The sequence below is a fragment of the Perognathus longimembris genome, chromosome 1 (genome assembly GCF_023159225.1).
Source record: "Perognathus longimembris pacificus isolate PPM17 chromosome 1, ASM2315922v1, whole genome shotgun sequence".
Classification (NCBI taxonomy): domain Eukaryota; kingdom Metazoa; phylum Chordata; class Mammalia; order Rodentia; family Heteromyidae; genus Perognathus; species Perognathus longimembris.
Genome location: NC_063161.1, coordinates 83,754,654 through 83,869,365, shown reverse-complemented (window position 1 = coordinate 83,869,365; position 114,712 = coordinate 83,754,654). Strand labels below are relative to the sequence as shown.

At 38.8% G+C, this 114,712-nt stretch overlaps 2 protein-coding genes across 5 annotated transcripts; both read left to right on the top strand.

Moving 5' to 3' along the window:
- Nucleotides 1–2,816: 2,816 nt before the first annotated feature.
- C1H9orf64 (chromosome 1 C9orf64 homolog) lies at nt 2,817–11,497 on the top strand. The gene is made up of 4 exons (XM_048331340.1): nt 2,817–3,312; nt 3,993–4,252; nt 8,281–8,476; nt 10,882–11,497. Exons 1-4 carry the CDS (start codon nt 2,961–2,963, stop codon nt 11,112–11,114), a joined length of 1,041 nt encoding a protein of 346 aa, XP_048187297.1. The 5' UTR covers nt 2,817–2,960; the 3' UTR covers nt 11,115–11,497.
- A 6,999-nt stretch (nt 11,498–18,496) lies between these two features.
- Nucleotides 18,497–109,232, top strand: Kif27 (kinesin family member 27). 4 transcript variants are annotated; one of them, XM_048331318.1, is made up of 18 exons: nt 18,497–18,635; nt 22,903–23,287; nt 36,105–36,305; nt 39,310–40,268; nt 44,613–44,756; nt 49,280–49,486; nt 57,562–57,731; nt 58,383–58,486; nt 60,113–60,268; nt 63,342–63,547; nt 68,352–68,549; nt 75,141–75,239; nt 77,138–77,314; nt 86,097–86,312; nt 95,402–95,608; nt 97,188–97,386; nt 100,441–100,605; nt 108,237–109,232. In XM_048331318.1, exons 2-18 carry the CDS (start codon nt 22,990–22,992, stop codon nt 108,707–108,709), a joined length of 4,179 nt encoding a protein of 1,392 aa, XP_048187275.1. In that variant the 5' UTR covers nt 18,497–18,635; nt 22,903–22,989; the 3' UTR covers nt 108,710–109,232. The 4 variants fall into 4 exon arrangements, with proteins under 4 accessions (XP_048187275.1, XP_048187271.1, XP_048187288.1 ...); XM_048331314.1 differs by having other exon boundaries at nt 75,141–75,254; XM_048331331.1 differs by lacking the exon at nt 22,903–23,287 and having other exon boundaries at nt 75,141–75,254.
- The last annotated feature ends 5,480 nt before the right edge of the window (nt 109,233–114,712 follow it).

Here is a 114,712-nt window from a genome sequence, read left to right as displayed (position 1 = left end):
CCTTACCAAGAGAGAAGTTGGAGAAATGAGGCAGAATGTTACTTTTTAATCCAAACAGGCTGTAATTTGGTGACTTCAAATAGAAAACATGCATTCTTAAGTATATATATATATATATATATATATATGTATATATATGAAACCTCCAAAACAAAACAAAGAACTCATGTTTTATATTCTCAGCATCTTGGAGACAAACTTATAAACAAACAAATGAAATAAAGGAGGCACAAAAACTATGATGTAGGGCTGGGAATATGGCCTAGTGGTAGAGTGCTTGCCTCGCGTACCTGAAGCCCTGGGTTCGATTCCTCAGCACATATATAGAAAAAGCCAGAAGGGGTGCTGTGGCTCAAGTGGTAAAGTGCTAGCCTTGAACAAAAAGAAGCCAGGTACAGGTCTGAGGCCCAAGTCCCAAGCCCCAGTACTGGCAAAAAACAAAAACAAACTATGATATATCTCAATATGGACAGAAGGAATAATGTGTTATTTGTATTTATACTACTCCTGTCTAACATAACCCCCTGACTTGACCAGAAACAAGTGGCAAGGCTTTTTCCTGTTAAGAAATCAAGTTGCTATTTTTTTTTCTCAGTAAGAAAACGGCCTAGATCCAGGTACCAGTGGCTCATGCTTGTAATCCTAGCTACTCAGGAGGCTGAGATCTAAGGATTGAGATTTGAAGCCAGACATGGCAGAAAAGGCTAAGAGACTCTTACCTCCAAAACTTCCAAAGTGGAGCTGTGGCTCACTTGGTAGTGTACTAGCTTTGAACACAAATGCTCAGGGAGAGAGCCCAGGCCCTGCATTCAAGCCCCAGTACCCAGTGTACACACACAATTTAAAACTTTCAAGGCATCAGGTTTACATTTAGTCAACAATGGTATGAATGAACTGTTTAAATTTTCTTTTCTCTCTTTCTTCATTATGTATTTTGGTGTCACAGGGGTTTGAACTTAAGTTCTCTATGTAGCTACTAGCACTCTTATCAACAGAATCACACCCCTGCTGGATTAGGGATTTTTATATATATCTACAAAGCAAATTAAGCCATTGAGGTTCCTTTTTCTTACCAAACTGAAGAAACTGGAGAGATGAAGATCTTCTTATCTGTGGTCACACTGGCTAAAAACTTCCAGTCCTGGGCTGGGAATATGGCCTAGTGGTAGAGTGCTTGCCTCACATACATGAAGCCCTGGGTTCGATTCCTCAGTACCACATATATAAAAAAAGCCAGAAGGGGAACTTGTGGCTCAAGTGGTAGAGTGCTAGCCTTGAACAAAAAGAAGCCAGGTACAGGGCTGAGGCCCAAGTCTCAAGCCCCAGGACTGGCAAAAAACAAAAACAAACTATGTTATATTTCAATATGCACAGAAGGAATAATGTGTTATTTGTATTTATACTACTCCTGTCTAACATAACCCCCTAACATGATCAGAAACAAGTGGCAATATGGCTTAGTGGTAGAGTGCTTGCCTCCTATACATGAAGCCCTGCGTTCAGCACCACATATATAGAAAAAAGCTGGAAGTGGCTCTGTGGCTCAAGAGGTAGAGGGCTAGCCTTGAGCAAAAAGAAGCCAGGGACAGTGCTCAGGCCCGGAGTCCAAGACACAGGACTGGCAAAACAAAATCCTTCCAGTCCCAAAAATAATTTCAAGGGAATATTACTGTCAGTATCTAGGGATACTTTTACAACACCCCGCCCGCCCCCCCACGTCCTGCTTTTTAAAAAATTGGTACTGGGGTTTGAACTCAGGGCCTCCAGCTTTCTACATGTTTCTTTTTAAGTGATTTTCAAAGATGCAAATATTTTGTGCTATGTAGGGATTTAAAACTCCAGAGAAAGGCTGGGGATATGGCCTAGTGGCAAGAGTGCCTGCTTCATATACATGAGGCCCTGGGTTCGATTCCCCAGCACCACATATACAGAAAATGGCCAGAAGTGGCGCTGTGGCTCAAGTGGCAGAGTGCTAGCCTTGAGCAAAAAGAAGCCAGGGACAGTGCTCAGGCCCTGAGTCCAAGCCCCAGGACTGGCCAAAAAATTAAAAAAATAAAGAATAAATAAAACTCCAGATAATAACAGTACATACTTCTATATTAGTACTGCATCATTAGGCAAATTCAGATCATAACAAAACTGTAGCTTTCGATTAATAAATGTTTATCAAATTTGGAGGTTTAGGGTGGGAATGCTGATAAAAGCCAGAATGGGTATTAGTGATTTGCTCTTACAGCACCCTTGATTTGGTAAGCTCCATTCACAAAGGTTTAGATCTCTGCCACTTCTGACATTTAGATGAGGTTTAGTAATTTAGCACAAAATCAGGAACATGTTAATTTATATTCCTAGTGCCTGAACTATTTCTCCGAACTCTCCAACTACTAAATGTTCATTCAGCCTCGAAATGGATCAGGAATCTGACAGAAGGGCCTGGCCCACCCCGGGACTAAAGTTGGGGGAATTGCCGTATGATGTCCAAGTCGGAATGACTGAGTCTTCAGCACCAAGGACTTGGTCCTGCGGGAATAGAGAGAGGCAGAGGCTCGTTGAGGACAACGCAGCCGCGTTCTTTCCGAGGAGTGGTGGGACACTCACAGACCTGCGCGGCCGCCTGCTCCAAGAAGGCGGCTCAGAGCCGGAGCCAGGGACTCAAAGCAAGCCGGACCATCGGAGATGACTTCCGGACCTTCCGAGCCGGAAGCAGCATCTGAACGGGCGCCCGAGTGAGCGTGGGTGGGGCCTTTCTACCGGAAATGCCTCTATCCTCGGTTTCCCCCGACCTCGTCCCGCACATGTCTCCCGGATCTTCAGGGTTCCGCGTAGCCCAAATTCAGCCGGAGGGTTCCTGCTGTTTCTGCACTCAGGGTTCTCCAGGAACTCGGGGAGCCTGGACCTTCCCCGCTCTAGAGGAGAAAGCGACTTTGGCAAAGTCTATATAGTGTCACTTCCGCGGAGGAATGGAAGAGGTCGGAACGGCCAGGATCCTAACGCCCAGGGAATCCGCTCGATTCATTGCCGAAAACAGTCGAGATGTGTGCATTGATGGCGGAGGGGTGCGGAGCGTGGCCGAGCTGCTGCTAGCCCGGGCTGCGGGGCCAGAGTTGCGGATGGATGGGTGGAAGGCTCTGCACGAGTTGAACCCTAAGGCGGCCGACGAGGCCGCGGTCAACTGGGTGTTTGTGGTAGACACGCTCAACTTCTCCTTTTGGTCAGAGCAGGATGAGCGCCGGTACCTGGTAAAGTATGGAGGCAAAACCTACAGCGGGTACTGGTCCCTGTGCGCCGCGATTAACCGGGCCCAGGACGAAGGTTGGTGCCCCCCGTGGACCTTGAAGTGTCAGTTGACTGGGACTGGAGGTTGGGAGTTGGGATACTCTGTTAAGGTAAACCTAAAGTCCTTCTATGCTAGCTCCTCTGATTAAAACGAAAGTAATACATGTCATTATCACAGTATAGATATGAAAGACAGTGTAAAATGTCACTTTGAACCCAGCGCCTGTGGCTCAGGCCTGTAATCTGAACTGTTCAGGAAGCTGAGATCTGGGATCATGGTTCCAAGACAGCCCGGGTAAGTTTTAAGTGGCAATGAGCTTACGAGAGAGAACGTTACCTTATTATTTATTACTATCTTCGCATAGTTGTACAAAGGGGTTTCAGTTTAACATGTCCATATATGTACACAATGCATCTTGATCCGAGTCACTCTTTCCATAAAATAATTCCACTTCAATAACGCTTGAAAAACAAAGGGACAAATACTGTAAGACATTTTATGTAGTCAGATAACATGGGGATGTAGTGTTGCAATAAGGATGGGTGGATATACCCTTGAGCAAGTAGAAAATGGATTCGCTTCTATTTTTCATGTGTCTTTAATGCATTTCTTTAGCTCTCAGTTGGCTTCGTATTAATTGCATCTTACAAAATGAAAGACATAATGAATTATCACACTATGACGCGGTTCCTCTGATTTTTCTTTCCTCTCTAAGGCATACCAATCACAAGTGCCTCCTACTATGCCACGGTGACCCTTGATCAGGTTCGGAATATATTTCGTTCAGATTCAGATGTTCCCATGCCTTTAATAGAAGAGAGGTATCGGATTCTCAATGAAACTGGGAAAATTCTGCTAGAGAAGTTTGGAGGCTCTTTTCTTAATTGTGTCAGAAGAAGTGAAAAAAGTGCCCAGAAGTTAATGTACCTGGTTGTTGAAAGTTTTCCTTCTTATAGAGATGTGACTCAATATGAGGTGAGTTGCTTCTATTGAAGATTTAAAAACTCTTTAAAAATTCTCTCAGAGTTTACTTTCAGAACTCATTTGAGGAATTAACCTTTAAAAAAAAAAAAGAGGGGCTGGGGATATGGTTTAGTGGCAAGAGTGCTTGCCTCGTATACATGAGGCTCTGGGTTCGATTCCCCAGCACCACATATACAGAAAATGGCCAGAAGTGGCGCTGTGGCTCAAGTGGCAGAGTGCTAGCCTTGAGCAAGAAGAAGCCAGGGACAGTGCTCAGGCCCTGAGTCCAAGCCCGAGGACTGGCCAAACAAACAAACAAACAAACAAATAAATAAATAAAATAAAATAATAAAAGCTTGAAGTTTATTTACTGAGAACAAAAAACAATAACAAAAGTTGTGTTTCAGAGCCACTCCTTTTTTTTTCTAAGCTTGAATTTTATTCATTGAGAACAAAAAAACAACAAAAGTTGTATTTCAAAGCCACTCTACTTTTTTTTTCTATCAATCTATTTTATTTTTTTTGCCAGTCTTGGGGCTTGAACTCAGGGCCTGGGCACTGTCCCTGAGCTTCTTTTGCTCAGGGGTAGCATACTACCACTTGAGCCACAGTGCCACTTCTGGCCTTTTCTGTTTATGTGGTACTGAGGAATTGAACCAAGGGCTTCATACATGCTAGGCAAGCACACTACCACTAAGCCACATTCCCAGTTTATTTAATTCTTTATTATTACTATTATTATTATTGTGTGTGTGTGAGAGGGAGAGAGAGTGTGCGTGTGTGTGTCTGTGTGAGTGATTATCTCACTATGTAGCCCAGGCTAGCCTGGAGCTCCACATAGCTCTGATTGGCCTTGAGCTCATGATCCTTCTAGCTTAGCTTCCTGAGTGCTAGGATTATAGGCATGCTTTATCACACCTGGCTTTTTAAAATCTTTTATCACTGCGTAAGTGTGAGAAAGAAGTGAAAGCAACTTCAGAAGAATCATATTACAAAAGCACTGAATAGGCTAGTAAGGGCTTAAATGGAATTTTTTTTTTCTTTTTTGTCCAGTCCCAGGGCTTGGACTCAGGGCCTGAGCACAGTCCCTGGCTTCTTTTTGCTCAAGGCTAGCACTCTACCACTTGAGCCACAGTGCCACTTCTGGCTTTTTCTATATATGTGATGCTGAGGAATCGAACCCAGGCCTTCATATGTACAACGCAAGCACTCTTGCCACTAGGCCATATATATTCTCAGCCCTAAATGGAAAATTTAAAGCCATCCATTTTGTAAATGTAATTCAATGAATTTTGAACAATTTTAATTTTTTGTGTTTTTTTTTTTTTCCTGCCAGTCCTGGAGCTTGGGACTCAGGGCCTGAGCACTGTCCCTGGCTTCTTTTAGCTCAAGGCTAGCACTCTACCACTTGAGCCACAGTGCCATTTCCGGCTTTTTCTATATATGTGGTGCTGAGGAATCGAACCCAGGGCTTCATGTATATGAGGCGAGCACTTTACCATTAGGCCATATTCCCAGCCCCCAATTTTAATTTTTATACAATTAAAATGACCAGTAATATTGCTTAAATCATATTTTATGATTTACAAGGTATTTACACATATGCTCTTATTTGAGCCACACAGCAAAGTGTATGGGCGTAAGGGCAGGAAGCATTATTGTCTTTTCCTATAAATCAGAATTAATTTAGAATATGTAGTAACTATGTAAAAGTCCTAATTAATAAATCAGCTTCCTTGGGCTATTGGGTTTACAATATATACATGAAGCCCAGTGCCAGTGACTCACCTGTAATCCTAGCTACTTAAAAGGCTGAGCTACAATGCATCACAATTCTAGGCCAATGCAGAAAAGTCCATGAGACTTTAATCTCCAAAATAACTAGTAAAAAGCAGGATTGGAGTTGTGGCTCAAGTAGTATGCAAGCCCAACCAAGCCAAGCAAACCTGATGCCTTGAGTTCAAAGTATTAGTAACTAATTGGATTATCGTGACATTGAAATACATATACGAAATAATGAATTAATACCATATGGTACCAGGAATTTAAACGAATATAAATATATGTGCATGGTACCAGGTACATATGTGTGTATATGTATATATGCGTGTGTGTGTGTGTGTGTGTGTGTGTGTGTGTATGCCTTGGGGGAAAAAAACTAGGAGGTAGATTTGGGAGTAAGGTATTTGAATATTAATTAGATCATTTTGTTTTCTGTAAAAAGGCTATACTTTTTTACAAGATTTTACATTAGCATGTTTCATTGTTTTATTTATGCATAAAATGTACCATTTCAGTCTTACTCCTATCATTCTCCTTTGATTCTTCTTTGTCCCCTCTCCCATCTTCTTAAAACAACGTTAACAGGGTTGTTTCTTTATTTTTTGCCAGTCCTGAGGCTTGAACTCAGGGCCTGAGCACTGTTCCTGACTTCTTTTTGCTCAATGCTAACACCCTACCTCTTGAGTCACAGCCCCATGCCCGGCTTTTTCTGTTTATGTGGTGCTGAGGAATCGAACCCCGGACTTTGTGCATGCTAGACAAGCACTCTATCACTAAGCCACATCCCCAGCCAACTTTAGCAGGTTTTATCATTCTGTTTTCATACATGCATATAAAGTACTTTGACCTTATATGCCATCATTTACCCTCTCCGTTCCCTTTCCTCCTTCCCACTGACACCTCTCCTCACAGCAAAGCCCATTTTACTAAGGTCTATAAATTCTTCCTAATATTAAGATTACTGAGCCCCTGATAAAATGATCAACCTGTACCTTCTTAAAAAGGAGCATACATGATGGGAATGTAAACTAGTACAACCACTCTGGAAAGCAGTCTGGAGGTTCATAGACCTTCCCTATGATCCAGCCACTCCTTGGCATCTACCCTGAGTTTCATGAGCTAGGACATAAGGACACCTGCACATCCATGTTCATTGCTGCACTATTCATAATAGCCAAGATATGGAAACAACTCAGATGCCCTACAATAGATGAGTGGATCCCAAAAGTATGATACCTATATACAATAGAATTTTACACAGCCATTAGAAAGGATAAAATAATATTATTGGTAGGGAAATGGGTGGAACTAGATAGAACAAATCATGTTGAGTGCGGTAAGCCAAGATCAGAGAGACAAACAGTATGTTCTCTCTGATATGTGGAAGTTAGATTTAAAATACAATGAGATATGACAAATTATATAGGATTTTAGACACATACAATGAGACCAAAAGAGGATAGTCATAGGAGAAAACCATCAAGTTGTAATACCCAAGCGCCTTTTCATATATATATATATAAAATATATATATATAAAATAATATACATATTGAAACAAACTCCAAAGATAAAGAAATGAAGGACCTTTTCTTAATTTGTCTTTTCTTTTTCTGATGACTCTATTCTTTACCTCATATAAGGTGTATATACATGCATATCTGAGGGAAAGTGGGGGGAAGGCACAGAATCAGTGGGAAATGGATGAAAAAAGTGCAGCAGCAGAGCCCACTGGCTGCACTGAACATCGATGAAAGTGACCCATGCATCTTGGGCAGAGATGGGAGGGAAAGAATGGGGGAAAATAAGGAAACGTGATACTATGCAAAAGGAAGGAAATGTACTTATTGCCTGACTTATGTAAAGTTAACCCTACTGTATATCACCTCTAAAACAACAGTAAAGTAAATACTTTTAAAAAATTATTTATAAAAAGTTATTTATCAAAAAATAAAAAGTAGCATACATAGCTGGTGCTGATGGCTCACACCTGTAATCCTAGCTACTCAGGAGGCTGAGATTTGAGGATTGAGATTCAGAGCTAGCTAGACAGGAAAGTTCTTGAGCCTCTTAATTCCATTAACCACCAGCAAACTGGAGTGGAGCTGTGGCTCAAAGTGGTAGAGCAATGGACCTCAGGGACAGCCCCCAGGCTCTTAAGTTCAAGCCCCACCACTGACCAAAAGAAAACAAAACAAAGCATACCTTAAAAGCTTTCAAATATACCCTAGTAATGCTTATATTCTCTCCACTCATTAGGGGAAAAGAATTTCTTTTTACAAACGAGCCCAAATTCTTGTGGCAGACACGTGGAGTGTATTAGAAGGAAAAGGAGATGGCTGCTTTGAAGATATCTCTAGTATCACCATGTTTGCTGATTATAGATTACCTCAGATTCTTGCTTACCTTGGTGCTCTAAAATACTCTGATAAACTACTGAAGAAACTTCTGGATGGTTTGTATCCTCGTTATATTATGAATTGTTGGGTCTCTGCTTAGTTTCTTTCACAGCAAGAAAAAAGAAAAAACACTTTCCTTTGCCTGAAAGAAAAAAATGCACTATCATTAAAAGTGTATGTTCTGGGTTGATGTTTCATACTTGTAATCCAGCATGCAGGAACCTAGACATATTTCATTGTGATATTTTCATACATGCATACTATGTACCCCATGGTAACCTCACCCCTTCTGTGATTTACTCTTGTCATTCTTTCCTTAAAACAACTTCAGTATGTTTCACTGTTCTATTTCCTTTTTTTTTCATTTTTCACTTCAGGGCATACATTCTTTTTTTTTCTCTGAATAATTATTTATTGTCAAAGTGATGTACAGAGGGGTTACAGTTTCATACGTAAGGCAGTGGGTACAATTTGTTACCTCCTCTCTGATTTCCCCCCTCCCCCTGTTCTATTTTCATACATGAATTAAAAAGTACTTCAGTCATATTCATCGGCTCCATTCACCTTCTCCCTACCCCTGACGCCAACTCCCCAAACATTTCTTTATATATGAAAAAAACATGATTTTCATGCTAGTTGTCTTTCTTCTGAGCAGAATTTTCTGCTACTTTTTTGTTGTTGTTTGTTTATTCAAGTCCAGGGCCTGGGTGTTGTCCCTGAGCTTTTTTTGCTCAAGCCTAGCATCCTACCACTTGAGCCACAGCTCTTCTTTCAGCTTTTTAAAAAAATTATTATTATTTAATTGGAGATAAGAGTCTCATGGATGTTCCTGCCCAGGTTGGCTTTTAACATTAGTTCTCAGATCTCAGTCTCCTGAATAGTTAGGATCATAGGCATGAGCCACTGCTACCTGTTTTTTTTATTTTTAAAGTAGTTGTATGACTGGATAATTTTTTCTTACAAAATAGATTTAAAACTTCTCATCAGAATTTCATAGAACATGAGAGTATAGTTACTCCTAAGGTTGGTTTTACTAGGTTTTTGTGCTGCTTTGGGCAGTCTATATTGTCCTATATTTCCACATTTTCCACATTTGAAAAACAACATACTGTGCTCTTATCCTAGCTGATTGTTTGAGACATCATATTGCAATCAGAGTTTGGGATGTGTTTTTGTTTGTTTGTTTTCACCATTTTTTTTTTCAGATGAGTTATTTCTGTGTGGTCCAAGTTGGTCATAATCCTGCTTCAGCCTGAGTGCTGGGATTACAGGCATGGACCTTTTAAATCATTTCCTGTTTAAAAAGCAGACTTTCTGACTGCTTCTTTCCTCCTCACCCCTCTGCCCCCCAAATTATGGGACTTGAACTCAGTCCTGAGCTTTTCTGCTCAAGGCCAGTGTTATATTTTGAGTCACAGTTCCATTCCTGGTTTTCTGGTGGTTAGAGATAAAAGTCTCACAGACTCCTGCTGGTGCTGGCTTCAAACCTCAAGCCTCAGTTCTCAGCCTCCTGAGTAGCCAGGATTACAGGTGTAAGCCACCAGCACCCAGCTCTGACTGCTTTTGTAAAAATAGAGAAATATGGGAACATTTGCTACCTTTGGACAGAGCAGCATACACTCTAACTCACTGATTTGACTTTACTGCTTCATTCTTTTACCCCATTTGCCTGATCTTACAGGCATTTGAATTGATCAACTCTACTCCAATCTCAGAGGCAAGGCATAGCCAGAGCCCACCCTGGTTTTCAAAGATAATTTGACAGCGTTTCTGAACTTGTAATTTTCTTTTTCTTTTCATTTCTCCTTTCTATTTGGTAATACGAAGGATTGATCTTAAGTCCTTATGCATGCAAGGCTTCAATCATTTAATATGAGATTTAGAAGGTAGTCTTTGATTACTCTTATAAAAAATTAACCTTGCAAGATGAGCTGATACACTATAAGATAGGTACTGAATAGACTAAGAATTTTATCTGAGCTCCCAGACTCATATTCAAGTACAGCTGACCAAAGCACTCTGAATCATGGTTTTCCGTGCTTAGAGTAACAACTTAGCTAACCTACACTGTTCTTGATGGATCTAGGAAGTTTCTAGCCATGTGCAGCCAATGAGGAAGGGAGGGATTTATTAGGCTCCCAGATGTCCTCCAAAGTCTGCAATAGTGTTTTCTCCTGTTTCAAACTCAGTATTAAATAGTTTCTCTTTTTTAATAATTTAATGAACTTGCTGTCATTTTCCTTGCTTTTTTAATGTCATATTTTAAATTTAGGGTTGATATATTTTTATTTAGCAAATATTTATCTGGGGAGTTAGTATATGCAGGGTGCTATGTTAGGTCTTGGGAATAGTGAGACAAGCAAGCCAAACTTGACATCTGACTATGTGAAATTTAACTTGTAATTTTGCATTAGTGCTGAAGTTTAGACATGATTTTTTTCCCCTTCTTTGACCCTTGCAGGAGTCATGCTTTCATATGGAGATAAGCAAGAGGTGGAAATCAGAGGGTGCGCACTTTGGTGTGTTGAGCTGATTCGGGATTGTCTTCTAGAGCTTATTGAAAAAAGTGATGGAAAAGCTAATGGAGAAATCAATTCCATTCTTTTGGATTATTACTTATGGGACTATGCTCGTGATCACAGGGAAGAAATGAAAGGAATTCCATTTCATCGCACACGTTGCATATATTATTGACTCCAAGTGTTGACTGACCCAAAGAAAATTCCTGCATTTATATCTCATATGATCATGTGTACTATGATGACAGACTTTACCTGAATGGGAAAATTATAACTTTTAATTTTTTTATTTTTAGATGTATTTAATTTTTTACTGTTTTCTTCAAATAGTTGTACAAAGGGGTTACAATTTAAAATGTCCATTTATGTGTACAGTGTTATCATTGTCCTTCCATCATTCTTTCCATCATTCGTTCCTCCAAAAAGTTTTTTTCTAAGCATATCATTGCGCATTCCTAATTTTATCCGCTTTTTTTTTTTCTTTGTGCCAGTCTTGGGGCTTGAACTCAGGTCCTGGGCACTGTCCCTGAGCTTTTGCTCAATGCTACCATTCTACCACTTGAGCTACAGCATCACTTCTGGCTTTTTCTGTTTATGTAGTGCCGAGGAATTGAACCCAGGGCTTCATGCATTCTAGACAAGCACTCTACCACTAAGCCACATTCCTAGCCCTGCTTATTTTGTTTTGTCTTTGTTTTTTCCTTCTATAGACATATGGCAGATGGTAATAATAAAGGCTCTAATCCATTTTCTTGTTTTTGTTTTGTTTTTGTTTTTGTTTTTTTTTTTTGGCCAGTCCTGGGCCTTGGACTCAGGGCCTGAGCACTTTCCCTGGCTTCTTTTTGCTCAAGGCTAGTACTCTGCCACTTGAGCCACAGTGCCACTTCTAGCCCCATCATTTTCTTTAAATCCCAGATTTTAAGAAAATAATCATGTTGCGTAGTCCTCAGTGATGACTTGAACTTGATAGCTTTTCTTTTTTTTTTTTTTTTTTTGGCCAGTCCTGGGGCTTGAACTCAGGACCTGAGCATTGTCCCTGTCTTCTTTTTGCTCAAAGCTAGCACTCTACCACTGAGCCACAGAGCCACTTCTGGCCTTTTCTATATATGTGGTGCTGGAGAATTGAACCCAGGGCTTCATGTATACGAGGTAAGCACTCTTGCCACTAGGCCATATTCCCAGCCCTGATAGCTTTTCTGAACTTGTAATTTTCTTTTTCTTTTTTTTTCTTTCATTTTGGTGGTGCTAGGAATTGATCTTAAGGTGTTATCCACTTAATATAAAAAAGTAGTCCTTGATTACTCTTATGAAAAATTAACTTTGACATGTAAAAAAATACTGTATTTGCAATGGTAATGGGTTTTATACATAATGATTTTCAATTTGGGACATATATTTACCTTGTATTTTCAGATCAGTGACAATACAATTGAATAAAGATCTTTAAAACTTTTAAAAATAAAAACCTAGAATTGTTTATGACATTAAAATAAAATCTACCTAAACCAGACATGGTGGCACATACCTGTAATCCCAGTTACTTAGAAGGCAGAGGTAGAAAGTCAAGGCAAAAGCCTGAGGTCCTATCAAAAACAGAAGAGTTAGGCACATGGCTTAAGTGTTGTATGCTTACCTACCAAGTATGAAGCCCTGAGTTCAATCCCCAATAATGGTAAAGAGAAAAGAAAGAAAAAGTTTATCAGGCCAAGTGTGGTGGCGCATGCTTATAATTCTAGCACTTGGGAGAGGCTGAGAGGAAGACTGCAAGGCTGGGCTGTGTGGCAAGATCATGTCTCAAACAATATTATTTACCACAGATAATTTTTTAAATTTTACAATCAATTATTTACTTTCTTGTACAAAACTTAGTGCCTACTAAACACTCTTTTTTTTTGTATCTAGGTGGCTCCACTTCAGACAGAATCTTAATTTTGTTAGGTATGTACAATAGGTGCCCACTCCCCTCCCCCCCCACCCCCCGTCCTGGGGCTTGAACTCAGGACCTGGACACTGTCCCTGAGCTTCTTTTGCTCAAGGCTAGCACTCTACCACTTGAGCCACAGCACTACTTCTGACTTTTTCTATTTATGTGGTCCTGAGGAATCAAACCCAGGGCTTCATGCATGCTAGGCAAGCACTCTACTACTAAACCACCTTCCCAGCCCTACAATAGTTTTTTCTCTCCTTTGATATTCATGGAAGATAAAGAATTAAAGACCTGTCACCATCCATACCAAAATTCACAGATGCTCAAGTACTTTATGTAAAGTGGCATAGCATTTACCCACAACATACACCTATCTTCCCTTACACTCAATCATGTCTAGCATACTTGTAAGAGCCAATACAAGGTAAATGCCTTGCACATAGTTCTATGTCTACTATTTTGGGAGAAATTATTTGCTTGGTTTTTTTTGTTTGTTTTAATGTTCAAGGTGTTTTTTGACCTATGCTTGGTTAAATCTGTGTGTGCAAAACCCACAGAGAAAGGCTGCCTGCCTTGTCTTCTTGCCTCAACTTTGTACAAATAAGGAGGGCTGGGAATACGGCCTAGTGGCAAGAGTGCTTGCCTCGTATACATAAAGCCCTGGGTTCGATTCCCTAGCACCACATATATAGAAAAGGCCAGGGGTGGCGCTGTGGCTCAAGTGGCAGAGTGCTAGCCTTGAGCAAAGAGAAGCCAGGGACAGTGCTCAGGCCCTGAGTCCAAGCCCCAGGACTGGCCACAAAAAAAAAAAAAAAAAAAAAAAAAGGAAAAGGAAAGGGTGCCTTTTCCCCAAGCACTTTACTGCCATCTGCTGGAAACTTGTCATAGTAATTGCACAGATGACAATGACTATGCTGTGATCCCACACACAGAAGTATAAATCTATCTCTATATATTTTGTTGTTTAAGATAGTGGATTTTATGTTATCCCAGTAAAATTGGCCAGCACCAAGAATTCTGGCAGGGATGTGGGGAGTAAGGAATCCTTACTGCACTGCTGGTGGGAATGTAAACTAGTACAACTACTCTGAATGGCAGTTTGGAGGTTCTTCAAAAAACTAGACATAGGGGCTGGGAATATGGCCTAGTGGCAAGAGTGCTTGCCTCCTATACATGAAGCTCTCGGTTCGATTCCCCAGCACCACATATATGGAAAACGGCCAGAGGGGGCGCTGTGGCTCAGGTGGCAGAGTGCTAGCCTTGAGCGGGAAGAAGCCAGGGACAGTGCTCAGGCCCTGAGTCCAAGGCCCAGGACTGGCAAAAAAAAACACAAAAAACAAAACAACTAGACATAGAATCTCCCTACAATCCAGCCATACCACTGTTGGCATCTATCCAGAACATTACAAGTCAGGATGCATGCAGTAAAGACATTGACACATCCATATTCATTGCTGTACTATTGACAATAACCAAGTTATGGAAACAGCCTAGGTGTCCCACAACAGATGATTAGATCAAAAGAAATGTGACATTTATACACAGTGGAATTTTACCTATCCATTAGAAAGAATAATATGTCATTTGCAGGAAATGGATGTACCTAGAACAAATTGTGTCAAGTGAAATAAGCCAGGCTCAGAGAGACAAATGGTTTTCTCTCATATGTGGAAACTAGATCTAAAATACAACTTGGCATGATAACATACACAGGGCTTTATATGTTTACACATGTACTGACTAAAGGAGAGTATACTTGGGAGTGGAATCCAAAGGTGTAACTCCTCTAAACAAAATTACCGTTTATCAAAATTAATACCAGGAAATGGAAACATCTGGAGGGGTAGCACGTAGTCATTGTATTCAATATACTCTATGTAAACAATGAACTATGTAACTTGTGGTTAGGGATGGGAAGGGGAAAAACATTAAAAAAAATTTAGGCATGTACTGGGGGCTCACACTTGTAATCCTAGATATTCTGGAGAGTGAGATCTGAGGATCAGGATTCAAAGACCAGGCAGGAACATCCATGAAGCGTCATATCTCCAATTAATCACCAGAAAACCAGAAGTGGAACTGGGGCTCAAAGTGGTAGAGTACTAGCCTTGAGCAAAATAGCTCAAGGACAGCACCCAGACTCTGAGTTCAAGCCCCAGGAAGGATTAAGGGGAAAAAAAAAACCAAAACATTCAACAGTGGGTTTTTGTGTGTTTCTCAAGCTGGTCTTGAACTTCTTAGCAAAAAATGATCCTTTTGCCTTAGCCTCCTGAGTAGCCAGGACTACAAGTATGTACTACCAAAGCCTAGCGTACATTGATATCTTTATATATTCTGTTAGTTCTGGTTTTCTGGAGAAAATTTTTTCTGGAACAAATAAAATATCAAAGTATCTTTTTCTTAATTCAGGGATAGTGAATGTAAATATACAAACCTAATAGCCAGGCACTGTGGCTCATTCCTATAATCCTAGCTACTTAGGAAGCTAAGATCTGATGATCATGGTTCAAAGCTAGCCTGGGAAGGAAAGTCTATGGGACTCTTATTTCAGATTAAGTACCAAAAGAAGTCACAAGTGGTGCTGTTTCTAAAGTGGTAGAATCCTATCCTTGAGCAAAGAAAGCTCAGAAATAGCAGCCAGGCCCAAGTTCAAGCCCTCGGACCAAGAAAACAAACAGATAACTGGTGGAACTAAACAATTTCTAAGATTCTTCCCAAGTATCAAGTTAGTTTGGAGGGGTAGAGGTGTGTTTCAAATGGTAGGGCACCTGTTTGGCAAACACAAAGCCCTGTGTACAAACCCCAGTATCACCAAGGTACTGGTGACTCATGCCTGTAATCATGGCTACTTGGGAACCTAACAGTAGGAGGTCTACAGTTCAAGACTAGCTCTGGCCAGAAACATTTGCCAGATTCTTCCTCAAAAATAATATAAAAAAAAAAAGGATGGCTGGAGGCATGAGTCAAAGTTAGAGCATCGGCCTAATAAGAATGAAGCCTTGGTCCTGGGAAGGTGACTTCGTAGTAGAGTGCTTGCCTAGACTCTGGGTTCCATTCCTCAGTACCACATAAACACAAAAAGCCAGAAGTGGCACTGTGGCTCAAGTGGTAGGATGCTAGCCTTGAGCAAAAGAAGCTCAGGCACAGTGCCCAGGCCCTGAGTTCAAGCCCCAGGACTGGCAAAAAAAGAAAAAAGAAAAAAGAATGAGGCCTTGAGTTCAAACCCTAGTACAACTACCAGAAGAGGAAAAAAAATACCCACAAAATTTAATTGGGAGAAATACGTGTTTCCTCAGTATTGGAGAAAGATTGGTTTCAAGAGACTTCTCCCTACCCTACGCAGGTATCAAAATCCAAATTTGATAAAGTGGTTTGTTGTTTTTGTAGCAGTCTTGATGTTTGAACTTAGGACCTACGCACCATCCTTGAGCCTTTTCTGCTCAAGGCTATCACTCTTACCACTTGAGCTACAGCTCATGTCTATACTCAAAAGAACTGAAAATAGATGTTAATAAATACTGTATAAGAATGGTCATAACAACATTATTTATGTTAACCAAACAGTGAAAATAACTCACATCTATATCAATTAATGGACAGATTAAACAAAATGCAGTGATCCATATAATGGAATATTATTCCGTTATAAAATTGAATAAAAAGCCCTGATATGACATGAATGAACCTTGCTAACACTGTTAAGCAAAAGCCACACATATGGTGGCACAGGTCTGTAATCCCTACTGGCTACTGGAGTGGCCAAGGCAGGGAGATCCCAAATTTAAGGTCAGCTCGGGCAGTTACTGAGACTTTATCTCCCAAAATAAATTACAAACCAAAGAGCTGAGGGCAAGGGTCACATAGTAGAGCCTTTGCCTAACATGAGGGGCCCTGAGGGTAGGGCAGAAGGCCATATACGAAATCTTAGACCAGAGATTCCATGAACATGAGATGATCAGAACAGGTAAACCCATAGACAAAGAAAGTAGATTTGTAGTTGATAGGAGCTGGAAGACATGGGAACTGAAGGGAATGACTGCTAACTGGTTTATGAAATCCCATTTGAGGTGATGGGATTTGATTCTGGAACCAAACACAAAGATCAAAGTTATGCAACAGTGTGAATATTTGAATGAGACTAGAAATTGCCACCTCTAAATATAGTACCCTGGCATATTGATTATTTGAAATTAAGAGAATTTAGAGCAGAGTGCTGGTGGCACTTATCTGTAATCTTAGCTACTCAGAGCCTGAGGTCTAAAGATCAAGGTTGAAAGACAGCTCAGACAAAAAAGGCCTTGAAATGGATCTAAAAATGGAGATGTGGCTCAAGTGGTAGACTACCAGTCTTGAGTGAGGAAGTGAAATGGCAGTGCACAGACCCTGTGTTCACGCTTTAGTACCAGAAAAAAATACCGAAACTTAGAGAAGATCAGGCCATTGGTACAGGCTTTACTCTATCTCCTTGTTTATTTAAAGTTGGGACAACCAAGGAGAGCTTCTCCTTAACTTTTTTGGAACAAAATCTGTCAGTACACTTTGACAGGCTTTTCAACACTCACATTCAGTATGTCCTCCAACATTCTTGGCAGCCCACTGTCTTTTCTGTGGTCCTAGTGGATCTAGTCCCAGGCCATTGTATGTATTTTACAAGCCAATTAGAGTCTCCTAAAAATCATTTAATCTTCAACTAAACATTGTCTAGGTTCTCATTGTCCCTCTTTCGCTATGAAATATGTGGGTTGTTTGTCTGTCCTGTCGTTTGAATTCAGGGCCTGGGCACTGTCCATTAGCTTCTGCCCTACCGTCTCCCCCCCCCCCCCCCCCCCAGGCTGGCACTCTACCACTTGAGGCACAGATCCACTTAAGACTTTTTGGCAGTTAATTGGAGATAAGAGTCACCCGGACTTTCTTCCTGGAACTGGCCTTGAACCGAGATTCTCAGATCTCAACCTCCTGAGTAGCTAGGATTACAGGCTGTGATGTGCCACAGGAGCCTGGTTTATGAGTGCATATTTCTGAATCATCTTGCACTTTACTGAGTATGCACAGTCCTGTGCCTTGTTCTGCTATAATTTTCCCCTTTTGTATGTTAATAAAGTTGCCTTACATCAGTTCATTCCATTGAAGCAGAAGGCCATGGAGCCCTTTCCTTTCCCCCCTAAGTACAGTAAGTAAACACTGAAATATTCATCTTTAAAAAAAAAGATTATCGTGGTCCCAGCTCCCGATTCTGGGCTGCGGCCCTGGCTAGGCCAGCCTGCTTTTTATGGTTGCGGTTCCAGCTCCCAAGTCCGGGCAGGGACCCTGGCCGGTCAGTATACTTTTTACTTCCCCAATAAATCCATCTTTTTACTTGAAAAAAAAACAAAAACAGATTATTTTATATTTTGCATGTTTTTATCCTTTTTTTAAAGAAAAGATTCTGATTTGCTATCTAAGATACGAAAATGCAAGGTGGAATCGTTTTCATATTCATTTTCCCCATGGCCATTGGTGGGAAAATGCATAGGCCTCTTATGCGAAGGAGCCTTTGCGGCGGGGCTTCGGTGGGAGGGGCGTGTTTGTGGGCGCGCCCCGATTGGGGCGTGGTCTGCGTGGGCGGGGCCGAAGCGCAGCGGCCCCGAGGAGGAGGCGCGTCCGGTGGCGGACTGCGCGGGTTGCCGTGAGAACCCTTGACAACAAAAGGCCCGGGCGGCGGCTGAGGCGCGGTAGAGCCAAGTCGAGGACCCCTGCGCCCCCTCCCGTAACCAGCGCTTTCCCGGGCCGGTCAGTGAGCCGCGGGCCGGGCTGGGCGGGCTAAGGAAGCCAGGCCCTACTCCCTCGGCGACCGCCCTCCGCCGTCGCCCGGGGCCCGCCGTTGGGAGTCGGGACGCCGCGGGGTGGGCTCGCTGGCGGTTGGGGCGCTAGCACGGAGGAGTTGGCGCCTGAGGAGGCCTGGAGTCGGTGCTGGGAGCCTGGCGACAAGCCGGAGGGAAGTTGGTCGTCCCACAAGCCCCTCAGGTGTAAGGGCTGGAAATGGACCTGAGAGAACGTGGGACCACGTCCTAGAGTCGGGTCTGTGTCCATCCCCAGAGGGACGTGAGGGAACAGGACCCCACCCTCATTGGGGTTCCTTCCCCCTGCCGAGGCTTTGAAACTGTGGTACACGAGAACGCTGGAGAAACCCGACAGCTGCGATCCCCAAGGGCAGGTTGTTTTCTTTTTCTTTTTTGAATTTTATTTTGGCAGCACGTGGGATGCCAAAATGCTGGTGATAATAGAGGAAGACAGGATGCCCCGATTGTTTTCTTGGATATATCCCTAACACCTTTCCTTCCAATTTGTAATATCTTTTTTACCTTCTTGCCTTCAACTCACCTGTCTTTATGCATTTGAGACTTTAAAAAATGAGATCCTTCTTCAGTTTATCACATCTCCCTGCTGGGAAGTTTGTTATGAAAAGATTCATAATTAACAGATTACAAGTTTTAGACAACTTCCTTCTACCTTTTGAGAAACCAAGAGCACAGAATGGCTTTGATTTTTAGAGACACTTTTTTTTCTGATCAGGAGCATGGCATAGGGGTCAAATGCTTACCTTGAATTTGGTCACATTTCAAAAATCCACTGAGTACACCTAAGTATTATCAGCTGGGCATACTTCACCTTTGTAACATGTACTGGTGACAATACTTGTCTCTAATGACTATAGTTAATCAGAACCTTAAGAACTATAATTTCAGTAGACTATAATATGTATATATATGTGTGTGTGTTTGTGTAATTGTTTACAAACCATGTGTATATGGCCCATTATTGTGTGGCCCATTATACATGTATATATACATTTTGTGTATAGATTATTTACAAGCAATATATTTATGGACCATTATTATCTCTTAATGATTGCAGTAGGCGCATTTCAATAGCCTGTAAGATTAAACTTCCATCATAAAACTAAGAAAGTGAAAATAATATCCAAATTACATTTAACTAACAATTGCATTTAAAGCAGCCAAGATTTCCTTAGCAAAGCCCATGACTTTTGCTTTAATGTAATATCATTAAAAGAAAAAAATCATCTAATCTATAGATGAAAACTTCAGTTGTAGGCGTTCATAGGAATTTGGAAGCATACTCTAAACAGTGAAAATTTCCAGTACCAAATTGCGAATTCCTTTAGAATCTAAGAAAGGATTTACTGTACTCCTGAACACTTTTTTTCAGCACAGGTTTTGATTGGAACTGTTAAAACTTCCAAGATTAGACATATTTCTTTGTTTTGGCTTTTTTTTTTTCTTTGTTGGTCCTGGAGCTTGAACTCTGTCCTTGGGCGCTGTCCCTGAGCTTCTTTTTGCTCAAGGCTGGTGCTCTATCATGTGAGCCACAGCACCACTCCCAGCTTTTTCTGAGTAGTTAATTGCTGATATGAGTCTCTCGGACTTTCCTGCCCTGGCTGGCTTTGAACCATGATCCTCAGATCTCAGCCTCCTGAGTAGTTAGGATCACAGGTGTGAGCCACTTGCACCCCACTGTTTTGGCTTTTAAAGATAGGCTGTTGTTAACTGTTTTGAGATCTTAGAGCCCAAGGGATCTGGTTTTGTTTTTTATTTAAATTCTCAATGGGACCCTACTAACATGATGTAAACCATTTTTGTTATTGTGATTCTCTCTACGTTATCCACTCTGAATTATATATGCACGGTACTGTTACTGAAGTTTCTTTTTTGTTGTTTGGGTTTTCTTTTTGTTTTTGGTGCCAAGACTGGGGTTTAAAGTCAGGACTTGGATTCTGTCCCTGATCTTTAGTGCTCAAGGCTAGTGTACTGCCACTTGAGCCACAGCTCCACTTCCAGCTTATTTTTTTTATTTTTTTTTTTTTGCCAGTCCTGGGCCTTGGACTCAGGGCCTGAGCACTGTCCCTGGCTTCTTCCCGCTCAAGGCTAGCACTCTGCCACTTGAGCCACAGCGCCGCTTCTGGCCGTTTTCTGTATATGTGGTGCTGGGGAATCGAACCTAGGGCCTCGTGTATCCGAGGCAGGCACTCTTGCCGCTAGGCTATATCCCCAGCCCCTCTTCCAGCTTATTTTTGGTGGTGACTTGGAGATAAGAGTCTTATGCACTTTCCTGCCTGGAATGGCTTTGAACTGCAATCAGTTTGTCTAATTTTTCTTTTGTTGACTTTGCTTCTCACAAGCAATCAACAAAACCAGAGTTAAAGTTTTCAATCCATAGAACATAAACTCTCAGGCCCTTTCAGTAATATTTTGAAGTTTTTATTGTAGAAATTTTATGACTCTTGTTAATTTTTTTAAATATTGTATTTTTTATTGTTATTATAAAGGTGATGTACAGGTGGGTTACAGTTCCATAAAAATATTGTATTCTTTTTGATGCTTTGTAAGTGAAATTGTTTTCTTAGTTTTCAGGATGTTCACTGTAAGTGTAGTTGGCACTTCAGTACATTTTTGTGCTGGTGCCAGGCCTGAACTCAGGGCCTCAAGCACTTACTTGCTTGGCTTTCTTGTTCACAGTTAACACTCTATAACTTGAACCATACTTGTAGTCTGGCATTTTATTCGTTAACTGGAGATGAAGTCTCATAGCATTTTCTACCTGGGCTGGCTTGAACCTCTGTCCTCCAGATTTCAGCCCCTTGAGTAGCCAGGATTACAGGTGTGTGCCACTGATGCCTAGTACCAGCTTCCTTTCTTAGCCTCTTTTGTGCTGGCTGGACACCTGGCTCCAGTTTAATTTTTTTCCTTTTTTTGGTTGATTGTGGGGCTTGAATGCTGGGCCTGGGCCACTTCTGGTTTTCTGGTGGTTAATTAGAGATAAGAGTTTTCACAGACTTTCCTTTCTGTGCTGACTTGAAACCATGATCTTAAGATCTCAGCCATATTATTATACACATTATTAATGTATCGAGTTCACCAGAGAGCTTCAGAAATAAAGACAACATAGTATTTTGGAGTGGAAAAGAATTTTTTCTGTAGTACTTTTGTATTTGTGTGTGTGTGTGCACATGTGTGCGTGCATGTGTGTGTATGTATGTCAGCACTGTCCTCTACCTTCTTGACTCTACTACTGGCACTCTGTTGCTTGAACCACAGCCAACACTTCTGGCTTTTTAGTGGTTCATTGGAAATAGGAATTTTGCGGACCTTCCTGTCTGGGCTGGCTTCAAACCTCAACCCTCAAACCTCAGCCTCCTGCCAGGATTATGGACATGAGCCAGCAGCATCTGGCTTAGTTATGGTTATTTTTAAATAAAATACTTAACTTTGTATTTATATAGTTTTATTTAGTTCTAAATTTATGTAGACAGAAATTTCATAGTTTCACCCTTTTTGGTTGTACTGGGGTTTGAACTCAATCTCATGCTTGCTCATCTGGTACTCTACCATTTGAGCCATGACTCCATCTTTCATTTTTGTTGGTTATTTTGGAAATGGAGCCTTATGTGCTTTTCTGCCTGGTCTGACTTTGAACTGTTATCTTCTAGAGCTCAGCCTCCTAAGTAACTGGGATTATAGACATGATGAGCCACTGCCTTCTAGCTAGATTTACATTAAAAAATTAAATTTATTCTTAGCTTCTACATAAAATAGATTTACTTTTAATCTTCATTATGTTTCAATGTCAATGTTATGTTTCAGTAAATAACTACAAATGTTTGCTTTTAATCTGTTGGCAATTCTTCAGTTATTTCCTTGTGTGAATTTTCTAACTATTCAATGTAGACAGATTAATGAACTGGGAAACATTACTGCTGTAGAAATAAAGATAAAATGGAATCTCATATGTTTATCACTTATCTTTGTAATTTACCAGTTCATGGCTCTCTTTGCCTCAACTATTTTGAAGCAAATCCAAATGTCATATCATTTCACCAATAAATTATTGATTTATTTTACAAGACAGATTTAATATTTGTAACTATTTTATACTGGAGAAAAACCTCTGCTAGAATTGGCTTTGCTTTAAAAGATGGTAGTTTTATTAGGATAGTTGGAGTCCGTAATTAAAATTTGTCTTTTATTTTGATACACAGGAGTCCAGATCTTCCATAAAATGGATATTTCTCACACTAGATACTGAACATTAAGTAGATGATTTATTCAGTAAAATCTAAGCTGCCATGGAAGAAATACCAGTAAAAGTCGCCGTAAGAATTAGACCTCTACTTTGTAAAGAAGTTCTTCATAACCATCAAGTTTGTGTGAGAGTTATTCCAAACACCCAGCAAATTATCATTGGGAGAGATAGAGTTTTTACTTTTGATTTTGTTTTTGGCAAAAATTCCACTCAAGATGAAATTTATAATACATGTATAAAGCCCCTAGTGTTGTCACTCATTGAGGGCTATAATGCAACTGTTTTTGCCTATGGACAGACTGGATCTGGGAAGACATACACCATTGGAGGAGGCCATGTTGGTAAGATTAACTGTGACTTTTGAGAGACTAGAAGGAGGCTAAAATATGGTAATAATTGATGTAATAGGTATATAGCATATTGATTGAATAATGAAAGAATGAATAGGATAGTTAAATGTGTTTATAAGATGTGTTTGAGGGGCTGGGGATATGGCCTAGTGGCAAGAGCGCTTGCCTTATATACTTGAAGCCCTGGGTTCCATTCCCCAGCACCACATATACAGAAAATGGCCAGAAGTGGCACTGTGACTCAAGTGGCAGAGTGCCTAGCCTTGAGCAAAAAGAAGCCAGGGACAGTGCTCAGGCCCTGAGTCCAAGGCCCAGGACTGGCAAAAAAAAAAAAAGATGTATTTGAGATTTAAATGTGTTTGAGATTTAAATGTGTTTGAGAGATGTATTTTAAATATTAAAATTTCATTAAATAATTTGTTACTTTTTTTTCTTTTGGAAGGAAATTTAAGGCAGTGCTAGGTATGATGGTACCCTAGCTACTTCAGAGATAGAGACAGGAGGGTCAGTAATTCAAGATCAGCCTGAGCAAAGTTATTGGTAATTCAAGGTCAGCTTGAGCAAAGTTCTTGAGACCCTACCTCAAAAACAAAATAAAGCTGAGCACTAGTGGTTCAGGCCTATATTCCTAGCTACTCAGGTGGCTGAGGTCTGAGGATCAAAGTTCAAGGTTAAGTCAGGCAGACAAATTCAAGAGACTTATTTCCAATTAACCACTAAAAAGCTGGGACTACAGTTGTGACCCAAGTGACAGCCCGATCTCTGAGCAAAAGAGCAAAGCTAGAGTGAGAAATCCTGAGTTCAAGCCCTAGCACTGGCACAAAAATAAATACAATAAATAAAAGCATGGAAAGTTCAAGTGATGGAGCACTTTTTCAGCAGGAGAAAAACCTCTAATTCAAACCTCAGTGCCACCAAAAAAAAGGTGAAGACAATATTCGTTGACTGTTCAGTCCTTATTATTTTGAGTAGAAGGTAAAATAGTAATTAATTTGATCAGATTTTTCATCCTTAAATAAATAAGCCCAGTGTAAATATTAAGATTTTTGCAACCAAGATTTAGGAGTAACTGGAAAAATTTACTGTGTAGTTCCAAATGTCTTTTTTTAAAAAAATTAAAAGCCAGATTTCTTTTTTCTTTTCTTTTTTTTTTTTGGGGGGGGGTAGCACTTTGAACTTAAAGCATCACACTTATTAGGCTCTCTACCACTGAGCCAACCCCACAGGCTCAGGGTTTTTTTGGGGGGGATTTTTGTTTGTTTGTTTTAAAATAGGATTTCACTTTTGCCTCTCACTGTGTATGGACCACTATCCCCCTTGGGGGGCTTCTTGTCATTGCTGGGATGACAAGCAGGTGCCACCACATCTGTCTTCTCTTCATTGAGATGGAGTTTTACAGACTCTCTTACCTGGCTGGCCTGGAACATCCTAGTTGCAGTCTCCTGCATAACTGAGGGTAATTGGCATTCACCATTGTGCCCCAGCTAGAGTTTGAAAAGGAGTCTCATGAACTTTTCATCCTAGACTGGCCACAAACCATGATCCTCTTCCTAGTCGTAGCCTCCCAGGTAGCTAGGATTACAGGCATGAGCATGACCAAATGCCAGATTTCCGAGTTTCTTTTTTTTTTTTTTTTTCTGGAATAGGATCTCACTGTATGGGATGGAGTCTCACTATTGCCCAGGCTGGCTTTGAACTCTCAATTAACTGGCCTTTTCCTCCAAGTCCTGGGATTACATGTGTACCACCACACCTAGCTCTCAGATTTCCATTTTTGAGTACTTAATATTTTAGGATATTATTTTTCCTAATTGTAATAATACTTCGGAAAAGGTCGAATCATTGGATTTGCAGTAGAGTGGTGGGAACCTTGGAAATAATTTCTCTTCATAGTTATGGAGCTCCAGACATTGAGAGATAAATTGTTGAGTTAGGTTGCTGGAGATAAAAGTAGAGGTTTGAAAGATAAGTCTTCGGTTGAGACTGTCTTCTGTATTGGGGTGTGTGTGTGTGTGTGTGTGTGTGTGTGTGTGTGTGTGTGTGTGTGTGTTTTCTTTTATGGTAAGGAAGATTTTACTCAGGATCATTTTATAGCAAACTGCAATAGGGAGCATGGTTGGGATCATTTCCAAATACAGTAACGACAAGTGGGAATTGATAACCAGGGAACAAGGTGAGATTGGTGGATAAAAGTTACCAAGAGGTATAACATCAGTAATAAAGGGGTGTGTGTGTGTGTGCGTGTGTGTGTGTGTAACCAAACTGGGCTAATAGGGTTCTTGATGAAGTCAGGTCAGGATTATCAGACATTACCTGGGAAATGGAAGTTGAGTGATTGGTGTAATATTGAAGGTGGAGGTTTCTTTCGTTCTTTTTTTTTTTTTTTTTTGCCAGTTCTGGGGCTTGAACTCAGGGCCTGAGCACTGTCCCTGGCCTCTTCTTCTTCTTCTTCTTTTGTTTTTATTCAAGGCTAGCACTCTACCATAGCTCCACTTCCTACTTTTTCTGTATATATGGTGCTAAGAATTGAACCCAGGGCTTCGTGCATGCTAGGCAAGTACTGTACTGTTAGGCCACATTCCCAGCCCAAGGTTTCTTGTTAAACTTACTTAGTAGGGTTCTTGCTGAAACTGGTTTCTACAAAAAAACAAAACAACAACAACAACAAAAAACCCCCACACAGATAGCTGTAGGAGACATTCAGTAGTTGTAATAACGCTTGGTCATGTGAAGAATCATGATTCACTTTCACTTAGCATGGTTTTCTGTATAATAAAAAATCTTTTATGAATATACATTGTGAGAACTAAGTGAGATAGAACATTTTTTTCTATTTTTTCATCTCTCCCTCTCTCTTAGCTTTGTAGTTGGTCCTGCCCAAATGGTTTGGTCATTGTGCAGAGGCTTGCCCAGGAGTGGGAAGGCCTTTGCCTGTGCATTCGGTCCTTCTTCCCTTCCTATTCAGTCCTCTTTGCCCTTGGTTTAACGTTGGCATGGTGAGAGGGCTCCATATATCCTATGCATATATGGAGCCATTACCTTAACCGTTAGCCATAGGGATTGGCCATTATTCTTCCAGATGTGGGCCATCTGGAGGTTTTTAGAATGGATGCTTATATCCCAGGGCATTTCCTGCTCATGCCTGCCTAAGTGCCAACCATAACATTCCTCCTCAAGAGCTCCAGACCCTGAATTCTTTTAGGGGTATGGCCAGTAGGACTGACCTAGTTGCTTTCTGCTGACAAGGGGCAGTGTAAAGCAGGGATTTCAGGGTCCGGTGTCTCGCTGTAAGGACAAGGGAAAGTTGATTTGGCTCAGAGACAATGTGGATTTTCTGTTGTTGGGCCAGAAAGAGTATAGTTTTCACAAAATGAAGCAGCCAAAAAGGCATTCTGTAGTCCCTTTTGTAGATCCAAGTCACAACACCAAAGTTACCAGTGGAATTTACCATCTCTGACTCTTAAGTTCCCATAAACTTCATATCTTTACACTGACAGAAAAAAAAAGTAGCTAGCCACTGGTGACTCACATCTGTAACCTGGGCTACTAAGGAGGCTGAGATATAAGGATTCCCATTCCAAGCCAACCCCAGGCAGGAGAGTCCATGAGACTCTTTTTTTGGCCAGTCCTGGGCCTTGAACTCAGGGCCTGAGCACTGTCCCTGGCTTCTTCTTCTTCTTTTTTTTTTTTTTTTTGCTCAAGGCTAGCACTCTGCCACTTGAGCCACAGTGCCACTTCTGGCCGTTTTCTGTATATGTGGTGCTGGGGAATCGAACCAAGGGCCTTATGTATACAAGGCAAGCACTCTTGCCACTAGGCCATATCCCCAGCCCCCCATGAGACTCTTTATCTCTGATAAAATACCTCTCAAAAAAGCTAGAGGTGGAGCTGTGGCTCAAGTGGTAGAGTGTTCTTATGGAGCAAAAAAAGCTCAGGGACAACACCCAGGCCCCGAGTTCAAGCCCAGGACTGCACCCTACCTCCCTCCCCCCCCCAAAAAAAAAGTTCAACAGGTCAATAGAGTGCTGGAAAGGAGGGGAAAGAGAAATATATTCTGTATGGGGAGGTACTAACAGTAAGAGATTAACAAGGAAGATAAAAGAGGATGAAATAGATTGTTGACAGATATGAAAATAGAACAATGAAACCTGTTGAAATTGTTTTGGGAAATGGGGGAAGGGAGACCCAAAGAGAGAGTGAGGTTGATTACCATATATTGTAGAATGCATGGAAATATAACAATAAACCAATGTAAACTAATTAAAAAATACCTCGGGACGAATTGGGGGGAGGAAAAGAGGGAGAAAAATGAAGGAGAGGTAACAAGTTTGACAAGAAAAGTTCTCAGACATAGAACATTTTAAGGATCTACCAGACTTAACCGTCTTTTTTTATATTAAACTTTTTTCTTTATTGTCAAAGTGTGGTACAGAGGGGTTACAGATTCATATGTAAGGCAGTGAGTACATTTCTTGTTCAACTTGTTACCTCCTCCCTCATTTCTCCCCCACCTCCTCCCTCCCCCTTTCCCTTTCCCCCCAAGAGTTGTGCAGTTGATTTACACCAAATGGTTTTGTAAGTATTGCTTTTGGAATGGTTTGTCTTTTTGCCATTTGTCTCTCAATTTTGATATTCCCTTTCCCTTCCCCAGTTCTAATACCTGTATAAACAGTATCCAGGGTATTCGGATGAGATATAGTGGTAGTGGGGGTACAACCACAGGAAGGGTATACAAGAAAAACAAAACTAAACAAAACAAGCAAACAAATAGACAAGAAAAAAATACAAAAGGCACGGTTTCACATGGCATGTTAATAATAATTACAACAGTAGTATTACTCTTGTTTCCATAACATGGAGTTAATTTCACTTGGCATCATCTTATGTTTGGAAAGCAGTGTGGAAGTTCCTAAGAAGGCGAAACATAGAGCTCCCCTATAACCCAGCAGCCCCACTTTTGGGCATCTACCCAAAAAACTACAAGCAAGACCACTCTAAAGTCATCAGCACAACTATGTTCATTGCAGCGCAACTTGTCATTGCTAAAACATGGAACCAACCTAGATGCCCCTCAGTAGACGAGTGGATCAGGAAAATGTGGTACATATACACAATGGAATTGTATGCCTCCATCAGAAGGAATGACACTGCCCCATTTGTAAGGAAATGGAAGGACTTGGAAAAAAATCATATTAAGTGAAGTGACCCAGACCCAAAGAAACATAAACCTTATGGTTTCTCTCATAGGGAATACATGATTAGGCTAGTCATGGTAGAAGATCAAAATATCCCAATAGCTACACTTATATAATCACTTAAGATTGATGCCAAGTGAAATGAACTCCATGTTACAGATTTAACGGTCTTTAAAGCATTTCTTTTTTTTTTTTTTTTTTTTGGCCAGTCGTGGGCCTTGGACTCAGGGCCTGAGCACTGTCCCTGGCTTCTTCCCGCTCAAGGCTAGCACTCTGCCACTTGAGCCACAGCGCCGCTTCTGGCCGTTTTCTGTATATGTGGTGCTGGGGAATCGAACCTAGGGCCTCGTGTATCCGAGGCAGGCACTCTTGCCACTAGGCTATATCCCCAGCCCCTTTAAAGCATTTCTAATGTGTTGTTTTCTGAGGAAAAAGAACACACCATCTTTAAGAAACCTGCTTTCCACAGTCTCTATTCTTTCCTTTCAAAGATGTTGGTTGCTAAGCCATCTTTCACATTCAGTGCCTTCTCCATATTTGTTTCTAGAGAACTCTACATTTCTAGAGAACTCTAGAAAACCTTTGTTTCATTTTGATTCCAAAGCACATTTAGGAAATGTTGTATATATATCTTTGCATAAATTTTAGAAAACCTTTTTTCCACTTTGATTTCAAAGCAAACTTAGAAAATGTTATATATATATATATATATATATATATACACATATATATATGTCTAAATTTCACTTAGTATTCCCTGTATAGAGGCTCTCTTTTTTCTATTTTCATACATCTCAAGTGTAGAATACATGTCTTTCAGACACTCCTGTCATTACAAAATGTATGGATTGGAAGAGGTCTGGATGGTGGCTACATATTCTGAGGAAGATCTAATGCCAAAGATTAAATGGAAGGCCCTTAAGATCCCAATACCTCTCAATTTTGAAAATTCACCTTTCTATAGTGTTTTTTGAGGATTATAGGGTGATTTTTTTTTATTGGAAAATGGCTTATGATCTTTAAGACCTCATGTATGTTTTTTTTTTATTTTAAATTTTTTTTTTTTTTTTTTTGCCCAGTCCTGGGCCTTGGACTCAGGGCCTGAGCACTGTCCCTGGCTTCTTCCCGCTCAAGGCTAGCACTCTGCCACTTGAGCCACAGCGCCGCTTCTGGCCGTTTTCTGCATATGTGGTGCTGGGGAATCGAACCTAGGGCCTCGTGTATCCGAGGCAGGCACTCTTGCCACTAGGCTATATCCCCAGCCCTCATGTATGTTTTACAATAATAAAAGTGGTAAACTATTCAGAGCTTGGTTACTTAATTACATATGTATTAATTGATATTAAGAGGCAGAGTATATAAGTTTAAATAGCATGTAGTAGTCAAGTATGATGGCTGGTGAAGTATCAAACTTTTTTCATTTTTCTCTGTGGAATAGTCTTTAAGACCAACATTGCAAGTGTGAGATATATTTAGGTTACAGAAATACATATTTAATCTTTATTATAAATATTTGAAATTCAAATTTTAAGTATTTAAAAATTTCATGCTTTGTTATAAAGTAGCACAGGGAATAAAAGACCTATTTCTGGTCAGGGGTATATTCTAACTAGTCTAGATTCCCACTTACACAATAGTTTGAAAGAATTTAAACATCATGGAAGCTTTTTTGTTTTTTCCATTGAAATTGTGTCTCAAATATAACTTAGAGTGGCCTCAAATTCTCTCTGGAGATAAGACTGGCCTCTAGGTTCAAAACTCTCCTACTTTAAGGAATTTTCACCTTCCATTTTGGAAAGACCCTTTAGTTTCCTTGTTTTGCCACAGGATGTCAGTCTTGTATCTTAAATTAGGTGAAAATCAGCCATACAAGTGAATAGAGATTCAGATATTGAGAATGCTTATTGCCAAAATACTAACTGAATGCTAAATGTCTACTTGGAAGTGAGCATTTTTAAAAGGATCATTAACAATCCAACTTTTTGTTACTTGGAATGTATTTTCCATGGTGTACAAATTTTCTAAACTGCTTTATAAAAGTATATTTGACCTTAAGTCTCAAATTTCTTTCTGTATTTTGAAGCTTGTCTTGCGCAGATTTTTAAAACTAATTTTAAAATGGTTGTAAATATATATGAATGTAGGGGCTGGGAATATGGCCTAGTGGCAAAAGTGCTTGCCTCATATACATGAAGCCCTGGGTTCAATTTCCCAGCACCACATATACAGAAAATGGCCAGAAGTGGCACTGTAGCTAAGTGGTAGAATGCTAGCCTTGAGCAAAAAGAAGCTAGGGACAGTGCTCAGGCCCTGAGTCCAAGCCCCGGGACTGGTAAAAATAAATAAATAAATAAATAAATAAATAAATAAATAAATATATATATATTATATATATATATATATGAATTTAAATATATACTAAATTTACCATTTTAGCTTGTACTTTTCAGGATCTCATTCTGTGACACCAAATACATTCATTTTGAATCAAATTAAATTGAATACATTAATATAATTGTCACTATTTCCAATATTTTTCTAGCACCACTTTAAACAAAAGTCTGTACTCAATCACTTTTAACTTCTCTAGGCTACTTTCTCTCTATGTTTTGACTCTTGTAGATATTTCATGGAAGAATAAGAGAATATTTGCCTTTCTGGCTTCTTTCACTTAATCTATTATAGCATGTATCAGAACTTTATCTTTTTTTATGGTTGGAGAATACTCCTTTGTACACATATGATACATTTTATTTATCTGGTCTTGATGGACCAGTTGATGGACACTTGGTTTATTTCCTCTTTTTTTTTTTTGCCAGTCCTGGGCCTTGGACTCAGTGCTCAGGCACTGTCCCTGGCTTCTTTTTGCTCAAGGCTACCACTCTGCCACTTGAACCACAGCGCCACTTCTGGCCGTTTTCTGTATATGTGGTGCTGGGGAATTGAACCCAGGGCCTCATGTATATGAGGCAAGCACTCTTGCCACTAGGCCATATCCCCAGCCTGGTTTATTTCCTCTTTAGTTCTTATCACAAATGCTGCCATACATGGTGATATACCAACATCTGTTTGAGTCTCTCTGAGGTATTTTTATAAAGTGATTGAAACTCCTGTTTTAGCCAAGGTGTGACATATATAAATGTTTATTCATAATGCTATTATACTATCCTTTTGAAAAAATGATTTTTGGGGGGCACAATACTAGGATAAAACTCAAGTCGTTGTCACTTGCTAGGAAAGTGGTTGATCACTGATCTGCACCTCCAGATCAAAGAAATGAGTCTTGCTAACACAAATGACTTTTACTCCAGTGATTGAGATTCCATCGAAGCCCCACCCCCTCTAATTGCCAAAGTAGAATGATACCTAGGTGCGTAGGACTGTGGAATAGGTTGTCTAACATAGGGTCCCTGTCTTATCTTTCTTTTTAAAAATTGCATCAATTAGTTTCACCAGTGCATTTCATTTTAACATGTTCATGTATGGATACAATGCATCTCAACCAAGTTCAATTCCTCCCTCCTTCTCTCTCCAGCTTTTTCCACTCCAACCAGTCACATTATGTTAACTTGTTCCACTTTTACAGATGTGCATAGATTATTCTGACTGTATTAGCTTTGCTTTCCCTTCTCTGTTTGTCTGCCCCCTCCTTCTATGACCCACACTCCAATCCAGACAACTTTTCTAATGTTATAATCTTCCATTGTTACACTACTAGTTAATTATTCAAAAGGATTTAATCATGGTACCACACACCTATAACACTATAATTTGGTCAAGTTGATTGTGTGTATTTGTGTTTGTGTGTGTGTGTGTGTATGTATGTATACATACCTACCCCGTGTGTATACATATCCTGTATGTGTTTCCATATGTTTCTGTTTTAGGTCCAACATCCACATTAGAGAGAAAACATGTACCTTTTGTCTTCCTGAACCTGGCTTACTTCACTTAATATGTTTTCCAGTCCTATCCATTTCCCTGAAAATGACATCATTTCATTCATCTTTAATAATAAATTTGATATTCCCTTGGAATATCCAGTATTCTATTGGAATAATACTCTAATGTGTGTTTGTATGTGCATCACATTTTCTTGGTGGCAGAACAACTTGGTTGTTTCCAAGGCTTGTGAATTGTGCTGCAATGAACATGAATATTCAGGTGCCACTATTATATCCTGAATTATATTCTTGTGGATAAATGCTCAAGGGTAGTATTGGTGGATCATAGGATCATGTTTTCCCCCAGTGAACTTCATTAGTTTGGATTCTTTTTACTATTATATCTTCAAACATTGTATGGGGAGAGGGGTTCAATTTACCCTGTTCATTTATGTCTACAGTGCATCTTGATCAGTTATTCCTTCCATATTGCTCCACTTATTCTAGCTCCATGTCTCCATTTTTTTCATGTAAGTACATTAAGTACTATGACTTTATTTACCCACCATTCTTCTTTCTGTTTGTCTACCCCTCCTGTTAGCCCCTCACAAGTCAAGCAAGATATGTTTCAGCTTCCTGATACTCATTTTTAACTTTTCCTTCCTAATACTTATTTAACTTTTATTAAACTCTCAGTTCAAATGGGTTACAACATGTAAATTCACTCCTATGTGTACCACATTTTAGTCAATTTGATCATATGTATATATGTATATGTATATGACCCTGTATGTGTTTACCAATATGTTTGTATTTTAAGATCAACATACAAGAGAAAACATGAAACTTTTATGTTTCTTTTTTCTTTTTTTTTTTTTTTTTTTTTTTTTTGCCTGGGCTTGGACTCAGGGCCTGAGCACTGTCCCTGGCTTCTTTTTGCGCAAGGCTAGCACTCTGCCACTTGAGCCACAGCGCCACTTCCGGCTTTTTCTATATATATTTGGTGCTGAGGAATCAAACCCAGGGCTTCATGTATACGAGACAAACACTTTACCACTAGGCCATATTCCCAGCCCCAAGTGGACTGTTTTAATATCTTGGCTGTTGTGAATAATGCTGCAATGAACATGGGTGTGCAAGTACCTTTATTGTATTCTAATCTGCATTCCATTGAATAATTACTCAAGAATAGTATTGCTGGATATAGAGTAGTAGTAGTTCGAGTTTTAGGGTTTTGTTTTGTTTTGTTTTTTGCCAGTCCTGGGGCTTGAACTCAGGGCTTTGGCACAGTCCCTGAGCCTCTCTGTGCTCAAGACTAACACTCTACCACTTGAGCTACAGTGCCACTTTCAGCCTTTTCTGTTCATGGTGGTACTAAGGAATCAAACCTGGGCAAGCACTCTACCACTAAGCCACATTCCCAATCCTTGTTGTTTGTATTCTTTTTTTTTTTTTTCTTTTGGCCAGTCCTGGGGCTTGGACTCAGGGCCTGAGCACTGTCCCTGGCTTCTCTTTGCTCAAGGCTGCTATAGCACTCTGCCACTTGAGCCACAGCGCCACTTCTGGCCATTTTCTATATATGTGGTGCTGGGGAATTGAACCCAGGACCTCATGTATACGAGGCAAGCACTCTTGCCACTAGGCCATATCCCCAGCCCCTGTTGTTTGTATTCTTTTTTTGCCCAGTCCTGGGGCTTGGACTCAGGGCCTGAGCACTGTCCCTGGCTTCTTTTTGCTCAAGGCTAGCACTCTGCCACTTGAGCCACAGCCCCACTTCTGGCCATTTTCTGTATATGTGGTGCTGGGGAATTGAACCCAGGGCCTCATGAATATGAGGCAGGCACTCTAGCCACTAGGCCATATCCCCAGCCCCTGTTGTTTGTATTCTTGATGATGGCAATTCTGACTGAAATGGGATCCAACCTCAATGTTTTGTTTTGTTGTTGTTGTTGTCAGTCGTGGGGCTTGAATTCAGGACCTGAGCACTCTCCCTGACCTTTTCTTTTTCTTTTTCTTTTTCTCTACCACTTTGAACCACAGATCTTCCAATTTTCTGGTTGTTAACTGGAGATGAGAGTCTCATGGACTTTCCTGCTAGGCTGGCTTCAAACCTTAGTTCTCAGATCTCAGCCTCCTGAGTAGCAGTGTGAGCCACCAGCACCTGGCTTCAGTGTTGTTTTGATTTGCATTTCCTTCATGGCCAGTGATGCTGCATCCTTCATATATTTACTGGCCACTTGACTCCCCTTTTGAAAAAATGTACGGTTAGCTGCTTTGCTCATTTATTGATTCCTTGGGGGTTTAGTTTTTAAGCTCCCTATGTATTGTTGTTATTCATTAGATTTTTCTCTCATGGCAAAGGTTTTCTCCCATTCTATAAGTTGTCTTTTCAGTCTAGTGACTTCATCCTTTTCTTTACAGAAGCTTTTTAGCTTGATGCAATCCCATGTGTGTGAATCCTTTTTCTTATTTGCTGAGCTAATGGAGTTCTCTTCAGGAGGTTTCTGCCTATGACAATAAGTTTTAGTATTTTCCCTACTCTTTAGTAGTTTCGAAGGTTCAGGTCTTACATAGTAAAGCCACCACCATTGGTGTCACTATTGTGTCCACCTCACTTTTAAAGATACCATGTTCACTTATCAGTTTGCTTTTTAAAAAAATTCATACAGCCAGGTGCTGGTGGCTCACTCCTGTAATCTTAGCTACTCAGGAGACTGAGATCTGAGGATCACAGTTCAAAGCCAGCTCAAGCAAGAGAATCTATGAGACTCTTATCTCCAGTCAACCACCAAAATACCGGAAGTGGCACTGTAGCTGAAGTGTAGAATGCTAGCCTTGAGCTGAAGAGCTCAGGGACAGCGTCCAGACTGAGTGTTCAAGCCCCACAACCAAAAAGATTCACACACAAATAAACACTAGAATGAACAAAAATATACTCTAGCATTGATTTTAATAGCAAAAGGTAATGATTTGATAATTATTTGGGTTTATATAGTAATCAGCAGTGAGTTATAAGATATATCTACATGGAACAATATAGAAGGATTTTAAATATACATTGTTGAGTTTAAAGCAAATGTTACAGAATCTATATTGTAGGATACTATGAACCTCCTACTTATTTTTTTGGCTTATATCAGTTATTCTTTATTGTAATTGCCCGTTTCTTCTCAGAAGAATTCAGTAACACAGGGATTTTTTTCCCCCTCATTTTGTTCACTAAACTTTCCCATGATCCTAGAATAGTACATGACATATTAGGCATTAAATAAATAGTTGCTGAATGAATGCCTGATGAGGTCTCTATATAAGGAGACCCATGTGAAAACTTTTGTTTGTGAACTTTACAATTTTGTGGTTTAAAATTTTAATAACAGGCTGGGAATATGGCCTAGTGGCAAGAGTGCTTGCCTCGTATACATGAGGCCCTAGGTTCGATTCCCCTGCACCACATATACAGAAAATGGCCATAAGTGGCGCTGTGGCTCAAGTGGCAGAGTGCTAGCCTTGAGCAAAAAAGAAGCCAGGGACAGTGCTCAGGCCCTGAGTTCACGGCCTAGAACTGGCCAAAAAATAAAAATAAAAAAAATAAAATTTTAATAACAGAAATATAAGATTAATTTATACAGTATAAACTTTGGATTGTAGCTATATATATATGTTATGTGTGTGTATATGTATGTAACCATTTCAAAGCTCCAGATTTGCTTTCCTTTTCTAAATTTTCAGCATCAGTAGTGGAGGGTCAAAAGGGTATCATTCCTCGAGCCATCCAAGAAATATTTCAAAGCGTCTCTGAAAATCCTAACATTGACTTTAATATAAAAGTATCCTACATAGAAGTATACAAGGAGGACCTAAGAGATCTTCTAGAACTGGAGACATCCATGAAAGATCTTCACATCCGAGAAGATGAAAAAGGAAACACAGGTAAAGTAGTCTAGTTAACTGATTGCCTTCAGTAGCAAACAGATATATACTGAGGTTTGCCTGTGTGTGTTAGATGCTCTAGTACTTGAGCCATACTTTGAGCTCTCAAGATTAGCTTTAAATCAATTTCTGGATATATTTCAAGGAAGTTTAAAACACTGATATAAGCAAAATGAATTTTCACTATTTATTTATTTACTTACTTAGAATTGAAGTTCATGTTAGGCAAGCACTCTGCCATCAACCTATACCCAAAACCCTTGTTTGATTTTTTTTAAAGTTTTTATTATAAAACTGATGTACAGAGAGGTTACAGTTTCATACGTTAGGCATTGGATACATTTCTTGTACTGTTTGTTACCTTGTCCCTCATACCCCCCTCCCCCCTCCTGTTTGATTTTTAAATTGAATAGCTTTTTGCTTATCGTGTGAAAAAGTAGTTCTTCAGATTGGATGAATTTATTCATTTCTAATTCAGAGTACTGCTTTTACCTCTAGGCTGACCTTAAATTAAACTGATAATGGATAAATTTAATCTTGCATTTTTTTTCTCTCAGGGATCCCCTGAGATAAAGGGTGGCTATACAAGTTGATCCAGATTTTTGTCCATAAACGCCTATTTTTTTTTCCTCATCTTTTTTTGGCAGTACAGTAGGATTTGAATTTAGGGCCTTTTTGCTTGCTAGCTTTCTACCACTTAAGCTATGTTGCCCATGCCATTTTGCTTTAGCTATTTTTCACATAGGGTCTCATGTTTTTGCCTTAGTAAACTTGGACTTTGATTCTCTTATTTATACCTTTTATGTGGCTCCTATAACAAGCACATGTCACCACACCCAATTTACTGGTTAAGATGGGGTGTTAATGATGTCCTGCCTTAGCTGGCCTCAAACTGCAGTCATCCAGTCTCTATTGTCTCAAGTAGCTAGAGAGCTTAGAGGTTGATTTTTGCTTTTCCATATTGACATTTACCATTTTTTGTTATGCTTCTTGAGGTCTGGCTTTTTTATGTGTGTATGCTACTACTGGGACTTGATCTCAGGGCCTTGTGCGCTCACTTACCTTGTGTGCTGAAGACGAGTGCTATCACTTGAGCCACTGCTCCATTTCCAGGTTTTTGGTGGTTGATTAGAAATAAGAGTCTCAAGGACTTTCCTGACATTTTTCTGGCTTTGAACCATGATCCTCATATTTCAGCTTCTTGAGTACCTGAGATTATGGGCATGAGCTACTGTCACAGGGCAGAAGTCTGAATTTTGGGCTAGTAATCTGTTAGCTTCATTAATTAGTTTCTGTTTGGAAATTGGAGAGTATTAGTAAGAGGGGTAAAAGCATTTCTTAAAATGACATTTTTTTTTCCTTTTCAAGATATGAAGAATTGAACTCAGGGCCTCATGGTTACTAGACAAATGCTCTACCAATTGGGTCATGCCCCTTGTCCTTTTGCTGTTAGTTTGTTTTCAGATAGGGTTTGCCTGAGTTAGCCAGGGATTTTGGTTGTCTTACTTCCATCACTTAAGTAACTGGAATCACAGATATGTTCCACCATGCCCTGTTTTTCTTTTTTTTTTTTTTGTGCCAGCCCTGTTTTGCCTTTTTGTTATTTTTTGGATATGATCTTATGTCTTTGCCCAAGACTTGCCTCAGACTTGAATTGTCTGACCTGCCACCTCCCAAGTAGCTAGGATTAAAGTTACAAGGTGATAGGTGAGTGGGTTTTAGAACCACGCACAGTGTTAACTTAATCCAAATATTCTAATAAAAATTTCTAAAACCTTTATGAAAAATTTACAGTGTAATCCTTGAGGTTTTACTTTCGCCTGCTTGTTGTACAGGTTTTACTTTTCTTTTTTTTTTTGTAGCATGAAGTTTGAATTCTCAGGGTCTTGGAGCTTACTAAGGCAAATACTGTACTACTTGAGCCAGACCTCTAGTCTTTATAACATTTTATTTACTTTTATGATAGGATCTCCTACTTCTTACCTAGGGCCAGCCTTGGACCATATAGGCCTCGCACAGAGCTGGCATTACAGATATGTACCACCATACCCAGCTTGTTCTTTGAGATAAGGTATTATTCATTTACTCAATTACTAGGTTGGTATGAACCTTGATTTTTCCTATCTGTGACTCCCAAGCAATTGGGATTACAGTTGTGAGTTACCATACCTGGCCTAAAACTTTCAATGAACTAGGTTACTACAAAAGTATCATGATAGAAATAATATAAACAGAATAATTTATTTGCAAAGTAACAATGATGTGGCAGGATTTCAAAGAGGAAGCATAATGCTATAATTTGAGCAAGAATTGAGTTTTGCTTCTTGGATTAAAATCTCAAATAAACAACTTTGTATTGAGGTTTTGATTTATCATTGATTGTGAGTCTACAATATAAAAAAAAAAGCCTTAAAGCTAAGGATGGTATAAACTGCAAAGAAACTAATTTCCTTCTATTAATTTACGATGGATAGCTCTTTGTTGGGATTGAACCTATGCCCTTTTGTGTATTAAATATACAGTCACCCACAGAGCTATACCTCCAGCTCAAGAGGTTTTGCTTTTTTTTTTTTTTTGTCTTTTCTTTTTTTTTTTTTTTTGGTACTGAGGATCGAACCCAAGACATTGCACTTGCTAGGCAAACGCTTTGCCACTGAGCTACATCCCAGCCCAAGAGGTTTTTCTTTGGTCATTCATCTTAGAGGCTTAGGTGTAAGGTTTGGCTCAAAAGAAAGACAGAAAGAAAGAAACCACTAGACCCACTAGATTTGTAAGAATAAATTTTATCTTTTAGAGTTCAAGCAAATGGTTCCATCAGAGAAATTTCCTTAAATTATTTAAATGAGATGAATGATGTTATTGTTTGCAATACTGTAATTTTGTTTCTGAGTGACTGTCTTCATTGGGCTGTTTAACAAATGATAAATGTTGTGTCTGTAACTGTTTTCTCTGTACTGGATTTTGATGGAAACTTGCTTTTAAGACTTGCTGTTGCTATTTCCAGTGATTGTTGGGGTCAAGGAATGCCATGTGGAGAGTGTGGATGAAGTGATGAGTCTCCTAGAGGTGGGGAATGCCGCTAGACATACAGGTACCACGCACATGAATGAGCACTCCAGCAGGTCACATGCAATTTTTACAATCAGCATTTGTCAAGTTGAGAAAAATGCAGAGGCCTCTGATGATGGATCATGGTATTCCCATCGGCATATCATCTCCAAGTTCCATTTTGTAGATTTGGCTGGATCAGAACGAGTTACCAAAACAGGGAATACTGGTGAACGGTTCAAAGAATCCATTCAAATCAACAGTGGATTGCTGGCTTTAGGAAATGTAATAAGTGCCCTTGGGGACCCACGCAGGAAGAGCTCACATATTCCATACAGAGATGCTAAAATTACTCGGCTTCTGAAAGATTCCCTAGGAGGCAGTGCCAAGACTGTCATGATCACCTGTGTCAGCCCATCCTCCTCGGATTTTGATGAGTCTTTAAATTCTCTCAAATATGCCAACAGAGCTCGCAACATTAGAAACAAACCCACTTTAAACTTTAGTCCCAAGTCAGACCGTATGGATGAAATGGAATTTGAAATTAAGTTGCTGAGAGAAGCTTTGCAAAGCCAGCAGGCTAGTGTCAGCCGAACTAGCCAAGTCCTACGAGAGAGCACTCCTGATAAAAATAGGATCCATTCTCTAGAGGAGCAAGTAGCTCAGCTACAAGGGGAATGTCAGGGCTACCAAAATTGTATAGAAGAAGCCTTTAACTTCCTGGTGGACCTAAAAGATGCTGTTAGATTAAACCAGAAACAGCAAGATCAACTTCAGGAATGGTTTAACATGACCCAAGAGGTCAGAAAGGCTGTCCTCCCTTCATTCCAAGGAAGCCAGGGCACTGGAGACCTGGAAGAAGGACCACAGCATGTTACAGTTCTCCAGCTGAAGAGAGAGCTTAAGAAATACCAGGTACTTAGACATTACTTTCATGAGTAACTTGTTTATGAGCTACATGCATTTGGGCAAATCTGTTCTAAAAGACTGCAATTGATGATGGTTCTAAGAAGAATTCCTTTTACCTTTTGGCTTCCTCTATTTCTTTCTACTCTGTTGTTTCCTCTTCATAATTTTTTACTTGATGGTTCATCTTCTCCTTTTCATAGTTAAATATAGTTCCATATTTATATGTATTAAATAAGTCACATGTAATACTTTGCTATCAACTTAGAGGGCAAAAAGAAATGTTTTAAGAAACAACTAAGTTGTACTTTATGAAGTGCTTTCTCTGAGTCTGTAGTTCTTTAGAGGGGCTTGGAATATAGCTTAGTGGTATAGTGCTTGCCTAGCATGCATGAAGTCCTGGGTTCGATTCCTCAGCACCACATAAACAGAAAAAGCCAGAAGTAGCCTTGAGCACAAAGAAGCCAAGGACAGTGCTCAGGCCCTGAGTCCTAAGCCCCAGGACTGGCAAAAGAAAAAAGAAAAGACTTCATCCCTTGAGCATAGATTTAATAAAAATTCAAATCAGTGCATTTGATAATATGTAAGCAATGTAGGAATGGATATGTATGCACATTGTATATGTTAGGTTTTTTAAGTAGGTAGCGGGTAAAGGAGAATGCCATGCGGCATTTAGGCAGGAGAGAAAAGTTTATTACTGAACTGCTGGCCTGTGGCCGAGATGATGCATGGCCAGGAGAGAAGGGGCGACCCTCAGCCAGCCCTGCTTTATCTAGGGCTGGGGCGGAGGGCAGGGGGGTGGGGGTGCTGTGGCCAGGTGGATTAGGATGTGACCTCAGGGAAAGGGGAGGTAACTGCCTCCAGATCTCCTGGTTACCCAGGTAACTGGGGTGGAGACTTAATGAGGTGGGGGCATCTGTATGGAGCCCTCCAGGGACAAACCTTACAGTATATACATAATTTGAGTTCAAAGTTAATTGCTCCATTTATCATTCAGAAAACATTTATGGCACGAAGATTATGTGTCATAGGGAGATAGTGTGGAACAAGACACATCTGGTTCTCCTTTTGTGGCATTCATAAGAAGAATCTTTCTTAAGTAACGTGGTGCTCAATTACTAGAGTGTCATCTGTTTCCCAATATAAGAAAGCATTGCTTTCTAGTGAGAAATGGTTTCTCTATACCTTCTTGTGTATATTAGACAGAAGCCACTTATATTATTCTCTATTACAGCACTTTGCGAACTTTTTCAAAAAATAAATAGAAATGTTTTATATATTTTTTATGAATAAATTTTTATTGGAATGTAGCCATTTTTATCATTTGTATCTTTTTTTTTTTTTTTTTGGCCAGCCCTGGGCCTTGGACTCAGGGCCTGAGCACTGTCCCTGGCTTCTTTTTGCTCAAGGCTAGCACTCTGCCACAGCGCCCCTTCTGGCTGTTTTCCATATATGTGGTGCTGGGGAATCGAACCGAGAGCTTCATGTGTAGGAGGCAAGCACTCTTGCCACTAGGCCATATTCCTAGCCCCTGTTTTATATTTTTGTAGTCTCTTTAACCTTTGTCTTAATATAAGGCAATTGGATTTCACAATATGCTTTCAGCAGTTTGTTACCATATATTGAAGTTAGGAAAGAAAAATTCAGCTTAATGTAGATTTATATTTGGAGTATTTTAATAACTTTTTCAGATAACTAGAATTTTTTCTTTAAGTTTTTTTTTCAAGATTTGAAGAACATACTCTATCACTTGAATGGTGTCCTTAGCCTTTTTGTTTATTTGTTTTATTTTGAGATAGTGCCCTGCTAACTTGTCCTAACCTAGCCTCTAGCTTCAGAATCCTCTCCACTTTCTGAGTAGCTGGATGACAAGCATGTACTACCATGCCTGGATGTGTGTGTTTGAGGGGTAGGAGGGGGGGGCGAATGTGCATGTGTGTGCGTGTATGTGCTGGCACGGGGCAATATAACCATATTATAAAGACTATTGGGATCTTAAGAATCTCAGAGAAGCCGGGTGCTGGTGGCGTCTACGTATAGTCCTAGTTACACTGGAGGCAGAGGTCTGAGGATTTCAGTTCAAAGCCAGCTGGGGCAGGAAAGTCTATGAGATTCTTATCTCCAATAAACTATTCAGAAAAAGCCAGAAGTGGCTCAAGTGGTAGAGCCACTGGCCTTGAGCACAGAGATGTTCAGAGACAGAGACCAGGCCCTGAGTTCAAGCCCCAGGACTGGCCCCCAAAAAAACAAAAAACAAAAAAACAACTCAGAGAAAAGGAAAGACTCACTTAAAGTCTCAGTATCAAGTGAGTGGAATCAAGGCTGGCCTCAAATCCAGGGCCTAGTGCAAGGTCTGATCACTACCATGCTACTTCCAGAAGAGTCACACGTGTGCTAGGTCTTGGATTAAGTTGTATTTGTAAAATGAAAAATATTTTTGTCAGCAAACCACTCATTCTTGGCTTGTAGATTTGTTGTAAAGAGCAGAAACTTGGGATTCCCTGGGATTGAATCTTAGCTATTATATCATCTTGGGAAGAGATTCAAATCTCGCTGAAACTTAGTTTCTTCATGGAAAGGAATCATGTCTATTTAGGGAGATTTTCAGATTACTAAATATATGGCATGAAGTAGGCCCTTAACAAATAATTTTATGTTTATTTAATTTAAAAATTATTTACACATCCTGAGTTGTCTGAAAAAAAATGAACAGAATTCTTCAGAAACCAAGAAATAAAATCAGTAACATATGAAACTGTAACCTCTCTGTACATCAGTTTGATAATAAAAATTTGAAAAAAAAAGAAAATCAGATAACTGTATTTTCTGTCTTCAAAATACATCTCATTGTGAAAGCATATAAAATCCTCAAGTATACTTCATTTAAATGCTTATTTGTGTTATTATGGTTTTTTGTTTTTTTGGCCAGTCCTGGGCCTTGGACTCAGGGCCTGAGCACTGTCCCTGGCTTCTTCCCGCTCAAGGCTAGCACTCTGCCACTTGAGCCACAGCGCCGCTTCTGGCCGTTTTCTGTATATGTGGTGCTGGGGAATAGAACCTAGGGCCTCGTGTATCCGAGGCAGGCACTCTTGCCACTAGGCTATATCCCCAGCCCTATTATGGGTTTTTTAAACTTTTACTTTTTATTGTAAAGGTGATATACAGAAGGGTTACAGTTACATAAGGTAATAAGTACATTTCTTATTGAACATTATTACCTCCTTCCCTAGTTTTTTCCCACTTTCCTTCCCCCCTAGTTTCCCTCCCCCCAAGTTGTAAAGTTCATTCTCAACATAGTGTCTTGTGAGTATGGCTGTTGCTTTGGTTCACCCTTTATCCTTTGTCTCACCATTTTGTTATTCCCCCACCCTTCCCCAAGTCAGATAAATGTATATACAAGATACAGGGTACCAAAATAAATAGTGACAACAGGGAATAAACCAAAGATGGAAAAAAAAAAGAAAGAAAAAGAAATAACTTCACACAGTACATTAAAAAAAACCAACAACTCTTGTTTCCATATCTTGGAGTTCATTTCAATTAGTACATTCTTATTGAGCTATTGTGATCCTCATCCCAGATATCTCTCAGTAGATGAATGGATCAAGAAAAAGTGGTATATATACATAATGGAATTCTATGCTTCCATCAGAAAGAATGACATTGCCCCATTCATAAGGAAATGGAAAGACTTGGGGAAAAAAATCATATTAAGTGAAATAAGCCAGACCCAAAGAAACAATAGGCTCCATGGTTTCTCTGATTTGTTCTTATGTTTTACAGTTTGGAAATACCTGAACTTTAAAAACACACATGAAAATCTCATACATTTCTAGCAGACTTGTAAAAATCTTGCTGAATATACTGTAGAATCCTGATAACTAGGGGCTGGGAATATGGCCTAGAGGTAAAGTGCTCGCCTCGTATACATGAAGCCCTGGGTTCGTTTCCTCAGCACCACATATATAGAAAAAAGCTGGAAGTGGTACTGTGGCTCAAGAGGTAGAGTGCTAGCCTTGAGCAAAAAGAAGCCAGGGACAGTGCTCAGGCCTTGAGTCCACGCCCCAGGACTGGCAACAATAGCAAAATAAATAAACAAATCCTGAAAACTAGTTTTCATATGAAGGAAATGAAAGTCAGGAAAGCCTTGTCTTTCTGGGTAATTAATTGCAAGGATATAGCAATGATAGGTTTCTCAACTGTTTTGGGTTTTGTTTATAAAGAAACTAGGAAAAAAAGTTGAAATGAAAAGAGAATAAGTTTTCTAGCTACGATGCTAAGAGTTTTGTGATATTATGAAGGTTTTCTTGAGTATTGCCCCTGGTGAATGTCATGTTTTCCTTTTCTGTGCAGTGTGCTCTGGCTGCTGCTGACACTATATTTAATCAGAAGGAACTGGAGGTGAAAAAACTAAAGAAACAAGTGCAAGAGTTGATACAGGAAAACAAAGGATATATTGTGTCTTTGAAAGAAGCACAGAGAGTGAATAGATTACAGGTGGGATTGCTTAATGTATCTAGTTCTGTAGATGTAGTACTTAAACAGAATAGTATTTTAATTTTTTATTTATCTTTAAGTAGTTGTACAAAGGGGTTTCAATTCAACATATATATTTATGAGTACAATGCACCTTGATAAATGTCACCCCTTCCATTGTTCTCTCCTGTCTCCATCCCATCCATCCTCTCAAGCTACCTGCTTCCATTTTCACATATATACATTGAATGTGATTACAAGATAGCATGTTAAATAATAGACATTTACAAAAGTATATTTCAATTGAATGGTTCAGAACATTGATGTCTGAAAGATGATAGTTTTACCCCTACATAATTTGTTTTACCCCTACATAATTTGAGAAAATATTTTTATTTTCAGTCTAATTTGTTTCATAAAATGAAGCTAACACCTAGAAATTTAATTTATACAATATATAATGGTTATTTTTTTCTCCATACTTATCCCTTCAGTTGTTTGTGAAGTTAGTAGGCAGCATCATATATCACACTTGTATCCAAGCTACTCAGAGAACTGAGATCTGATAGAACAAGGTTTGAAGCCAGCCAGGGCAAGAAAGTCCAAAAGACTCTTATCTCTATAATTAACCATCAAAAAGCCATTCTGGGGGCTGGGAGTATGGCCTAGTGGCAAGAGTGCTTTCCTCGTACCACATATATAGAAAACGGCCAGAAGTGGTGCTGTGGCTCAAGTGGCAGAGTGTTAGCCTTGTGCAAAAAAAAAAAAAAGGTAGACAGGAACAGTGGTCAAGCAGGGTTCAAGGCCCTGGACTGGCAAAAAAAAAAAAAAAAAAAGCCACTCTGTGGTCATGGTTTAAGTGGTAGAGAAAGAATCTGAATGAGCTTAAGGTTTAAACCCTAGGTTTAAGTGGTAGAGAGAGTCTGTGTGAACTTAAAGTTTAAACCCTAGTACAGGCAAAAGAAAAAAGTAGCTATGGATTTATATTTGGGCTTTAGCCCTTCTATGCCATTGGTCTATGTGTCTGTATTCCAGTACCATGCTCCTTTGATTACCACCATTTTATGATCGTTTGTTTTTGTCTTATTTGTGTGTGTGTTTTATTTGTGCATGCAAGCTCTGGATTTGAACTCAGAGCCTGGGCACTGTCCCTGAGCTTTTGTGCTCAAGGACAGTGCTATAACACTTGAGCCACAACTCTACTTCCAGCTTTTTAGTTGTTAATTGTAGGTAAGAGCCTCACAAACTTTCCTGCCTGGGCTGGCTTTGAAGCACAATCCTCAGATTTTGAGTAGCGAGGATTACAGGTGTCAGCCACTGCACTCAGCTCATGAACTTTCAAATTTATTTGCATGTTTATTTATGATAATCTCTCTTTTTTTGTGTGAGTGGGTTCTTTTGTTTTTGTTTTTTGCCAGTTCTGGGCTTGGACTCAAGGCCTGAGCACTGTCCCTGGCTTCTTGAGCCACAGGGCCATTTGCTGTGGAATCAAACCCAGGGCTTCATGCATGCTAGGCAAGCACTCTACCACTAAGCCACATTGCCAACCCTATGATAATCTCTTTAATACCATTAGATGTGCAGTCACATCCTGCTTATACCCTTGACTCTTTTTTTTTCCAGTGCTGCATATCAAACCCAGTACCTTGTACATAATAGGCAAGAATCTACCACTGAGTTATATCTTCAAACTGTGGTTATGTTTGTTTGTTGGTTAGTTGGTTTTAAAATAGGTTCTGCTATGAACTTGTATATAGCACAGGCTGGTTTTAAACTCCTAATTCTGTTGTCGTAACCTCCAAGTGCTAGGATTACAGGTATGTAAGAATCACCTGGTTTATATGCCCTTTTATCATTTTCAGTTATTTGTACATTTTTACATTTTCTTTTCTTTAGTTGTTTTACTAGTGGTTTATCAATTTTATTAGTATCTGCCATGTGGATGTAGCTCATGGTATTTATAGTGATTGCTTGGTACACAAGAGGTTTGATCTCCAGCATCATGCACACACACACAGACACATGCACATGTTTTATTAGTGCCTTCACTATTCTATGTGTCATTACAACATGTGTTCATTATTTCATTAATTTCTTCCCATTATTTGATTATTTTATATTTTTTGTGGGGTAGAGTGTAATCATTTGCTATCTTTATAACTTCTTTAGGTGGGTACTTTTTTTTTGTTATTAGTTTTTAGCATCCCTTCTTTATTTTGTTGGTGCTGGGGTTTGAACTTAGCCTTGAGCTTGCTAGGTAGGTACTCTATTTTGACTCATGCCTCAGCCCCTCTTTATTCTTCAGTTACTTTTTAGATAAGGTCTCATGTTTTTGCTTGTGGTTGGCCTTGGCTACAGTCATACCTTTGTCTCCCAAATAGCTTAGATTACAGGTGATAGGAACCATGCTCAGGTCTTCTTTTTTAATATATCCATTTAAAGTAATATCTGCCCTCCTGCATTCTACAGACAACTCTATGTATTACTATTTTTTATAACAAGCATTTAATTTAGACTCAGCACTATAAGGAATTTGCATGGTTTGGTTCAAAGCTTACATACAAGAGCTAAGGCAATTGGCTGTGGGTGCCCCATATAGTGATCTTGTCAAAGTTCTAAGATCTCTGCAATGTAGATTTCATACAAGGATGTTTGAGATCCAGAAAGCATCCTTATCTCTAGGAGTTTTTTTTAATTGTTGTTATTACTATTGTATTAGAGTTTGAATTTAGGGCCTTAAGCTCTACCACTTGGGCCACACACCCAATCTTTTTGTGTTTAGTTTGTTTTTCAGCTAGATTCTTATGCTTCTGTCTAGGCTGGCCTCCTTCCTACCTGTCCTTCCAAGTAGCTGAGATTAGACATGAACCACCATTCATGGGTCACATGTTTTTTGTGTTGTTTTTTTCTGGTTGTGGGGTTTGAACTCAGGGCATAGGTGTGTTCCTGAGCCTCTTTGCACTCAAAGTTAGCACTCTACCACTTAAGCTACAGCACCACTTCTGGTTTTTGTGTGGTTAATTGGAGATACAAATCTCACGGAGACTTTTCTGCCCAGGATGGCTTCGAAACTCAATCCTCACATCTCAGCCTCTTGAGTAGGTAGGATATACAGGCATGAGCCACTAGCACAATGTTTGCTTACATACTTTTGTTGTAGTTGTTGTTGTTGTTCTGGTATTGGGGCTTGAATTCAGGGCCTGAGTGCTGTCCTTTAGCTTTTTCACTCAAGTCTAGTACTCTACCACTTGAGCCACACCTCCACTTCAGAGTTCTTGCTGGTTAATTGGAGATAAAAGTTTCATGGAGGGGCTGGGGATATGGCCTAGTGGCTAGAGTGCTTGCCTCCTATACATGAAGCCCTGGGTTCGATTCCCCAGCACCACATATACAGAAAACGGCCAGAAGTGGCCCTGTGGCTCAAGTGGCAGAGTGCTAGCCTTGAGCAAAAAGAAGCCAGGGACAGTGCTCAGGCCCTGAGTCCAAGCCCCAGGACTGGCCAAAAAAAAAAGTTTCATGGACTTTCCTACTAGATTGGCTTGGAATGTGATCTTCAGATCTAAGCCTTCTGAGTAGCTTTTGTGTCTGTAAAGCAAAGATTGATGTTAGAACTTTCTGCACTGGATATATAAACTTTGTTTGCAAGATACAGTACACACACACACACACACACACACACACACACACACACACACACACACAGTTTGTTTTGCTATTGACTTTCAAGTTCCCTTCCTCCTAGGACTATTAGTTGACTATCGCCTGTCTCCTGTTTTGGGCTTCCTTTTTGACTGAATAAAGGCTTTTAGTTCCTGCACTTCTTACCAGTTTCTGTCTCCTTTGCTACAACCTCTGCTATCTGTTACTTCTTGGATTTCAATATAATAGGATTTGGTATAGTGATAATTAAGTAAGTACATTGCTCTAATCATCATGACAAAACAAGCAGTCACATTGGATGGGTCGGTTCTTGAGTGTTTTGACATCTTTGACTGTTTTTGCTTAATATTGAAAATGTCTTTACCAAACTAGGGATGTAGTTCAATTTTAGAGCACTTGTCTAGTATGTGCAAGGCCCTGGGTATTTGTTGCAAATAAGGCCCTGAGTTCAAGCCCCAGAACCATCACACATACAAAACAAGAAGAGAAAAAAAAAGTTTTTGCCTTTTGAAACAACTAGATGGTGGCTGGGGATGTGGTTTAGTGGTAGAGTGCTAGCCTAGCATGCATGAAGTCCTGGGTTCAATTCCTCAGTACCATATAAACAGAAAAAGCCAGAAGTGGTGCTGTGGCTCAAGAAGTAGAGTGCTAGCCTTGAGCAAAAGCAGCTCAGGGACAGTGCCCGAGTTCAAGCCCCAGGACTGGCAAAAAAAAAACCCAAAACCAACAACCAAAAAAACCAACAAGTAGATGTGAACATCAGAAAGCTAGTCTTTGGAATGAGGTTTGACTATATTGTTAAGATAATTGTGATATTTAAATTATAACTAGTACTTGCACTAGGTTCTTTGTTTTTCAATTTTTTAAATTTTTCTTCTACAAAGAGTGAAAAAATAATAGAACAGCAACTTCTTATGGATCAACTGAGTGAAGAATTAACAAAACTTAACGTGTCAGTGACTTGTTCAACTAAGGAAAATTGTGGAGATGGGCCTGATCCTAGAATTCTTGAAAAGAGACCATATACTGTACCATTTGATGCTCATTTGGGGCATTATATTTATACCCCATCAAGACGAGACTCCAGAAAGGTAAAGTCCAAACATGAGCCTTCTTCTTACTTGGAGATTTAAAATATAGTTAGTATATATAGACTTAAGGTAAACTATTATACTAAATACTATAGTATGACATGCTGTCACAGTGTATTTGTAAAGTTTCAGCAGTTTTATTTTTCCTGCTTAGGTTTATAGATTTGGGGCGTTTATGTGTCCTTTTTAATAAAAGATAAATGAGAACACATATTTGGAGGAAATTGTTGTATAAAAGTCATGTCTACATTTCATCAAGGAGCAAAAGCCATCTTTTTCAATATATTTTCAGACATGATTGATAGCTTAATTAAATATTTTTCTTCACAAAGGTGAGAAGAGGCTAGAGGGTGTTTCTTTTGTTTATTTACTTTAAAAATCACAATTAGGGGGGCTGGGAATATGGCCTAGTGGCAAGGGTGCTTGCCTTGTATACATGAAGACCTGGGTTTGATTCCCCAGCACCACATATATAGAAAAAAATGGCCAGAAGTGGCGCTGTGACTCAAGTGGCAGAGTGCTAGCCTTGAGCAAAAAGAAGCCAGGGACAATGCTCAGGCCCTGAGTCCAAGGCCCAGGACTGGCAAAAACAAAAAAACAAACAAGTAAATTTGGGGCTGGGGATATGGCCTAGTGGCAAGAGTGCTTGCCTTGTATACATGAGGCCCTGGGTTCGATTCCCCAGCACCACATATACAGAAAACGGCCAGAAGTGGCGCTGTGGCTCAAGTGGCAGAGTGCTAGCCTTGAGTAAAAAGAAGCCAGGGACAGTGCTCAGGCCCTGAGTTCAAGGCCCAGGACTGGCCAAAAAAAAAAAGAAATCACAATTAGGAGGCTGAGATATGATGACTGTGGTTCAAAGAAAGTCTGGGCAGGAAAGTTCATGAGACCCTTATCTCAAGCAAAAAGCTGAAAGTGGAGTTGTGGCTCAAGTGGTAAGAGTGCTAGCCTTGAGCAAAACAGTTCAAAGACAGCACCTAGGTCCTGAGTTCAGGCCCAAAGCAAGCACACACACATACACACACACAAAATTACACATATGTCACATTCCTCTTATCAAGCTGATGTAGTCAAGAGGGATCAAGATAGCATAAGGTTTAAATATTCAGTTATCATTCTTATATTGATAAATGTGTTTATAGGTGGTTATAATGAACACACAGGGATTTTTTTTGAATAATTTGTCAGGGATCAACAGTGAAAACCAATTAGCAAATTCATGGTTTTGCTTCCATTTTCTTATTTTATGAAAAGATGTTGTTAAGTAAGCTACAGTTATAGGGATGAGAAATGTAAGGAACAAGTTACATAAAGAGGATAGACTTTATATTGGGCAGGCATGGGTTTGAACTCTAGCTCTGGTGTATAGCCACAAATATTTGACTAAACCTCCTCAACCTCCTTATTTTAGAATGGGCAATTATGTAGTGAGGGTGTATAGAGAATTTGCATGAGATGCTGATAAGTCAGCTTAATGCCCCAGCATAGTGACTGATACACTATGTCTTCATTACATGTCACTCTGTCCCAAGCCAGATGTTCAGTGAATGAGACATATGCTATCTCTGCATATATGCTTATGTCTTCTTTCTTTTTTTGGAGGGGGATTGATTTTGCTAGATATCAAACCTAGGGGCTTATACAATGATAGGCAAATACTTTACCACTGAGATCCATGCTCAGTCCCACTTGTATTATTTTCAGGTGCTTGCATTTAAATGTTAAACCATTGTTAATATTAATTTCAGTTTTACTTTAGAGAGTTATCAACATTTTGTTGATGTTGGTGGTGGTGGTGGGGTTTAAACTCTGGGCCTGGGCCCTGTCCCTGAGCTCTTTAGTTCAAGGCTGTCACTCTACCACATGAGCCATAGTGCCACTTCCACTTTTCTGGTGGTTAATTGTAGATAAGAGCCTCATGGACTTTCCTGTTCTGGCTGGCTTTGAACCGAGATTCTCAAATCTCAGCTTCCTGAGTAGCTAGAATTATAGGTGTGAGCCACCAGTGCCCGGCTTAACATTCTTTAAGTGTAATGGGGTCTACCCAAGGGAGAGGACCACAATGTAATGGGTCCGAGGGTGGGGGGATCCCCCATCCCTCCAAGAGTCCACCACTCAGAGACAGTCTCAAGCAAAAAGATGGATTTATTGGGGAAGCAAAAAGTATACTGACCGGCCAGGGCCACAGCCCAGACTTGAGAGCTGGGACCCCGCGCCCCAGGCCACCCTTGGAGTTGGGCTATAAAGGCAAATACCACATGGTAAAGCCTGCCACACACAGGTGGCCAATGAGGTTACAACACTTACAGAGCATGCCAGGTCACACACAGGTGGCCAATGTAGTTACAATCTGCCTCATAGTAACTGTTTGAACCACCCTATCATGTTAGTTAGACTTGGCGCATGGATTTGGTGGGGCTCACATGATGCAGGCGGATTCACCTACTCATGGGAGGGCACAGGTTTAACCTTGAGCTTTCCACTGCTAAGGTGGTCAAGCAGTTTACACAATCTTATCACAGAGAAGGGGAACTTCCCTGGATAGGGCGGGGGAGATCTTAGTGAAGATGGAGTAGGCTTCTGCTCTCTTTAACTAATCTGAGATGGAGTCAATCTGACACCCCTCAACAGCCAATGATGGCGCTGGCCAGATCTGATCTCCATATTACATTAAGATTGAACAAGAAGATACATTTTTGTAGGATTCAAATTTCATGTCTTATTAATTTCATTTAATAACTTTTCATCTGCACTTTAAATTTCTCTTACTATTGTGAGTGATGTGAAAGAATCCCATTTTTATCCATTCTTTTTATCTTTTAAAAATAGCATTTACAAAATGTTTTTGGTTTTACAAACTGATCTACTTACTCTTTTGGAGAGTTAGAGCTCAGAGTTAAATCCTTTTTATCTTTAATTGTTTGATGACATCTGACATAGACTGTGACTGGAGTAAAGATTTCCACAGTTACCTTTTCAAATTTGCAAATGGTTAGTTTTGTTCTGTTTTTAAAGTTTTTCCTCTGTCCCGAAAAGAGCCCTCCAAGCCACTGAAAGAAGGACAGGAAGGAGATACAAAGGTGTTAAGTTCACAGTCTTGGAGGCTCTCGTGTTCCTACTGTTTGTCCAGAAACCCTGGTCATCTCTCCCACTTGGCTGATCACTACAGCAGCTCTGAAAAAGCAGGCCTGACTAGAAGACACTTCATGAATAGGGCTTGTCTTCAAGTCTTCTTTGTTGTTCCATTGTTTTAAATTAAGGGAAAAATTTCACATTCAATATGAAAGGTGCCTAAATTAAGCCAAAGGGGACATCTGAAATATCTCATTTTCTCATGGATCTCTCCCTTTTTGGAAGAAAGAAGTCTAATATTTTCCAGCTCTAGTATTTTCTTCCTAGAGTCTAACTCTATTATTTTGTTGAAGTATAAACAATCTGGCAAGAAAAAAATATTCTCTCAACTTCAAATATTTTTGGAGGAAATGGGGGGAAATGACTTAGTCAATTTCTAAATGCAGAGAATTTTATTATTTTATTTTGTAGTACTGTGATTTGAGGGCTCGTGTTTGTTAGGCAAGCATTCTGCTCCTTGAACTCTTATTACTAAGTTATATCTTATGCCTATATGTGTGTGTGTGATATGTGTGTATATCCCAGTTCAGTGCTGGGAACCAAACCTAAGGGTTCTCAAACCAAAATAAAAACAATAAAGAATTTTACTTTCTTTTTTCTTTTTGGTCAATTGTGGGACTTGAACTCTGGGCCTGGTTGCTGTCCCTGAGCTCTTCAGCTCAAGGCTAAAGCTCTGCCACTTGAGCCACAGCACCACTTCCAATTTTCTGGTGGTTAATTGGAGATAAGAGTCTCACAGGCTTTCCTGCCTGGGCTGGCTTTGATCCTCAATCCTCAGATCTCAGCCTCCTGAGTAACTAGGATTGCAAGCATGAGCCACCAGCGCCCTGCAAGAATTTTATTTTCTTAGTGTAACTGTGATATTAAAACTAAGAGCCAATATCATCCATTTTGACATTTAAGAAGAAAAAATTATAAAGTGATTTACAATTATATTTGGGTTTAATATTGTTGAAAATCTATAATAGCTATCTAGACATCTATAGAACCTTACAGAATAGGTAATTTTGATGATAGTAAAGACTGATATTTCACATGTATTATCTTCTGTGGTGAGATACATTTTACACTTAATGGCAAGTCATAGTTTGACAGCTTTTTTCTTTCCTGGTAGTATAAAAACAATGTGTTTATTAAATTTGATAAAATATGATATTATTAAAGGGAAATAAAAGCAGTAGTGAAACTGTATCAGTTTTTATACTTGACATAATTATATAGAACTCTGGGCTTGGGCACTGTCCCTGAGCTCTTCAGCTCAAGGCTAGCACTCTACCACTTTCAGTCTATAGTACCACTTCTGGTTTTCTGTTGGTTTAATTGGAGAGTCTCATGGGCTTTCATGAACTGGCTTTGAACCACAATCCTCATATCTCAGCTTCCTGAGTAGTTAGGATTCCAGGCATGAGCCACCAGCACCTGGCTTAGCTTAACTGAAGTATTTTAAGGGTTAAATGTTTAAAACTTATAACCTGCAAACTCAAAAGAGTAGAAATATATATATAAATATATATATAATTTTTTTTTTTTGGCCTGTCCTGGGTCTTGGACTCAGGGCCTGAGCACTGTCCCTGGCCTCTTCTTGCTCAAGGCTAGCACTCTGCCACCTGAGCCACAGCGCCCTCTCTGGCCGTTTTCCATATATGTGGTGCTGGGGAATCGAACTGAGAGCTTCATGTGTAGGGGGCAAGCACTCTTGCCACTAGGCCATACTCCCAGCCCAGAGTAGAAATATTTGTAAAATATTTTAGCTTTGTCTTGAAAGAGTTGGATGACAGAGTTCCTGTGCATAACTTAACAGTTGTAGTTTAACAGCCACTATAATTTTTGCTAAGTTTTCCTCTCTTACACAAAGACTACTTTTTTTCACAGATAAATCATTAGTTGGTTGTTGTTTTTTAAATCACTTCTTTGCTTACATAGTTGATCATGGTGAAGAGTGAGCAGCAGCAGTATAGTGGAAGTCACATTTTCTGGGTTATTGACAAGGTTCTTTTGCTGGCTTCCTGCAGAACATACCAACTTCAAGGCTACAGACTTACCAACCATAATTAGCAAAATTCTTGCACAAATCTCAAACTACAAAGTTAAATATGTGAAAGCCATAGTTACGGTACATTAGTTAATGTTTTAGCACTATAATCAACTAAAATGCATCATTAGTGAGATAAGATTATTTTCTTGTTTGATGATTTAGTGTTGGTAATACACTTTAAGTCAAATTAGGTTACTTTCAGGAGGCAACCAAGTTGCTCTGATGTAGCTGTATTTCTAGTCTGACTCAGAGGGTACATGATGACAGTTAGCAGGTATTTGAAGACATGTTATTACACTTCAGAGTTAGAGAGGAAGATATCAGGAAATACAAAGAAGAGCTTAGTATTGAGAACCATGAAAGATGACAGAAGAGGCCTCCTGGATGTATGAGGACCACCACAAGGAATATGTTTAAGCAGAGGAAAGATGATAACTTACAGTGTTAGAGGACAGTCAAACTTGAGATATGGTTGTACTAGATCACTTTTGCAGACAAGGTCTTTCCAGGCATGTGGCTGTGTAATTCTAGGGGAAACAATGGATATAATTTTTTAATTGGCATTTAGATAGCTGAATTGTAATGTTTAGAGTGTGGTTGAAAGTACTAAAATATCCCTACTGGTGAGTTGCAGAATGCAGAACCCAACACCACAATAGAATGTGGTTGGGTTAGAGAAAGTTTTAGGAACCCGAGAGACGCAAGAACCATTATTAGGGCTGAGTTGAATCAACCATCAATAAATGTTTAAATGTTACACATTTTAACAGCTTGGTTCTTGTGTGTGTGTGAATTCAGGGCCTGAGCACTGTCCATGAGCTTTTTTACTCTAGGCTAACACTCTACCACCTGAACCATATTTCCACTTCGCGATTTTTGGAAATTAATTGGAGATAAGAGTCTCATGGACCTTCTTGCTTGGGCTACCTTTGAACTGTGGTCCTCAAATCTCAGTCTCCTGAGTAGCTAGGATTATAGGTATGAGTTACTAGTGCCTAGCTACTTGGTTCTTATTAGTAAGCAGGCCATTAAGTTTTCTTTACAAAAAGAAAATTTTAAAGTAAATTTCAATCACAGAGAAAAGAAGTTTGACTCTGAACAAAAGGTCTTATTTGCTTGTGAAAATATGCCCAAGTCCTGACAAAACCATAAAGCCTGTCACTTGTAGGGGAATATGGCTATGCCAGGTACAATGTACATATTAGACAAGTAATTCTTGAGTTGATTATTCTGTAAGGCTCACTCTCCCTCATACCTTTTTCATTAGAACTGGGAGATCATCTAGGAAATGTTAGCCCTTATCCATCTTGGTGTTGATGTGGTAGTTGGTCCCACAGGTAACCATCAGTGGGGGTATAAAAATCAGATTCAAGAGAATCTTCAATCTTTTTAGAAGGGGATAGGTAAAAGGCCTACTGTCAGTTGATTGGATCTTAAATGCTATGTGAAACACATATTCCATTATAAAAACTTTAGCAACTTTTATGATTTGTATTAATTGAATATTCTAAGATACTATTATTTACTTTTTCTGAGAAGTCATCTTAATGTTTTGTTACAGTGAGATGATGGAAAAGGAAATATGTCATAATTAAACCTAGGTAACAAAATATGAAAAGCAATTAATTTAATTCAGTTATTGTTTGTAAGGGGTGGGGATGTGCACGTGCATGTGCGCATGCATGCCAGGACCTGGATCTTGAATTCTGGGTGCTGTCCCTGAGTTTTTCTGCTTCAGGCTAGCGCTCTATGACTTGAGCTACAACTCCACTTCCAGCTCTTTTGGTAGTTAATTGGAGATGACGGTCTAATGGATTTTCCTGCCTGGGCTGGCTTCAAACCATGATCCTCAGATCTCAGGTTCATGAGTAGCTAGGATTATAGGTATGAGCCACCAGCACCTGGCTTGCAAGGTCATTTTTAAGCACAAAACATGCATTTCTTGTAGAGATATGCTATAATAAAGAAGATATCAGCTGGGCACTGGTGGCTCCCTCCTGTAAGCCTAGCTACTCAGCGCTGAGACCTGAGAATCATGGTTTAAAGCCAGACTGGGCAGGAAGGTCTGTAACACTTTTATCTCCAATAAACTACTCAGAAAAATCCAGAAGTAGCATTGTGGCTCAAGTGGTAGAGTCCTAGGCTTGAGTAAAAGAAGCTTAGGGGCAGAGCCCAGGCCCTGAGTTCAAGCCCCAGGAGTGACAAAAAAAAAAAAAAGGAGAAGAAAGAATAATAATAAGAAAAAAAAGTCTTTGGCTAGCCCATAAAAGGGTATTTATCCTATTGTTACTTAAATATATCACTTGGAACATTAACCCAGCTCTAGGTAGCCACTATATTTTTGTGTCAAGTATGAGAAAATGTGTTCTGATTTTCAAACTGGGAATGTTTTGTCCTGGCAGAAGGAGTAGCAGTGGTACTGATTTCTTCCTGCTTTGGGATTGTATTGGAGCTGGTTATAGGTGTTCATCACTAACCCCACAATTTCTCCACATGTTCTGAACTGGAAATATTTGTGAAGCCTTTCCTCTATTGAAAACCTGGGATAATTTTCATGCTTCTCTTTAGTTTTATTATTGGTTATTATTTTCTGTAAAGCTGTTGCTGAAGATATTTTTCATGTTTCTCTTTATTTTTATTTTTGGCTATTTTTGGTAAAACTATTGTTGAAGACAAAGGAGCTCTCTAGAAGAGAAAGAGCTATGTAGATCCTGAAAGAAGCATGAGTCCATAGGCACTATAGTGCTATGAAATTAATTCCAACCTTTTTTGGGGAAGCACATTGTCAATGATGGCTATCTAAGAGTACCTATGTAATAATCTCTTTAAAACATTTTGGATAATAGAATAAAACTAGACATTAAAAAACCCACTTCTTTTGTTGTTGGGTGGGGAAATCACTTGCAAGGTCTACTCAAGTCCTCCTATGTACTCTCTGGATCAAGTATTTGCTGGATTTCGATCACGAAGTCAGATGCTCTTGGGTTGCATAGAAGAACAAGATGAAGTCCTCCACTGCCAATTTTCTGATAACAGTGATGATGAAGAATCAGATGGCCAAGAAAAATCTAGAATTGGGTATGTTACATGTAGAGCCACATAATAAACATTATTATAATTATCATAACAGAAGATACATTAAATAACAATACATACATTACAGGAGATGCATTAAAATGAGTTTTCTCCATTAAATATATACAGTCATATAATGTGTTACAAAAATAATGTTTGAACCAACATTATCAATTGTAAAATTGAGAAAGCTTTATGAAGCTTTTGTAGTTATTTTAATGTTCAGAGGGCATGTTTCAGATTTTCCAATTGTGTTGCCAAACATGATAAATTTTCCATTGGATCCAATATGAGAGACATCATTTTGAAGAATATTAGCAACATTACTCTTATTTTTATAGATTTTTTTAACATTTCTGATAAAAGCATACAAGAAAAAAAGCAGGGGCTGGGGATATGGCCTAGTGGCAAGAGTGCCTGCCTCATATACAAGAGGCCCTGGGTTCTATTCCCCAGCACCACATATACAGAAAATGGCCAGAAGTGGCGCTGTGGCTCAAGTGGCAGAGTGCTAGCCTTGAGCAAAAAGAAGCCAGGGACAGTGCTCAGGCCCTGAGTCCAAGCCCCAGGACTGGCCAAAAAAAAAAAAAAAGAGAGAAAAAAAGCAGATAAAAAGCTATCTTTGATTCTGATTATTGTTGATACTCCTTTTAGCTGTAAAGGTCGTCAGTGGATTAAAAAGCCAGCTTCTATTTGTTCTCTTGTTGAGTTGAATGATATTCAAGATGAAACGCAAAAGTCAACTTTGGGAAATGAAGGTACATAGACTTTCTCAAGTAATTTAGACCTAATGTAAGCCACTGCTATTTTTTTTTTAAGAAGAATCAAGGAAGTCTCAAAACTGGAAATTAACAGGAATGTTTTCAGGATTTGTAGAACTTCTTTTGTATTCTCAATTCTATGAGCTCTTGGTTTTCACTCTTTCTGTTCCTTTGTAAAAGTTTTTTTTTTTTAATGAGATGATTACTCTCTCAGAACTGAAGTTTTTATATCCCATCCTGAATATACTCTCTACCTTCAGAACACATTGCAGTTTGTCTGCTAAGGGTCTTTTGACCTGTACTGGCACTTATGCCTGTCATTAGTACTGGAAAACTAGTTATCTACTGAGTACTTGTAATGTTTTAGAACAAAACTGATGACAATTTCTATGCATCAAATAACAACATTCAAAACTGGTGTCACGGGGCTGGGGATATAGCCTAGTGGCAAGAGTGCCTGCCTCGGATACACGAGGCCCTAGGTTCGATTCCCCAGCACCACATATACAGAAAACTGCCAGAAGTGGCGCTGTGGCTCAAGTGGCAGAGTGCTAGACTTGAGCGGGAAGAAGCCAGGGACAGTGCTCAGGCCCTGAGTCCAAGGCCCAGGACTGGCCAAAAAAAAAAAAAAACTGGTGTCACAAAACCATATTATAATAATAATATCAAATAGTTTCTCTAGACATAAGTAGGTCAATTTATAAAAAGTAAGGTTACAGACAAGTTAACATGAAAACTGCTATAGTATGAATAGACCACATCTTTCTGAGTTTTAACATGTAAATAGTTACCTAAATTTGACTATGAATAAAACTAAAATAAGGGCTGGGAATATGGCCTAGTGGCAAGAGTGCTTGTCTCGTATACATGAAGCCCTGGGTTCAATTCCCCAGCACCACATATACAGAAAATGGCCAGAAGTGGCGCTGTGGCCCAAGTGGCAGGGTGCTAACCTTGAGCAAAAAGAAGCCAGGGACAGTGCTCAGGCCCTGAGTCCAGGCCCTAGGACTGGCAAAAAAAATTTTTTTTAAATGTACTAATAAAACTAAAATGACTTCACAGTGCCTTGAACAAAAAAGCTCAGGGACAGTGCCCAGGCTCTAGGTTAAAGCCCTAGGACTGGCAGAAAAAAAAAAGAAAGAAAAAGGAAGGCTTGTTATGAAAAATAAATTTCAAAGAAGACTAGGATGTTTAGTGACATAGTTAATTTATATTGTAGTGCAAGACAGTAACATAGTCCTGGACTGCATTTTCTTTTTCTTTTTTAATTGGACTGCATTTTCTGATCCCAGTAAAACTAGATGGTCACAGGGAAAAAAATCCACCTGTCTGCCCGCATGGAAATGTGGTGCCTATCTCAAATAAGTCCAGTTAAAGGTAGTGGCAAACTATTTATCCGAATCTGTGTCTGGTGAGGGGTGGGGGATGCATGTGTGCACACTTAAATTTCTGAAATGAAAACTCTTACTATAAGTTAGAACACTTTATGCATATACTCCTTTCCTTCCTATTTATCTCTTCCTGTCCTGCCTTTAAATTGCTTTTCATTTTAAACTCAGTTTTAGTTGAATATTTTATGAGCAGACATGTTTGTTTTTGAGTTTTGTTTCTTCTGTTTTAAAGATTTAAAGATTGAATGCCTTCGGAAGAGTCAAGAGTCAAATTTGCAAAAATTAAGAAGTTCAGAACTCATACTTAATGAAGCTAAACAAAAAATGAGAGAACTTACAATTAACATCAAGATGAAAGAAGATCTGATTAAAGAGCTAATAAAAACAGGTAATAGTGTTTTTATATGATTAAAATTGTTTCTGATGTGGTAATATTTATTTTACTTTATAAAGCTCAGAATTATCCATTCTGGCTTGGATTAGGTATACATGAAATGTTTTACAAACAATATGTGGAGATCAGTCATCAAAAGAGTTTGTTATATTGAGATTTCATCTAGGAATTGTTGTATCCAGTGTGAATTGTACTGACATTCTGTAGCACTTACACATTAGAAAACTGTGCTAGACATCTAGGTATTTATTTGTCTGAGATGTTTTTCTAACTCAATTTTAGTTCTTGTGCTGGGGATAAAACTCAAGGTTTTTAATGCTTTATAACTGAGCAATTGTTCATTTTATTATAAATTTTAAAGTATTATATTTTAGGTGTAGATAATTTTTACTTCTCTAAAGATTTAAAGATTTGTTCTTGAGAGTTTTTAGGAATAAGGATATTTGGAATGTTCTTAAAGCACTTTAGCAGTGATAACTAATGAAAGAATCAACTTATTTTTCAGTCTAAAGTAAGACTTCTTCCAAATAGTAGCTACTTCGGTCAACAGTAACAACAGAATGTGTTCACTATATTTCATCAGTCTAATACTTTTTCATATCTTAATATCTATGAAATCAAGATGCATCTTATATCAGTAGCATTTTAGCATTTTATAATGATATAATTATCCTGTTTTTTCTTCGTGGTTTATAAAATTGGTTTGTTGAACCAATTGACAAATAATTCAAGATTTGTTAAAAGTAGTTATAGTTATATGTATCTTATTGAAGATTTTTCTTATTTAATTTGGAGGTATAAAGTTGAATTCAGTCACACATAGGAGGCATGTTCCAGACCACTTAACTATATATTGCAGTTCCTTAGTTGAGTTCAGTAACTATTTTTTTACTAAAAACATACAAGATTTTTCCATGTAGCAGTAGAAAAATTTGTGTAAGAGTATCATAAGTATCATATGTTGCTTGTACCCTGAGCTCCAGACTCCTACCATCAGTAGTCTGTTGCTATAATAGAACAACTAAAACCAAATTTTGAGTCAGTAACTAGTCTTAGATGAAATGAGATATAGAAAAGACAGAGATTTCTGCATCCTTCCTTTCCTCTGTTTAAGTATTCATAAGTAAAGTTTTTAAAATTCATTTTGTTGTTGTTTTTTTGTACTGGACTGGGTCTTGAACTCAGGGCCTGGGCACTATTGATTCGTTTTTTTGCTCAAAGCTAGTGTTCTACAACTAGAGCCACAGCTCAGAGATAAGTCTAGCAAAACTTTCTGGCCCAAGTTGGCTTCAAATCTTCACCAGGCTAGGATTACAAGCTTACGCCAGCAGCATTCAGCATAAGTAAAGCTTTTAAAAAAGATTCTTTAACAGCTCAAGGTTAAAAGATTCTTATGTAACTATCAGATATATTGTGACCTTATATAAATGTTGATTAAAATAAGCTAATTGGGGCTGGGGATATAGCCTAGTGGCAAGAGTGCTTGCCTCGTATACATGAAGCCCTGGGTTCAATTCCCCAGCACCACATATACAGAAAATGGCCAGAAGTGGCTCTGTGGCTCAAGTGGCAGTGCTAGCCTTGAGCAAAAAGAAGGCAGGGACAGTGCTCAGGCCCCTGAGTCCAAACCCCAGGACTAGCCAAAAAAAAAAAAAAAAAAAAAAAAAAAAAAAAAAAAGAAGAGCTAATAGGGCTGGGGATGTGGCCTAGTGGCAAGAGTGCTTGCCTCCTATACATGAAGCCCTGGGTTCAATTCCCCAGCACCACATATACAGAAAATGGCCAGAAGTGGCGTTGTGGTTCAAGTGGCAGAGTGCTAACTTTGAGCAAAAAGAAGACAGGGACAGAGCTCAGGCCCTGAGTCCAAAAGCCCCAGAACTGGCAAAAAAAAAAAAAAAAAAAAAAAAGAGCTAATTGTAAGAGCCATGTCAATGTAGTTGGGGAAGTCTAAATATGGACAAGTGGGTATTAATGTTGTTAAGTATAACTTTTTGCTTATGCTTATATACTTTGTAGATAGTTATTGAGGTATGTAAAAGTGAGAGTAGATAGCATCTAGGATTGCTTAATATTTGCTTAAATGTTCTTTTTTTTTTTTTGTCAGTCATAGGGTTTAAACTCTGGGCCTGGGTACTGTCCCTAAGCTTTTCAGCTCAGGGCTAGCGTTCTACCACTCGAGCCATAGTGCCACTTCCAGTTTTCTGGTGGTTAATTGTAGGTAAGAGTCTTATGGACTTTCCTGCTCTGGCTGGCTTTGAACCCAGATCCTTAGGTCTCAGCCTCCTGAGTAGCTAGTATTACAGGTGTCAGCCACCAGCACACAGCTTGCTTAAATATTCTTTAAGCAAAACATCACAAAAGAAGGCTTTCTTGAAGCAAACTGTCAAAATATTCACAATTCTTAAATCTAAGCAATGAGGGTTCATTTTTACTATTTCTTTACTTTTAATATATTTAATTTTCTCATAATTTCTTTAAAAATTATAGAGTTTTTAAAAATTCAAGAAGACAGATAGGGTATCAGGAAGCCAATGTGTACTAAGAAGACAGAGTCATACCTAATAGCCTTCTTACCTACAGTTTGATGCCAGTAAAACTAACCTGCAATTTTAGAGGATAAAAAATATCGTAGTAACTCACAAAAGACAAAACAGTATGAGAATCTACTTGGACCACACAACAACATTGTTAAGGAAGTTTGGTGGGAACCAGGAGTCAATGGCTCACACCTCTAATCCTAGGTACTTAAGAAGCTGAAATCAGCCAGCTCAGACAGGAAAGTCCATGAGACTCTTTATCTAATAACTACTGAAAAGCAAGAAGTGAAGTTGTGGCTCAAGTGGTAGGGTGCCAGTCTTGAGCAAAAAGCTGCCAGATCCTGAGTTCAAGGCCTAGTATCATCACACCCATATAGACACACACACACACACACACACACACACACACAAGAAGCATGGTTTCTCACTACATTTGTTAAGGGTAGAGACAGATGGAGTTTTAAAGTTATTTTTAATTATATTTAATGAATTTTTAATTTTAATTTTTTTCTGTTGTTATTATGGTGAAGGTAATGATGCCAAATCTGTAAGCAAGCAGTATTCTCTGAAAGTAACAAAACTAGAGCATGAAGCAGAGCAGGCGAAAGTGGAGCTGACTGAAACACAGAAACAGCTACAGGAACTGGAAAACAAAAATCTTTCTGATACTGCTTTGAAGGTCAAATTACAGAAAGAGTTCCGTAAAAAGATGGATGCTGCAAAGATGAGAATCCAGGTAACTTAAAAATATAATTAAGAGCCAGGTGTTGGTAGCTCATGCCTATAATCCTAGCTACTCAAGAGGCTAAGACCTGAGGATCTCAGTTTGAAGCAGGTCCATACAGGAAAGCCTGTGAGACTCTCATCTCCAGTTAATAAGCAAAATGCTGGAAATGGAGCTGTGGCTCATATGGAGAGTCTTGAGCAAGAAAGCTCAGGGACAGAACCCAGGGCCCAAGTTCAAGCCCTAGAACCAGCACCAAAAACTGTAATTAAGAAAACTTTTTAAAGCCTTTCTATTCATATTTAAGAATTCTGCTGGGCTGGAATATTGCTTAGTCATAGAGTACTTGAGAAGTGCCTAAGCCTCTAGGCTTGATCCTCAGCATTACATATAAATCCCACAAAGCAGGATTCTTGCACCAAGTTAGGAAAAAAGTAGGATTCAGTTTATTAGCAGTAGAAACTGATGGCAATTTGTTTTTCTGTAGTGTGCTGATTGGTTTACATATTTTATAATTTGGGTAGTATATTACTTTATTGAGTAAGTCTATTGTTTTGATTTTGATATTTTAAAAACCTACATGGTAGGCTGGGAATATGGCCTAGTGGTAGAGAGCTTGCCTCATATACATGAAGCCCTGGGTTCGATTCCTCAGCACTACATACATAGAAAAAGCTGAAAGTGGCGCTGTGGCTCAAGTGGTAGAGTGCTATCCTTGAGCCAAAAGAAGCCAGGGACAGTATTCAGGCCCTGAGTTCAAGCCCCAGGACTAGAAAAAACAAAACAAAAAACCTACATGGTAAGAAACAAAAATGGCCACGGAAATAATATCCTTTCCTGAAGGACAAAGGGTTAAACAACAATTCTGTCATCCATAGAGAAAGAGGGAAGCACAAAGGAAGAGGATCATAGCCCAGGCTTGTCCAGGCATAAATCAAGACGCTACCTTGCTCAAATAGTAGAGTGTCTGCCTAGCAAATGTGAGGTCCCAAATTCAAATACTAGTACAACCAAAAAGGAAAAAAGGGATTTCAGTAGTTATTCCAGTACATGCATACAATGTTACCTAGTCAAATTCACCAGCTTTGTCATTCTGCCTCATTCCCCTTCCCCATTTTAAAATAACTTCTACAAGTTTAATTGTTCTATTTTCATACATGCATAGAAAGTACTTAGACCGTATTCACCCTCTACCCTTTCCATTTGCCTTACTCCACCCACAAGTATTCATCCCCAATAGAATCTATTATATAGTCTCATAATTCATTTTCTTTAGTGTGTATGGATGCAGGGGATGAGAGAGAGGGTAGGAGATCATATCAAAATACATTTCTTCTATATGAAGACACACATGCTATTAGATAATAAAGGGATAAGGGAAATGTGGAAAGGGAAAACAACAGAAGAAAAAAGAAAGAAAACAACAGAAGAGATAAATCTGACTAAAGTATAAGGTATACATGTGTGAACTACAATGGTGAAACCTTCTTGTGCAGTCATATTCACTAAATATTTGTGAGTAAGAGAGAACCTGATAAAAGCAGACTGTTTTAAAAAGCATGTAGGAAAAGTAAAAACAAAATGATGGCCTCTAGAAGGGTACCTGTAATCCTGCCAGCCCCTCAGCCAGATCTGACCTATCCATCATGCCCAGCAGCTGCTCCTTCCCTGACTTTCACATGAGCTCTTACTGCATGGAACTTACACAGTAGCTTCAACCTAGCATTAAATTTTAAAGTCTTGCCTAGTAATTTTACCTTTCAGGAGAAAATACGGCAATACTTAATAAATTCAAATAGGAGGAAGACTTAGCTAAATTAGTGATCTAAAGAGTGAAAAACTTAATAGTAATTTAATTACTTTCAGATTCATGGAGTTCCTTGGAGAAATTACTTTGTTGAATAGATAAGAAAAATGTACAAATAACACAGGTTGGTAAATAAGACATTTCCAAAGAACCCACCATGGACTACTATCCGTGGCATTTTGTGTACACTCAACAATGGGAACTATTACAGACAGTTTTCTGAAACCGTGATTGATTGGTTTAAGAAAGGTTAGTAACTTTGAGTAACACACAACTCAGCTGTAATTCCTAATGTTTGAATTTAACTATAACTTCAGAAATAGCCACAGTTAAAAATTCTGTTCTAGGACTGGGGATGTAGTTCAGTGATGAGTCTAGTATGTGTGAGACTCTGGGTTTAATTACTGTTACTGGGAAGGAAAATCCTATTGTGCAAGAAGGAATTTTATTGTGTGTATAAGGAAGCCATTTTCAGGTGCTTTGGGGATAGTCCTAGTGTTTTGTTATATCATAATGAGTTTTCTAGAATGCCTCTCTAGTTCTTTTTATTTTATAATCTGTTGCTTTCATATTGCAGAAGCATCTTCCCATTGTTTTGTTATAGATAGAATTGAATTCATTTGACCTATTTAGAACATTATTTTGTTTGGCAGGGGGAACTATGTCACCACTAATTTTTTTAAACTATAAGTATCTGATATGCAGCACGTATCACAGGTGGAGGTGAAAGTCAGTTCCCTTGCCACTTCAGAGATCTAAATATCTCCATTAAAAATTGCTACCTAGGGGGGCTGGGGATATAGCCTAGCGGCAAGAGTGCCTGCCTCGGATACACGAGGCCCTAGGTTCGATTCCCCAGCACCACATATACAGAAAACGGCCAGAAGCGGCGCTGTGGCTCAAGTGGCAGAGTGCTAGCCTTGAGCAAAAGGAAGCCAGGGACAGTGTTCAGGCCCTGAGTCCAAGGCCCAGGACTGGCAAAAAAAAAAAAAAAAAAAAAAAAAAAAAAATTGCTACCTAGGGACTGGGAATATGGCCTTGTGGAAAGAGTGTTTGCCTCGTATACATGAAGTCCTGGGTTCGATTACCCAGCACCACATATATAGAAAACGGCCGGAGGTAGTGCTATTGCTCAAGTGGCAGAGTGCTAGCCTTGAGAAAAAGAAGCCAGGGACAGTGCTCAGGCCCTGAGTCCAAGGCCCAGGACTGGCAAAAAAAAAAAAAATTGCTACCTATATATCCTTTCAAGTCACTACCAAGTTAAACTAATAGAACTTGAATATATGAATTGTTTTAAAGGATGCCTGGTGATTGTTTATGTTCTACCTTCTATTTTTTCTCAAAATATTTATTTTAACTTACAGTGCATATGCTAGATTTGGGGATCAATTCTTTTTTACTTCTTGATCCTTCAAATGAAAGCCTTGATATCTAACAAACCACTGACTTTTTTTGTGCCAGTATGAACTTGAACTCAGGGCCTTGACTTTTTTTGTTCAAGACTAGTGCCCTAACAACAAATGCTGGAGGGGGTGCGGGGAAAGAGGAACCCTTCTCCATTGTTGGTGGGAGTGCAAATTAGTACAACCACTTTGGAGAACAGTATGGAGGTTTCTCAAAAAGCTCAATATAGACCTACCCTATGACCCAGCCATACCACTCCTAGGCATCTATCCTGAACAACAGGTCCCAAGATATCAAAAAGACATTTGTACTTCCATGTTTATCGCTGCACAATTCACAATAGCCAAAATATGGAAACAACCCAGATGCCCCTCCACAGATGAATGGATCCAAAAAATATGGTACCTATACACAATGGAATACTACATAGCGATTAGGAATGGTGAAATATTGTTATTCGCAGGGAAATGGTCAGCACTTGAACAAATAATGTTGAGCGAGACAAGCCTAGAACACAGAAAACAAAGGGGCATGATCTCCCTGATATATGACTGTTAAGATGGGGTGACAAGAGAGACAGTGGAGACCAGGTCTGTGAAACCAAAAACTGCTTGTCAAATGGTATTTCCCACAGGATTGGGTCAGTGACCCAACATTATGTAACTAGAACCAAACAACTACTCAACATATAAAGGTCAAATTTGACCTCTCAGTGGAATACAGTAGCTCAAAAGCTATGTATGTACGTTCATATGAGACTACTGTCAACATATTGTCTAATGTCAACATTACATTTAAAGCCCTAGGCGAATTTTCTTGGGCGTAGGCCACGTGGCTACTGTCTATGTTCTTGGTACATTGTGTATTGTATATATGTCTGCCTGACCTAGGGAAGGGAAAGAAAAACAGGGTGTAAGGTATCACAAGAAATGTACACACTGCCCTACTATGTAACTGTACCCTTTTTGCACAACACCTTGTCAAAAATTTTTTTGTTTAATTAATAAATTAAAAAAAAAAGACTAGTGCCCTGCCACTTTGAGCCATACCTCCACTTCTGGCTTTTTGGTGGTTAATTGGAGCTATAAATCGTATAGAGGATTTTTCTCCTTGGACTGGCTTTGAACTGTGATCCTCAGATCTCAGCCTCTTGAGTAGCGAGGATGATAAGTGTGAACCACCAATACCTAGTCAAATCACTGATTTTAATAAGACATAACAAAATAAAAAAATTTCTTCTTTGTGGTTAGGGATCTGGGACGAGAGAATCTTAAAATTTAAGTTCTGTTTCATGCTGTATAACTTTTACCATGTACATATATTTTTAAATGAAAGTTCTTAATAATAAAGCAAGGTCCATTTTCTCTGGTTGTCAGCATCAAGAAGACTAATCTTTGTTTACATGTCTGATAAAAATAATGATGATCTTTCCAAAATTAGAATGGCAAAATTAGAAATGCAGAAGAGCAAACAAGTGTTGAACCTTTCAAAAATAAGTGAAAACCTAGGAGAAATGGCTGCTCTTACCATTTAATGAAAAGATTAATTTTAGTTAAGAGATGAAAGAGATGCACTTTTTCATTTTGAAATATTCTGTGATCTCAGGTCTTACAGAAGAAGCAACAAGATAGTAGGAATTTTGCGTCATTGTCGATTCATAATGAGAAACGTGCCCATGAACTAGAGCAGAATGTAGATCACATGAGATACCAAAAGGTACAGCTGCAAAAAAGACTTCGAGAGGAAAATGAAAAAAAGAAGCAACTAGATGAAGAAATTCAGCGAGATCAGCAAAAAATCAAAGTAATATTGTCATACATTCCTGCTAAGTATAATATGAAACGTTAACTGCTCAGAGCTAAAGAAGCCAAGGTCTTGATTCAGTTGGCTTGTGAAGTGTCTGTCCTTGACCTGCCTTTCACTGCTGTCCTTACTCACTTCAAACCTTTGTTCATCTAAATAGTAAAACCTATTTATTGAATTCTGAGTACTGTCTTGAAGGCTTTGACTTCACAAAAGAAGGTACAGTGATAAAAGTTATCTTCGTGGGATCTTTAATTGAAGTTAGTCAAAAACACAAATTTATAGAGTTGACTTTTAAATAATGTAATTTGTAAAAGCTTACCACTTTTCAAAGTGCTTTAACATTCATTGTCCATGTGGCTATATGGAAAAAGTACAGACGAAATGGCCCATGTCATTCATAGTGCACACATCAGGGATCAGGCTGGTGATGTACCCAGCAATTCCACAGACTAGATAGCTGGGAAGGCACTAGAGCTGGAAGCCTGTGCTCTGGAGCAACACTAGTATTAGTTTCAATCCCAGCTCTCATTTCTTGGCTAAGAAAAAGCAGTTATCCTTTTTGAGTATGTCTTCTTGTTTAGAAAATTGTTTTATTGTAAAGGTGAGATACATAGGGATTACAGTTGGGTAAGTTGAGTATTGAGGATATTTCTTTTTGAACAGTGTCACCTCTCCCTCATTTTCTCTCAGTTTTTTCCCTCCAGACCCTCTTCCCTCACCAAGTTGTAGTTCATTTTCAAAGTTCATTTTCAAAATAGCATCCAGTTGAGTATCACTGCTGACTTAGTTGACCCTTTGTCCCACCATTTCTGTACTTCCTCTTCTCCTCTCCAAATCAGATAAACTTACATACAAGACAAAAGGTACAGAAAAAATTTTAAAAGCAACAAGAGGGAAAAAACAGAATAAAACCCACAAAAAGTAAAAATATGATCATCATATTCATAATTTATCTAGTATTATATGCCCAGCTGTGTTCATTGAGATGGCAAACAGAACTGAAGGATTGGAACATGGAGATTTCCTACAGTTTTCCTTTTATTAAGGTTTTATTTAGAGCAATTTTAGATTCTCAACAAAATTGAGAAGATCTAGTCCCATAAATCCCTCAGACTCCTTACATTTTTGACACTGGATAGACTCTATTTACAGACCATAAAAAAACTTAGACTGGCAAAAGAGCTTGCCTCATATACATGAAGCCCCGGGTTCAATTCCCCAGTACCACATATATGGAAAACGGCCAGAAGTGGCGCTGTGGCTCAAGTGGCAGAGTGCTAGCCTTGAGCAAAAGGAAGCCAAGGACAGTGCTCAGGCCCTGAGTCCAAGGCCCAGGACTGGAAAAAACAACAACAACAACAAAAAACTTAGACTTTGGTTATAGAAGAGAATCTAAGAGCATTTACTCTTTTTTTGTTTTGTTCCAGTCCCAGGGCCTGAGCACTCTCTGAACATTTTTGCTCAAGGCTGGGGCTCTACCACTTGAGCCAAAGCTCTTTTTTGGTGATAAGAGGTAAGAGTCTCACAGACTTTGCTGCTCATACTGGCTTGGGACTATGACCCTTAGATCTTAACCTCCCTGATCTAGGATTACAGGCTTGAGCCAGCAGCACCTGGCTCTGCTGTTTGGTGTGTGTGTGTGTGTGTGTGTGTGTGTGTGTGTGTGTGTGTGTGTGTGTGTGTGTGTGTGTGTGTGTGTGTGTGTGTGTGTGTGTGTGTGTGTGTGTGTGTGTGTGTGTGTGTGTGTGTCCTGGAGCTTGAATCCAGCACCCAGTGCCTAGGTGTTGCCCCTGAGATTTTATGCTCAAGGCTAATGCTCTGCCAGCTATACTTCTACCTTTTTATGTAATTGGAGATGAGACTATAGACTTTCTGCCCAGGCTGGCTTTGAACTGTAATAGTTAGAGCTCAGCCTCCTGAGTAGCTGGAATTATAGGAGTGAGCCTTTTACTAATTATTTTTGAAATGGGGTCTTGCACATTTTTTTTCCTGCCTGGGCTGGCCACAAACCTTGATCCTTCTCTCAGACTCTGGGATAGGTGTGAATGACCAGCCTTATTGTGGTTTTGATTTTCATTTCCTAAGTTACTACATCTTTTCACATGCCTATTCATATATGTTCTTTGGAGGAATGTCTATTCATATCTTTTGTTCATTTTATTCATTTATTGAGGATTTATTTTTCCTCTTTTTATAACTATATTGTGTAATTCCATTTATGCATAAAATATATTTTCATCAAATTTACTGTTTTTCTTATGCCTCTACCCTCTCTTTAAAAATTTATTTTCTTTTTGAGGCAGGGTCTCACTGTGTTTCACAGGCTTACTTTGAACTAAGTAGCTCAGGCTAACTTCAAATTCAATCCTACTGATGCAGGCTCTTGAGTGTTGGAATTACAGATATTCATCACAGTACTCAACCCTTTTCGATTCTTGTTTTTTTCTGCATTTATTATTAAATTGCAAGAATTACATGTGTTTCAGCTGGACTTGGTGGCACACATCTATAATACCAGCTCTTGGGAGGCTGAGACAAGCTCTATATACCAAGTTTCAGGCTAACCTATGAAACATAGTAGAGACTCTGTCTCCAAAAATAACAGCAAAAAAAGACATGTGTGGGGATTGGTATATAACCTAGACTATCCTGAAACTAGCTATTTAGCTCATAGCTACATATCCTCATATCTCTACCTACTGAGTGTTGTAATTACAGGGTAGTATTGACCACTGACAATATTAAATCTATGCATGTGCATAGGAATTAGACATACTGCAGCATACTTTAAACATGTGTGTGGACAAATAGGAATAATAGAAATTCAACTTCAAGTATAAAGTGTCTGGAGAAAGTTTCTTTTAGCATCCTGGAATTGCTGATACTCTTTTTAATTTTATTGTCAAGTGACATACAGAGGAGCTACAGTTAAATACATAAGGTAGTGAGTACATTTCTTGTCAAACTTGTTACCTCCTCCCTCATTTTTCTCCCACCTTCCCTCGTCCCCAGTCCTCCCACTCCCTTGCTGATACTCTTAACAAGGGTGAGAAGCTAAAATATAACAATGGGCACCGGGCACCAGTGGCTTACACCTGTAATCCTAGCTACTCAGGAGGCTGAGATCTGAGGATCATGGCTCAAAGCCAGCCTGAACAAGGAAGTCCATGAGACCCTTACCTCCAGTTAACTACCAGAAAACTGGAAGTGGCGCTGTGGTAGAGTGTAAGCCTTTAGCTGAAGAGCTCAGGGACAAAGCCTAGGCCCAGAGTTCAAGCCCCATGATGGACAAAACAACAACAAAAACAATGGATTAGAGCAACAATGGATTAGGAAAAACTAATGGGAGGCAAAATAAAAATCTGGTCCAAACTCATAACTCAGATTGGCATAGAAACTTCTTTAGCCTGTAACAGCCTGTGGTCCTTATGAGCACATCTCTCTCCTACCATGTGATGGTATTTGCCAGAATAAGGGAACTAACCTGATGTCTTGTTTATTCCTTATTCTGACAATGTAATTATGTCCTCTAAAGAATTCTTAAGTCTCCTCAAGATGGCATCTAGTTTATGTGGTAGCTGAATATGTAGCTTTCTTTTGCTGCATCCCATAGATTTGAAGGACATGATTGGCTAGAATCTTCTCTCCCTTGTCCATCATTCCTTGACTAACCTGTGATTCAAGGTGTGATACACCCATGGCTAGAAAAACTCATAGGCTTGTCTGCCTACCTTTTCCAGCATGTGGATGCTTGAGTTTCATCTTTTCTCCATTTGCTTCTATAACATTGTAAACTTGTGTTGAGATTACAGGGTTTTCTGTCTAGCTGCTAGCCCAGTGCTCTCTTCTCCTCTCTTTGGGGTCCTGTTCCTTACAATGATTGGCCTGCATTGACCTCTCAACTCAGGATTCATGCTATATAAGACCATGTTGTCTAATTAGTCCCACTTTCCTAATGGTATCTCTGTTCTTTCTATGAGTCTAGGCAATCCTAGGGCTTCTACTGCATTATGTTCTCTCTCTCTCTCAGATGGAGTAAGGCCCCTTCTGCTCTTGCTGACACCTTTTCACTCCTTTTTCTGAGCCAAAACCTAAAGGACACTTGAGACACAGATCTTAATATTATTATTTTATTTTTCTCTCTTCCATTCCCAGGGCTGGAACACACTAGTCTTTTATTTCTGTTCCACTAGTGCCACTGAAATTACCTGTGGAGAAGAAACAGTTTCCATTTATTACAACTCACAGCTAAATACTTTATTGTAAAATATTAATTAATAGAAAAATAGGCCAGGGATAGGTGGCTTTTGTCTGCAATGCTAGCTACTTGGGAAGTTGAGAATAGGAGAATCAGTTTCAGACCAAACTGAGCAGGAAATTTGTGAGACCCTTTTCAACCCAGAGCTGGGTATAGTGCCATGTGTCTATCATCCTAAGCTATATGGAAGGCTGAGATTGGGAAAATCAAGGTTCCAGGCCAGTCCAGGCAATCCATGAGACTCCGTCTCTGGGAAGGAGTCTGGATGTGGTGGCACATGCCTATCATCTGAGCAACTACAGGAAGCCTAAAGTAAGTAGATCATGGTCCAGGCATGTGCCCAGGAAGAAAATAGGATCCTATTTTGAAAATAACCAACACAAAACAGAGCTGGCAGCATGGCTCAGCAATACAACCCTTGCCTAAGAAGCACAAGACCCTGAGTTCAAGATCAGTATTGGCCATCCCAAAATTGAAATATACAAATGAAAGTCTATTTTCTTTTGAGACAGGGTCTCACTGTGTTGACCACACTCCCTGCAAACCTGTGCTTCTCCTATCTCAACATCCCAATCACTGGAGTTATAGAAAGTTACCACTTTGCCTAGCTAAAGTCCTTTTCTCTCTTTCCCCTGCTTTTTCTTTCCCTTCCCTTATTCCCTCCTTCCTTTTCCTTCTTCCTTTCCTGTACTCTTGGCCTTCCCCATCCCTCTCTCCTGGCAGTACTGGGGTTTTTAACTCAGGGCCTCATGCTTGCTAGGCATGCACTCTACTGACGAGCAAAGCCTCCAGTTCTTCTTTACATTTGGAGATAGGGTTCCATTTCCTGCCCAGGTGTGTGCCTGGACTTCAGTCTTCCTGTTTTATGCTCCCTGCCACAGCTAGGATGCAGCAGGTCTCACCACATCCAGAATCTTGTGCAGAGATGGAGTCTATTGGACTTTTCTGCCTAGGCTTGTCTGGAACTGTAATCCTCTCAATCTTAGACTCCCAGGATAGAATAACAGATTATACAACTGCAGCAGCTCTTGGTTGAGATTGGTCCATGTATGTGTGACTTAAACTATGATCCTTTTTTATCTGAGCTTTCCAAGTAGCTAGTATTACAAGTATAAACCACCAGCACCTGACTTACGTTCTTTTTTTAAAATCAGTATCAATAGATGTATAATTATCCTGCCAAATTGATGTCTAACCACAGACCTTCAGTTTTTGTACTTATCCATCATGAGCCACTAACAGGTGGTATAAGAAACAGGATCTTTACCCATGACTTTGGTCTGGTTCCTGCCAAAGTTTAGTGGTGGGCAGCTCCATCTTCTCCAAACTCCAGGGGAAGACCATGAACTTCGGGCTTCTTGACCCTTAAAATGTGGATGGAAACAAACTAATGGAATTTTGATCTGCCTTGCAAGGCTGTTGAATGCTGTAGACTCCCTATTTGTGAGCACCATAAATGAATATTCTCTTTTGCATTTCTACTATCATAAACTCAAATATACCCATTGCTAGCTCTGTAAAAAAAAATTGTATGTGTGTGTGCCAGACCTGAGGCCTGAACTCATGGCCTGGATGCTTTTTCCCCTCAAGGCTAGTGCTCTACCACTTGAGCCACAGCTCCATCCCAGCTTTTTTTTTTGCCAGTCTTGGGGCTTGAACTCAGGGCCTGGCCACTGCCCCTAAGCTATTTTTTTGCTCAAAGCTAGCACTCTACCACTTGAGCCACAGCACTACTTCCAGCTTTTTCTGGATATGAGATGCTGAAGAATCAAACCCATGAGTTCATGCATGCAAGGCAAGCACTCTGCCACTAAGCCACACTCCCAGCCCCACATCCCCAGCCCTTTTTCTTTTTAAACTGGTTAATTAACACAAGAGTTCCACAGACTTTCCTGCTCAGGCTGACCTTGAATCATGATTCTCAGATCTCAGCCCCTTGAGTAGCTGGAATTACAGGCATTAGCCATCCATGCCTGCCTTATAAATGGTATTTAAATTAATTTGTTATGATCAAACCTAGGGGTCTGGCAAATAAATACTCAGCCACTGAGCTATATCACTAGCCTAAAATTATTTTCTTTTCAAAAAGCCCGATTTTTCATCTACTTACTTTCTCATTTTTCAGCTAGGATAAGTAAATGTTAAGAAAACGATTTTCAGGCTATGATGTGTTTATAGCTCAGTGGTAGTGAATGCACTTAGCACACTCAAGACCCTGAGTTTAAGTTATAGCACTCAAAATAAACAGCAGCAGACAAGAAGCTATTATCTACATATTTAATAGCCAGGTACTAAAAGTGCTGAAGTGTCTTTAATTTCTTTTTCTACAGGAGCTTCAGTTAAAAAACGAACAGGAAGAAGGTCTAAAACTGAAAGCTCAGGACCTTGACACATGTCACTTACAAAAGAGAAAAGGCCCTTTTGGACAGGTAGAACCACTCCAGGTTTGTTAGCTCTGTGTAGTGTCTCTGTTTCCACTTCCTTTTGATGGTTGTCTAATTAGAAGTCAAAAGTATGAATTCGGAATAAAATATCAAATACTTGTGTAAAATTTTAGTATTCCTTAATACTAAAAATTATTTCTGACCCAGAAGTTGCTTGTTCTTATTTTAAAGAAATATGTTTATTTGGAAGTTATAGAATACAGATATGAGCTCTGTGTTCACTAGCTTGTTTGTTCTGACTGTAGTCTGGTTTATTCCCACGGACACAGGTATGTTTCTGAAAATCAGAGCCCTACAGTCAAACAGCTCCAAATTTGATATACACAATAAATATTAAAGAATTATTATTTTAGTTCTTCATTTAAAAATAAAAGTCACAATCCATAAGGTAATTTCTAAGTTCAAAGAAATGAAATAATTTTAAGGAAAAATAATGTGTATTAAATTGTATTGTATTCCAAATGTAAATACATCCATGTTAATTGTGAAAGTTTTACTCCCTTTAAATTTTACATACATTATTAGTGACAGTCAGACATGGATGTATTCCCACATATATTCTCTTTACCCAGAAATGTCTTCACAGTCATTTACTTTTCTTTTGTTTTTTTGCTCCTGTTGGAACAGAGCTTACAAAGATCTTTTTTTTTTTTTTTTTTTTTTTTGGCCAGTCCTGGGCCTTGGACTCATGGCCTGAGCACTGTCCCTAGCTTCTTTTTGCTCAAGGCTAGCACTCTGCCACTTGAGCCACAGCGCCGCTTCTGGCCGTTTTCTGTATATGTGGTGCTGGGGAATCGAACCTAGGGCCTCGTGTATCCGAGGCAGGCACTCTTGCCACTAGGCTATATCCCCAGCCCTACAAAGATCTTTTAAACTCCACTAATTGTTGAGGAATGATTGAGCTTTAATTGCAGACTTTGTAGGTCTCCTATTAGACTGTCTAAGGCTAGAACAAAAGGAAATTATTTGCAATGGTTAACTCTTCCTGTCCTAATGATTGTCAAGCTCCTATTTTAGGATTCACTATAAGAGCATAGTATTTAGATCTGGACGTTAAACTGACTAGCTTTGTGCTTTGGTTGCCTTGGCCATTTTACTCTTTGTTTTCATGCACTTTTACTAAATCACTGTCTCAATACTAATTTGTATGAGTTATTTTTACCAGGCCAATCAATAGGTGGCTGGACAATAGTGTTGATTTTTCTTTAGTTCAGTGTCTTTATGATACCACTATGTCTTCTTGATAGAGTACATCAGAGTCATATTCCATTTGTTGTTCTTCCATTTGTACTTGTGTTTATGCTTGTTTCTTTAACAAAATACTAACTTTCTAGCTTTTTATCTTCTAATGTCAGAAGTTAACTGCAATGTAAATTGGTTTGTTATCCCACTGATTAATGATTGAATTAAGTATTTATTTACTTCCTTTGTTCACATTTTATTTAATGGCATTGTGAGCCAGGCAACACTTCAGCTGTTATGGATAGAGAGGTAAATAGCACAGCTCCTACAGTCAATTGAGTAGCTCAGTTGGGGGATGATAGACTTGTAGAGCAACTGTCCATGTAAATATTATGAGGGACGTGCACACCTCTAACAATAAAAAGAATCTTTAATACAAGTAAAGAAATTTGTCACTCCTTTTTTTTCAGGCTGAATTACTTAACACTCTTGAACATATTTGGGGAATCAATTTTAATTTGTAATAAAGCAACACTAGAACCACTCCTGATAGTTTCAGACAGGAACATGAGTTATTTTTTACCAATTGTCTTAATGTTTATTTCAGAGGTTTTAGCCAATCTGAAATTACATTATCACTATGTTATTTTTATGGCAGAAAGAAAAACAAATTATGTTGTTTCTTTGAAATTTTAATGTAGAAACTGGATGAACAAAAGAAATGGTTAGATGAGGAAGTAGAGAAAGTTCTGAACCAACGCCAAGAATTAGAGCAGCTGGAAGAAGACCTAAAGAAACGTGAAGCCATAGTTTCTAAGAAGGAGGCCTTGCTACAGGAGAAGAGCCACCTGGAGAGTAAGAAGTTGAGATCTAGTCAGGTATTCTATTTAACTTGTTGTTTAATTCTGGTTCTAGGATTTTTTTTCCCTAAAAGGTAAATTGTGTAATTATGAAATTAGAAATCAAAAGGTGGAGTGCTTGCTTTTAAGCACAAGGCCTGGAGTTCATTACTTAGTAATGCTAAAAAAAAAACCCCAAACCCCAAGTATTCTTATTCTCAGTATAGTTTTCTTATTATTACTTACCAAACAACCATCACCAAAAATTTTCAGTTTTGAGGTAAAATGGTGAGTGTTTTTCAGGTATGATTATTAATTTCATTATTATGGCAAAATATTTTAAAATAATATTTACCTTTTTATAGTTATGTAGCCTAGGTTGTCCTTCAACTTGAGATCTTCCTACCTCCCCCCCGCTAAAATTTGTCATTTTAATCCCTATTGAGTATACAATTCAATGGCATTAATTATATCTCTAGTGTATTGTAAAATCATCACAACTATCTATTTCCAAAACTTTTTGATAACACAAATAGAAGCTCTGTGACCATTAAGCAATAACTCCTCACTTCCCTTCCTCCAAGCCTCAGGCAATCTTTTTTATTTTTTTCTGGTCATGGGGCCTGGGCGCATTCCCTGAGTTCTTCAGCTCAAGGCTAGTGATCAACCACTTTGAGCCACAGTGCCACTTCCAGTTTTTCTGGTGCTTAACTGGAGATAGAGTTTCATGGATTTTCCTGCCTGGCCTGGCATTGAACCACGATCCTCAGATCTCAGCCTCCTGAGTAGCTAGGATTACAGGCATGAGCCACTGACACCTAGCTAGGCAATCTTAAGATTTATCAACTTCAGTATTTTAAATTAATTGTATCATTTGATACTTCATAGTTGAATATTGATCATTTGGAAGAATGAATTTGAAATCTACCTAGCTATCACCACTACCCAAAGTTAGGAATTGGCAGGATTCTTATAAAAGAAAGATTTTGTAAAACGATGATTTGCTTGTATCTTAAGTTATAAAGAATTTTAAAACTTCACAAAGGTTTTACTGGATGAGTTGGATCTTAGGAACCAGTTAAAGATTTTTGTCCATAGTTCTATGGGCAAGATTGTCTAAATTTCAATTTTTGAAAAAGAAATGGTTGTGGGGAAAATAGAAGCCATATTGTCAACAACAGCCTCTAAAAATGAAGCTGTCTTACTCAAACTTGAAGATGACTTCACCTCTAGCCAGTTGTGGATCCTGAGTCAACTATACATTGAGTCATAGACTAGAGGATCAGTGAACAGCTCTTGTATTATACTTAGCATTTACCCAGCATTTTTTTTTTTTTTTTGGCCAGTCTTGGGCTTGGACTCAGGGCCTGAGCACTGTCCCTGGCTTCTTTTTGCTCAAGGCTAGCACTCTGCCACTTGAGCCACAGCGCCACTTCTGGCCATTTTCTGTATATGTGGTACTGGGGAATCGAACCCAGGGCCTCATGTATATGAGGCAGGCACTCTTGCCACTAGGCCATATCCCCAGCCCTTACCCAGCATTTTGACCAGTAGGATCAGAGATAATAGTGTGGTCTTAACCTCTGCACATCAGTATAACAGACTGATAATAATGGGAACCTGTATTTACTTCCATTTCCCAATCTCTGTTGAAATAGCTTTAAACAAAAGGCCACTGAATAGTGTTGGGATGGCCACTCCCATCAGTCCAGTTGCTGGCACTCCATCCAGATAACTTGCTAAAACTGGCTGTCAGGGTCAAACAGAAAGTTTTCCCTCAAAATATATGTAAATCATATGAATATTAAGTATTAAAATCCCAAGTGAGTAAACAAAAGAAAATTACTGGGACTTTTATATGTTCTGTATTATAAATGAAAAGAAAAATAGAACAAAGAACAAACATTAGGAAGAAAATACTTTCTATGAAATAAGTTTACTTCATTTATGATACAGAAAGGAAACTAAAAGGAAACAAATGTTTTCTGTTTTCAAGGAGGTATAGTTTTTAGGAGCAAGAACATACTGAGATAAGTAGGGAATACAAATTAATGGAAATCACAATAAAGCAAAGGAAAATTGATTTTTTAAAAACTGTTTTAATGAAACAAGTGAAACTTTCAGTTAGGATCTTTCTGAAACAAAAGCCTTAAAATTTTCATCTTATCCAGTGTTTGAAAAATGTTTATAAAATCTGATTATGCCCATTTCAGACAAGGAATATGATACATTGATTGAGCACAAGCATATTGCCCTACTAAAATAACAGAAAATGAATTTATTCACATTGTATATAAATTCATACTGGACACAAGCCAGGCATGGTAACTCACATATGTAATCCCAGTACTTGAGAGGCTGAGGTATAAGAATCATGAGTTGGAGGTCAACCTATATTACATAGCAAGGCCTTGTTTCAGAAAGTAATGCAAACAAGAAGTCTTTAACTCCCATTTCCTGTGTGGGGAGCAGAAAATGTTTCCATTTCTCCCTACTTTATCCCTGAAGTACTAAAATAAATTTTTACTAAGTAAACCTTAAAAAGAAAAAAGAAAATGTAAAGAAAAACAATAAGGGCTGGGAGTATGGCCTAGTGGCAAGAGTGCTTGCCTCGTATACATGAAGCCCTGGGTTCGATTCCCCCAGCACCACATATATAGAAAGCGGCCAGAAGTGGCGCTGTGGCTCAAGTGGCAGAGTGCTAGCCTTGAGCAAAAAGAAGCCAGGGACAGTGCTCAGGCCCTAAGTCCAAGCCCCAGGACTGCCAAAAAAACAAAACAAACAAAAAACCAAAAAAACTAATCTAAAATGGTTAATATACACCTAAGAGTTAAAATCATAAAACAATTACATAGGCATAAATCTTTGACTTGATATGTTAATCAAAAAATTTTTAGGTATTATCCTAAAGCACAGGCCAAGAAAAACCAAAAATAAACTGCATTGTATAAAAATTTAAAATATTTCTGATGCAAAGTACACTATCAAGAAAGTAAAATAGACCACTTTGTAGAATGAGGGAAAATATTTGGCAAATAATCTGATAAGGAGCTAAGAATATATAAAGGGGGCTGGAGGTGTGGCTCAAATAGTTGAGCACCTGTCTAGCAAGCACATGATGCTGAGTTCAAATCCTTGCACTGTGCACACACACATGCATACACACACACACAGGATATATTAAGAACTCTTACACATTGATCAAGATGGAATTGTACTTATAAACTGATTTGTTGAATGGTAACTCATTTATGCACTACTTAAAGATAATAAAAGTATAATTAAACAAGAAAGAACTCTTACAACCCAATAATAAAAACTTTCCTGTAATCCCAGAACTCAGGAGGATGAGCAAGTTGATGGTTAATTCAAGGCCAACCTGGGCTTGCTTCAAAAAAAAATACTAATAATGAAAAATGGGAAAGGGATCTGAAAAGACATTTCTTCAATGAATTTATGGAAGTGGCTAATAAACACATAAAAAAGCGTTCAACTTAGCCATCAAAGTAACACAAATCAAAATACCATCTCCCACTCAATAGGATGGCTACAATCAGTAAACAGTAAGAAGTGTTGGTACTTGGCATAGTGACAAACACTTTTAATCCTAGTACTTGGGTGGGTAAGGTATGAGAATCCCGAGTTTGAGACTAGAATAGGTAATTTCATAGAGCAGAAAGCAAAATGATAGTTGCCTAGGCTAGGGGGTGGGGGTATTGGAGAGGAAATGGAATTACTGTTACTAGGAATGGTGTTTCTTTTATGAAGATTAATGAAAATGTTTTCATTGATGGCATAATTCTGAATATACGTAACCCCATTTATCTTAAATAGATGAATTATATGGTATGTGAATTATATCACATTAAAACTCCTACCCAAGAAATAGCTATAAAAACAGTAAAGGAAATAAGAGGACAAAAGATTAAAAAGAACTGTAAGATGGAAAGCAAATGGAAGTTAGTGATTTAGCAGGACAGAAGAAGCTAAAATGCAAGTCTAGAGAGTGACACAAATGTATTATAAAACACATAATTTTTTTTAATGAAGAGCAAAGTTTTTAGCTTTAGTTTTTTCATCCTTTAAGCCAATAATGGCTTGGGCTGGGAATCTGGCTTAGTGGTAGAGTGCTTGCCTAGCATGCATGAAGCCCTGGGTTCAATTCCTCAGTACCACAAAAACAAAAAATGCTGGAAGTGGCACTGTGGCTCAAGTGGTAGAGTGCTAGCCTTGAGCAAAAAGAAGCCAGGGATAGTGCCCAGGCCCTGAGTCCAAACCCCAGGGCCAGCATTAAAAAGAAAAAAGAAAAAAGAAAAAAAAGAATGGCTTTAGTGAGCTACAATTCACCTAGAACAGCAAAAAGATAAAAGTAAGTGGGCCAGAATTTTCAGAAGGCAGAAGTAAGGCATAGGATAAAAATAGAACAATGGGGTTTATTTTCTGAAGATTGGACTAGATAGATCAGAGGTCAGAATTAGTCAAATACTGCAGAGAATGAAAGTAAACATACCTATGAATTCCAAGATATCCATTCCTAACCCTGATATTGATCCAAAGATGTTGGAAGGTAGATTTATACTTCCTAGCAGAAGATCAGCAGATTTTCTGAAATAGTTCCTAAAAACAGATTTTAAGACTTGGAGCTGGCTCACTCCTATAATCCTAACTACACAGGAGGCTGAGATTTTAAGATTGCAGTTCAGGGCCAGCCTAGGCAGGAAAATCTGAGAGATTCGTATCTCCCGATTCTCCAGTTAACTACCAAAAAGCCGAAAATGGTGCTCTGTGGCCCAAAGTTGTAGGGCACTAAGCCTTGAGCCCAGGCCCTGAGTTCAAGTCCCAGGCCCAGCACACACACACACACACACACACACACACACACACACACACACACACACACACAATTCAGATTCAGACTTGGAATCTGACATATATCCTACCACCACACTTTCTTTTTATTAGCTTATAATAGTTTTACTTGGGGTAAAGGGCTTTCACCGTTCCATTTCCACGCACTTACAATAAATTCCAATGAATCTCACCCCATCTATCACTCCTTCTTACATCTTACTAGGTTTTTGTTTTTTTTTGTTCATTTAAAGACAGTTATGTGTCACAGGCTGCCCTCAAATTTGAGATCCTCCTGCCTCGGACTCCCAAGTGATTATAGCTATGTCAGCTAACTTACCAACTATTTAGTATCTGACTGTTCAATGTCACCAATATTAAAGGAATACCAATATTAAAGGAAGACAAACAGCAGAGAGAAAAAAGGAACTCAGAGAAATTAGAGACAGCAAGAAAGTGAAAAATCTTCTAACAAAGATCTAGTATCTTTTATGTGGTAAAAGATATTACTATATCCATAAAACAAGAGCTGCAAGTTACTAAAACATGAAAGGACTGTTGGACATTAAAAGAGTTAAGAGGATACAGTTGAAAACCTCAGTAAGTTAAAAGGCAAAGCACAAGAAAATAAAGAAAAACATATTTTAACTAGGAAGCCCAAGATTTAAATAATACGAATTCCAAAAAGAAACAGGAGAGATTATGAAACACACAGTACAGTATAACATTTTTTTCAGGGGCTGGGGGATGTGGCTTAGCAGTACATGCATGCCTAGCATGCATGAAGCCCTGAGTTTGATTCCTCAGCACCACATAAACAGAAAAAGCCGAAAGTAGGGCTGTGGCTGAAGTGGTAGCATGCTAGCCTTGAGCAAAAGGAAGCCAGGGACAGTGCTCAGGCCCTAAGTTCAAGCCCCAGGACTGGCAAAAAAAAATTTTTTTCAGCACTAATGATGTAGAGAACACTAGATTGAAATAGTCCATCAAGGGTCTAGCAAAATGATAACCTAAGCAAAGCACTATGAATGTTTAGGTATAGTAAGGAAAAAAGAAGACCCTGAAAGCCTCCAGGTAGAAAAGATTAGTTGCTTATCAACCTCAAGAATCAGAATGGCATTGGGCTTCTCAACTTTCTTTACTAGAAGGTTAAAAAACCTGAAGCAATCTTCAAATTTACAAGAAAACTAATTTTCAGTCAGTATTTCTTCTCTTAGCTAAACTCTTAATCAAATGTGAAGATGGAATATGGACTTTTCTTTTTTGTTTTTTGCCAGTCCTAGGGCTTGAACTCAGGGCCTAGGCTCTATCCTCCACAATGATAAAAGTGTGAGTTATGGGCTGGGAATATGGCCTAGTGGCAAGAGTGCTTGCCTCAAGTATATGAAGCCCTGGGTTCGATTCCTCAGCACCACATATATAGAAAATAGCCAGAAGTGGCAGTATGGTGCAAGTGGCAGAGTGCTAGCCTTGGGCAAAAGGAAGCCAGGGCCAGTGCTCAGGCCCTGAGTTCAAGTCCAGGACTGGCAAAAAAAAAAGTGTGAGTTATGAAAAAGAAGGCCTTAGACCCTTGAAATGTGATCCAGCAGGAGGATGGAGGTTGCAGGCAGAATGTTTCTGGAAAAAAAAGAGTGTTAAAAAGATTTCCCGATTAGTTTGGTCAAAAGAAAGAAGTGTGGAAATGTGTTTTCTAGTTTTTATTTGAAAATATTTTAATTGTAGGTACCAAAAAAGTTCAGTCAAATGGGAGTATAATCATTTTATATTAGGTAGTTGAGCTATGAATATAATTATAAAGTCACAGTGTGGGTAAATGAATATTGATGTAACTAAAAGCTGTAATACAACTTAAATTGGGAGAATGATGGTAGGAGGGTAAGTAGAAAAGGGGAGGTGTAAAAGTGCTAAATTCTCTTTATGGTACACAGATGATGGACAGTATCTAAAATTAGTATTATTTAGACATGTGGACAGAAGAAACAGCTAAAAGGATGGGAAGCAGCTTGATTGGGGGAGTAGGACTCTGGTAAAAGGTTACAAGGAGGAACTACATTTTTTTTTTTTTTTTTTTTTGGCCAGTCCTGGGCCTTGGACTCAGGGCCTGAGCACTGTCCCTGGCTTCTTCCCGCTCAAGGCTAGCACTCTGCCACTTGAGCCACAGCGCCGCTTCTGGCCGTTTTCTGTATATGTGGTGCTGGGGAATCGAACCTAGGGCCTCGTGTATCCGAGGCAGGCACTCTTGCCACTAGGCTATATCCCCAGCCCTGCATTTTTTAATAATAAACTTTATATTAGTAGAATTATGCCTATGTATGTATACATATATATACATATATATACATAATATGCATATTGTGACTACAATAAAAAAATTTTTTTGTAACTACTGTTGCTAGGCACCAGTAGTTCATACCTGTAATTTGATGTACTCAGAAGGCTGAGATTTGAGGATCATGGTTCAAAGCCAGTTGGGAAAGAAAGTCTGTGAGACTCTTATCTCCATTTAACTACCCCCAAACTAGAAGTAGAGATGCCAGCTTTGATTTTTTTTTTTTTTTTTTTGGCCAGTCCTGGGGCGTGGACTAGGGGCCTGAGTACTGTCCCAGGCTTCTTTTTGCTCAAGGCTAACACTCTGCCACTTGAGCCACAGCGCCACTTCTGGCCGTTTTCTGTATATGTGGTGCTGGGGAATTGAACCCAGGGCCTTATGTATACGAATCAAGCACTCTTGCCACTAGGCCATATCTCCAGCCCCGCCAGCTTTGATTTTTAAAAAAGCTACAAGACAGTGCCCAGGCCCTGAGTTCAAGCCCTAGTACCATCATGTCACATACACACACACACACACACACACACACACACACACACACGAACTACTTATTGCATATATACAAACTTTAGACATTCATGGTTGCTTCATAGCCTCACAACTATCCTGGAATAGGCAATACTGCTTCTAGTTTATAGGTGTCAAAATTGAGGGGCAGAGAAGTTAAGTGGCTTATAGCAGGCCACATAGCTAGGGAGAGGCTGAGATAAAAATATTTTTAATATACAATTTTCCATAAATCTGCCACATTTCTTATTTTCTGACCAGAATGATATACAGATAAAACCAAATTTTATGTTTGAAATACAGCAGATATCAGCATCTTGGAAATTACAGTTCTAATAAGCTAAGGGAAAAAAAGTTCAATTTAGGAAAGAATAAAAATGAAAAACACTACCTCTGAAAACCTCACTTAAGGCATTCTTGGCAGTAAATTCTTAGTTTGAATCTATTTTTTAAGGCATTCAGGGGTGTGTGTGTGTGTGTGTGTGTGTGTGTGTGTGTGTGTGTATGTGTGTGTGTGTGTGTTGCCTGTACTGGGCTTGAATTCAATGCCTCATACACAGTGCTCAGCTTGCTTGCTCACAGCTGAGCACTTGAGTCATACTTCCAGTTTGGCATTTGGTTGGGTAAAGAGAGATGGAGTCTTATGGACTGTTCTGTGTGGGCTGACTTTGAACCTCCATCTTTCAGGTCTAAGTCATCTGAGTAGCTAGCATTATAGGAAAGAGCTACCACTACCTGGCCTCAACTTAAAAAAAAAAAATATATATATATATATATATATATTTTTTTTTTTTTTTTTTGCCAGTCCTGGGGCCTGAGCACTGTCCCTGGCTTCTTTTTGCTCAAGGCTAGCCACTTGAGCCACAGCACCACTTCTGGCCATTTTCTGTATATGTGGTGCTGGGGAATTGAACCCAGGGCCTCATGTATATGAGGCAAGCACTCTTGCCACTAGGCCATATCCCCAGCCCCTCAACTTAATATTTTGATAATGACCCCCCCAAAAAATCCATAGGAGAAAAAATAATTTAAAAGCTAAATATATCCTCGTTTAGTAATTTTCTGGCTTTTTTTCCTGCTGTATACAAAATCTGGATTTCTAGTAACTGTTTTTTGGGTTGGTGGGTTGTATCTTTTTAGGCCTTAAGCACTGATAGTTTGAAAATATCAACTCGCCTGAACTTGTTGGACCAGGAGTTGTCTGAAAAGAATATGCAGTTTGAGAGCAGCACAACTGAGGAGAAAATAAAGATTTCAGAACAAGTTCAAGTTCTTCAGAAAGAAAAGGATCTTCTCCAGAGACAAAGAAACAGTGTGGATGAGAAACTTAAAAATGGTAGAGTTCTATCACCTGAAGTAAGTCAGTATTCTTTGGAACTGGAGTTGATGTATGAATGATTTTCTTGGTCCCTTGTCACACAATCATAAAAATGATAAATCTGGTAAACTTGCTTCCTTGATATTTTTGTCATCTTTAATGAATTCACCTGGCATCTCTTAGGCAATATTGTAAATTAAGCTTGACTAGAGACAGACATGTCTCACAGAGTGGTTCAGAGAGATGTGGCCCTCTCCTGATAGGGCCAACCACTGGAAATACTGGAAAGCCAGTATTTCTTGAGTTTGGTCTTCTAAGTTTGGATTTCTTGTCTGAAATTACAGGACACAGAAAATGATTTGAGGGACTCTCTTTCTTGGTTCTTCTAAAAAGAAGGGATGCATAATTTCTATGTATCTGTCTTAATAATACTAGGTAATTGAGTAATAAGTACAACATCCTCAGAACATTAAGGGTTAATTCTTCCCAAGAAACCTTTTGAAAGATTTGACATGGGAGAATATACCACACTAGGTCCAAACAATAAACATAAAATCAGCTCTCAGTAAAATACCTTAGTTGTAGGAAAACATATAGCTCCTCTCACATCTTTTTTTAGGGGGATGAAAGTTAGTCAAATATTTTTATTGTTATTATAAAGGTGATATACAGAGGGGTTATCATTTCATAAGTCAGGTAATGAGTACATTTCTTTTTGGACAATTTGTCACCCCTTCACTCTCTCCCTCTTGTTCCCTTTCACAAGTTATATAGTTCATTTTCAACTTAGTATCTACTGATAACACTGCTGCATTTCTTCATCCTTTGTCCCATAATTTCTGTGCCATTACCACCCCAAAGAAAGATAAACAAGACAAAAAGAAAAGAAAAAAATATTTCCATTTTCTGGAGTTCATTTTGATAAATACCATTTTATATGATCAGAAGCATTTTTTTTTTTTTTTTTGGCCAGTCCTGGGCCTTGGACTCAGGGCCTGAGCACTGTCCCTGGCTTCTTCCCGCTCAAGGCTAGCACTCTGCCACTTGAGCCACAGCGCCGCTTCTGGCCGTTTTCTGTATATGTGGTGCTGGGGAATCGAACCTAGGGCCTCGTGTATCCGAGGCAGGCACTCTTGCCACTAGGCTATATCCCCAGCCAGAAGCATTTTTTAATGATGTAAAATGTGATTCATTCATTATCAAATTCCCCAGACTTCAAAACTCCAGAGCCTTGTGCTCTTGCTGGGCTTTTTCCCTTTTGGCTGGTGCTTTACCACGTTAAGCCGTGCCTCCATTTCCAACTATCTGCTAGTTTTTGGAGATAAGTGTATCTGAGGTTTGTCTGCTTGTGCTAGTTTCAAGACTCAGTTCTCAGTTCTCAGCCTCCTAAGTAGCCAGGATTATAGGTATGAGCCACTGATACCAGCTGGATTTCCTTTTTTAAAAAAATGTATCCAGGGCTGGGAATATGGTCTAGTGGCAAGAGTGCTTGCCTTCGTATACATGAAGCCCTGGGTTCGATTCCCCAGCACCACATATTTAGAAAACGGCCAGAAGTGGCGCTGTGGCTCAAATGGCAGCGTGCTAGCCTTGAGCGAAAAGAAGCCAGGGACAGTGTTCAGGCCCTGAGTCCAAGGCCCAGGACTGCCCCCCCCCCAAAAAAAAAGTAAAGAAATAAAAAAAATGTATCCAGTTAGTAATGGCCCCTACATCTTACTTTATCAGACAAAGATGATGATGTTTTTCATGTGCTCATACTTGGGCCTGAGCTCATGGCCTCAAGCTTTGCTTGGCTCTTCTACTCACAGCTGGTGCTCTATCCCTTGAGCCATGCCTACTGTTCAGGGTGAATGTTTGAGCTTGAATTTTCTCTGTTGATATTTATTTGTTGGTGTCCTGTCATTACCAAAGCAAAGGGAAATTCTTAAAAGAAAGTTGAGTTGCCAGGAGTCATGTGCCTTGCAGAATCTTGTAGTATTGTTAGAGAGCTAGTTTAAAAGAAATGGGGGGCTGGGAGTGTGGCTTAGCCGTAGAGTGCTCGCCTTGCATGCATGAAGTCCTGGGTTCAATTCCTCAGCACCACATAAACAGAAAAAGCCGGAAGTGGTGCTGTGGCTCAAGTGATAGAGTGCTAGCCTTGAGCAAAAAGAAGCCAGGTACAGTGCTCAGGCCCTGAGTCCACACCCGAGGACTGGCAAAAAAATAAAATAAAACAACAACAAGAAAAGAAATGGGAGAAAGGATAATGTACACTTAGATTCTTAATTGAATTGGTGAAAGGAATTGAAGACTAATTTGAGGACTAAGTTGAAATTGATCAGGTACCCCTCTACTGCCCTATTCTATAAGATAGCTTGGGTAGTTTTGCAGAGCATCATAGAATCAGGTTATCTGCCCCAGGTGTTCAATTGGAGCCCCAAGCTTTCAGATTTGAAGGTATGAGAGCCTACAACACAGCAAATTTTAAGCACTTAAGGAATTCTGCTTGCCCAGGACAGTTACTAGGCCTTGTGAATAAAACAAAGCAGTAGAACTTATATCTTTTCCTTGAGAAATTCATACTCTATCTGGGAAAAAAAGAGAAATATATTAAAACTCTAAGCCCCAAAGTACATTTTAAAAAGTTGTGTTGCAGGGTGCTAGTGGTTCACTCCTATAATCTTAGTTATTCAGAAGGCTGAAATCTGAGGAGCATACAATTCAAAGCTAGCATAGATGAAAAAGTTCATGAATCTTGTATCTCCAATGGATTAGCAAAATGCCAGAAGTGGAGGTGTGGCTCAAGAGATAGAGCACTGGACTGGGAATGTGGCTTGGTTGTAGAGTGCTTGCCTTGCATGCATGAAGAAGCCCTGGGTTCGATTCCTCCCACACATACATAGAAAAAGCCAGAAATGGTGCTGTGGCTCAAGAAGGTAGAATGCTAGCCTTGAGCAAAAAGAAGCCAGGGGGGCTGGGGATATGGCCTAGTAGCAAGAGTGCTTGCCTCTAATACATGAAGCCCTGGGTTCGATTCCTCAGCACCACATATACAGAAAACTGCCAGAAGTGGTGCTGTGGCTCAAGTGGCAGAGTGCTAGCCTTGAGCAAAAAGAAGCCAGGGACAGTGCTCAGGCCCTGAGTCCAAGGCCCAGGACTGGCAAAAAAAAAAAAAAAGAAGCCAGGGACAGTGCCCAGGCCCTGAGTCCAAACCCCAGGACTGGCAAAAACAAACAAACAAACAAACAAAAAATCAACAAAAAAGATAGAGCACCAGTATTTTTTTTCCTACTTTTGTCTGATACCAGACTTGGACTAGGTATCTGACACTTGTGCTCACTGGGTAGTACTCTATGACCTGAGCCATGCCTCTAACCCCTGGAGCACCAGTTTTAAGCAAAAAAGCCAAGTGATAACTCTAGGCTTTCAGTTCAAGTCCTAGTACTGGCACCAAAAAAGGGGAGCAAGTTGTGGGTATTCTAATAAAGCTATCATTATTACACACTGTTTATGCAAAGCAGTGCAGTAATTATTTGAGGGAAAATGTGTCAAGGCTAGCTTGGTAGATTAATATCATGAATTATATTATGAAAAACATGACAAACTATAAGAAGACCATTATAGACAGAAATGGTTAAGTAAGGCATATAGAAAAGAATGAGCAAATTATGATAAAGGGTAGAGGTCTATGACTAAGAAACATTAAGACTTTTATTTCATGTGGAGTTCTGTAAATAAAAACACATGTGGATTTATGGCGAAAATACTTTACTGCATTGATACCTCCTTAGCAGCCTCCTGGATTATTTTGAAGGAATGATGAACTTCCCACAGTTGTTGAAGTTCCATTTAGTCTGTGAGTTTCTCTGTACTTTGTCCTACAGAATTTGTTTTCCTTAGTGTAGCCATGGAATGGGATTTGTTCTGACTTGGTTTTCAAGACAAGAATAATATTCCCAAGTAGATCTGTCAGTAGCAGATTGCTGGATATGTGAGATTGTGAAGTGACAGACAACATCAGTAAAATCTAAATAGAAGAATTGGCTAATTTTGATGTCTTTAAACTTGCTTAAAATTATTTTTCTTTCCACAGTAATTAATTTTCCTAATTGTATTGATAGGAATTACAAACTTTAGATCCTGCATACCAGTAGAGAATTACCCAGTAAGTTCCTATAGTTACTATATTACCTTTTAAAAATAAAATCCAGAAATTAAAACTTTAACAAGGTATCTGAATTCTACTTTCATTTTCCTTCTATAAACAAGTGTATGTAGCTATGTGCTAATACAAACCCTTTACAATGCCAGTACTGGGTCTTGAACTCAGGGCCTCAAGCTGTCCCTTAGTGTTTTTGTTCAAGACTAGAACTCTGTCACTTGAGCAATACCCAGAATTGAATTGTCTGCCTGATCTGGCTTCAAACTCAGATCCTCAGATTTTATCAGTAGCTAGATCCTCAAGGTAGCTAGAATCACAGGTGAATTATTCTAGCCTGGAAAAACTTTTCTTTTTCCTTTTCTTTTTTAAATTTGTTGGCCATGTGGCTTGAATTCAGGGTGTGGGTGCTGTCCCTGAGCTCTTTTGCTAAAGGCTAGCACTCTACCACTTAGAGCCAGAGCACCACATCTGGTTTTCTTGTGGTTAGTTGGAGATAAGAATCTCACAGATCAGTTTGACAATTGAAAAAAAAAAAAAAAAGAATCTCACAGACTTTCCTGCCAGGGCTGGCTTTGAACTATGATCCTCAGATCTCAGCCTCCCAAATAGCTAGGATTACAGGTGTGAGCCACAGGCGCCTGGCTGGCAAAACCTTTAAAAAAATGTATTGTTTTTCTACATTTTTATTTTTATCTTCAAATAGATGTACAGAGGGGTTTCAATTTAACATACTCATTTGTGTACATCTGTATAAGTGTCATCCCTGATGTAATTTCCCCCTTTTATGGAGAACATATTATAACTCTCTCTATATATATATGATACATATTGATCAAGCGAGAGTAACTAGCATTACCATCTCCTCAAATATTATAATTTCTATATTGTGGGAATCCTGGAGTGTTCTTCTTGAAATAGATAATAAATTTCTGTAGGCAACAGATACCCTACCATTCTATGGAACATAAGAACTAATTCTCAAAATCAAAGTGTATTTGGTACCCATTAGCCAACCTCTTTCTATCCTCCCTTTCATGTCTTTTATATTCTCTACTATGTGATGAACTTCTTTAACTTCCATAAGTTAGTGAGAGAATACTATATTGAGCTTCTTCGGACTGGTTTATTTCCCTTAACATAATGCCTTCCACTTCAATCCATGTTACAGATGACAGAATTATTGCCTCCAGTGGGGTACGTGAAGAAAGTGTAAGAATTCTTAGGTTAACTCGGCACTGGTGGCTCATGGCTATAATCCTAGCTACTCCAGAGGAGATCTTAAGGATTACTGTTTAAAGCCAGCCCAGGCAAGAAAGTCTTATGACTCTTCTCTCCAGTTAACTACCAAAAAACCCAGAAGTAGAGTTGTGACTCAAGTGGTGGAGAGCTGACCTTGAGCAAAAAAGAAAATCTCTGGAACACCACTCATGCCCTGAATTCAAGCCTCAGGACCAGCACCAAAAAATAAATAAATAAAATAACATTTATTTCATCTTAGAAGATTTCTGTTCCATATTTTATTATAATAATAATACTTTCATTTCTAGGAAGTATCTATATATGCAAAGTATGTGTAACTTTTTGTTTTGTGATCCAAAACTTGTGGAGAGTGCCAGGTACCTGTGGCTCACGCCTGTAATCTAGCTACTCAGGAGGCTAAGATCTGAGCATCTTGATTCAAAGCCAGCTCAGGCAGGAAAGTCCATGAGATTCTTTTTTTTGTTTTCTTTTTGCCAGTGTTGGGGCTTGAACTCAGGGCCTGAGCACTGTCCGTGGCTTCTTTTTGCTCAAGGCTAGCACTCTGCCACTTGAGCCACAGTGCCACTTCTGGCCATTTTCTATATATGTGGTGCTGAGGAATCGAACCCAGGGCTTCATGTATATGAGGCGAGCACTCTTGCCACTAGGCCGTATTCCCAGCCCTTCATGAGACTCTTCTCTCCATTTAACCACCAGAAAACTGGAAGTGGCGCTGTGGCTCAAAGTAGAGCGCTAGCCTTGAGCTGAATAGCTCAGGAACAGCGCCCAGGCCCAGAGTTCAAGCCCAACAACCCACACACAGAAAAAAATTTGGAGACCAAAAAAATTTGGAGACCACTATTTTAGGTCTTTGTGGGGTCTCTGGAACAGCAGTACCTCAAGGGAGTCTGTCAAAAATGCATACCGATAGGGCCCACCCAGAATCAGAATCTGAATTTTAATACACTTCCTCAGTGCACACTCAAATTTGAAAAGTAGTGCTTAATGACAAAATACAGTTGACCATTGATAATCTGCAGTTTGTGTTAAGACAAATTTTTCATCCCATGACAGTTTTTCATGGCTCTTTACCTATACCTAGTGCTGAGTTAGAGCGATCTGCAAACACCTACATGTTGGAGCCTCACTGGAGTGACTGTCTTCAGGATAGTTATACTTCTGGCACTTCTTTAACTTAGATCCAAAACTGTACAAACTAAGTTTACATGGTTTTTTGCCATCAATAAAGACAAACGCTTTTTGTTTTTTTCGAATTTTGGAGTCTTTATTGGGATGCTAGCAGTCTGCAGGTGGGCCAATTACAAAAACCTGCAGCCACAAACTCTTTTATATTTGTGTTAAGTACAATTCAGCATTCAAATATTATCTTTGGATAATTCGGTTATTTCATGGTTTCTCTTATCTATATACCTTCATTTCTTAAGATTTTTAAAATGAATATTTTGTTTCTTATGGACCAATTATCAAATTATCGAATAATGTCAAGTATTTCACAGAGAAATAGAATGGCTGTTGAACATTTTTTTTTCAAAATAGCTATTCCAGCAGATTTTATATAATGGCTTTTTAAAAGGAGTATTATTCGAACTTCTCACTAGGCAAAGTCATTACATACCTGTTTTTTGAATTTCAAAAGAAAAGCTCAAAAGTCATTCTTCTTGAATGTAGTCATAAATATTCAAATATTTTCCTTTAGAATGCTGTAGGGGAAAAATAGCCAAGCACATATGAAAATATCGTCACGTTTTCCCTCATTAACTCACTCAATGACATTGATTAGTTTTAAACTGTTTGATAGGGTTTTGTTAGGCAATAAGGATTTGAGTGTGGACAAGAAAATATACTCTCAGGTAACTTGCTGTAGGTAGTCTCCACAACAGGTACAGGATCCTATTCAGAAACGTATACCTAAGTCTTGCTAATGTAAAAATGAAGCTATTCCTTACTAGAGATTTGGGTCTATAGTAAAACCAAAATAATATGTATTTTGGATAGCTCAAAGAATTGTTAGATTTCTTGGTAGAGATTTGTCAAATTTTTTTCTTAGAAAAGAAATACCTACTACATTAAACATGTTATTCTGCCACCTTTTATGACATCATTTCTTAGGAATGCTATTAAACATTACTTTGCCAGTCCTGGGGCTTGAACTCAGGGCCTGAGCACTGTCCCTGGCTTCTTTTTTCTCAAGGCTAGCACTCTGCCACGTGAGCCACAGCACCACTTCTGCTTTTTTCTATATATGTGGTGCTGAGGAATTGTACCTAGGGCTTCGTGTATGCAAGGCAAGCACTCTATCACTAGGCCATATTCCCAGCCCCAAACATTACTTTTTAAAATTATCTTTAAATAGTTGTACAAGGTAGTTGCCATTCAATAAAAGTTTATGAAAACAATGTATCTTGATCATGTCAGCCTTTCATCATTCTTCCCCATCTCTCTTAGCCCTACCACTTCCCTCACTTTTCTTAATTTTGTGGAATATGCATTGTATTTTATTACTGCATTCTCCATCAAAACATTATTTTTAATAGAATTTTCTCTGATTACAACTTCTCATAGGAATCTTAGGAAATGTTTCGTGTCCTTAAATCTTCACTACTTTTGTTAAATACGCTTTAGTTCTCTTTTCCCAGAAACTCATCTCTTATTACTAGTTCTTTTGTGTGTGTGTGTGTGTGTACACGCATGCACCAGGGCCTGGGTGCTACCCTTGCACTTTTGTGCTCAAGGATAACCACAGCTCCACTTCTGGCTTTTTGGTGGTTAGTTGGAGATAAGAGTCTTCATAGACCTACCTGCCTGAGCTGATCTGATCCTCCAATCTCAGTCTCCTGAGTAGCTAGTATTACATCTATGAGCCACCAGTTTACTAGTTCTTAATTACTTACTTTAAATATATTTCTTCCTTCTGTCCTCACAGTATACTGTTTTGATTGATTATTGAAAGAACAGCAGTGAGTGTTCTAGATTTCCCTAGTGGAAATACTGATTCAGAGTATAGAAGGAAATGGCAATTCTGTGAGCTTGGCTTTGGCAAATGGTTTATACCTATAATCCTAGCTACTCAGGAGGCTAAGGCATAGGAGATATCAATTCAAAGGCAGCCTAGGCAGAAAAGTCTGCAAAACTTTTGTCTCCAATTGACCAGCAAAATGTCAGATTGAAATGCATGACCAGCCATGAGTAAAAAAGCCAAGCCAGAGTGCAAGGCCCTGCATTCAAGCCCTAGTATTAGCACACACAAAAAGTTTTGTGAGACTCCATCTCAACCAATGTCTGGGCACAGTAGTGTATATTGTCATCCCAGTGATGCAGGGAAGCACAAATAAGGAGGCTAGGTCAACCTCAGCATAAGGTAAGACTTAGTTCTGAAAATAACCACCACAAAAAGGATTATCAGAGTGGCTCATGTGGCAGAGCACCTGTTTAGCACAAAACCCTGAGTTCTGTCCCCATACCACTATATATATTTCTTAAATTAGATGGTTAGCATTTGCAGTATGACCTTGGGATGTTTCAGAATTCACATATCTGTCCTTTCCATTTTATTATACAAGATTGTGAAGACACAGTGCTAAAACTCAACCCTTATTTTATTAAAATTTAGTACAAGGGCACAAATTTTCCTTAAACCCAAATAGCATAGTAAAATCTAAGTACATGAAAAGGTCTACGTTATATGATTTCATTTTAAATGAATACTTCATATTGTATTATTTCTAGGAAGAACATGTTCTTTTCCAACTTGAAGAGGGGATTGAAGCTTTGGAGGCTGCAATTGAATACAAGAATGAAAGTATCCAGAGCCGCCAGAACTCACTTCGAGCATCACTCCAAAATCTCTCTCACAGTGAAGCAAATGTCCTGGAGAAACTAATTTGTCTGAATCCTGTTGAGATTAGGGCTATCCTTCTCAGATACTTCAATAAGGTTTGTGAGGAACAATATTTTTATTACAGAGAAAAGTCAAAGCGCTCCTCATGTCAATTTTTTAAAGAAAAAAAAGTAAAGGCTTAAAGATTTGATGGTTGAACTACAAGTTTATGCATGGTTTCTCTTTATTTTTTATTTTATTTATTTATTTTTTTTTTTTTTGGCCAGTCCTGGGGCTTGGACTCAGGGCCTAGGCACTGTCCCTGGCTTCTTCTTTTTTTTTTTTTTTTTTTTTTTGCTCAAGGCTAGCACTCTGCCACTTGAGCCACAGTGCCACTTCTGGCCGTTTTCTGTATATGTGGTGCTGGGGAATTGAACCCAGGGCCTCATGTATAGGAGGCAAGCACTCTTGCCACTAGGCCATATCCCCAGCTCCATAGTTTCTCTTTAGAGTACTAAATGTTACCTGAAAATTTATAATGGTCCACGTAGGTACACCTAGCTTAATGAAGTTGAGGGCCTTACATTAGAAAGGATTTAAATTATATTACTTCCTTACTTATTAAGTGTAAATGTGGAATTTGCTATGTGCATTCATGAAAAGTTAAGGGGCCTCTGACTTTTGATTCCTTTTCTTTCATTGCTGTGGGGAGGTAAGCCTGTACTTTTTCATCATGTGTGACATGAATAAAGACAATGTGGTGCATCAGTGGCAAAGATAGCAATAGACTTTAAGTATGCCTAAATCAATTAAGATATTTTACATAAATTTTAGAATTTACTGATCCAGAAATAAATATAAGCTTTTAGAACTATGTCCATCTTTTTTCAAATGTCCTTTCCACTTAAAATTACATTATGGAGTGTTATATTTCTCTGAAAAATATATTGTTTATAGGAATATCAGGCAACTGATAAAGCACTGAAGTTTTTACCAGTCCTGGGGCTTGGACTCAGGGCCTGAGCACTGTCCCTAGATTCTTTTTGATCAAGGCTAGTGCTCTAGCACTTGAACCACAGTACCACTTCTGGCTTTTTCTGTTTATGTGGTGCTGAAGAATGGAACCCAGGACTTCATGCATGCAAGGCAAGTACTCTACTGCTAAGCCATCTTCCCAGCCCAGCACTAAAGTTTTTTTGTAATGTTCTAATTGAATAGAATAAAGATTTGTTGGATGCTGGTGTTTCATGCCTATAATCTTAGCTAATTCAGAGGTTGAAATCTAAGGATCACATTTCAAAGCCAGTCTGGGCAGAAAAAGTCGGGGAGTCTTTTTATCTTTAGTTAACCAGCAAAAAGCTGGAAATAACATGTGGTTCAAGTGGTAGAATGCCATACTTGAGCGAAAAAGCCAAGCAAGAACACAAGGGAGGGAGGGAGGGTAAACATCCATAGCTTCCTTCCACCATAATTAATTATAATTACTACTGTAAGCTCCTGCAATGGTGAGTGTGTGTCCTGTTGCAGTGTGTGTTTGGAAAATAGAAAAATGGTGGAGGGCCTGTCCTAGGCAGTAGCTTATAGCTATGGAGGTTAAAGAAGTTCATCTTCATATTATCCCCAAATAGTAGATTAATCTGTTGTGTTAGGCTATGTAAGACACAAAACTAAAAGGTCAAAACTTATGTTTTCTAGGTGGTTAATTTACGAGAAGCTGAACGGAAACAACAGTTAGAAAATGAAGAGATTAAATTAAAGGTTCTTGAACAGGATAATATGATTCGTGAGTTGAAATCTGCACTGGAACGTCTGAAGTTACAATGTGATCGGAAGCTGACCCTCCAACAAAAGGAACATGAAAAAAAGATGCAGATGTTGTTACATCACTTCAAAGGTAACTGTCTCTGTCAATATACAAAGGTGATTCAGGAAGGAAGACAGAATTTGATCACCCAACACATGATGCAACATATATAAATAGTTACTACTTACACCACTTTGGGCCTTCACATGTTTTGGTTATAGGAGAGTGAACTTTGATGTAAAGCTTATTCATGCTTGAAATTCCATCTCTTCTCTCTGCCCCCAACACACATAAGGACTGCTGCAGTCATCTTAGCTTGTTGGTGTAGTTATTATGTAAAGATGTGGGACTACTTCTAGCTTTTGGGGGTATAATTGAACATTTCTGTCTCAAGAATAGCACTGTGAAAATTAAATTATTTTCCATTAACAAACTTCAAGTGAATGCTGCCCTGTTACTATCTAAATTTATTAAAATTTTCAGTTGGTTGTGAATTTTTATGCATTAAGGTTATATCTTAGGTTGAAATTAGTCTACCAAATACCTAAATTTATTAAAATTTTCAGTTGGTTGTGAATTTTTATGCATTGAGGTTATATCTTAGGTTTAAATTAGTCTACCAAATACTGTCACTAGTGATCAGCAGTTCAACCATTAGCTGATGTAGAAAGAGCTGTCACAGCAATTAGGCCTCACATTATCTGGGCATATGACCAGTACACAAACAGTTGCTATGGCAACAGAATCACTGCCAGGTGATATTATTTCTGCTTCAACACAAGCTACTTACTCATTAAAAAAATTACTTTTGGTGTTACTGGGGTTTGAACTCAGGAATTTGCACTCAATTCAGGGCTTTGTATCTGCTAGACAAGTATTCTACTTCTGAGCCAAAGCTCCAACCAGGCTGTTTAGCAGTAACTGAAAATGGGTCAGATGGACCTGGAAGAATCAACCCAATGAAGCAGAAAACCCTTGGAAAACACATGAATTTGTGTATTGAGGCAACTTGCCTCTAAGATAATTGCATAACTGGCTTAATTAGCAACCAGTGCCTAATGATGGGATTTCTTTGGCACAACTCCATACATTATTACATTCAAACATGCTATCCTTTCCTTAGTTTCCTGTCTCAAATATCTAAAAGTGATATTTGATTATAATTTTTATGGTTTTTTTACAAATTTTTATTATCAAACTGATGTACAGAGAGGTTACAGTTTCATACGTTAGGCATTGGATACATTTCTTGTACTGTTTGTTACCTTGTCCCTCATAACCACCTCCCTCCTCCCCCTTTCCCTTCCCACCCCCCCCGGAGGTGTTCAGTTCACTTACACCAAACAGTTTTGCAAGTATTGCTTTTGTAGTTGTTTGTCTTTTTTTACCCTGTGTCTGTCAAATTTGGTATTCCCTTCCAATTTCCTACTTCCAATACCAGTATACACGGTTTCCAATATACTCAGATAAGATTACAGAGATAGTGTAGGTACAAACCACAGGAAGGTAATACAAGAACGTCATCAATAATAGAAGCTACAGATACACATGGGACGTTGAAAGTAGTTACAACTGTGATATAACAATTGTTTCCATAACATGGAGTTCATTTCACTTAGCATCATCTTATGTGTTCATAAGGGTATAGCTATTGGGCCTTGTGATGCTCTGCTATGACTTGCCCAAACCTGTACTAATTATTCCCAATAAGGGAGACCATATAGTCCATGTTTCTTTGGGTCTGGCTCACTTCACTTAGTATAATTTTTTCCAAGTCCTTCCATTTCCTTACAAATGGGACAATGTCATTCTTTCTGATAGAGGCATAAAATTCCATTGTGTATATGTACCACATTTTAATTTTTATGTTTTTTAAAGCGACTGGAATTATACATTAAAGCTCATGACATAGTCAAATGAGATCATTCTTTAAGCCTTTCATTACTATAGCTGTACAGAGTTCTCATAACAAACTTGTAACTGAAAATGTGAATTTTCTAGTTTCAAGTAAATGAATATGGAAAATTAAAAAAAACACAAATATGGAAAAACCATGCTTTTTTGTTGGTGGGTTTGTTTTTTTTTTGGTACTGATCATATCAGAATCCTCGCACATGCTAGGCAAGTACTCCAACACTAAACTGTACTACCCAGCTCTACTTTATGGTATCTCTGATTCATGATGTGATTAATTTTAAGAAATTTAAAAAATAGTGTGTTAAGTTGAGCTATACAAATACACTTAAAACTGTACAAAACAATACAACAAACCAGCAGAAGTATTTTATAAATATATCAGACAGAGAGAGTCTGAAAGTACCTATTTCCTTAAAGTCAATATACTTGGTTTTACTGTTCTGGGCAGGGTTAAATATAAACAACAGTTAGAAGCTTTAAGTTATATGTGGCATCAACTAACTTACTAAGTAGCATATCACTTTTTGTTTGGTTTTGGGTTTTTTTGCCAGTCCTGGGGCTTGAACTCAGGGCCTTAGCACTGTCTCTGGCTTCTTTTTGCTCAAGGCTAGCACTCTGCCACTGGAGCCACAGTGCCACTTCTGGCTTTTTCTATATATGTGGTACTGAGGAATTGAACCCAGGGCTTCATGTATATGAGGAAAGCACTCTACCACTAGGCCATATTCCCAGCCCCTAGCATATCACTTTTTATGCCATGTTTCCTTTGTGATTAAATCTCTAACCTCTTTTAATAGGTTTTCTTCTTTTGTTGTAGATTGCTTGTGCCTATAAAACATAAGCTTGTAATTTGCCCTATAACCACAGTTCCTGACATAAATCTTTAAGATATTGACAGAGCTTATAGACAGAATTCCAAACATGAACTTTTTGTATAAAATGCTTATTTCTGCTGTTCTAAGAATGAATTCTTAGTAGTACTTGCAAAAACATGATTCATCAGCGTGCAGTGTGGTTGGTAGGGAGTAGAGTGGAAAAGGTGACGTAAGTGCTCATGTTTTCACAATATAGGTAAAATATTTGAGATTGCAAGTGGTAACAGATATATATACACATATACATATATATATAATAAACTTGTGATCCTTTGAAGATAGGAGCCATGTTAAAGCATAATTTTAAATAATTTGTTTCAAACCAAGTTTAAATGTAATTTTTGCTTTATAGAGCAAGATGGAGAAGGCATTAAAGAAACTTTAAAAACATATGAAGATAAAATCCAGCAGTTGGAAAAAGATCTTTATTTCTATAAAAAAAACAGCAGAGATCTTAAGAAGAAGCTTAAAGAAGTGGCGCGGGAAGCAGTTCAGTGGCAACTAGCATTGTCAGAACGTAAGATCGAATACTACTTGTGTTAACTCTGCTTCTCTACATTTGAGGAGGTCATGCTCAATTTGTTGTGCAATATTTCCCAATATAACTGGGTTATTTAGGATGAGTCACTTTTTGTTATTGCAGACAAAAGCTAGTTGTTTATGTATAAGACAACTTCAGGAAATTGAATGAATGAGTGAATTTGTGAAGGGAATGATCAGTTATCTTTTATATTGGAATGATCAGTTATCTTTAATTTTTTTCCCCAGAGGACAAGGCTTTATTCACCATGGAGAATATTCTGATCAAATTTGAAAGTTAAAGTACAATACAGGTTGAATGAAGTAGTTCTAAAGAATATGTTAAGTGAAAATAAAGGTTATATTAAGTATACCTTGCCTAGTATAAATGCTAGTGTCAGTTCTTATTGTTGAATGGATTTATGAATCTCTGTACTATAATTATAGAGTATAAATGGCATATCCTGAACCATTCATTTTACTTCAAGCAGTGCTCACTGATTACCACTAAGACTACTTAACTTTCTCTTAAGTTGTGTATGATTGACTTTAATGTATTTAAAATATGTAAAATACAAACACATAAACTAAGCTATAAACTATATCTAAAAATGATACCTAAAGCTGCAGGAAACATCATTAATTGTCTGCTATGCATACTTTTAGAGTCTTTAATTCATTTAGTCCTTAAAGTATCCCTATAACTTAAGGTATTTATTGTTTTCCTATTTTATAGTAAAAATGAGCTTTCTAATTGCCATTAAAAAATACATAACTGGGCTGGGAATGTGACTTAACAATAGAGTGCTTGCCTAGCATGCACGAAGGCCTGGGTTCAATTCCTCAGCACCACATAAACAGAAAAAGCCAGAAGTGGCTCTGTGGCTCAAGAGGTAGAGTGCTAGCCTTGAGCAAAAAGAAGCCAGGGATAGTGCTAAGGCCCTGAGTCCAAGCCTCAGGACTGGGAAAAAAAACAACAACAACACAGCTGCTGGACACTGGTGGCTCACACCTATAATCCTAGCAAATCAGGAGGCTGAGATCTGAGGATTGCAGTCTAAATCCAGACCTGGAAGAAAAGTCCTTGAGACTCTTATCTCCAGCTAATCACACACACACACACACACACACACACACACACACACACACACACAGATGTGTGGCTCAAGTGGTAGAATACTAGCCCTGAGCAAAAAGCTCAGGAGCAGGCCTGAATTCAAGACCCAGAACTGACAAGAAAGGAAAAAAAAGATATAGCTGGACACCAGTAGCTCATGCCTTTAATTCTAGCTTTAGGTATCTGAGATCTGAGGATTGAGGCTCAAAGCTAGCCTGGGCAGAAAAGTCCATGAAATCCCATCTCCAGTTAACTGGAAAAAGCTAGCTCAAAGGTGTGGCTCAAGAGGTAGAGTGCTGTGATCAAGCAAGCCAGCACGCCCAAGGAGTGCATGGCCTTGAATTCAAGCTCTTTGCACTGGTAAACAAAAGGAAGAAGAAAAAGAAAAGTGCAATAGAGAATAATAAAAATAAAGGTAAAAGTGTTTTTCTAACATAAATTAGGGCTTTTATGATCTCTAGAAATTAAAATAAAAGTCTCTGCTGAGACAAATATGTTTCTTTCATTGCATGATTATATAGAGATATGTAGAATTAGCTCCTCCATACATGAATCAAACGTTACCAAATACTTGACAAAAGTAAAAATTGCCATGAAAGTAATATATTACTATGTTTAAAATATAGCCTTTTTAAGCTGGGTGGGTGCCAGTGGCTCACGCCTGTAATCCTAGCTACGCAGGAAGCTGAGATCTGAAGATGGCAATTCAAAACCAGACTAGGCAGGAAAGTTTGTGACCTCTTATCTCAAATAAATTATCAAAAAAGCCTGAAGTGGGGCTGTGGCTCAAATGGTAGAATGCTAACTTTGAGCCAAAGAAGCTTGGGGACAGCACTTGGCCTTGGACCAGCAAGGGGAAAAAAATGCACATACACCATTTTTTAGGACAGCAAAATAGGAAGTAATATTTCTCAAATAACAGTATATAAAAGAACCTGCCTTCCAACCTGCCATAATTTAAGTATGGTTTATGAAAAATTGATTTTAAAAATCAATTTAAAAATTGATTTTAAAATTGATTCCAGAGGGCTGGAATGTGGCTTAGCAGTAGAATGCTTACCTAGCCTGAATGAAGCCTTGGGTTTGATTCCTTAGCACCACATATACAGAAAAAGCCAGAAGTGGCGCTGTGGCTCAAGTGGTAGAGTGCTAGCCTTGAGCAAAAGGAAGCCAGGGACAGTGTTCAGACACTGAATTCAAGCCCCAGGACTGGCAAAAAAGAAAAAAAAAAAACCTTTTAAGAGAACACCTAATTTAACCTTTAAAGGAAACCGCTTATGGAAGGCAATACAAATATAAAGAATTTAGTGAAAAAATATATATGTGCAAAGAGTATATATGTGATGAATATGTAATAGAATTGGCACAATTTTAAAATTCAATAATACTTTAGAAAAGTAGAGTGCTGCTTTATATTTGTGACATAAATATCATAAATTTGATATTTTATTTATTTATTTATCTATCTATCTATCTATCTATCTGTTTGTTTGTTTATTTATTTATTTATTTGTTTGTTTATTTATTTATTTATTTATTGCCAGTCCTGGGCCTTGGACTCAGGGCCTGAGCACTGTCCGTGGCTTCTCTTTGCTCAAGGCTAGCATTCTGCCACTTGAGCCACAGCACCATGTCTGGTTGTTTTCTATATATGTGGTGCTGGGGAATCGAACCCAGGGCTTTATGTATACGAGGCAAGCACTCTTGCCACTAGGCCATATTCCCAGCCCTAAATTTGATATTTTATATTTGCAATATTCAAATAACAAAAAATATTCAAAGAAAAAAACACTTAGGTAAACAGATATTTTCACAAATAGTTTCAATGTAGCTCTTAAAGTCAGGGTAGACCTGTGACTGCTAAACCTGCTTTTGATGAGGGAGTTGGAGCCAAGCAATTCATGACAGAATAGTAATTAGAACATGCTCTAAGAGGGGCTGGGGATATGGCCTAGTGGCAAGAGTGCTTGTCTCATATACATGAGGCCCTGGGTTCAATTCCCCAGCACCACATATGCAGAAAATGGCCAGAAGTGGCGCTGTGGCTCAAGTGGCAGAGTACTAGCCTTGAGCAAAAAGAAGCCAGGGACAGTGCTCAGGCCATGAGTCCAAGCCCCAGGACTGGCCAAAAACAAACAAACAAAAAAACACCAAGAACATGGTCTAAGAGTTTGCATCTGATTCCTGCCCTAGCATTCCAATGATAAACATGTGATACAGATTCTCCAAGCCTTCCTGAAGAGACTAAACCTACTGATTCTCAATGAAATAGTACAGAGGTGCTTATAGAAATAAAACTTTTACTGAAAATACTACTTGCAAAAACTTAGCCAGTCAATATAAGACCATTTTTTAGCTTTTAGTTGGTGATACTGAAGCTTGAACTCGTGGCCTCACACTTGTTAGGCAAGTGCTCTACCACTTGAGCCATGCATGACTCAGTCCTCGTTTTAGCCTTTTCAAAAGCTCACTTTGGGGGCCAAATGTGTAGCTTGTTCGGTGTGAGTCCTTCCTAGCACCAAAACAGCAACAACACAAACAGCAATACCCCTTTCCAAATTAGAAGTATCAAACTTCTGGTTTGTAAATGGTCCATGTTTGTACTGCTGAATATACTACACTTTGAATTAACCATATGATATTATTTAAAAACTTGGGGAGGTGTAAAATGAGGATAAAACCTATCTGATCAACTTGTTCATGAAGTCTAGTAGTCTTGGTAATGCTGGAAATATTATTTCCCCAACTTTGCTATTCTACCTGGAAACATTTTAAATACTTGGGGTAGAGGCTATAAGAACTAACATGGCTGGGTGCTAGTGGCTCATGCTTGTGATCCCTAGCTGCTCAGGGGTCAGATCTACTGATCTTGCAGTTTGAAGCCAGCCTTTGCAGAAACATCTGTGAGGTTCTTACCTCCACTTAACCAGCAAAAAAAGCCAAAGGTAGAACTGTAGTTCAAGCAGTAGAGTACCAGCCTTGAGGGAAAATGACAAGCAAGAGTTTGAGGCTCTGAGTTCAAGCCCTAGCACCAAAAAAAAAAAAAAAAAAAAAGAGGGGAAAATAGAGTAATATGTAGTCATTATAGAAAAACTTGAAAGTACAGTAAAAAGAAAAAAACTTAGAAACTACCCATATTTTAGCATAATTCTGTTCATATTATTGCCATATTTAAAAAAATACAATTGCAATCCAGTTAGGGATATTCTCATATTATATCATATCTCTGTATCATCCCCCTGATTTCCTACAATGACATTCAACAAAGTTTAGTTGATGTTTAAATATAGCAATTTAAATTTATCAAATTCTGAGTTCCCTAAAAGTGTTTTCTATGCTTATTAACCACTATCCTAGTTAATAAAAGCTATCTTCAGTTGATAAAAGCTATTTTCAGTTGATGGAGATTGATTGGTTTTATGTGGAGCCATGATGCTTCACCTAGTCTTGAACTCATGAAGTAAGTAGTCCTCATGCCTTATATGGAATGGCTGGGATTATGGATGTATGCCACTATGCTCAGCCTTTAACTCATTGGGTTTGGTAGTAGTCTTTTTGTTGTCTGCACACCAGATTTATTTTCTTTGAGCATTTTTGGCCTTTAAAGTAGCAGAAAAATTAATCTTCTGACTGAAATATCTTAGTCACTTGGTGGCTATGCCTCTGTAATAGATAGTATATGTGCTTTCTTATATATTTTGTGTGGATAAATTTTGCTTATATGAACATGCAGTCTTTCTACTTTTTTTTTTGCTAGTCCTGGACCTTGGACTCAGGGCCTGAGCACTGTCCCTGGCTTCTTTTTGCTCAAGGCTAGCACTCTGCCACTTGAGCCACAGCGCCACTTCTGGCCATTTTCTATATATGTGATGCTGGGGAATCGAGGGCTTCATGTATACGAGGCAAGCACTCTTGCCACTAGGCCATATTCCCAGCCCCTCTACTTAAGTATTTAAATCTATATATCAACTTAAATCAAACTGTATAAAAGGATACTGGAGTCCGAAGATCTGGATTAGGGTATTAACTTTCTGTTTTGTTTTGCTTTATTCTTCAGTGCCGGGATTGTACTCAGGGCCTTATGCAAGTGTTCTCCTGCTAAACTACATTCCCAATCCTACCAATCCTAGAATCCTATTTTGTTCATTTTTCTTTTGGGGAGAGTATGGACTCAGAGCTTCCTGCTTTCTAGGCCAGCACCCTACCATTTGACCCACACCCCCAGCCCTTGCTGCTTTCCTTATTTAATTTTAATTAATAGGATCTCTTTTCAATTTTTTGTTTGTTTTTGTTTTTGCCAGTCCTGGTGCTTCTTTTTGTTCAAGGCTAGCACTCTGCCACTTGAGCCACAGCACCACTTCTGGCCATTTTCTATATATGTGGTGCTGGGGAATTGAACCTAGGGCTTCATGTACAGGAGGCAAGCACTCTTGCCACTAGGCCATATTCCCAGCCTTCTTTTCAATTTTTTGATAATCCCGCTCCTCTTCTCATTTGAGAGCCACTATTTGTGGTCTGCCCTAATATCTGATTTATGTCACATGTCAGTTCAGGGATTGTTTACCTTTGAAGGCATTTAAAACCTAGAAAATAATTTACTTTTTTTTTTTTTTTTTTTTTTTTGCCAGTCCTGGGGCTTCGACTCAGAGCCTGAGCACTGTCCCTGGCTTCTTTTGCTCAAGGCTAGCATTCTGCCACTTGAGCCACGGCACCACTTTTGGCTTTTTCTGTTTATGTGGTGCTAAGGAATCAAACCCAGGGCTTCATGCATGCTAGGCAAGCACTCTACCACTAAGCCACATTCCTAGCCCCAAAATTTACATTTTAAATTAAGGTTAGAGTACCTTCAGGAACCAAGAAGCCAGCATAAGCTATAGGGTCTACAGCTCTTGCCTAAATGGAACTCTGTTCCAGCTGCTGTTGCTATGCAGAAGTTGTTAGCTCTTTTAGTTAATATTTTATACTAAAACAAATTTTATATGAAACTAATTAATTAAATTTTGATTTTTTTTTACTTTTATTTTTTGTGCCGATCCTGGGGCTTGAACTTGACTCTAGGTGCTCTCCCTGAGTTTTGTTGCTCAAGGCTAGTGCTCTACCACTTGTATCACATCTCCACTTCTGGCTTTTGGGTGTTTATTTGAATATAAGAGTCACAGAGGGGCTGGGGATATGGCCTAGTGGCAAGAGAGCTTACCTTGTGTACATGAGGCCCTGGGTTCAATTCCCCAGCACCACATATACAGAAAACGGCCAGAAGTGGCACTGTGGCTCAAGTGGCAGAGGGCTAGCCTTGAGCAAAAGGAAGTCAGGGACAGTGCTCAGGCCCTGAGTTCAAGGCCCAGGACTGGCCAAAAAAAAAAAATTAAAAAAAAAAAAGAGTCACAGACTTTCTTGCCTGGGTTGGATTTAAACTGCAATCCTCAGATCTCTTAGTTTGTATTTTTTCTCTGTGTGTGTATATGTGTTGTGTGTTTGCTAGTATTGGCGCTTGAACTCAGGTCTTCACACTTTTGCTTGGCTTTTTTTTTTCTTCTCAAGTCTGGCATTCAACCACTGAGTCACACTCCACTTCTGGCTTCTTGATGGTTAACTAGAGATAAAAGTGTCATGGACTTTTTTTGTTAGATTGGGCTTTGAACCTCAATCCTCAGATTCAGCCTACTGAATAGATAGATACTGAGTAGATAGGTGTGAGCCACCAGTGATTGGCAATTCTTAAAATTTTTTCAGTCAAGTATTAACATTAGAGGATAAGTACAATGTGTGTATGTTTGTCCTAGGGGCTGCCAGTATATAACTTGTTTTTAAACTTTGTCTTCACAATACTAAAATCATATTAAGCATATCTCATATGTTAAAGTTGGCATTTCATTGTTTTAGGTATAGTTCCAGTGTGGATTTCCCTCAAGTAAACTTTGTCTTTGATAACAGATATGACTTGAAGACTTCTAAGCCTTAATTTTTTCACTCATTCTAGTCAATCATTGTATGGTGTCTCTCACTGAGGTGATACAGTCTCATCTTCATTTTGACATGACACACACCCCAGCATGCATTTGTGCAGCAGAACCCTGCTGTCATGCTGAGAAAGCCACCTGAGACCCGATTTTCGTACAAATGCCAAGTCTCCTAAGTATGCCTGTACAGATAGAGCAGAACCAGTGTTTCCAGAGCTGCCTTTACTTGAACAGGATTTGGAATGCAACCGTAACAAGCCAAGGAGAAGAAAGGATGAAAGGGCACCAGAGAGAAGCAAAATATTCCTGGTTTCCAGGGGTTACCAGAATCCCTAGAAGATAATTTCCAAACTTTGCTCTGTGAATTAACATTCTGATTTATTCTCATACAAAATGCCTACAAATGAAATAAGAATAATTAAATTCACAAGTTTGTATAGAAATAAACTAATTGAAAATGAATTGGTAATAATGTAGTTATGTTAGGATATTTAAATACCTGGTTTTGAGAGACTCATCTCTAATAAATTTTTGGTTTGGGGTTTGTTTTAGATCCAAATGCTGGAGATGGAGTCCTGAATCCAGAAGAGACAAGTGTGCTTTCAGAAGAATTAAAATGGGCATCCAGAACTGAAAGTGCAAAACTAAATGGAAGAGAAAAAGAAGTGGACAGTTTCCCAAGCAAACTAGGAATACAACCACATTCTCAGTTTTGGGAAGATGTCACAGAATTGCCTGCAGTTTATAGCTCTGTAGCACCCCCTAGTGGACAATTAAGCAATATGGCTAAAACAGATGAAAATCATTTTACACATCCTCACAGTCGAACATCACCCCAAATTCAGTCAGTAGGAAATGTGGAACAACTTCATGGTATCACACCTGTAAAACTGTGTCGCAAAGAATTACGTCAGATTTCTGCCATGGAACTCTCATTACGACGTTCCAATCTTGGAGTAGGAGTTGGATCAATGACTGCTGATTCCATTGAAGTATCTAGGAAACCGAGTGATTTAAAAACTTAGGCATTTAACAGTAGAACTTTTAATGTAGTGAATAAAAAAAGATTTCTTTTTCTAACTAGTTAAAAATTAAAACTCAAGTTCACTAGGATCCAAGAAAAAGGAAAGGATTGAATTTCTCATCTATTTGTGTATTTATGGACATATATACCTGCTGTAGTGTATTTTTATTTCTAATTTGCATTTCCATAGTAGTCAAACAATTTTATTCAAATATTTGATAACATTTAAATATTTCCACTTATAAGAAGTATGCTTAAATTTTCAGGCATTTTTATAGGCATATTTGAAGAATATTCAAAGAATAGATTAAACTATCCTTCAAATGTATATTACTATAACACTATGTTATAGCATATTACAATGTCCAATAACTTATTGTTATTCTAAAACACAAGTGTATTTCTATTTTTAGAAGATCCAACTAAGTATTTAGCTTGTATCAGAGGTAGTTCATCAGTTGTGTATGTGTTGGCTGGAATTGTTTTACATTATTAGTTTGCTAATAGAATGAATGTTTCGCTTTCTTTTGTCCTATGCATTCAGAATTAGAAAGTATTGTTCTGTGGAACAGGGTAGCAGTAATAGATTAGCAGCACAGTAATCTAACATTCCAAGGAAAAGAACATTGGTGTGAGCAGCCAGGCCACATGGAGTGTCTGTAAAGCTTGAATTCTAGCCAAGGCATCTTTAGCCAACATTTTGATGTGCATAAGTGTGGCAGCTTGCCTCATCAAGTTTTTTTGCAGGCCAAACTACACTGGGGCTGTTGCTAAAATTGCCTTCAAGTTTTTCTTTTGTCAAAATTTTACATAATATTTAGAATTAATTGAACCACCAGCTCTTTTCCACCATCTTTCCCCATCACAGGCAACATTCCATTATAAAGACCTGAGGTTTTATTTTGTTACATTTAAATACTTGTGGTAAAATCGAAGTGTGACTTGTAAATCAAAGAGTTTCTTAGACTAGTTAATATTGGAATGGAGACAAACCACCCTGACTTACTGATACTGCTCAATAAGTCACCACTTGCTTTCTTGCTGAGTCCATTTGTTACAGACCTAGCCACAGACACTTTATTTTGTCCTTTTTTCTGTTGTTGCTGGTCTGACCACCTCTCCCAAGACCTAAACTGTTCCCTTGCATTAGAACACCAAAGACTTCCATCTTTTTTCTACTTGCTAGCACCTACAGACTAGAGTTGCTTGTTTTATTGCTAAAGAAACAATTCCTAGAGGGAAAGAGAAACAAACTTCTAAATAGGCAAGATTTTTTTTAAGTTCTTAAGCATGGTGCTAAAAATAAAATCATAAATAGATTTGGACTTACCTAGGAACTGAATAGTTTATAATATTAACCCAATGAGAAACTGCTCTCCTAACTAATGTAGAAACATTATTTTATCTGAAGTTATTTTCTGGTTTACAGCTAGTCTTACTTTTTTTGCCTTTCATTTACATGTCAGTCTTATAGCAAAAGCCAGTGCCTTCAATAAAACATAGGATTTATACATTTACTAGTAAATATACATTTATTCATGAAGGTCATAATCATAAGTTCCTTATATGATTATATATTATGCTATTAACCATAAGGAATTCATTCTGAAACCAGAATCTTACCTGCTCAAGAAATAAATTAATTTCTCACAATGCAAAAGCTATATCAAATTTCAATGATTTGATAATGCAAAAGTGAATTGACCACTATTAACAAAGTTGTGATATTTTCCCCCTGGTTTTAGTTAGCTGTATTCCCTTTATTGTGCTATGATAGATTTTATGCACATACTCAAAATAAATAATGTAAACTATCCTAAATAATATATTCTAGAAGTTAACTTCTGGTCCTTTTAGTTTAGTCAATACTCTTACAAAAGCAACAAAAATAAGGTATCACCCTTAGGCCAAACAAAATTATTTTAAATATATATTAATAATAGATTTTACTGTTATGGTTTTCAATTTTTTATTATCTTTAAGTAGTTGTACAAAGGAGTTTCAATTCAACATTTATACTTTATTTATTTATTTTTTATTTTTTGGCCAGTCCTGGGGCTTGGACTCAGGGCCTGAGCACTGTCCCTGGCTTCTTTTTGCTCAAGGCTAGCACTCTGCCACTTGAGCCACAGCACCACTTCTGGCCGTTTTCTGTATATGTGGTGCTGGGGAATCGAACCCAGGGCCTTATGTAAAGGAGGGAAGCTCTCTTGCCAGTAGGCCATATTCCCAGCCCAACATTTATACTTTATTACATGCTTCCTTTAGTCTAAACATTTTTTGTCATTGTGTTTGCTTTATTACATACACAAGCACTTTGGGGGGGGGTTGTTCATTATTTTCTTTTATTCTCCACCTATAGTAGAACATTTGTAAGGAAAACTGTCTCTGAAGTAGCTAGGTTTTGGGGTTTTGCTAATTCCAGATTTATATTGAAAGTGCAAAGTTTTCTAGATATGGGAATTATGGATTGTGAAAATATTGATGGTGTGTGTGTATGTGTGTGTGTGTGTCTGTCTGTCTGTCTGTCTGTGGTGCAGTGCTGGGGATACGTCCTAAATTGGGCTTGCTAGGTAAATACTCTCACTGAGGTCTACTCCAAGCCACTGCTGTACTTTAACATGTTTTCTCTTGTTAGTGTATTATCGGCCCCTCATTTCTTCACATTGTCATGAACTTTGGGTTCAAGGAGTTGGCAGAAATACACAAGATCTTCAGTTATATAGACTATATTGCCACCAGCCATTGCCTTGTTTATGTTAAATATATAGCAATAAAATTATTTCAGACTAGGTCACGTATGAAAAAAAAAAGGCCTTATATTAAGTCCTAGGATGGATTATCACGTGGTGAAATATTTAATAGGGGTTCAGTTCTGGGGTCACAATTTCTAACATTCAAAGGAAGCAGGACTGGTATGCCAATATCTGAAGATTCAAGTAGGAAATTTATTCTGTCCTCAACTTTACTATAATTAAAAGCGTAATAGTTCACAGGCTGCCTCCATTAATACTGATGACATACTTAAATGTGAGAAAGAAGTCCTGCTGCAATAAATACCTTCAGTATACTGGGTATGTGCTATTTTGGGGCCTAACTGGGTGGTAGTTTGCCAGGGGAAGGGTTGGGAACCACTGTCCTACAGGGAGAGAGGGTATGCTCTCATTGTCATACTGCTGCACTGCTTACACAACTTGCTCTTGATGTGCATGTCATACTAGTACCAGTGCACCAAGAACAGACCAATGGCTAATCATTACACTGCTTCATGTTGAACCCAACATGGTCCCAGAATGCAGGAAATCAGAAGGGAAATTATAAAAGGAAATCTCATACTTACAAGGCTGAGATCTGAGAATCTCAATTCAAAGACAGCCCAAGCAGACAAATTCAAGACACTTATTTCCTGAAAAAAAAAAAAGCTGGAAGTGGAAATCTGTGGTAGCTCAAGTGGTAGAACACCAGTCTTGCCCAAAAGCCAAGCACAAGGCTCTGAGTTCCAAGTCCTAGTACCAGTACTCCCTCTCCATCCCTGTCCTTAAAATAACAACAAAAAACAAAACCTCAGAAAAACCTTATTTTGATTATTCTGTATAGTTCTCATTTGTCTTTTTTTTTTTTTAATTTGTCAGCCATGGGGCTTGAACGCAGGGCCTGGGTGCTGTTCCTGAACTCTTTGGCTAAAGGCTAGCACTTTACCACTTGGAGCCATAGCACCACTTCTGCTTTCCTGGTGGTTAATTGGAGATAAGAGTCTCATCAACTTTCCTGCCCATGCTAGCTAGCTTTCAACTGTAATCTTCAGATCTGAGCTTCCTGAGTAGCTAGGAGTAAGCTACCAGCACTTGGCTCATTTGTCCTTTTCAATATATTTTCTCTTGTAGGAAATTTCACAGTAAATAAACACAATTGTTACTACTTGAAATTCTAATTGTGTAATTTGTAATTTGATTGACTTAGCTCAGAATTCAAGACTTAGCTTTGATGTTCTGTACAAAGTTTGGTTTTGTTTTCCTTTTTCCTTGTACCAGGGCTTTTAAACTCAAGACTTCACACTCTTGCTCAACTTTCTTCTCACAGTTGGCACTCTACCACTTGGGTCAGGCTTTGGGTCTATCTTTTGTTGGTTGTTTTGTAGATTATGTCTTATAACTTTACTGCGTAGGTTTGGCTTTGAACTGTGGTCCTCCAGCTCTTAGTCTCCTAGCTAGGATTATAGGCATGAGCTACTGGTACCTGGCTTGATACACAGTTCCATTGGGCCATTTTATTTCTATAGTGCTTCAAAGGAAAAATAAATAATGGCAGTCTTCCAAATTTTGTTACAGTGAGCAAAAGCTGTGTGCCTATGGTGCAAAACCACACCAAAAAAGGTAAAAATTTAAATTTTCAAGAAATGTAAACTAAGGATTCTTAGACAAAGTCCACTTATTAGTTAATGCTTCTATAATTAAAGTAGAAGAAAATTACTTTAAAACTCTATTAACAAAGTTTATTATTTATATAAAACAGCTCACTATGTTGGCCTCCAATTTCAACCCTGTCTCTGTAGCCCTTTCCTCCTACCTTGTAATCCTGCTGGGATTATAAGCATGTTCCACCAGTATGTGCCTAAGGTGCCTTTTTGTTTTGGTTTGGTTTTTTGCCAGCCCTGGGACTTGAACTCTGAGCCTGGGTGCTGTCCCTGAGCTTTTGTGCTCCAGGCTAGCATTCTACCACTTGATCCACAGCTCTACTACTGTTTTTTTGTTTTTGCTTTTGTAGCTTAGTGGAGAAAAGAGTCTCAGATCTCAGCCTCCTGAGTATCTAGGATTACAAGTATGAGCCATCAGCAGCTGGCTGGTGCCTAAATTTTTTTTGTTTTGCCAGTGCTGGGGCTTGGGACTCTGGGCCTGAGCACTATCCCTGGCTTCTTTTTGCTCAAGGCTAGCACTCTACCCCTTGAGCTACAGTGCCCTTTCTGGCTTTTCCTTTATATGTGGTGCTGAGGAATCAAACCCAGGGCTTCATGTATACGAGGCAAGCACTCTACCACGAGGCCATATTCCCAGCCCGTGGTGCCTTAATGTTAAAAAAGCCACCTCCTGCACAATTTTCAGCAACATTTTAGACATGTACTTAATTCTCAGTAACCCAGGAGTCTCAGCTCTGAGAAGATGGGAGTAAGGAACAGGAGAGAAAGATTTCTTTGAAAGCATTTCTATAGGAAATTATTTTTAAGTGATAGGACAATTTATTCAAAGAGAAATATGGCAGAGAAAGAGCACATTGCATAGACCTACCACAGGGAAGACAGCACTTGAGCACCTCTCAGCCATCTCATACCATCTTCAGGATTATAGAGCTTGATCTTGGGTTAAATGGGGAGAATAGACAGCTTCTTGTGGCACCAAAGATTCAGTGCCCATCCTTATTTCTTCATTCTTTTCTCCTTCCTCACTCTTTTGTAGTTCCCTCTTCTATTTTTGTTGTCAGTTATTTGGTCTGTCAGTTTATACTGCCATCTGCAAGCTGTTAGGCCACAATTCCCTGCCTGCTTTTCCACTAACTCATATATCATTTTCCTCTTCTAAAGAGGTAACCCTAACTGCTGCAAGGGAAAAGGCATAATGAAAGGGAAAGAATTTTCAAGAATATTTGGAATATATTTTCTTTGGCAAAATGACTGATCTTTACCTCTACCTTTAAACACCCTAAATTACTCCCAGTTAGAACTGAATTTGCCATTTGACAAATATATATATATATATAAAACCAGGTTTTAGCAGTGGTTCCTTTTCCTGTGATTATAATTAATTGAGGATTATATAAAACAACCATCCATTCAGAATGTGAATGAAAACTGAAGCTAATCACTAACAAGAAAAAATACCTTGGAATGAAGCACAGCAGTCTAACAAACTGAAGAGAGAAGCTGGGGCTTAAATGATTTTTATCAATGAAGAAACATTGAAGGCTATATTAAATATTTGATTGTAGGCAAAATAATTTTCATCTTTATAAA

Excerpts from the sequence above, each read along its gene's own strand:
- Kif27 (XM_048331314.1), top strand. The coding sequence starts at position 22,990 with ATGGAAGAAATACCAGTAAAAGTCGCCGTAAGAATTAGACCTCTACTT. Across the intron at positions 36,306-39,309 it reads AGATGAAAAAGGAAACACAG|TGATTGTTGGGGTCAAGGAA; the intron begins GTAAAGTAGTCT and ends TGCTATTTCCAG. Across the intron at positions 58,487-60,112 it reads GTCAACTTTGGGAAATGAAG|ATTTAAAGATTGAATGCCTT; the intron begins GTACATAGACTT and ends TCTGTTTTAAAG.
- C1H9orf64 (XM_048331340.1), top strand. The coding sequence starts at position 2,961 with ATGGAAGAGGTCGGAACGGCCAGGATCCTAACGCCCAGGGAATCCGCT. Across the intron at positions 4,253-8,280 it reads GAGATGTGACTCAATATGAG|GGGAAAAGAATTTCTTTTTA; the intron begins GTGAGTTGCTTC and ends TCCACTCATTAG. Across the intron at positions 8,477-10,881 it reads ACTGAAGAAACTTCTGGATG|GAGTCATGCTTTCATATGGA; the intron begins GTTTGTATCCTC and ends TGACCCTTGCAG.